The sequence below is a fragment of the Phocoena sinus genome, chromosome 1, assembly GCF_008692025.1.
Source record: "Phocoena sinus isolate mPhoSin1 chromosome 1, mPhoSin1.pri, whole genome shotgun sequence".
NCBI lineage: Eukaryota > Metazoa > Chordata > Mammalia > Artiodactyla > Phocoenidae > Phocoena > Phocoena sinus.
In genome coordinates, this window is record NC_045763.1 from 106,955,784 (window position 1) to 107,099,962 (window position 144,179).

The following is a 144,179-nucleotide window of genomic DNA, read 5'->3' on the forward strand; positions in this document are numbered from 1 at the left end:
GCCTTTTTTTGTCAAACATATCCAAAACAATAGTGCCTCTTATTTCTCATCACTGAACAGTAACAACAAGTAACAGTTGTTTAGGATGTGTATTTTCAAAGCATTTACGCAACCATTTTCTTCAGGACATGTTCACAACAACTCTGTTCTTCACGTGAGGACAGTAAGCTACATCTGTCAAAGATCCTATAGCCACTATATGACCAAACTGAATGTCTATCAGCTCAGGTCTTTAACTCAATATGGGGTCATTGGGACAGCTTCTGATTATCAGATTGCCAATTTATACTTTATCTGCCTATCTAATTTCCCAAGAGGTTGCCTTCTGGGCAACACAGAAACATATGGCTTATCTGCATATATGCATTGTCTAATTACTGGTTATACAGATGGTTGAGCAAGTTGCTGATGAAGATATAATCATGGGCTTGATACTAGAATTTACAGTTAGCTTGTCTTTATTTTCCCCCTCTATTAACAGCCTGAGTCCTGTGTCAGTCTCTAAATTTAAAACCTCTGCATGATACAGAAAGTTTTTTTATAACCTACTTTTCCAAACTAATCTCTTTTCTTCTTCAACAATAATGCCTACTACAGCCAGGCCAGGTTCCTTCCCCTTCTCCCCCCATCACTTTCCTATGCACATTGCTCCTTCCATACTTGTGCTTAGAACCCTCTAGAAAGGCTCACCCTTCTTCACTGCCTGTCCTATCCTATCCTATTCCTTCTTAAAGACCCAGCCCAGCAATTCCATGAAGGCTTCCAGAAATGCTAGCCTCCGGTGATGTAGTCCTCCTCTGAGCTAACCACCAAACATATGATCCATTCTATTTTCCTGGTATAAAACGATGAAGATAATACTAACATAGTGCCTTATGATACAATTTTTGTATCCTCAACATTTACTATGGCTCATAACAAAGCCCTTAATAAATGCTTGTCAAATAAAAGAATAGGGGTTATGCTTTCATTTAAATCTTCTAATGCCAGGGACTTCCCTGGTGGTCCAGTGGATAAGATTCCATGCTCCCAATGCAGGAGACCTGGATTCAACCCCTGGTCAGGGAACTAGATCCCACATGCATGCCACACTGAGAGTTCGCATGCCACAACTAGGAGTCCGCATGCCACAACTAAGAAGTCTGCGTGCCACAACTAAAGATCCTGCATGCTGCAATGAAGATCTTGCATGCCGCAACTAAGTCCCAGTGCAACCAAAATAAATAAATAAATATTAAAGAAAAGAAATCTAATGTCAGAGTCAGTTTGAACTGTCAGTAAGAACTGTTTTAGGACCATCACAGTTCCTGAGCCATGAGCCTGTAATGCCTAAAGGATGAAGTGGTCTTGCTCTTAATTAAAAGTGGACGAATGATACAAGTACTCTAATTTACAATTTTGATGGTGGAGCTCCATTCTCAGGTTATTCTCAGAACTTCCCATGCCTTTCCCTAAACTTAGACCCTTCCTTTCCACATCTGATTCCCCAGACAGAATGTAAAGTCCTTTGGGAGGAGAACATGGGTTTGTTTTCTTTTTCTTTTTTTGCCATGCTGTGCTGCATGTGGGATCTTAATTCCCCGACCAGAGATTGAACCCGTGCCCCCGGCATTGGGAGTGTGGAGTCTTAACCACTGGACAGCCAAGGAAGTCCCATACATGTATTTTATTTATTCTTGGAGTCTTCCATATTGCCTAACTTGCATAGCACTTTGTACAGAATACGTGTGTAAGCAGTGTTTTTTAATTAAATAAATGGCATAGTATTATGCACAGCAGCATGATGTAGTGGGTATAGGTTGACCTTGATGTCAAAAGACCTGCACTCAAGTCCCTGGTCTGCCACTCCCTGACTTTGGGCAAGTTGTGCAGCATCATTGTATATACCCATATAATTAGCATTTCCTTTGTGTAGATCCAGATGGTGTTATTTTCCTTCCGCCTGAAGGACTTCCTTTTAAATTTCTTATAGTGGAAGTTTACTGATGATTAATTTTTCAACTTTTATATGTCTGAAAATGTTGTCTTCATTTTTTTTTTTTTTTTTTTTTTTTTATGCGTTACGCGGGCCTCTCACTGTTGTGGCCTCTCCCGTTGCGGAGGACAGGCTCCGGACGCGCAGGCTCAGCGGCCATGGCTCACGGGCCCAGCCGCTCCGCGGCATGTGGGATCTTCCCAGACCGGGGCACGAACCCGTGTCCCCTGCATCGGCAGGCGGACTCTCAACCACTGCGCCACCAGGGAAGCCCTGTCTTCATTTTTGAAAGATGCTTTTGCTGGCCTTAAAATTCTAGGTAGATAGATTTTTTTTTCCCCTTTCAGTACTTTAAAGATGCTGTTTTACTTTCTTCTGGCCTGCATTAATGAAAAGTCTGCTATAATTCTTATCTTCGTTCCTCGGTATATAACATCATGTGTTTTTTCCCCCTCTGCCTGCTTTTAAGATTTTCCCTTTGTCATTTTTTTTTAATATATAAATTTATTTACTTTTGGCTGTGTTGAGTCTTCGTTGCTTCACGTAGGCTTTCTCTAGTTGTGGCGAGCGGGGGCTACTCTTTGTTGCAGTAGGCAGGCTTTTCATCTCGCTGGCTTCTCTTGTTGTGGAGCATGGGCTCTAGGCACACGGTCTTCAGTAGTTGTGGCACATGGGCTTCAGTAGTTGTGGCTTGCAGCCTCTAGAGGACAAGCTCAGTAGTTGTGGTGCACAGGCTTAGTTGCTCTGCAGCATGTGGGATCTTCCAGGACCAGGGCTCGAACCCGTGTCCCCTGCATTGGCAGGTGGATTCTTAACCACTGCACCACCAGGGAAGTCTCCTTTGTCAGTTTTTTTTCAACTTAATTGTGTGAGAGTTGGTGTAATTTTCTTCATATATCTTGTGCTTGGGGTTCAGTGAGCTTCTGAGTGTGTTGATTTATAGTTTAGTCAAACTTGGAAAATTTTTTGGCCTTTGTTACTTCAAGTGTTTTTTCTTCCCCCTGACCCCTCACCTCCCCTTTGGGGACTTCAGTAACATTTATATTAGACCACTTGAAGTTTTCTAACTACTCACTATTAATGTTTTCCCAGTCATAGTATCCTGTGTAGTAGTTCATTTTGAGCAGTTTATATTGATGTGTCTTCAAATTATTGATGTGTCTTCAAGTCTTTTCTTCTATAATGTCTAGTCTGCTGTTAATTCCATCCTGAGACTTTCTATCTCAAACATTGTAGTTTCCATCTCTGGAAATTTGATTTGACTCTTTTTATATCATCCATGTATATACTTCACATGTTCAATCTTTCCTTTAGTTTTTTGAATATATTGTATACAGTTATCATACTTGTTTTTATGTCCTTGCCTTTTAATTCTATCATCTGTGTCAAGTTCTGGGTTGTTGCCATTGACTGATTTTTCTCCTCATTATGAGTAACATGTTCCTCTTTCTTTGCTTGGTAATTTTAATTGAATTCTATACATTGCAAACTTCACCATCTTGCATGCTGACTATGATTGTGTTTCTATATATATTCTCAAGTTGTTCTGGGAAGTGGTTAAGTTAATTGGGAACAGTTTGCTTCTTTCAGATATTTCTTTTAATCTTTGTTAGGCAAGACCAAAACAATGCTTAGTCTAGGGCTAATTTTTCCCTACTATTGAAGCAAGAAATGGGGAGTATGCGATCTGGAAGAATAATAAAATCAAATAAAATTAGAAGGGCCTGGAAAAAAGAAAGATTAATGCCTTGCAGTACAGTCAGCGTAAACTGCATAAAGGAAGACTTTGAATTTGTAACTCATATTATCCATGTATATTTGATTCTGAAATCTGCTGTGTACTGAGCTGTGGAAGTATGGACTCTTGGGCTTGAAGTATATGTTGAGGAAGCCTGACATTGGAGCCCAGGTTTTGGGGGGGAAATGCTAAGGTTTTGGACGGTGCTATGGACTGAATATTTATGTCCCCAACAAATTTGTGTGATTATTTGATTAATGCTTGTCACTTCCACTAGAAGTAAATTCCATGAAAGCTAGGGCAGTACAACTGCCAGATATGTTGTAGTTACTCAGTTATACAGTGTGTGTGGAAAGAATGAATCAGGAGTGGGGGTAATGCACCCCTCCCCTCTCCTACCTCTATCACCTGAGTGCACGGGAGATCCATTTCCCTGTGACTCAGGATCACCTCCTTTAAATAGCTCCTTCAGATTTGCCTATAGTGCCACCCTCCAATGGTTCAAAAGCCAGCTTTTTGAACTGGTTGGGGGATGATCAGCCCTTCATTTCTTTTCTCTTTCATCTCTGGCCTCAGGTACCCTTAATCAGCTAATCGCTCCAGGAAATAGATAATTAAGAAATGGGAAAGGAAAGGTGAGGAGAGTTCTCTGGTCCTATCCATCCTGTCTCACTTTAGGCTTAACTAGAACTACCTAGGATGTTTTGTTTGCTTTTATGGAAATTCCCTGGTTAGTTAGAGGCAAGGGGGCAGGGAGACCATTAATGTTCCATCTACCTTTCTTATCTTTTAGAATTTCATTTTGTTTCTTTTAGAAAATTTTGTTTTTTCATTTTGCATGGTTTCCAAGTATATCAGACTTCTATTGTTGCTGTAACAAATTGTCACACATTTGGTGGCTTAAAACAACACACATTCATTCTCCTAGAGTTCTAGAGTTCAGAATTCTGAAATCAGTTTCACTGGGCCAAAGTCAAGGTGTCAGCAGGGCTGGTTCCTTCTGGAGGCTCTAGGGAGAATCTGTTTCCTTGCCTCTTCTAGTTTCTAGAGGCCACTTACATTCTTGGCTTGTCTCTTCCTCCATTTTCAAAGCACATCACTCCAATCTCTTCTTCTACCATCACATGGTTTCTCTCTCCCTCTGACTCTTCCTGGTTCCCTCTTATGAGGACCCTTGTGATCCATCCACTCAGATAACCCAGGATCATCTCCCTGCCTCAGACTCCTTAACCTAATTACGTCTGCAAAGTCCCTTTTGCCATATGAGGTAACATTCACGGGTCCTGGTCTTTAGGATGTGGACATCTTGGGGGACCATTATTCTGCTACCACACTATGACTCTCATTTCTTGGTAAACACCGGTATCTTGGACAACTTCTCAGGCAACACAGAATCCCTGATTTCTGCCTGTAGTCAATAGTTATAACATTCAAGGCTTTTGTACTGCTGTTTCTAAATTGAATATGGTATTCTCGAAGTGGAAAGATCTTTCGTTTCATTTTGAAAGATTTAAGGACGGCACAATTAGAAGTTTAACTAGAGATTTAAAGAAATGCTATAATCCCAACTTTACAATTTATTGCCCTGTGACTTTAAGTCATTTTTACTTCTCTAAATTGTAAAGCTGGGAAAAACGCAGCAATGTGTCTCAGATTTATCGTTTATAAAATGAGAATAGAGGTGCCTACTTCATAGAGGTGCTATGAGGATTTACTGAATTATATTTATCTAGCACTTTAAAATGATCCATAAATATTTGTATTATTACTGTGGCTATTTTGCATTTTATTACCATGTCTCATTCATGTAACCTATGGGTTTCTTATGTTAAAGAGAAAACCGCAAAAAAAAAAAAAGAGAAAACCGCAGGCCCAAAATGACATCAGTGTGTTAAAGCCCATGATATCAAACCTAGACTTAATATATGACTTAATAACAGCTTCGACCTTCCCTAGAAATGTAATCTTAACCAACCAGTTTGGGACCAGGTTCTGGTCAGCACCAACGAGGTAATCTGTCCTGTGGGCCCTCTCCAACTCCCTCTCCCTTCCCCAAGAAGAGGCAATGTATGTGATAAAGATTATTGCTGGTCCCCAAAAGAAGATATCCTGGCCCCAAATAAACTTTTAATTTCTTCTGCTAATGACTTCGTTGCCCCACTCTCTTTTCTATGAAAGCCTTCCATCTTGTACCTCTCAGGAGAACCCTTCTAGTTGTTAGATGGGATATCGCTCATTCGTACATCGTTGAATAAAGGCAATTAGATCTTCAAGTTTATTTGGTTGAATTTTGTTTTTTTAACATTAGCAAGAGGTCATGGAATACTGTAAGCCTTATGAGAAGGCTTCAGGGGGCTCATTAGTCCCCAAAACTATCTGCACAATTTAGGAGGTGAGAGGGCTTGTAGCTTTCATCAGATTCTTGTAGAGTTCAGTGACCTAAAGAGGTTTCGAGACATTGCAGTTGAAGGTAAAGAGGGGAGAGCTTGAGATAGCAGAAGGAAGCCCTCTGACTACTAGACTCCCAAGGTAGTAGCTCAGGTTCATTCTTGGGTCAATAAGTTTAAAAATTTGATTTTATCAGAGCCCCTAGTATTGATCAGAGTTTCAGAGATTCTCACTAGCCTAACTCACAAGAGACCAGAGTATAAACCCGAAAGCTCCCGTGTTCGTGAAAGGGGATTGCCTGCCACTAGACTGCCATACCAGTTCCCTTGCGCCCGTCACTCATAGCGTTCTCCTGGTGACAGGCGCTCTTCACAAAACAGCCTTTTAGCTTCTGCCTGTTTCTCTTTTTGCTACAGGACTCAAAGATGATGGGATCTGCTGAGAAACAGATCCACCCAGTGGCCCCTTGCTGGCATCAGGGTATCTGGAAAGTAAAATATTACTCAGAAAAATGGTAAGAAAAAGAGTTGTATAGTCAGCAGGGGTATTTTTATACAGACTATGATACTGTCTGATGAATTCTCTCTGTACCACCTCAGAGTACACCTTACTAATGACCTCAGCACTCCTGTCTGTCACATGCACTGTTTTCCTCTTTTTCTCCTGGAACAGTGCTGGGTAAAAGCCAAGACTTGCCTCGAATCACCCTTTTGAACAAGCAGAACGGCCTTTCTATTAATATATTCCTTTCAGAAAAATTTTAATACAATTGATTATATTATGAGTTTTTTTTCCCCTTAACATTCAATTAATTGTATTTGGGTGAAATAGTATTCTTCTTGCCTTCATTTGATCTGGTGGTTCCCCAAACTCCTATTTCAGGCATTTACCTTCTCTCAGGATGGTTTACTTTCTCAGGTGATTAAATTCATCCATTAGTCATTAATATTAGTTTTACTGACAGAGAGTTGCCTTTTCAAGTTCTGCGTGTACCTTACTGATTGGCTTCACGTGCCAAACGAGGGACCCACTTCTCTTCTAATCATTATCATCCTTGTATTTATTGTTATCACATCATCATCATCAAAACAACACTGTAAAAAGGGGCTTTTTTGTGTGTTAAAATAGAGTGATTATTTTAAAACTTAGATAATACTTGCCCCTTCTTATTAACTAATCTTTCAAAGGTTTCCCATCCTAGTTGGAATAAAATCCAAACTCCTTACCATGGTGTCATGGTCAGAGACTGGTATTGCCAGCCTGTCCTCCAGTCCCCACTCCCCTTCTTTTGGTTCAGCACCCTGAATTTTTTAGGGGGACCCACTTTTCTCACACTATTAGTGTACACTTCCGATGGAACAAATCCTCTCCCTAGCTCTGAAGTGGGTGTTTTCTCTAGGACTGGCCAGTCAGCAAGTCCCTTCCGCTGGCCACAGTGAATGATTCAGGGACGGATACATGTTCCAAGTTGGCCCAATGAGGATCAGGTCTGGACATTTTGCAGCAACCATTGGAAGACTAGTGCAGTCTTCCAGGATGCTAAACTGCTAGAATATACAGCCGAATATTCTGTTCTCCACTCTCTGGTGACATTTATGCCACATCTTGCCTTCCTGGAAATGAAGCAAACCCAGAGGCAAACAGAGACAGGAGAGAGACACAGATGACCAGTGACACCACTTGAACTCATTTCTGTCTGCACTTGATCTTTTCAGAGACCTGAGTGATCCCTTTTTTCCCTCAGGCCAGTTTAAATGGTATTCTTTGGAGCTTCCCTGGTGGCGCAGTGGTTGAGAATCCGCCTGCCGATGCAGGGGACACGGGTTCGTGTCCCGGTCCGGGAAGATCCCACGTGCCGCGGAGCGGCTGGGCCCGTGAGCCATGGCCACTGAGCCTGTGCGTCCGGAGCCTGTGCTCCGCAACGGGAGAGGCCACAACAGTGAGAGGCCCGCGTACCGCAAAAAAAAAAAAAAAAAAAAAAAAAAAAGGTATTCTTTGCATCCACAAAAGTCCAGACTATTCCCATGGCCTGAATGGTCTGGCCCCCTGCCGACCTCCCCACCTCATCTCAGGCCCCATTCCCCCTTATTCTCCCTACATGACAGGTGTTCGGACCTTCTGTCAGTTCCTAGAAAAAGCCATGCTCTTTCCCACCTGAGTGACTTTGTTCTTACTGTTGTCTCTCCTCCAGATGTTCTCCAGGGCTCTTCCTCCACTTTCAGATCTCAGCTTCAGTGCTGCCTCCTCAGAGGCTTTCCTGACTGTCCACTATAGACCAAACATGCAGCACACGCTCTCACACACTGGACTGCGAGTTCCCTGAGGGCAGGGGCCTCACGTGACCTGCCCAGTATCGTTATCCCAGAGCCTGGCATTGTGCCTGACACACAGTAAGAGCTACCGAAATATTGGTGGGCAAGTGCCTCGAGTGCTCCTTGACTTGTTCTGCTTTTCGCTCTGTCTATAATTCTCTTTCCTTATTTCTTTGGATAATTGACTTCTTATTTCAGTCTCAACCCAAATATCATCTTCTTGGAAAGACCGTCCCTGATCATAACGACTAAAATAGATGTCCCCTCACCCCAATCCTCTATCACATCACTCAGTTTCATATTTTTCATTGTACTTACACCCTGAGATTATCTTTTAAAAATTTTCATCTATTTATTTACTTATTTTCTCTCTTCAACATAAGCTCCGTGAGGGCAGAGGTTGTGTTTGTCTCATTCAAAGCTTCGTTCCCAGCACCTTCAGCGGTGCCCGGCTTACAGTTTCCCAATAAATACGTATTGACTGACTGAATGAATGAAAGCCAAGCAGTCATTTGCGTGCTCTGCCTTATTTAATCCTCACGACAATCTTGTGAAATAGGCACTAGCCCAGTGCTAGTCTCATATTACAGAGAAGAAAACTAAGTCTTACAGAGGCAATGTCATTTGCCCATAGTCACGTAATCAGTAATTTGAGAAGCTGGAATTCAAATCCAGATGTGCATATTCTACAGATGACAATTCATCGTCTACCTCTCAAAATATCTGTTTTATTATTCCCAAGGTGGGTTTGGAGATCGCAGCTGGGCTCCAAGTAGAAAAATGGGATTCCTACTCCTGGCTGCCCCTCGCCCTCCGACCTTATCATCCACAGGCAGAGCAGCTGGGCGGCTGGAGCTCCCTCACCCTCAAGTGCGTGGAGTGGGGCCTGTGTTGGGGGGTTCAACACACACAGGGAAGCAGGAGAGTGCATGTTATTTTGTGGGCTTCCAGCTCCAGGAGAGAGGGCCAAGAAAGGGCTGACCTGGGTTCACACTCAACCTTTCCCCCAGACTCAGAATCAGATCAGGCTCTCTTCCCAAGGGGCTGGGGTCAGGGGAAGGGAGGGAGTGAGGGGTCCAGAGAGAAAGGCGGAACTCTTTTCCTAATGCTTCCAAGAGGGCCAAAGTTCCTGTTTTACGGATGGAGGCAATAACACAGAGAGAGAGAGCATTTGCCCCTCTCAGCCCACCATTATAAAAGAAAACCCTGCAACTTACAATTGAAGGTGGAGATGGGGTGAGGGGTCGGGGTGGGTGGGATGGGGAGGGATATTGTCTACATTAACAGTATCGAGGCTCAGCTCAGCCACAGCTCATTTAATCATATCGCTTCTAAAAACTGGCTCAGCACCTCTGTCCTACCTTTCCAGTCAAGTTTAAACCTCTTCTCAGGACAAGGCCTTTCACTCCTGGCCCCTCTGCAGTCTTATCTGTTCCCCGGCACCTCCCACTTGCTAGTGCCCCTGGAGAAGCCATTACGAACATCTCATAATTCTTCACGTCTCCAGGCTTTTGTAAATGTTATTTCTCCTCTACCTGGCTGTTTCTTATACGGTACATCCTATATGCTTCCAAGAGTAGGCAGCTGACCATGAGCGGCTTGAAGGAGGAATAGGTTGTACTCATCTCTGTATCCCTGGGCCTCTCAGAGTGGCTGCCCTCAATGAACACCGAAGTGTCAGTTCAAAGGCAACCTTTCTAGAATCCTTCCTGCTGCCTCTAGTTTGTGCTGAGGGGTCTCCTTCTTGCTCCCAAAGCACTTTAGCACCTCTGTATTTATCCTTCAAATGCTACACTTTAAAGGTTGTTTTTCTGGGGAAAGTGATGTGACTTGTGCATCACCGCACCCCGAGTGTTAAGCCACAGTACCTGGCACATAGTAGGTGCTCGATAAATTAATTTTGAATGAAACGTCTTCTGAATCTCCAATATGGAAAGCACGGTACGAGGCACTATTACGGGGATATAAAGTTGTATCTCTGATCCTGGGGGGAAATGTTCACATATATGTTGTACAAGGCACTGTGAAATAACTTGAGGACAATGCTATAGAAATTTAAGAGGAATATTTCTGACTTGCTTAGGGTAGAAATTTTTACACACCCTCCCTTCTACCTGGAAATGGACTCTTATCTGTTAACTATTTTCTTAATGGTCTTAGAAGTATCTTTTGTGTGTCATTTTGAAAGTAGGTGGGGCATAAATAATAAATAAAGAAAATAATACCCAGGTGACAGGTGTGAAGGGCCTCTGGTTGTGAGTTCAACACCATCTGAGAAGTTTGACTTGGGGTAAAGGGGTGAGTCTTTAGAGACAGCGGGTTACCCTTTAGAGACAGCAGGCATTAGATTCTACACTGAATGAAAGCAGAGGGTGAGTCCTGGAAGCGGGTGAGTGAAAGTGGTAACCAAAATGGGTGCTTCCCAAGTCACTTTGTTAGCCTCTGGGGCCAGGTCCACCATCTGCTCCCAGGACCCCCAGGGCTGCTGGGCACCTCCTGAGAGGAAGAGAAATGGAATACTCACGAGTGCTGGAATGTAGGACCAAGAAATCATCCAAACCAGTAAACAGAATAGCCAAATTATCTCCTTTCCCACTGGGAGCATTTGGTCTAACTTCTGATTTGTGCCTAGGAATTATCTGTCCAAAGTTTCGTTACGTCAGAATATTGACATTGCATAGTTCTATAGGATAAGGATCTAGCACTTGAGTTTTGTGAATGGTGCAGGACTGCAGAACACAGCGCTTAACTGGGCCAGATATGTCTAAAACACTGAATTCTAATTCATCTATGAGCATCCCTGATCCTAGGTGGCCTTAAATAATCCAAAATGGAATTTTCCAGTATTCGACAAGGTGGGGCATGGAAAAGCATGTTTGCCGTGGGGTTTCAACATAAAGGAGTTAAGAGCTAGGAAGTGCCTCCTTGGTCAATATATAAATTAGGCCAGACTGACATCTCATTTTCCTTTTCTTCTTCTTCTTTTTTTTTATAATCAGAGAGGAAGAGGAGAATATTGAACTTGAACAAACATGTTGGCTGGTCCAAATGCACCAGGCCCTTGCTCTCTTTTAAGCTCATAATTCTCATTGCATCATTCATTTGGAAGTAATCACTGCTTTGTGAGGTCTCAGAAATGGTTTCCCTCTGCTTTTTAAAATTTAACTTTCCGCGTCTGTGTCTTTGGTACCCTCGGATGTTAGGCCACCAGAGGAAAGGGGCTATGTCTTTTTGACGTTCGAACCTCTTCAGCATCCAGCACCGTGCCTTGCACATAGTAGGTGCATTCAATAAATGCTTGTTAAGGAATTAGTGAATGGGTCCTTAGGAGGGAAGATGAAACATTTCTCTCACGATGAGAACGAATATTTCTCAGTTTATGTCAGATATGAATCAGCTACTCAGCGTCAATTGTGCTTCTGTATACTCACCAGGTGTAGAGAAATGCTTTGGCTGAGATTGAGAAATTCATCTCCGGAGAATAATATGGTGGGCGGGGATCTGAAAGCTCCGAGCCGCGAGGAGGGGGCGGAGTCACAGAGAGTTGGAGCGTTTCTGTCCAATCAAAAGAAGACGGTAGGAGCAGGAGTGGGAGATAAGGGGGAGCGGGAGATCGCGAATCCTGCCCAGTTACACGAGCCAGCCAGAGCCGGAACAGCAGCTTCTCCGTTTAGGTGTTTCTGCCCAGGGAAAGCCGCCGATTCCGAGGCTGACTCCAGCAATGGCCTTTGCAAATCTACGGAAAGTGCTTATCAGTGATAGCCTGGACCCTTGCTGCCGGAAGATCCTGCAAGATGGAGGGCTGCAGGTGGTGGAGAAGCAGAACCTGAGCCAGGAGGAGCTGATAGCCGAGCTGCAGGTTAGGCGAGCGGGAGACAGACTAGGGCTGCGAGGCATCCTCCGCGGACACTGGCTGACCAATTCCGGCCCAGCGTGCCCCACCCTCACCCCCATCGCTGGTGTCAGTCTTGGGGTCTCCCAAGATTGGGGGCTGGGAAGGGGGGAGGGAGAAGAAGGAGGGAGGAACAAAGGGCGGCAAGCTGCAGGATGCAAACTTTCCGTTCCGTTTGCAACCGCGTGTTTCACGTTGGCATGCCTCCCGCCAGCATTGCAAAGTGCTGGCTGCTTCAGCTGGTCCTGCAGGCTGCCCGCGGGATGCCAGCGCGGCTTCCCAGGGCCGTTGCGCTCAGTGGCCCTGGCAGCCCGGCGCCGCCTCTCCCCACCTCGCGCGGGTGCTCCGGGGGAGGGGCGCCAAAGTGGCTTCCCTGCTTGGAGCTCAGGGACCGGCGATCATTCCCCAGCCAAGCCCTGGCTCGCCCAGCCAAGTCCTGCTTTCCCTGGGGGGCCCCGGCGGAGTCCCAGCCTGTTCCGTGGCTGCTGGAGAGGCTGCAGGGAAGGCAGCCCGGCTGGAGCGGCAAACGCCATACCCGCCTTTCATCTGATGCAAGACTGCTGAGAGTTTTCACCGCCCCTCTGCCGCCTGGGAGCGCTCGGAGGAAAGAGGGGCGGGCGGGGGGCGCCCGAGATCTCCGCGCCGGCCACGCGGCAGTCGCCTCGGCCGCCGCTGTCCAGGCTTAGTCTCCGCCAGTGGGCTCGGCGGGGTCAGGAATGGCCCGATCGGATGAAATTCCGATCCCAAGGCCCCCAGGAAACGTATATTTCCCAGCAGATCTTTCTCAGGAACGTTATCACCCTTTGTACAGTTTACTTCAGATCTTTCTCTAACTTGTTTGTAAATATCCTGCGAGGTTTGGTGGCCTCTTCCTGCCTTATAACATTTATTTCGTGAACTCTTCACTCCAGTTTCTGCATTTCTTACTTCTGTACTGTGCCCAGCGCCCAGGTGTCTCTACCCGACCCGTCCGGATGTATTCTCCCCTGCCCCCAAACTCCCACACCCCGCAGTGTAGCCTCCTACCAACTTCAACCAGTCTCAGCGCGGATCCACCCTTTCCAGAGTCCCTTAAATCAAACCACAGAGGTGGCTACTGTTGCTTTAGCTGTGAGGCAATCGCATGGTCTTCATAACTGCCATTGTATCTCCTGCTGCGTTTCTCTATGGAACGAACCCCTGCCGCTCTTCCCCCACCCCGTGGTACTGTATTCTGCCTCTGGCTTGTACGCAGAGAAGTTTCTGACTGGTCCCTGTCTTTTTTTTTTTTTTTTTTTTGGCTGCGTTGGGTCTTCCTTGTTCCTTGTGGGCTTCCTCTAGTTGCGGCCAGAGGGAGCTGCTCTTCGTTGCGGTGCTCCGGCTTCTTACTGCGTGGCTTCTGTTGTTGTGGATCGCGGACTTCAGTAGCTGTGGCACGCGGACTCAGCAGTTGTGGTGCACGGGTTTAGTTGTCCGTGACATGTGGGATCTTCCTGGACCAGGGCTCGAACCCGTGTCCCCTGCATTGGCAGGTGGATTCTTAACCATTGCGCCACCAGGGAAGTCCCTGGTCCCTGTCTTAAAGAAGCTTGTCAGCTAGTTAGGAGCCTGGCCAACACACAGTGAGACAAGTGACCAGATGACACAGTACTTGAGTGCTAAATGAGACCATCCGGCAACCTAACCTTTGCCTGCGTTGCAAATGGAGAGAAGCGGGTGATCAGCCTGGACTCGGTGGGGGCCAAGGGCTCAGGACGTGATCCTTGGACTACCCTAGGACTGGATGGGGAAACGGCACCTCACACCTGTCACCTCCTCTTTTGTGCAGATGGTATAATGGCCTTGGCTCTGGGCCGTGGCCAGAAGGAAGTGGAGTGGTCTCTAGATTCTCACCTCCACCAGACCACCGGGTTGGAAAGAGTGGCCTGGACTTGGGCCTTCCCAGCTTTGTTACGGAAATTAAAATTCCGTACCCTGGGGGTAGGGTGGGTTGAGAGGGAGTGGTGAGTGTGGAATTGACTAGAATGGGAAGCCCTGGTCACTAGTGGAGGGTTTCCATGGTGTTGAGAGGTTGGCCGGGTGGGTGCAGGGAATCTGGGGCTGGAAATTGGAGGACGTTTTAAAGGCACTGAAAACTTCTGGCAGGAGAGGAGGGGTGTTTGTTGGCTACATTGTTGGACGGTTTGGGAGTGCCCAGTCTTCATGTCTGTCTTTGTAAAAAGCACTAGGTTCAGACTGCTGGTTAGTCTCCTTGGGCCACTGGAGGGTCCTCATACCCGCCCTTGCCTCTTGTTATTCTGCATGGAGAGGTGCCTGGGTTAGTGGCCCCTGCCCTCCCCTGTTTAAACCTTTTTAATACTGAAAGAAACTGGGGCCCAGTGCCTGAACCAGGCCTGGCCTCCGTTCCCACTCCTTGGTATTCTGGGCAGGCACAATTTATTCTCTCTCAGTCTGTGGTCAGGAAGTACAATGATCCCCCAGAACCATGCTTTTCAGACTTGAAGCGAGTCACAGCTCATTAGTGGGTGATGAAGTCCATTTAATGGGTCATGATTAGCATTTAAGAAAACAAAATAAGAAATATCAGAGAGCAATGCAGATAGTAAGGCTAAGTATTGTGTCACAAAATTTGTTTCAATTATTGTGTGTTTGTGGTGTGTGTGGTATATGAGTATAAAATCATAACTTAAACATGTGTTTCTTACTGTGGGTCTTAGTCAAAAGTTTGGAAAACACTGGCTTGGAATAATAAAGCATCTTGTTTGGAACTCAACTAAACTCTTACTTAGACTGTGTACCCTTCTTCTATCAGCAGATGTCACATCTTAAATAAGCCTAATATGCAGTAACATTTAAATCTTAGCATGTATCAGTGGCTTTTAAACTTTGACCATGGCCCACAATAGGAAATTCATTTTACATTATAACTCACTACACACACACATATGTGTACACACATACACTAAAGTTTCATGAAAGAATACCCTTACTAGATGTGTTGCGTTCTGATATTATCTTCTGTTTCATTAACTAGCAATGCTGGTCAGAATCCTCTAAACGCATGCTGGTAATGCATTTAATCTACTGAAGCACCTTTATATCTTTATTTCAGAATTTGAAGAAAGGATAAGAAGGGAATAAAGTTCGATGCAAGAGTCCATGTTTTGAAAGGCTCTTTTAAAATGCAAATTTCTAGCCTTTACACTAGGATTCGGTTTGCAAAAGTTAAATAACCATCTACTTAATCAGGATCACACATATCGTGCCAAACAGCGCCTACCTGCATTCTCTATAGCTGGGGAACATGATCTGGAGAGTTTCTCTGACTTCTCCTATGATGTAAGTCAGAAGCAGGAGTAATGCTAGAATCATCCCCAAGGCCAAGCCTGTTCTTGGGAAAGGAAGCATGTGTGAACTTGAGGAACGTGAATGGATTTCCACTGCTGAGTTTGCATAGTTTGTCCGGAACAGCTGTAAATCCAGCAGAACAGTGGCCTGTTGTTTTCCAGCTCTGAAGCAGCTGTGGGACTGGGAGTGGGGAGGAAACCCAAGTGTAAGCAAACGCCTGTTCCAGCCTGCATTCTTTTTTTTTTTTTTCTGTACGCGGGCCTCTCACTGTTGTGGCCTCTCCCGTTGCGGAGCACAGGCTCCGGACGCGCAGGCTCAGAGGCCATGGCTCACTGGCCCAGCCGCTCCGCGGCATGTGGGAGCCTCCTGGACCGGAGCACGAACCCGTGTCCCCTGCATCGGCAGGCGGACTCTCAACCACTGTGCCACCAGGGAAGCCCCCAGCCTGCTATATCTATACAGATAGAGCACGCACAAAGCAGAGAACAGTGGACAGCAGAGTGGGTGCAATGTTGAGATTCCCACTGCGGGAGTGCCAGAGAGGACCTTGGGGGTGCTGCAGGAGAAACTTATAATCACTGCAAACTGCAGGGAAGATGCGGGTGGATTTGCAAAGAACTGCGGTTTGCATAAGTAGAGGAGAGGAGTGGACTGCAGGGAGCCAAGTCTCTGAGGGATGACGTGGGGCCTGAGAAGGGGACCGGGCCTGGAGTGCAGGGCTTTTGAGGGATCAGCGGCAGCTAGGTTGGTTGGCACACAGGCTCTCAGTAAATGCATGCTGATTGAATGAATTCTGTTTTTTTTTTTTTTTTTTTTTGTCACACCGTGTGGCTCAAGGTATCTTAGTTCCCCGACCAGGGATTGAACCCACGCCCTCAGCAGTGGAAGTGCAGTGTCCCAACCACTGGACCACCAGGGAATTCCCTTGAATGAATGAATTGATGATGTGTTTGAATGAACAGGAACAGGGGTAGTTGAGGGTGTAAAGGGTCTTGAAAGCCCGTGAACTCTGGCCACGGGAATGCCCGGATTGTGTGGGACCAGCGTCTGCTGAATGGGAGTCTGCAAAGGCAGATTCCCACTTGGGATGGGTGAGCTCTCCATGTACATCTGTGCTGGTCTGACTGAAGGCTCTTCAGACTTCTTGCTTCAGAGAAAGCTGGGACACACCCTTGAGAGAAAATAGAGAGAGACTGCAGGATAAATCTCTGTAAGGGAGATCCTTCCACAGAGAGAGGTTGTGCTTGTTAAAGAAAAACGCCATGCTGTTTCTGGGCTTGTCCTTGGGGTCTGCAGGAATGGGGTGGACTCCTGGGGAGTCTGCATCCTCTTCTACAGCGGGTCTGTCCTGTGGGAAGCAGATTCCCAAGGTTTGCGGAAGGGCTGGCAGCTTTGGAGCGAGCATTGAAGGAGCATTCTATTCAGAACCACAGACACAAAAGGCTTGGAGTGCCCGTGAAGGGTCCTCCATCCAGCTGTCTGCGGTCTGGCACAGCCCCCAGCCAGTGAGGATGCATGAAGCATTCATACCTCCAGAGAAGTAATTCTGCAGCCTCTCTTGAACAATCATCCCAGTGTTGAGAAGCCCTCCAGATCTAAATAGGCTGCAACGTAAGCTTCATTCCTCTTCTTCCATCCGTGGAGAGAAAAGAATTCTGTGCTCTCTCTGCATGTAACTTGTCCAAACTGGTTCCAAGGCTCTGGGCTTGCACACGGTAAACACAGTGTGGGTCCTCACCCTAGGAGCCAGATGCCCATGGCCTTTCTCTGTCTCCAGAATCCGTGTGGTGGGGAGGGAAGAGAGAAGGTTCTCGTGGGATCCAGCTGGGTGCTCCACTGGGGAAATGCAGCGTGGCTTACAGGTGTCAGATCAGATGTGGGAGGGACCCCAGGGGCCATCTGTTCCAATGCTCTTATGTTACAGAAGGAGACCAGGGTTCGGGGTGACATGACTTGGTACAGTGACCCAACTTGTCATTGCCAGCCCTAGGCCTAGAACCCCAGCCTCCTGGTTCCCAGGTTGCTGCTTGTGCAGTAACCCTTGCTGCTTGCCCACCAACCTGGGACAGCCAGCTTGGGACAGAGTGTGTGTTTGCTCACCTGCTCCATTTCTTGGGGATTGTCATCGGGTGTTTGGCAACAGTATCGTTATTCTGCAGAAGATACCACTGGATTCTGGATAAGCCTAAGGAAGATTGTCCTGGGGTCTGGCTTAGCCCAAGTATAATGGCTGTGATGAATCCAGAAAGTCTGATTTTTCACATAGGTATAGTCTTAGCCTTATATTTCCTGGTTTTCCAAGTAACTATGGACAAATTTAATTACTTTCTGCCCTTCCCCTTACTTTGGTTTCTGTTTTAGGAAATGTTTTTCTTTTAACAATTTGTCTTTTATTCACTTCATGTATTCATCTATCGAGTACCTTCTGTGTACCAGGCATAGGGGCTTACAAAGTAGAATCCAATCCCACCTCTTCCCATCAGTAGCTCCGTGTCCAGTGGAGGAAGTGATGTCCATTGAGCGGGGCCAGATATCATGCCAGGCGTTGTACCTTCCTGTCTCATTTCTTCCTCACACACTTAAGGAGGCCGAAGCTCAGAGTCATAGCTTGTCAGGGCTGGAGCTAGGATGTGAACCCAAGAATGAGTGATAGTGGGGGCTTTCAGATGTGTGTGCATAAACATGCCTTCCTTTCCCTGAATGTATCCAAAGTCAGCCTGCCTGCAGGAACTCCTACTTTGGACAGAAGGGCTTTACGAGGTCTCAAAGACCAACTCTGTGGATCCAGGTGTTTCTTCTTCTGCCTCAGGACTGCGAAGGCCTTATTGTCCGCTCGGCCACCAAGGTGACCTCTGATGTCATCAACGCGACCAAGAAGCTGCAGGTGGTGGGCCGGGCTGGCACGGGCGTGGACAATGTGGATCTGGAGGCTGCAACAAGGAAGGGCATCCTGGTCATGAAGTAAGTCGTAGAAGTGGTGGGGTGGTGGGGTGTGTGGCGACTGACCGTGAGAGGGAGGAAACACCTGTAGAGAGAGCTGAGTCTGAGTTAGAAGGGCTTCCAGGAGGCCGCCCGCTCCAGGCCAAGTCCAGACAGGGGCTCAGTGCTCACAGCTTAGCGGTTCCCGGGTTTTTGACACAGAGGCTCTCCTTGTAATCTCAAAATGCTTCACAAACCTGCCCCCAGATGCTTGCACACCTGCAGCCTGGTTGGGGAATCAGAAGAATGCTGGTGGATTTGTCTCCGTCCCTGCTTCAGCCCTGCCCTTCCCCCTCGGCTGTTTCATCTGGAGCCAGGTTCTGTTGGCTCTGCTTGACTATGGTCTCCCTTGTGCAGCTACATAACCTTTGCTAGTAGACGGACTCTCCCATTCTCTCTTCCTCACTTCCCTGCACCCTTCGGGCGCCGGGAACCCAGTTTCTCTTTACTCCAGGGCCAAGAGGGAAGGGGTCCCCTTTAGAGCTGTTTTTGCAGAAACCCAGGGCAAAGGTCATGGCAGCATGCCAGCGCTAGGCAACACTCATTTCTGGCTCCGGTCTGGCATGTAAGTGGTGTGGCAAGGTTAACCCCTTCCACTTCTCTGTCCTCAAGCCTTTCCTCTTCCCTCGGGAGCCTCAGTGTTCTCAAGACTTTCCCCTCCCTTCCCTCCACTTCCCTCCATAGGGTAGGGGTTAACCAACCCAATCGTCTGCCTGAGGTCAATATCCAACAGACAAAATGTTAACCAAGAACCCATCCTCCAATCTTGCCCTGGACCCAGAGGCACCAGCCCCCTGGTCCCCGCACCTCTTCCTGTATCCCATGTAGCCTGATTATTCGCTGGGCAAGTCAGGAAGCCAGGTGTTCTCATGGAAAGACAGACTCTGAGAATCCTTTTTTTATTTTTATTTATTTCCTTTTGAAAAGTTCTGGATTTTCAAGGGAAAGAAACTGTTTTTTTGGTCTACTTTATTTTTTTATAATTATTATTTTTTATATAGCAGGTTCTTATTAGTCATCAATTTTATACACATCAGTGTATACATGTCTGAGAATCCTTTTATCTTGATTTTTAACTTTTTAAAAATAGGATCTCTTGACCTTTTTTCACCTTATAACCTTCATTTCCAGAGAAGAAAAGACCCAGTAGAGGGAAAGGAGGGTGAACACGTGTGTTAATAAATTATTCCAAGAGCAACAAGAAAAAGCCTTTGAGAAAAGAAAAATAGTTTCATGGGTATTATCTCTATTTTCCTTTCTGTAAGATGGGTAGAGTCAACATTACCCTATGATTCAACTTGTGAGGATGATTTCTCAGTGCAAAACTTGTTGAGAAATAGGAGGAAAAGTCAAACAGGAGGAGCTAAAAATATCAGCTTTGTTACTAAAAAAAGCCAGGTTGGGCAAGTTGATAAAGGTCTGTGGGCAAGGGGCTGACCTCTGTATCTGTCACGGGTACAGCCTCAATAAGACTGATGGCATGAAACTAACACAACAGTGTAAAATCAACTATACTCCAATAAAAATTTTTAAAAAGAAGATTGATGGCATGGAACAGCAGGCATTTGTGCTTTCTGTAGGCAGGTAGATCCTAAAGTAAGAGGAGAGAGAGAAGGGCTGAGCCACACGTATCTCTCCCAATCTATTGAGATACTTCTCTGCCCCGGGAGAAATGAGTTTGGGTAGAGAGATGAGTGTGTTTCTCGAATGGAGGTCCCTCCACAGGAAAACATAAAGCCAGGGCAAAGGGGTTTTCTTCCAGACCTGGGGTTAGGGCAGGAGTACATCACAGAACCCAGGGCAGTGGCGTGGTGTTAGGGGTTTTCACTAAGAACAGGTAAGTTCAAAATGTTGGCGAGAATGTGGAGAAAAGGGAACCCTCGTACACTGTTGGTGGGAATGTAAATTGGTGCAGCCACTGTGGAGAACAGTTGGACGTTCCTCAAAAAACTAAAGAAAGAACTACCACATGACCCAGCAATTTCACTCCTGGGTATATATCCAAAACAACCCAAAATGCTAATTCTAAAAGATAGGTGCATGCCAACGTTCATAGCAGCATTATGTACAATTGCCAAGATATGGAAGCAATCTGAGTATCCATCGACAGATGAATGGATAAAGAAGATGTTTTATATATATAATAGAATACTACTCAGGCATGAAAAGAATGAAATTTTGCCATTTGTAGCCACATGGATGGTTTTGGAAAGCATTATGCTAAGTGAAATAAGTCAGACATAGAAAGACAAATACCGTATGTTATCACTTACATATGGAATCTAAAAAATACAGCAAACTAGTGAATATTACAAAAAAGAAACAGATTCACAGATATAGAGAACAATCTAGTGGCTACCAGTGGGGAGAGAGAATGGGGGGAGGGGCAACGTACGGGTAAGGTGTTAAGAGGTACAAACTATTAGGTATAAAATAAGCTGTAAGGATATACTGTACAATGCAGGGAATATGGCCGATAGTTTATGATAACTATAAATGGAGTGTAACCTTTAAAAATTGTGAATCACTATATTGTACACCTGTAACTTACATAATATTATACATCAACTATACTTCAGTTTTTTAAAAAGTAAAAAAAAACCCCATACAACTAAACGAAACAAACAAAAAGAACGGGAAAGCTTATGGAGCGGGAGAGAGAGCACAGCGTGCACTAGTCTTTCCACTGGGACAGGAGTGGGAATCCTGGGTCTGGCTGACCGATGTCCCCCATCTTTTTCCATCTTTAGCACCCCCAGTGGGAACAGCCTCAGCGCTGCGGAGCTCACCTGTGGGATGATCATGTGCCTGGCCAGGTAAGTCCCTGACTTCTGAGCAGAGTCACTGTCTGTGGTCTGTCAATTATTATGATTCCCTAAGCAAACTGACCCCGAGAAACTTAGAAACACTTCAGCTTGGTGACATGCAGGCTGCTAAGAAGCTTCAAGGCCGTCAGTCCTCAACTGAACGTTCGTTACACTGGTTCTGGCACACCAAGTTCAGGTGGCTTCTCAGGTTGTTTGCAAACACACAGGATGTGCATGAATCTTCCTGTGTTGGGTGGTAAAATGACTGTATGAACACTGCTGTTGAAAAGGCAGTGGGTCAGTGGGCAGGGCAAGGAGCCAGTGGGAGGGCGCGAAGATGCTCTGGGTCCCTTTGCAGATCTGCGGATCCTTAAACCAAGGAACCCAGGCAGCCAGGACTCCTCACGTCACTACTCAGGCCTGAAACCTTCTGGGCTGAGAAATGATTCCTTTCCCTTCTCAAGACCTGTTCTCCTCCCTGCTGGGAGAGGATCTGGGGGAGTTCACCTTTGTTCTAACTCTTCCCCAAGATTTCTACCTGAGATCTTAGGTATTCACTGATATTCACTGGTCAGTGAAGAGGAGAGGAGGTTGGAGAAAGGGAAGAACAGGGAGAATTGCACAGCAGAAGGGACCCAGCCCAGAAGGGGTCCCTAAGCTGGCTGTCTGGATCTCGTGGAACATCTGCAGAAGTGTTGAGGCCTGATGCCCTGGTGTCACCTGTGCTATTAAATTCAGTGTTTTGTTTTTTTTTTTTTTTTTGGTTTCTTGGGCGGGGTGAGGGAGCGATCCCAGTGCAGCTTTCTAATTCTCTCACTTTTTTTCTGGAGGTGGTGTTTCCCTTGCGAGTCAGGAATAATCTTCCTCCTATTCCAAGACCAGCTTTACTTAAAGGAGTAGGCAAAGTGGTATGACTTAGGGGAAGCGCTCTGTCGCCAGCCACTCATCATGACCTCACTCATCATCAAAACCAAGAAAGAAGCACCCTATGAGAAGGAATCACCAGTCTCTCATAACCCCTGTGTGCTGGTTTAGTCAGACCACTTTCCCAGCAGGGCAGCGGTAGAGGGTGTGGGAAGTGTGCATGGTAAAGTTGAGAGCATTGGGCAATGTGGGCGGAGAGCAGGGCTGAATGGGCCTCACGGTGGGGGACTTTGAACAGATTTTGCCTATTCCTGAGGTGCTGGAGAAGAACAAGGGCACGGAAAGAAAGAGAAGAGAATACAGCAAATGTAGATTTCACCGTTGTGCCTGCTTTATTTTCTCTTGTAAGTCAGGCCGGCCTCTGTATAATTCTTGGGAGGTCCCTTGCCCATGTCATGGTCCTCCTCAGACTGGCCTGGTGAGGATCCTGAAATGTTGAAACCTGGGGAGGCACCACGGCCAGCTGGGTGGAGCGCCCAGAGGGAGGGTGTGAGGGTTTCCTGTGCTCTGTGGTGCTGCGTGCACATCTCTGAGATGGCATCTTGCAGTCAGGTGGGCAGAGGTCGGGAGGCCAGAGCTGGGGGCTCTGTCTCACTGGGTCAGAGGCATCTCACCTGGCTGGCTTTGCTGAAGGGGGAGCACTTCCTCAAGGCAAGCCATTGTCCTAAATGACATTCCTGAAATGAGGCTCCACGGGCCAGAGCAGTGAGATGGAGCTTCTTCCATGAACTTGTTATGTAAGCTTTGCTGAGTTTACCCATGAGTTTGTGGGACTCTGATCGTAGAACAGATTCCCATCAACCTCACCCTCAGATGGAAGTCTGTGTCCTGGTAATGTGTAGACAGGAAAGAATGCTTTTTATAAGAAGTCAGTGAAGTGGAAATACAGGAAGAGTTATCTTGGAATCTCTTCTCTTTCACACACGCAGACATGCACACACCTCTGAATTTTGTGGCCGGCAGGAACACCTGCATTTAAATACTTAGGAGGCTAACTGGTGGGGATGTCTTCCTTGGCTTTGAATCGATTCCCCTACTTCTAGTTGAGTGATGCTGGGTGAGGTATTTAACACCCAGTGGCCACACCCCACCCCCATGCAGTTGTGAGCATTAAATGAGCTGATGTTTAAACACTGTCTCTTGTCTCTTCCTTTCTAGCTTCTGGAGAATCCTGGAGGGCCATGTCCCACATGACACATCTTGCCCTCTGACCTCTCACATTGCCCTAACTTCCTTTGTCCTCTCCAGAAAACACATAGAGACTCAGACCTCCATGTTGACCAATAGCAGGAGATAAGCTGTGGAGAGAGTGTGTGTGTGTGTGTGTGTGTGTGTGTGTGTGTGTGTGTGTGTGGTGGGACAGGAGGTTGTGTGGTTGTTGGAAGTGTCTGGACTACACCACCCGCCCACCCCAGTCTAGCCTAACTCTCAAGGGAGAATAAGTATTCAGCTGTCCCTTGATACAGTGGAAGATGTTGTAGGTTATGGCTCTGGATGGAATAGGAAAATGGAAATTCTTAAATTTCTGGAACATTTGATGTTACCAAAATCCACCAATACTCCATTTCATTATCCCTACAAACCCTGGAGGATTAGCTATTGCTTTTTACACGCCCAGAGTCACTCAGGCTGATACTCCAGCCGCTGAGATGGACTCAGAACCTCCTCCCAGACACCTAGCTGGAGACAAATCCCAGGGCTCCAAGTCAGGTCTTGCCAAGGGTTTCCCCCTGCTACCCTCCCTTGACCATCCTCGGTGTTTCTGAACCTAAGCCCCCCAGACCCAGCTGGAGCTTGGTTCCCTGGGGGGATGCCTGGCAGAAATAGTGGCTGTGCAGCCCTCACATTGCGCCTCCTTCCTGGGCTGGCAGGGTCTGGGTGGGCCCGCTGACTTTGTCTGTCCTTGCAGACAGATTCCCCAGGCGACGGCCTCCATGAAGGATGGCAAATGGGAACGGAAGAAGGTGAGCAGCCGGCTTTGCCTCACTCCACCTGGCTGGGTGCCCGAGGTCCACTCTGGGTGCTGACTTCCACTTCTTCCCCTGTTTGCAGTTCATGGGAACAGAGCTGAATGGAAAGATCCTAGGAATTCTTGGCCTGGGCAGAATTGGGAGAGAGGTGGCCACCCGGATGCAATCCTTTGGGATGAAGGTAAGAGGTCACCAGACCACTTTGATGTGGGGCTTCCCATAGCAATTTTGGAGGAGGCCGCTTTGCTTGAGAGAAGCTAAAGGCTTTGCCCTAGGAGGGCCTGACCCCCACTTTAGAGCTCCTGAATGAATGGGTGGCAAAGCCAGGGAGGAGGGAACATTGGCCTGCTGATCTAGACCTTTGAATTCAACATCTGGGAATGCTTGCTGGAGGTCCTTCAGCTCTGGGGTGAGTAATTGCCTTGAGTCCCCATGGAGCTGAGAGGGGTCTTGTATCCTGCCCTTCCTTTCCTCCCCTTCTGCGAGGGCCTCCCTGTTTTGCCGCTTCTGTCTTCTGTGATAATTCAGAAAACAGGAGCAAATTTATAACCTTAAAACAGAGCAATTGTCCATCCGTCTTCTAGCTCCCCTCCATAGTCCAGAAGAGATTGAAAGGTGCTTGCCTATATGCTGTGAAATGATCGTGGAGCCCACAGTGGCCAGGAGACCTCACACATCTCTCAGAAATCATCCCTGACCCCCGCCGCCCACCAGGGCTCTCTCTCTTATCCTATGCTGGGAGCTCAGGAGTTCTTCTGGTTGAGGGAGGGTTGTCATCAGTAGCAGTGCCACCCCCAGCCCCCGGGGCCAATCCAGGAGACCTTGCCGAGGCGAGAGGCCATTCAGCCAAGAGAGGAAGCCCACAGGACTGCCCAGGTGGGCCAGAGAGGTGTAGCAGCTGGGTCGGCTGGTGGCCATCTCCATGTTTCCTGTGACTGTTGAGGGAGGGATTGTGGGTTCAAACTGCAGCCAGGAACGCTTTAGTTAAACATTAAGGAAAATGGTTTTGAAAATCAGATCATTTCAGTTCTAGAAAAATTTACATAGAGCTGCTATGGAATTGTCCCTTTTTCCCTTGCTCTTTCCTTTCTGTATGTCCCTCCCCCCTTCATTGCATTAGTAGAGACTTTATAGATTAACCCTTAATTTTATGTTGACTTTTGGAGTTTGTAAGTTTTTGCTAAGGACTCGCAGTAAATGGACAGTGGACAAGAACCAGGTGGGCAACCCACTGTACCACAATCCACATCTTCTCTCCCCTGCCTCTACTTCCCACCCTATTAATTGAAGTCAACCAGACATCGTTTCTAAGCCTCCTCACTGGGAAGGGCGGGGACATTTTTCTGGCTCCCTGTGAGAGGTGGGTGTGGCCCAGCAGGATCCATTGATCACGGAAACAAACCAAAGCCGCGTCCTTTGTGCAGGGGTGGTGAGGTGCCGTAGCCACAGGGAGCACTTTCTCCTTTTTCCTCATTGGTGAGGGATCAAGGTAAAGGTTCAGCTCATGAAAAATTCTGATCATCTAACAGCAGGGGTCAGGGTGAAGTAAAACTCGGGGCACAGGTAACCAAACAGGTGAGCGTTTCATCGATGATACAGTGACTTTGGGATGGTTGCCAGGCCCAGCAGCCGTTCTGTCACGTGCACTCCCCTTCCGCAGGGTGCCACAGCACACCAGGCTCTTCTAGCTCAGGAACACTCATTGTCAAGGAATTGAGACTCAGGCAGTGACTTAAGTCAGACAAGAAGTCCCGCCTCATGTCTTGAATGATTGAAGTGATGGATAAGATAAGCTTGTCTGTTCCTTTGGCACCACTCAGCTACTTAACCGCTGCCAGGGCTGCTTCCTAGAGGCACAGAGGGAGGTAGGACCTTGAGCATCAACAGCGGAAGTGACTGACAGGGCCCAGCTCAGAGATGCCTAGAGCCTGCCTACGAGTGTTAATCTGTGTCTCTGGCATAACGCTCACCACGTGCCCACACGTTTTATTCCCAGCGTGGTTTTGAGCATGTAGGTGCCTTTTTTGGTGTGTTGCAGCATGTAGCTGCTTCGCTGGGGGTTCCTTCTGTCCAGATGTCTCTGGAGGGTTACTCTAGACCGTCTTGCTTCTGGGACATGCTCTTTAGAAACCCGGAACACACCTTGGGATATCCCCCCAACCCCAGCCCCTCAAGAGCAGCCTGGCTCTGGTCCTTTCCCACTGGCCCAAGTGGTGTCTCTTCGTGCTCAGCTACTCACTTTGACCCAGCTCCTTAACGTGTTTCCAGGTCCCAACACATTCTTAATCTCGTCTCAGGCCAGCAGATCACTGACCTGCATCAAGTGAACCTCGGTTCATGTTCAAGCAGTTGTGGAAAGCAAGATTTTCTAAAGGGCAAGGAAGGGAGATTCTTGAGCAAATTGTAAAAGAGATGACTTAGCATCCAAACAGGACGCTGTCTGATTAGCGTTTACGAAACACAAGTTGTTTCAAACTAGCCTTGGTCTCTCTTTGGAAATCAGTATTAAACTGGTAATATCATGGGACTCCCTGGATGTCATACATCTTGACTATTTAAAATGATATTGTATTCATATAATAAGTCAGTGCATTCTCATAAAAACTGAAATATAGATAGAGGTCTCCTAAATGACCATACCAGTCAGAGTTTCCTCACAGGTAACGTCAGTTTGATCTGTGTCATCTCAGATTTTTTCCATGCATTTATATGGAATGCATAGAGTTCTATGCCTATAGAGGAATTCTATTTCTAGAGAGAATGGAATATTGTGCATGTCGTTAAGATAAAAACGTATGTCTTGGAATAAATAGATTTACCATATTTTAAAACTGTTGCATGGAATTCCTTTGTAGGGATAAATTGATTTTGTTTGGCTATTCCTTCAGTGATGGACATTTAGATTGTTTGCAGATGTGGACTTTAGCAAGCGTTGGTGAGGTCTTTCATGATACCCTCGGGGTGAAGATGGAGACCGTGAGCGTGGTGCTAAGGGTTTAGTAACTGGTTGAAAGAGGGATCCGACTCAGTCTGTAGGGAGATTGTACAGGATGGTGCAGGGCTCTACCTTGTCCACCATCCTCATCAACAGCCTGGATGATGTGTCATTTGTGGATGACAGGAAGCAAGGAGAAAAGTAGTTAATACTTAAAAGTGCAGAATCAGGTCCTAAAAGACATTCGAAGTCTAGAATACTTGGGCACTCTAATAGGAACTTTGTTTGTGATACATCAGTGCCCTACATATGAGCCTCCAGAGCAACTAGACTTGGGTGTAGAGGTGAATATAAAAGGCTTTTTCTAGGGGAGGAGGCCTTTGTTTGACAACAGTGCAGTGTGGTTAACAGTGAGTGATATGATTGATAGAAAAGTTTATGTGACTTTCGGCAGCATTAAAAGAAGTATGACATTCAGAGCAAGGGAGGTGACATTCTTCATGCTGTGTACTGATCAGCCCCTGTGTGAGTATTTGAGCAGTCAAAGACCCCAAGTTCTGGGAGACTGTGAAAGCTTTGGAGACAGAGGGTGATGGTGAGGGAGCTCATGTCTGTGTTTCCTAAGAAAGGGCTGAAGGCACTTGGGTCACTGAACCCATCAAGACTTGGGAGTCACAGTGGAGGCCTTCAAATAGCTAAACAGAAGTCCTAGAGAAGAGTCACGCTCTCTAAGAAGTAGATCCAGGGAGGACCACTAGGTGTAAGCTGGAGGGGCAGAGCTACAGAGCTGGCCCCCAGTAGAACGAATGGTCTCAGGAGAGAGTGAGTCCCGCATCTCTGCAGATATACCTGCAAGACTGGATAACCACTTGGCCAGCATGTGAAGAGGGGGTGTGAACATAGACACAGATGCCCTGTGAGCCCTGATGTCTGTGAACATCCATCATCCCAGTGGGCTACCACTTTCTTTAAACTGTGAAATGGTCCTGGCAGTGAGTTTACTGTGTGGTCCTAGGCAACGGTGTCAAATTATTAAGGACTGGGTTTGTTACAGTAACTTGGGAGAACAACCTAATTAAAGACATAGAGTGGACCAGTAGTCATAGGGGACACTTTGAGTAGTTCTGGCTGGGCTGGCTCGGGCGAAACAGCAAAGCTTGTAAAGTTTATCTTTATCATCCTCTTCTCTCCTGGCACCTGGGGTCTTATCGTGTTCCTGATCTGTCACCAGGCTGTTTATCTCTAATTAGGCTGCTAATGGACAACTATTATCTGACCCTCTCTAAGGTATCAGGATTTAAACTATCCGAAACTACTCTTCGGGTAGTTTCATTTTGTTACAAGGAAAATTTTTTGGTGAAAAGTGTGTGCAAAAAAAAAAGTGTAACAGATGAAATCATGGTTTTCCCCGTTTTTCCAACATGCCCAGGGAAAATGTCCTCCCTAAGCAAACCGGACTGTGAAAGCGAGGAACATTCATGGCTTTCTCTTGTGTGACTGAACAGGCATCAAAACAGGTGGACAGTTTTCATTTTCACCAATACTGAAAAGTGTAGCTGATGCAGGACCTCTGTCTACCATTCTTGCTCCAAGTGACAACAGTGCCTGCTCTTCTAGGGTCATGGAACTCCTCCAGATTGGGGAAGTCTCAGTTCCTACATTATAAGCCCCAGTATTACTGAGCCTACTTGGCCTCATTTTGAGTTTATACTTCAACATAATACTTTCAGATATATGGTGGTTGGGTGAAAACTATTTCCCTGGTAAAACTGTTACTTTTATAAATGTGTAGAATAAAACCTATTAAATAGTTTAAAAAAAAAAAAAAAGGGCTCCCCTTCATATCACAGGAGCTGTAAGGAGAGACCTTCTTGGGCTCAGATACTGGGGGTGGACCACCCCTTTCCCTTCCTTTCTTTGTGACTGTCTGGTCACTTAAGGAAGGGGGAGCTTAGCCGGGTGGGGATCGGTGGGCGAAGAGCCCACTTATGCCAGCACAGGCCTAGAAGGAGCCTTGGTTTCCACCTTAGAGCAGCTGCTGTCTTTGCTTTGAGTCACAGGTGCAGATGTGGGTTTCAGGATAATTCTGGCAGCCTGCAGCCTGCTGGTGTTCTGAATCATTTGGGTCTTACACTCTGTAATGTTCTTTCTGCTTGAAACTTTTTCTCAATAGTGTTGCTGGATAACGGGTTATAACTCTGGAGGCTCAACGCATTCAAGCTGGCCTGTCCCCTAGAATGGGTCAACAGGCCCCAGCCAACCAGGGGCTGAGCCTTGCACTTTCTTTTCAGGGTTTTCTGTGAGGAGCAGACCAGCATCTCTTAACAGTTTCTTTGTGGCCAGGGCTGTGATAAGTCTGACGTTAGCCCAGAGGGATGGACGTTGAACCCGAGGCACCAGTTGTCACCGATTCTTTCAGGTCCTGCTAATATTGACTGAGATCTGCTGTGTTAGATACTGTGCTTACAATGACCCTCTGGGGTCAATATTATTAACCCAGTTTTACTGATAAGGAAACTGAGGCCCAGGGAGCTTATGTGATACGCTCAAGATAATAGGATGAGTAAGGGGTGGAGTCCAGCTCAGACTCTGGGCCTCCTGAGTTCCAGTCTGGTGCTTTTTGCCCCACTCCACCACCGCCGTCTTTATTCCTGTTCCCTGCTCATTAATCAGTCCCTGCCCCGTGTCCCTGTGCTCAGCCATTCGCAGGACAGGCAGCCGCCATCTCAGTCTGGTACCTGGAATTCCTACTGCCCTAGAGCGGTGACGTTCAAATATTTTCAGATATAGAATAAGGACCTGGGGTATGGGCCCAGAAAGAGAGCAGGTGGTGGGGCTCTGGGCCTTCACCTCTGCACCTTTGAATCGATCTGGTTTTATACGGAGTTTCTGTGTAAGGTTTCATCGTGTTGGGGGAGAGCACCAACGCTAAGCCCCAAGATTGGCTCTGGGGTAGAGAGGGGGCGTGACCGTTAGGCTCCCCTGTTGGAGCCCCTTTACCTTGAAGGCCTTCTTGCTCTCCTCCGGCCACGGTCAGCCAGGGGACCGGAAGCAGCAAGCTCAGCCTCCCAAGGCTGCCTTCTAGGACGGCAGCTAGGACGTCACCCTGGAGCTCCGCTTGAAAACCTAGGGTTCCTCTGCCGCCCCAACGTCAGGAGTCCCGGGACGGGGTGAGGTGGGGCATCCCTTTATGCAGCTCCCCAAGGCTCCTCTCTAGGAATAACAGATGTGTGTAACCGCGAGTGTCCTGATTTCTGCACATGAGGCCATCTGACCTATCCAGGATACGTTAGGACCCGACTCAGGATTGGTCTCCCGGGCCTGCTATCACCCTTTTTATCTCTGGCAACGTGGTCCCCTGATATAAGAACCCCAGCCCTTAGTTGAGCTCAGCTCCTGTCCGCCCTGGGTATTTTGAGTGAAAAATGAGAACAGGGTAGAATTCTTCCCCTGCAGTTGTCTGCAGGTGAACGAGGTACTGTTTCTCTGTGAAAGGAAGCTGAGTCGGGGCCTGCTGACCGCTGTGGTAGATGCTTATCCCTCCTCTTCCCCCCACCCCACGCCGTCCGCTTCCCTTTAGACCCAGGCAGCTGCAGCGGGGGCGCTGGGCCAGGCTTGGCCTGCAAGACCCTTCCTCCCGGCAGCCCCGTGCTACTTCTGGACTCCTAGGAGCCCAGAGCCAATAGAGTTGTGTGAACCCCCTCCATCGGGCTTGGCTGTGTGACCTCCGTTGGTGTCCCTACCCTCTTCCCACTCCACATGAGGAAAAGTACATCTGGCTTAGAAATGAACGGGGCCGTTGTTCCAACCAGCCTCAGAGCCCACGGACAAAGAAGACTTGTGAGGACAAGGGCAGGATCCTCTCCCCTCCCCTGGGCGTTTCATTCTCCCCAAGAGAAACGAGGAGGTTACATCTGGGGGAATGGCCACGTGGGGCTGAGGCGGTCCCGAGCTCACGATCCGGTAGGGCATCTGAGAGGCAGCCTCTTTCTCCTAAACCTCTGCTGGAGGTCGGAGTGGGACCCACCCGGTGTTTGTTGTCCCACAAGGCTGATGATGAAAAACGTGATCCAGAAGTGACACCTTGTTCATAACCGTTTTCAGTTTCTTCTCTAGGAGTGCCGACTTGATATAGCAATCTTCTGTGCCATTATTTTCTAAAATAACTTGTATATTTCCCTAATTTCAAAAGAAATTCATGATCAGTGGGGGAAAGTTAAACGAGCGTAGGAAAGCATAAAAGAGAAAAATTAATCCTACCACCTAGAGATGACCACTGTTGAAGTTCTTTCTGTTTGTTTTTGTTTAATCCTGGGCCAACTCTGAACATTTTCTCAGGGCTAAGGGAGCTTTCTTTTCATGGAATGTTGAATTGTTGGAAGTCAGAGCAGGGGTGACTTTGAAATCATCCACCTGCTTCTTTACGTAGAGTTGAGGACCCAGGTCTGGAGGCACTGACTTGCACCTTGACACGCAGTCGACAGTGACTGAGGCAGGACTCAGGTCCAGCTCCTGGTTCACTGGTTCAGAGGCCGTATCCTGGGTCCTGCCAGCCTGCCCAGCTCAGTTGGCGGGCAGGCATTAGGAGTGCAGGCCCTGGAGTCAGAATACTTGTGTCCCAGCTCTACCACTTGCTACTCTTAGGACCTTGGCTAAATCATTTAACCTCCACCTTCGTTTCCTCATATGTAAAACAGGGAAATAATAGTACCTAAGGAGGTTTGAGACACATAGTGAATGCTAAAGATGTTTGCCATTATCCGCTATGAGTCTGTGTCCTTTCTTCCTTCTCCTGAGCTTTGTCTTCTCCACCTTCCCCTCTTCCCATCAATATGTGACGACCTTTAGCTGATTTCATAGGGTTGATGAAGTTTACACCCCCGAGTTTCTTGTCTGTCCCCATCTCCCAGGCGTCAAACTTCCCTCCTTCTCCGCAGCCTCAGGGCGGTCCCTCTGCTTTGGGGGCCCACCCACTCCCCAGCCAGCCCAGACCGGGCTTCTTTCTGGGTCCTCCCCACCCACGGTGCCTTTATGTCTCACTTTCCCTCTCTTGATGTCCTTCTCCATCCCAGTCAAACCTGCCTTGTTGAAAGGATTTGTCGTTAGTCATTTATACCTCTCTGCGCGATTAGTCACCAAGTTATGCCTTCCAAAACGAGATGCACTTTAAGTCTTGTTAAAAGAAACTTCAGGAGAGGGGACCGTACTCTCCCCGCTGGTGTCAGCGCTGGTGTTTCACCGTCTTCCCCAGTGGCGAGTCCCGTCTCCTTGGTAACCCGCTCAGCACCACCACTGTCCTCCTCCCTCATCTCTTCCTCGCTCTGTTGAAGTGGGCGGTGCACCTGCCTCTGTCTTCTGGCCTGTGGGGCCTCCGGCTGCAGCCAGCTTCTCCCGCATTTCCCTCGTGCCCTCCGACCGCGTCACGGCTTCCCGCAGGATCGTCCTGCCTCACGTGGGCTCCCCACTTTCCAAGGGTGTCTGAGCTCCACTGGTCCAACCGGCTGTTCCTGCACCCGTTCGTGGTTCAGAGCTTGGAGGTGGGCGAACCTGCCTTTGAACTCTGGCGCCGCCCCCTCCAGTGTGTAAGCTCCACTCCCTTCAGCTCTAATGAAGGAAGAAGAATAGTGCCAACCCGGTTGTATTGTCGTGAGAGGTAGACAGGTGTTGGGGAAGGCTTAACTGTGGTGCGGGGCATAGGGTCAGTGCTCCATAAGTGGCTGCCGTGACTAGTAATACCAGTGCTAATAATGAACAGTGACACCTACTCTCCCTCTCTGACTTCCCCAGACCATAGGGTATGACCCCATCATTTCGCCAGAGGTCTCGGCCTCCTTCGGTGTGCAGCAGGTGCCCTTGGAGGAGATCTGGCCTCTCTGTGACTTTATCTCTGTGCACACACCTCTCCTGCCTTCCACCACAGGTAGGTGTGCCCCTACCTTGTGCGTTGGCCACAGAAGCCACAGACCAGATAAGGGTGGGCCCTCAATCTGGCCTTTCCACCTATGCTGGGGACCAGCTGTGGCGGTGGCCCATTCAGATCCTGTGAGCGTGGAGCACGGTGATATTTTGTTACATGGCCTTGCATCAGACCGAGGAGGGGTGAGTTAGGTAGAAATGCACAGGGTCTGGGTGGGCTGGGTCAACATGTAGGACCAGTGACCCCATGAGTACTTCCTGGGACCACTGCCGGCAGCACTAATATCTCGGGGATATTTGGGATGTTTCTAAACTGAGTCTGGTCCAAATCCATGACAAGGACTCCTGCCCCAGAGCATCTGAGAAGGGAGCAGCGAGACCAGAAAGACCGTGGTCCCCCAGAAAGGAGGTGTGTGGCGAAGAGCTGGTGGGAGGGAGAGAGGGCCTTTGGAGCCGGTGCGGTGGCCATGGAGCCGGTGCGGTGGCCAGTGCAGTGGGGAGAGCACGGGGATCCCCACACCAGTGCCGCAGGAAAGCTCCTCCCTCCGTTCCAGGCCTGCTGAACGACAGCACCTTTGCCCAGTGCAAGAAGGGGGTGCGTGTGGTGAACTGTGCTCGCGGAGGGATTGTGGACGAAGGCGCCCTGCTCCGGGCCCTGCAGTCGGGTCAGTGTGCTGGAGCCGCGCTGGACGTTTTCACAGAGGTGAGTCCCTGCTCAGTGTTGGTGGGGACGGGAGACCAGAGCAGAGGGACTTGGGCTGCAAGCCCAGCTGTGCAAAGACCTTGAGCTTCCTGTCTCTAGCGGGAGAAATTGTGTCGCCAAAAGTAACACGTCTGTGGTTTGAGGAGCCCAGTGCAGAGCCTGGTACAGAGGCAGCCGAGCTGTCTTCTGCAAAACTCAGAGTTTATATAGGATGCATTCCTGGGCTTGGGCTCCTGGACGGCTACCCTGTTGATAAGTTCAGAGGAAGACAGAGCAGCAGATCAGTTCTGAGGCGGAGGATTTGGGTCAGGCAGAGAGGGGTTTAAGGTATTGATACAGATCTCTGGTGAAATGAATCCCACTGCCAAGAAGACATTCCACCCAGTGTATGTTGGCTTTCCTTTCCCTTCCTCTCTTCCCACAGCGGGAAGGAAGCCGAGGATACTGGTTAGACATGTTCCCCTGGTCCCAGAGGCTGCTGTCCCTAGGTCTCTGTGCAGGAGCAGAGATATAGCATCTGCTCACCCACTGCCCCCATCCTGCCCTCACACCCGATAGCACTTCCACTCGAATCCTGTCCACCTCTCTTAAAAATCCCACCTCGGCATCGGAGATCGGGGAAAAAGCACGGGCTTTGGATTAGGCAGCGGGGGTTTGCTCGTTACCAGCTTTGTGGCCTTGGCAAGACCCTGGCCCTCTGACCCCCTGTAGCACTCAGTGTCTGTTCCCTGCCCAGGGCACAGCATGCGTTGGGTTTGTGGTCCTGGGCATCTCTCTCAGCTACATCGTCAGCTCCTTGAAGGCAAGGGTGTGCCTGACCCTTGTTTATATTGCCGTCTCCCTAACACAGCACCTTCCTCCTGCTCTCTTTGGCCTCCCCATGGCACTTACTACTCTGCGGCCGGCACTCACGGACCTATGTGGCCAAATCCCGTGGGAGCCGATAGAGTCCTGGGGAGAATGCAGAAGAGAGGAGGCCTAAATAACATGTCCGAGGCCCCTATATTGTGCCCGGTGAGCAGAAGGGGTGGCAGGGGCACTGGAGGGTGGGGTAAGGGTGGCCAGGTGGGCCGCCTGTCCTGGTGAGAGCCAGGATGCAACACCCGTGTGGAATGCCCTCAAAGAGCCTGCCTCTGTGCTAAGAGCTGACAGTAAGTGCTGAGGGGTGGACTGGACTTGGGGCAGGGGCTAGAGGGAAAAAACCAATATCAGCTATACCAGCTACCACTGGTTGAGAACCTCCTTTATTACTGCATAATCTCCATAATAGTGTTAGGAGATAGGTAGTAGTAACCCATTTTATAGATAGGGAAACTGAGGCTCAGAGAGATGGAGCTTTTGCCCAAAAGCACATAGGTAGTAAGTGGTGGAGCTGAGATTGGAATCCGGTCTACAGCTCCGTCTACTCTGCTGTGATGGAACATTCATGAGGAAGACGGTTATTATTGAGTCCAGTGACCACCCAGACAAAACGGAAGTAGGAGGCAGCATCACCCCTGCCCTCTTCCCCTCCAACTCCCTGGGGCCGTCTGAAGCAGCCCACCCAGAGGTGTCTCTTTCTGGGCAGGAGCCACCCCGGGACCGGGCCTTGGTGGACCACGAGAACGTCATCAGCTGCCCCCACCTGGGCGCCAGCACCAAGGAGGCCCAGAGCCGCTGCGGGAAAGAAATTGCCATCCAGTTCGTGGACATGGTGAAGGGGAAATCTCTGGCGGGAGTAGTAAGTATGCCATGTGGGGCTGGGCCCGGAGGTCAGAGGGAGGAGTCGCAGAAGGGCGTGTTGTCGCTGGGACCAGATTCAGCCCAGGGAGCCGAAGATAAGGGACTGTACTTGAGCCAGTGCTCTGGGTGGGGTGGCAGGAGCTGCCCCCGCTTAGCCTTGAGAGCTGAGGCCCGGCAGCAAGGAGCCAGCTTAGCTTGTTTATATTGTAGGCTCACTGCTGAGATTGTGTTTTTTCCCAGTGCCCTGCCTCTGGAGAAAGGCTCCTTTGTTCTCCACAGGCCTTGGGAGTGAAGGAGTGTGGCTGGCATGATGGTGGAATGCCCGCGGTAGGGGCAGGTGGGGGACGGCCTGTGGAGAAAGCCCCGAGAGGGCGTTCTCACCTCGTGACCCCGAGCGCTCGCCTTTCAGCCCATCTCTCTTAGGACCCTGAGCAGGGATGCCCTGCCCAGAAGCCTGCATCCATCTTCCCCATAGGAAGCCTCCAAGCCAACTGGCCCCCTTTCTTTCCCCAAGTCGTGGTTTCTTGACTGTGCTCACAGTGGGCCCTTCCGGGTACGTGTTCCTTGACTTATACTTCAAGTCCTGTCTCATTCACTCAGTCTTCAGATGGTCCCTAAACTCCAGTGGGTACCAGATACCGTCAGAGCCCTTTGGGGATATGGAGGTGAATAAGGAAGGCATAGCTGTCCATCAAGGGGTTTGCGCGGCCTTTCTAGCTCCATCCCAACCCTTTTGCAGTGAGTCACATTCTCTCCTATTATTGACATTTCATGAGTTTATATCTTAGTTCTTAATTAAATTCTAAGTTCTCAGAGGACAAACAACAAAAAAGAAAACACCACCAAAACCAAAAGGATGTAAGCTTCTCTGCAGTTCGTGTGGCTCTGCCTGGAGCATTTAACCAATAATGAATGAGAGTTGGGGCGCGGCTTGGGGGTGGTCCCTGACCCTCCTGGCTGACCCTCAACACAGGCATTTTTGCCTCTGAGGACCGAACTGCGGCAGGAGACACACAGGATGCTTTGTTCAACCCCGCCAGCCCTGGTTTAAGAGCCCAGGCCGCTGTGGCCTCTACACCCTGAGAAAGTAAAGGAGCCTACTGCTGTCCCATAGGAGGGCTCCTCGGGGGCAGCCATCGCAGGTGCGACGGGCAGGCTGGGACAGCCTGGCAGTGGCCACAGCTCGGTGGTCAACAAAGACACGTACCCATCCATGTCTGCACCCTCTCTCTGTGTTGTGTCTGTGGGCTTCTCAAGACAGGGCACTCTTTCTCACTTCCTTTGCATGCCGTGGGCTTCTAAGCAGTTCATTCCTCCCCCCGTGAGGCTGGAGGGGACCCAGGTGAGGTTTGGGCCACCGTGACCATTGCTACCCAGTCTGGGCTGGGCTTGGCTTTTCTTTTTTCTGTCCACTCACAAGGCAGGGTACAGCCCTCAGCGGTGCAGCCCTTATGAGTTATTCAGGGAGTGGTGGCGTTCCAGGCCTTTTCATGACGGGGACTCAACACCAGCTCCATCAAATGGGCCCACAAAATATCCCCTTCTTACATAAGAGGTCACATCTCCTAGTCAAATTGTTAAACTTAGGCAAATTGAACTCTCCAGCCACAACAGCTGGTGGGGTAGAGTAGGCATGTGTAAGAAAGACATATTTGTCACATGGGAAACTCCTCTGTCCCTCATTCTTTACCAGGTCCTCTCCAGTTCTGCTCTAATGTGAGAAACAGACTAGCATTAGGGTAAGGTTGGTGCCCCAGTGCATTGGCTCTTCCTGGAGCCTCCCACTCATCTTCTAGAGAAGACAGACGCTCCTTTTACTCAGCAGACCCGGGGGAAGCACCGTCCTGGCCTGTGCATGCACCTGACCAAGCGTGACGCCTGCCTTTGGGGCTTCTCAGTTGAGCACTTTCCTGCTGCCTGCTGCAGGCTTTCACACCCCAGCTGTGGCCTGGCCCTTCAGTTCTCCTCCTGTAGCTCTGGGACTCACTGCCCTTTCTGTGCCCTTCGGAGAGGATCAAAGGGGACCCGGCCGCAGGGTGCGATCACACCAGGATGCCCCTTACACAGAAGGGTCTGCTGGGGGTCCTGCCTCCTTGGTTGTTTCTGTCATCACAAGTCTCTCTTCTTTAATTCTCTGCCAGTTGTGTCTTTTATGAAAACAGGAATAGAAACGTCCATGTTTTCTTTTCATTACATCTTAGAGCTGCCTGATTGATTTGCATCCAACCCGGGTTTCTTTTTTTTTTCTTTTTTTTTTTTTTGCGGTACGCGGGCCTCTCACTGCTGTGGCCTCTCCCGTTGCGGAGCACAGGCTCCGGACGCACAGGCTCAGCGGCCATGGCTCACGGGCCCAGCCGCTCCGCGGCATGTGGGATCTTCCCGGGTCGGGGCACGAACCCGTGTCCCCTGCGTTGGTAGGTGGATCCTTAACCACTGAGCCACCAGGGAAGCCCTCCCCATACGTTTTATGTCAAAGACTCATCTTCCTTCCCCAGCACAGGAGAAACAAGTCTCTGGTGGAGTGGGTTGGGGGCACTGGCACATGTTCAGAGAAGAGGGAGATGTCCTTTTCCCCATCTTCCCACTCCCTTCTGGCAGTTTGAAGTGGTCTTAGCCTTTTGTGCCCTTTTCCGGCTCTATAGCTCTCCTCAGCTATGGGAACAAGTTGTTGTCACCTTGTTGGTGGCTAGTGGAGGTTATCACCCCCCAGGCACCCAAAGCAAGGGTGGCCCCATGCCACCTGCTCTCCACGTGGAGCTGAGTCTCAGCAGTAAGACCTTGTTTGGGGGCCAAGTTGGGCAGGTGTGCCCTGTCCCATCCCTTCCTGACCTCTGCCCTGCTCCCCTCTCTCTGCAGGTAAACGCCCAGGCCCTTACCAGTGCCTTCTCTCCACACACCAAGCCTTGGATTGGTCTGGCAGAAGCTCTTGGGGCACTGATGCAAGCCTGGGCTGGGTCCCCCAAAGGGACCATTCAGGTGGTAACACAGGGTAAGCCGGGAACTCTGCAGAGGGAGAAGGAAGAGGGGCGTGGACTCGGCACCCCACCGGGTGTGTCTGCTGCAGACCACAGACCAGTGAGGGACGCAGAGGTGACCCCGCTCTTGTGACTCCGCGTTTCACGTTTGGTCTGAGTATGGCTTGCTTGCTACTGAGGAGGATGAGTACAAAAAGTTATTGGGAGATATACTTAATTTTCGTAAATCACGTTTATGCAGTCTTTTTAAGACATGCATGTTTGGGGTGCAAGAGGGACCTCCGTAAGATTTGGAATTTCACGTGCGAAGCAGTAGGATTGGTGGAGGGAGTCCGGGTGAAGCAACAGAACATTTTATTCTGGTTTTGACCCTGTTGCTTACCTGCTGTGGGACTGTTCCTTCTCTGAGCTGTGAGTTCTTCACCTGTGAAGTGAAAGCCAGGGCGGGGGTGTCAGACGAGGCAGGCGGCGAGGACATTTTGTGCTCTGACATCCTCAGGTGGGCCCTCGGGCAGGCTGATGCCCACAGAGGCATTTGCTCTGCCAGGGAGTGGGGGCGGGAGCAGTCCCCGCTGTCTGCCCCTCTGCAGGCTCTGGCCGCCTGTGCAGTGGGTCCAGCCCTGTGCAGGCGTGGTTGACAGACCAGGGAGGGCCCCGGTCCCCTGAACCCTGCAGGGGCTTGTCCTCCCCGTTGACCATTGGGCATCCCTTCCCTTGGAGAGAGACTGGAGCGGAGGCAGGTAGAACCTGAGCATTGCCGGCACCAGGCAGGGGCAGAGCCAGGGGCCTCGCTGGCCGTAGTGCTGAGGCCTCAAGGAGACAAGACAGGGAAGTGGGCCCAGCTGCTTTAGTCGCCCCTTCCTGCTTCCATTTCCTAAGGCTGGCAAGGGCCTGAGTGCCGAGTAGGGATGAGGGTAGGATAATTTTCAAGTGTCCCTTTGGGGAAGGACAGGCAGGCCAGGGCGGACAGGCCAGGGGCAGGTGTGCGGGGCAGCAGAGTTAGGCCGGGTTCTGGAGAAGAGCTTCTTAAACTGGTGTAGAGCATCCCCGGTGTCCTGGCGTGGACCCCCCGTGTGTCCCCCACCCCGGCCACCTCTCTGCCTGCAGAGGAAAGCAGAACCGCCTGGCAGGCTGGAGTTGGGCCCCCAGGTCAGTGAGGAGCCGTGACCCAGAGCTCAGGGCCAGTGATGTGCTGCCCACCCCCTTGTTGTTCTACACACAGTGGCCTTACGGTGGCTTCTCTGGGTCCCCAGGATTGTCCCTGAAGAACTCTGGGAACTGCCTGACCCCCGCCGTCATCGTTGGCCTCCTGAAGGATGCTTCCCGTCAGGTGGAGGTGAACCTGGTGAATGCCAAGCTGCTGGTGAAAGAGTCCGGCCTCGATGTGCGCACCCCTCCCCTCCCCTCCCCTCCCCTCCATCCCCTCCTTCCCGGGTCAGCAATGCTTTCCTCGCCTGCGTTCAGAGCACCTTGCAGCTCTGCTCCCCGAGCGGGAGCCCTGGGCGCCAGTCCTGCAGGTGACAGTGTCTGCCTGTGAGGAGTAGCTGTGATCTCTTCACTTGCAGAGTGCAGCTAACACCGGCCCCGAGCATCGCTACGAGTGAACTAACACTCGTGAAAGTGCTTTGCGTATAAGTGCTCTGTGAGTGGGAGGGGCAGCAGGAGCCCCACTTCACAGCTGAGGAAATCGAGGAGCCCGGCTGAGAGCTGGGAGATAGCCCGGCGTGCTCGGCCCCTGATTCTCCAACCAGTGCCCCTTTACCACGGCACCCGGGTTCCTGGTTTGTCTGCAGACTCCGGGAGCTCGCCGCACATCCTCTTAGCCTCTGCCGCCCCTCATGGCTTCCCCATCTGCCCTCTCCCCACCGCCCGGAATTGCTGAGCGTGGCGTGGCCGCAGGGCTGAAGCCCTATAAATTGGCGATTAGGCCTAGGGAGGGGGTGGGCGTCACTGTGCCTTTTTGCCTTCTCTCTGCAGGTAACCACTTCCCACAGCCCTGCTGCACCAGGGGAGCAGGGCTGCGGGAAATGCCTCCTGACCGTGGCCCTGGCAGGTGCCCCCTACCAGGCCGTGGGCTGGGTCCAGGGCACCACGCCTGTGCTGCAGGCACTCAACGGAGCTGTCTTCAGACCAGAGGTGCCTCTCCACCGGGGCCTGCCGCTGCTCATGTTCAGGACTCACCCCTCCAACCCTGCGATGCTGCCGACCATGATTGGTGAGGAGGGACCTGTAGGGCCGGCCGGTGCCCTTGAGGCAGCGGTGGGTGTGTGTTGAGGGCTCTGTCCTGGGACTGGGCTCCGTGGACTTTTGCCTCCTTCAGCCCCTCTCCATGCCTGCCGGCATCACTGGACCTGCAGCAGGTCCCAGGACATTTGGGGAGCCGGTATGGAGTTCTGAGGTTAAGTGCCTTATCTCAGGTTGTCGAGTGGTGCGTCAGGGGTAGGGCCCCAGAGCCCCTGTTGATAGGCAGGTGCTCACCACAGCAACTGTGGTTCTCACCACAGGTGAGAACTGCCTGTAGAGCCGTATCTCAGGAGCTCAGAATTAAGTTGCAGGTTTCCTTCTGACCGCAGGCCCGGTGGTGGCCAGCCTGATCCAACAAAGCATGTCAGGGCATCCCCTCCAGACGTCGTGGGCATCTTGGATCTGCTCCTGTCCCCTGGCGCTCGGGCTGCTGGGAGTTCTGGAGCACTTCCAAGTATGGGAGAGAGTGAGTGTGTCCACAGGCCTCCAAGGGCCTAATTTCACTATCGTTGCCAGCTGCCCAGGGGAACTTTCCCCTGCTTTTCCCCTTTGCTGATGGTCTGGATAAAACTGGCAGCCAGCAAGTCCAGCTCTGGCTCTTTGTGGTTGATCTTCCCTGCCCTGCCTTGCCTGATGGCCAGGGTGTTCCTAAAGCCTGCAGAATAGCGAGGGACCTGGGCAGAGCCCTTTGTTCCCTGTCTCAGCGCTTTGATCCTGAGACCATCGCCCCCGTTGCAACACTGATCTTGGGAACTCAAGGCTTGTGAGCCTGCTCCCAGCTTCTTGCTTCTCCTTCTCCCAAGCCCTGTGCCAACCAGGGGTTTCTTCTCCTTCCAGGCCTCCTGGCAGAGTCGGAGGTGCAGCTGCTGTCCTACCAGACCTCAATGGTGTCGGATGGGGAGACCTGGCACGTCATGGGCATCTCCTCCCTGCTGCCCAGCCTGGAGCCCTGGAAGCAGCACGCGACCGAGGCTTTCCAGTTCCACTTCTAACCTTGGGCTCACTTGTCCCAGCCTCGTGGGATTTCCTGAAGAAACACACCCACTGGGAGAGGAGAGCCGCATTCCTGGGGCTGACACTGCTTGTGTCTCATCTGACCCCTGTCGTACAGCAATAACCACCCAATAAAGAGCCTACCCCGTACTCTTCCGGGCACCTGTGTGTTGTCATTACCCTGAAGAGCCACCAGAGGGCATCCGCAGGCAGCCGTGGGGTTAGATGCTCTGCCTAGGAGGAGTAGGATTAAAGCTCAGACTGCTCCCATAGAAGTCTCCGTCTGCTGGGGGGACAGAGCACACAGAGGTCACTGGAAGCAGTGAGGCAAGTGCCACAGCAGGTGTATATGAATTCTGTTGAGAGCAGAGGAGGAAGTAACTGGAGCTGTGGATGGTGGTTCCCAGGAGATATCTGGAAAGATTTCATAAGGGGAAGAAAGTGTGAGGAAAGGCACAGGGCCTGAGGATGTTTGATGAGTTCACAAAGCCAGCTCAGTATGGGTTGGACAGTATATTACTTGATTTTTTTTTTTTTAAGATGATTTTCACAAAACATGGCAGAATGGTACTCCTGCATCCTAAGGGTTTCACCTTTTGAGGGTTTTTTACTCCATCTGTAGGGGATGATCCATTCCTACCTTATGCCCAGCAGCATCTGTTTTGGAGACAAGGTAGGCTAAGAAGGCCCGGCACCGGGCAGCTAAGTGACATTGGCAGGAGCAAACCCATCACTGTGGCCTCAGAGCTGTGACTGAACCAAAGGTCGGTAGAAGCTCCACCAGTAACCACTCGCTGTGCTGACCTCTGCTGTGAGCTCATAACATGTATTAGGGCCTTGCAGTAGCAGACATGGAAGGGGATGAACTCGAACAGCAAGGTGGCTTTGAGCTGCTTTGACCTTGAGCACAGTGCTTAATTCCCCTAAGCCTTTGTTCCCTCATCAGTAAGAGGGATAATGACGCCTCTCAGGATTGAATGGCTTAAAAAAGTGGTGTATGGGACGTGCCCGAGGTACTTGGTTTCTTCATCCCTATGTCTTTCTTTAAGAGCAGACGACCAGGTCTCAGTCGCTTACATAGAATCCCATGCTCCAAACGGCCCTCCCTTTGCCCTTGTGGTGATGTTCTGCCAGATCTGGACGTGGGGTGTCCTGACATCAGACAGCCCGTTCTCTCTGCCTGGAAAGAGATCAAGAAGCATCTGGTGGGGGTCGGGGTGGGGGCGGTGGGTGCTGGAGCCCATCGATAGCTAGAAAAATAGGCTGAGATTGATAACTTAAAAATTGAGCTCAATCTTCAGCCGCCCAGCCTCTTCTCAGAAGCCCCTAGACAAACCATAGTCTGTGCTCTAAGGTGGTCAAAACAATTCTAGAAACCCAAATTACTTGAGCATCCCCAAATATCTTCCTAGACATGGGTAGGTTTTGAAGGCATGGGACACATTCACTGTATCACCCTGTCCTGTGGCTGCCCACGTAAACTCTCCTAAATTTGAAAAGGCAAGATTGAGTTTAAGATCCAGCTGGTGTTGTTTACTCCTTCGCATTTCTCTATGGTTTGTGGCATCTCTGCACCGCCTATCATTAGAGTCGAATTGCCTTCTTGTGTGTCTTGGCTGGGAAGCAGAAGTTCTGCTGAAAGCTCAGTGAGGGAGGCAGACGGATAGTGGGACCGGAGGGAACTGGCCTCCGAATGCTGGCTCCTGGGACTCTGAGGTTCAGAAACGTACATACGTACGTGTGTGTGTGTGTGTGTGTGTGTGTGTGTGTGTGTGTGTGTGTGTGTGTTTAGTATGTCCCTGGAGATCATGTTGGTATTCTTGCTTGAGATGCATTAACAGGCCTCAATGCCTTTATCAAGTCATCACTCCATCCTCTCCTGCTGTAGGTTGTCCTGGGTGATTTTTTTGCCCACATAGGTAAGTTCTTTATCTGCATGATAGTAGCCTACCTTAGGGTGAAAATGGTGACGGGGCAACTGGAAAATCATTCCCTCATATGCTGACCTTAAACAGGGGGAGAGGGCTTTGTTCAGAGCCAGCAGGAGCCAGTTTTAATGAAGTAGATGCCGGAGGTACCAGAGGAAGTCCTAGGGCTTAGTATCAAGGTCAGTGAAGAGGGGGAGAGGAAGGGGCTGGAAACCTCTGTGCAGTGGTGACAATGACCAGTGCCCTCCTGGGTGCCCTGCAGCTGAACCAGGGCTCATATTCTGCCGGCGTGCACGGTATGGGCAGCACCTTGATAGTCTCATTAAATATTTTTAATATCACCCCCACATAGTGTCCAAATGACTCGCAAGTGGCAGCAGGCCTGGCTGCGGCATTCGGTGACACAGAAGGTCCTGGTTGCTCAGGCCACAGAGACCCCCCCAGCAAACTGCGTGGATAGAAGGCAAGGTCCGGAGTCTCCTGCCTCAAGACCTCAGGTGATTATTGTACTAAGTGAATTAAGTCAGACAGAGAAAGACAAATATCATACGACATTTCTTTTATGCAGAATCTGCAAAAAAAATTAAAATGACACAAATGAACTTATTTACAAAACAGAAACAGACTCAGAGACTAAGAGAATGAACTTACGGTTGCCGGGGGGAAGGATGGGAGGGAGGGATAGATTGGGAGTTTGGGATTGACACGTATACACTGCTGTATTTAAAATAGGTAAACAACAGGGACCTACTGTATAGCCCAGGGAACTCTGCTCAATATTCTGTAATAACCTAAGTGGGAAGAGATTTGAAAAAGAATAGATACATGGATATGTATAACTGAATCACTTTGCTCTACACCTGAAAATAACACAACACTGTTAATGGACTCTGCTCCAATATAAAATAAACATTAAAAAAAAAAAGAACTCAGGTGAATAAGGGCTTTGCTCCCACGACTACAGACACTACTCAGAGATCCTAGGAAAGGCATACATTGTCCTGCCAGGGCTGCCAGCTAGACTGAGGGCCCCCAAACAACTTGCTGAGGAGGAGTAGGCAATGGGGGTCAGCCAAGGGGGGCTGCTGGGTGGCAGCTACAGCTGGTGTAATAGAACAAGAGTTCAGCGAGCACCTGGAGAGGGCCTGGGAAGGGAGTCAGCTGATGCAGGATTAGCGCTCTCGCAGGGCTTTATCTCGGATTTTCTGGTGCCTGTTGTGAGTGGAACAGCCCGGAGCAAGCAGTGAAGTGGGCGGGCCCAGCACCTCATCTCCCTGTGCCCAGTGTCCTGTTATCCCTAGGGTGGCCTGCCCACACCTGCCCTCCTCCCCACTGACAGAAGCCATCCTCCCTCCTCCAAAGTGCCCCTTTCTTGCTGGGGTGCCAGAGGAAACTTTCTACAAGTACATAAGTTAATAACTTAAATAACTTCACGCCCCTGAACTATTGCCGTTTTACAAGAAGATCCTAGATGAAGCAGTACCCTAGCTCAAGAGGGAAAAACCATCCTCTAAGGGAAAAGTTTCCTGCTAGGGATTGAAACAATGTTTTTGGCTACAGGAGCCCAAAACGTAACCTATTCCACCTCTGCCCTGTGCTCACTTGTGCCGGTAACACCAACAAGGCATGGGACCAAGGAGCTTTGATCCTCATATCCTGAAGTCATTTCTGTAAGGTGTCTGTAAGGTGTCTTACGATCAGGGAAGGAAGCTGGGGATGGAGGCTGTGTTTCACCCTTTGTTTCCCCTGTACCTCTCAGAGAATGGAATTGGAAGGGAGAGAGGGAGGGTGTGAGGTGAGTGCTCGGCAAGCTCACTGCTGTGGGTGTGCATGCGGGTGGGGAGAGTGGGACCTCAGAGCCAGGAGGGCCAGCAGGTTTCTCTGCACGACAGCGGCTGCACTGGTTGTGTTCTGGTTTCCAAGAAATATGGGAGTTGTTCCCTCCTTCCCTACTTTTTAATTGTGTTCTACTAGTGTAGTACCAAACCTAAAATTTAGAAATTCACAGAAAACCCTACGAAGCAAAGAAAGAACTAACAGCACAGAAATTTAATAATAACAATAACAACAAAGCTATAACAAATGAGAGGCAAGCTATCTGGATCTTGCGGGAGACGACGGATCTGCCGCATTTCCGGTCTGTGATTCGAGACTGAGCCTTCCCTCCATCCCTCCATCTCCCTTTTCACAAAGGGCTCCTCTAGCACCACAAGCCCATGACAGTGACTACAGCAGGGAAAGGCATGAAGGACCCCCTAAGGATGGCCCCTCACTCTACAGGGCCAGTGCTTTTGGGGGTTGCTGTGTCCAATCCAATCTATTTACCAGCTAAGAGTGGGGGACATTTATACGATCGAGAGAGAGGGCAGAAATTCTATAGCGTACTTTTGCAAGGAACCTCTCCACATATCTGTAAAGTTTAAAGAAACAAAAGAAGGACGTTCAATCATGAATCTCACCCTGGGCATCCCCTCTTTCCCCATACCTGCTCCTCATCCGAGGCAGGCTCTCCTAAAGATATCCCGAGGTCTGGGGTGTTCCACTGCCCTTCCAGCAACAAACCTGGACGCCTGAGGGCCCGGAGCCCAACGCCATGGGAGCCAAGGCTGGGAGGTGGGCAGGGTCCCCATGACACGTCCTGTCTGTGATGGGAGAGCAGGCTGGGCAGTGCAGAGGCAGAGCTCCGCAGAGCACTGCACTGACGTACAATCTTTATTTCAGCTAACATCTCAGTGGTGTAGGTTCATTGCTCCTGTGAGACAAGGATGAGGCCCAGCTTTTCTTTTCTTAGTACAATGCTGCTTAAGCATGTGGACCAGGAGAGGGAGGGAACCTGATCTGGAAACTCTCCCTTGAAAAATCCCAATTCTCTCTCTCTTTCTCTGTCTCTTCTTTCTCCTCCCTCTCCCTCTCTCTCTCTCTCTCTCTCTCTCTCTCTCTCTCTCTCTCTCTCTGCTTCTGGTGACTGAACTAGCTTGACACATTTAATGGCCCCCTCTTTGCCACTGACTTGCCCTTAACAACCATATTACAAACAGACAACAGATAAGCAAACAAACAGATGACTCCCTGGTAGCGCCAAAGTGTGATGAGTCTGCTTTAGAGCCTGCCGTTCTCAACCATACCCTGCAGCCTGGCCGGTCGCCCCCTTTCCAACCTCGCTTACCTCCTAACATCCCAGAGGCACACTTCAGTTGCTCCACAGGGCTGAGCATGCTGGCAGTGGTTAGGAGTGAACAGAGGACACCCCTTATCCTGCAGTTTTCCTGTTTTATCCGGGTATCTGGTTTACCCAGGACTTCTTCCTCATCTTTCCCTGTTCCGTACCCTGCCCTTGGCAAACATTTTTAGTCTGCCCCCTTCATATACCAAAGTAGGGGGGAAATTTAAAAACAGGAAAATATAGATGAAGTATTCGGCGCAGGGACTGATCTGTTGAGATTTATGGGTTGTAAAAGAAATTGCTTCTCACACTTCCATTCTGCTTATCTTCCCAATTTGGAAGATTAACTGAAGGCAGATATCTGGGTCCATGCACTACAAGATTCTAATGCTGAATCTTTGATTTTCCTTTAAAAAGTACCATAAAGAATTCTCCTATTTCTCTTCCCGATTCCATCCACTTCCATCAAACTCTTCTCTCCTTATACCCCTACCCACTTATCTCCCAAATCTCACTTCTTCTACCCAGAATGAATCGCAACACGGGACGATTGCTCACAGCCCCTTAGCCTAAGGTTCCCTCCAGCCAAGGCTTCTGCCTCTCACAGAATCCCCAGCACCCTGTTTCCTTATGAGTCTCTCCAACACACTGGCTTGTCCTTCTCTGATGCTCTTCATCTTTGTTACCAACTCGCCCCATTGGAGTAATGAGTTCCATAATTGCAGGTTTACAGCCTGCCTGCTTCTGTTATGGATGCTAATTTTGTTTCTATCAAGCTTCTAGGGGAGCTTCCTAGCATGAGTAGATCAGGTAAACAAGTTGACTCTTTTTTTCAGATTCAAGATTTAAGAACGTGCCCCTCCCCCCAGCTTTTGCCTTTCATGGGCAAAGAGCCCCAAGAGTTTTACTTGGTCCTCGTGGTACAAACTCCCCACCTCTGATCATTTTGGAAGCTACGAACCCTCTCTGGCCTGTTCACACTCTCAGAACTGCATCTGTCACCCAGAGGAAAATCTTTACGCCACCTACACTCTAAAATTTCACTCATCATCTTTAGACCGGACACCGGGCATACTTTTGGTGGTACAGCTCATCCACTCGCTCCAGGTATCAAGTGCCTGGGAAAAGGCTGTTTTTGTCACCAAGTGGTGAGAAATTCACTGTGGAATGAAAAGAGGCAATACTCACAAAGGGCTGCATGGGGTTGAGGAAGGGAAAATGGTAATAGGGACGCCTAGACCTTCACGTGGAGCTCTCCCAGCTGTGCTGCAAGGGGTGGCGAGGTCATCTAGTCTACACCCAGTAGGGCACTGGGCCATCAGAGGAACCAGAAGCAGCTCTCTTGGAGCTAGTACCTAAGACTTGCCTACTAGAAATTTTGTTATAGGAGTATGCCGTTTTTCTGCAGTAAACATGCATCCATTGATATCTTCATCATGTCCTTCTGCCAATGGTACCTAGCTTGAGGTGTACCTCAGAGCATCCTGTTTTCTAATAGACACTTCCTTCCTAGCCCTAAGTTTTCCAACTCTGATTCATTGTAGTATTTCAACGTTTTGTCCATTAACGTTCATCTCAGAGGTCCTATTTTTATTTTATTTTGGCTTCTTTTTTGCTCTAACATGTCCCCTGTTCCAGATAAGATCAATGACTACTAGGCCTAGGTTTTCTGGAACATTCTCAATTCCATAAGTTCAGTCTCCTTTTCAGGGCAAGTCATGTGTCCCAAGTTTTGCTTGAAAAAATATGGTTACCCTGATTTGAAAATCACCATCTGGCTTCTCCAGTCCTAACTTTTGCTTTGGTGTACTTTTCCTTTGTTGCTTTTTGGGGGCACTATTTTGTTTTATGTTTGGTAAGGAAAGGGGGTAGCTGAAAGAAGACAGTAATATTTGCCGATAACTTATTTATCATTAATTCATTCATTAATCTCTTTGGCAATCCTGCAAAGTTCGTATGATTTTAGAAATGAGGCAACTGAGAAAACTTCAATAATTTTCTCAAAGATAAAGAGATGATAAGTATCACAGCTCAGCTTAGACTTTGATATCCGGCTCCAAAATCTGGGCTTTTTCAACTGCTGCGTAGATAGTGTTTTCAAAGACCATACATCTGGTTTCCAGGGGACTTCATTGTCCAGTATCCTGTTTTGGGTGGTTATCTACGTTCAGTGCTGGGAAGCTACATGCTGCCTCCTACCTCTTCCCAACTCTGTCTTCTGCTTCCCCACCCAGTTCTTCCCCTTTTGAACCTAACAAACCTTCTCCCAATCATATCTGATAGAAGTCGTCGCTCTCACCCACTATATTCTAGACTTCTGACGAATCCCTGGCTCTCAGCTCCTGGCATAGAATCTGAGAAAAATTGCCTTCTCCTCCTTCCTCTCTCTCTGCCTTTTTTCTTACCCTTGTGGTAGAACTGTTCTCTTTGGTCCATTATTTCTGTAAACATCTCAGGAGACATACGCTTCCGGGAGGTGAGACATTTTGGCAGGTCTGATGTACTGGATACCAGCTTCTCCGGGGGTGGGGGGCGGCGAGACTGGGAAGCAAAAGTAAGGCTCTTAAACTTACTTCATTGTCATCACTGCTACCAATCACAAGTCCAATGGAGAGCCAGGCTCTGTGGGAGCTCCCGCCCCAGGGGAAAGTGCTCTATGTATGGCTTAGAATGTCAAGAAATGAAAAAGCTCAGCAAACATAATGTTAGCAAAACATACAGGCAGACCCTCATTTAGTCAAGGTGTATCCCGTTTAGCGCTTAGATGTATGCCCTTGATCACGTCCATCATAAAATAATCCACAAATGTTTCCTGGATATCTCAAATCCATCAATTTCTCTTTAACCAGTTGCAACCAAACCACCACCATCACATCTTGCCTAGACTATTTGCTGGAACAATCTGACTGGTTTCCCCATATTCACCTTTGTTTCTCATCAGTCTAGTCTCTAAGTAGTAACCAGGGAAGTGCTTCGAATACATGAATTAGACAAACTTACTCTATTGCTTAAATCCCTTCAGGGCTTTCCTTCGTTCTTAATCACAACATAATTCTGTCAAGGTGGGAGACTTGGTAGTGGTGAGGCAGAAAGTGGCTTCTTTTACCCGATGAAACTGGCCAGGAGTGTCTGATCAAAAGACTGGACTCACCTGGAGAAGCGTCCTGGGGCACCCGAAATGAAAAGAAACTTTCCGCTAAGCCAGAGCCATAAGAGAAGGCACCAATCCTGGAGCCAGCCAAGTCCTGGGCAGAGTGACTGCGGGGAAAGGAATCAAAACCTAAAACCACACATCAACATTATGTTCCGCACTGCAAAGAAGCCACCAGTCTAGTCAACCTCTTGCAACTAGAAATGGGTTCTGGGCACTCTACACAAACAGGGGCTTCTGGAAGACCCTGGGGGTAGGCCCAGAAGGAGGAAAACTTACCAAGAGGAGAACAGCTAAAGTCTAAGATACAGAAGTCACAGTGAGCATAACTGAATCTCTGGGATGTAAAAGGAACTTCTCCCCACGCAGGAAGCCAAGATGAATTCAGTGAACTCTGAAGGCACCTCCAAGTGAAGGTCAGACCACTGGACTCATCTCAAGGCTCCCATGTTGACTGGCAATGCTTCAGCAGTTGTAGCTTTTTTTATTGTATCCTCATTAGGAATAATTTGAGCAAGTCCAATGATATACATATATATTTTTCTCATGTTTTATGCATGTACTAGTACAAGTGTTTTCTTGTAAAATCCACAAAATAGAATATCTATAAAAATAAAAACTAACATTTGGGACCTTGCTGAGCATTACTGTTTTAACTGCTTCAGACATTTAACATTCATCAAAACCTTGTAGGTATTGTTATTGTACAAATTTTACAGTTGGGAAAAAGAAGGCGCATAAAGGTTAAGTATTTTTCCAAGGTCAAAGCTAATAAATGGTAAAGAGATTTGAACACAGGTTGTGGGCTCTGAAGCTAGAATCTCTTGACCAACATGCTTTACTGAGTACAGAGATTTTAAAGGATGAGATCAAAATATGCATAAAAGCTCTACTACTTACTCCTGCACCAAATAGGTCTTGCTCATCCCCTGGCATCGTACGTGCACTTCACTTTGGAGACCACTGTTTAATACTGATGGTACCTCTGCCTACCCATACACCTTCGAAACCTGTTTCTTTCATTTTCCTTCCTTCCTTCTTTCGCTCCTTTTTGAAAAACTTCTGAACCAGAAGAGGAACAAAACTTGGTTGAACCCTCAGACCAGAGGCCGTGGGTAAGAGGAGGTGCTGTCACATGCAGTACTCACTGGAACAGAAGTGAGGCCAGGCATCCATCCATCCAGGGATGAAGTATACATATTCCCGTTGTGTGTGGAGAGGTAGAGGGAGGCCTTGTTCTTCTTGTTGAACGTGTCTAGAGAGGCCTTTTGAAATGCTTTTTCTACGTCCTTATTGGTGTAATTGTCTTCCAGCTTTAGCCCCCTGTGAGGCAGCCAGAGGAATAGGCCAGGTGGGAAGCCACATGAGGGAAGGGATGCAGCACGGGGAATAGTGTAACAGCTACTGGAGAGAAGACTTTGGGACACATGTTTTTTATGATAGAATATTTGGAAATACGGAAAACTGTCACTAACAGTCTTACCATTCAGAGAGAGCACTTAGGTCATAGTTTTCTTATGGAATCCATTCCTAATTTTATACAGTTTATTGGAAAGTAAAATCATGTGATACATTCTGTTTAGCCTGCTTCCTTAACTAATTTTCTCTATGACATTGTCAGCTACTCTAACATTATTATTATTATTATTATTTTTGCGGTACACGGGCCTCTCACTGTTGTGGCCTCTCCCGTTGCGGAGCACAGGCTCCAGACGCGCAGGCTCAGCAGCCATGGCTCACGGGCCCAGCTGCTCCGTGGCATGTGGAATGTGGGATCTTCCTGGACCGGGGCACGAACCCGTGTCCCCTGCAGCGGCGGGCGGACTCTCAACCACTGTGCCACCAGGGAAGCCCTCTAACATTATTTTTAAAGGCTGCCAAATGGACCATGATATGATGTACCCTACTTTAACCGATCGCCGCATTTCTGTCCTCATTAGCTAAAATACTACAGAGAATAGCTACATGTTATCATTTTTTTCATTTAAAAATTTTTATGCAGTTTTTAAAAGGTTACTTTCCATTTACAGTTATCACAAAATGTTGGCTATATTCCCCGTGATGTACAATACATCCTTGAGCCTATATTAGACCCAATAGTCTGTACCTCCTACACCCCTATGTTGCTCCTCCCCCTCTCCCCACTGGTACCCACTAGTTTGTTCTATCTATGAGTCCGCTTCTTTTTTGTTATATTCACTGGTATGTTGTATTTTAGATTCCACTTACAAATGATATCATACAGCATTTGTCTTTCTCTGTCTGACTCATTTCACTTAGCATAATGTCCTCCAAGCCCATCCATGTTGCTGCAAATGGCAAACATTTGTTCTTTTTTATGACTGAGTAGTATTCCATTGTATATGTGTACCACATCTTCTTTATCCATTCATCTGTTGATGGACACTTAGGTTGCTTCCACACCTTGGCAAATGTAAATAATGCTGCTCTGAACGTTGGGGTGCATGTATCTTTTCAAATTAGTGTTTTGGGGTTTTTTTGTTGTATACCCAGGAGTAGAATTTCTGGGTCATATGGTAGTTCTATTTTTAGTTTTCTGAGGAATAGCTACACGTTCTTGTAAACATGTGGAATTACTGAGCCAAAGATGCACATCTATTAAGGCTTTTGCTTCATGTTTTCCTATTACTCCCCCAAATCTTTGTATCAGTTTACTATTGCTCATTTTCTCATAGACTCAATTCTGGGTATACAAAAATTTTAAACGCTATCTAAAGAAAACATTAACTTGTTTATATTTGTTACTAATGGGTATGCACATTTAAAAATATGATTATGTGCGTTTCTTCCTTGAGGAAATTTCTTGTCCACATACTTTGTTCAGTTTTCTACTTAGTGCGTTTTTCTTATTATTGATGAGACTTTCATATATTAGAGATATTAAGCTATTATCTTTGGTATATGTTAGAATTTTTTTCCATGGGGTAGGTCTTAGAAGCAGTGTTTGTGCTAATTTGGATGTTGGTGGCAGGGTTAGCAGTAGTAGTTAGAAACAGGGGCAGATGTTGGTAAAATACTCCAAAACTTGAACAGATACCAGGAAGAAAGGGAAAGATTCCCCTCCCAGTGAGAACTCTTTGTATTCTTCTTTTCTGAATGTCTTGGAGTATCGCATCAATAAACAGCATTCTCCCTGCTTTATTGACAACGAAGGGGAGTGAGCTGGACTACCTCTATTTCATAGGTGCGGGGATTTGAGGCAACAAGCAAGACATTCATTAAGCCAATGGCTAGTGGGAATGAGACCAGACACTCCCCAAGTTGCCATCCTGCATTGTGATTATTTGCTTCTAGGTGTTTCTTTCTGTACAGACTGTGAGATCCTCTAGGCAGGTATCATGGAGTCACATCCACTTTTATGTCCCCAGAGTTTAGTATGATGTCTGACACATAGTTGATGTTCATAACATGTTTATTTCCTGAATAATTTAGCCACACTCCCTTTCCCCTTTTTATTACTCTCCGAAGCTTCTTATAGTCCCTTGATCTAGAGGTTCTGGCAGTGCCCCTGTGCTCCCTAAGATACAGGGTGAGGTCTCTAAGAAGACAATAACGCACTAACCCACGTGAGGACTTGGTGTCATTTCTACTGTGTTGGAGGATTGCTGTCTTTTCCCACAGGAGTGGCTGGTGGTCCAGACTCAAGGCATGAGGAAGCCTCCTCCTTCTTATGAAGAGGACTCACCTGAAGGCTTCCAGCCTCTTATAGAGGCCGGTCTGTGTGTTGCCACTGGCTAACAGAAAGTCATTGAACATCAGGTGAGCCAGGGATTTCTGGACCATCTTGCAGAAGGGTGCGTGAAAGATCACAAACTGTAAATCATCAGGAGTGAAATGTCGATCGATGCCAGACGGAAGAAGAAGTGTGAAAGCAAGGATGTGGCATGGTCCACTTAGATATACTCTCCAAGATCTAACTGTGCTGAGGTCTCCCAGAAAACTGGCTCCTCCCTCCGGCAAACACACAGAGGTTTGTTCATTCATTTTACTAAGCACTCGACTCATAAAGAAGGTAAAGAAACAAATATTTTCTTCCTATCTGCCATTGCCAACCTCTATGACAAATAATTCCTCAAATCAACCTCGTACTGTATTATTTTCTCTAATTTTCCAGGGGAGAAAACAGTCTCCAAAATATGAAGCTGAGTCATGTGTCCAAGGTCACCCAGCTTGAAAAGAGCTGGCTTTGGCTTTGGGTTCTGGTGTCTCTGGATCTACACTCCAGACTCTCTCATATTCCAAAGAGAAGAGCAATGCACCCCCTGCCCTTAGGAAAGTTTACAATTCGGTGCTGAGATCCAAAGCGGCATGGATCAAATTCCATATGAGATTAAGGACTAAAATTAGAATGTCATGAGAATTCAGAGGATGCCAGAGCAATTAGCTAATAACAATTTTACAGTGGATGGGCAGAGGCAGAGGTGTCCAAGTCGACTCCTTTCCCGTGGAGGCAGCCAGCATCCCACCCGGTGCAGCAGAGAGGGGCAAGATGCTTCAGGACACCCCTAAAGCATCCATGCTCTGATGCTTCAACACATGCCTTTTCCCACACTGAAACCTGCCTTTTTTAGGTGCCCATCTGGGTATGGCTAAACAGGTAGGAACCCCCCCTTTATGTTTTAAGTATATGGGTTTCTCTTTATTTTTACAAGAAGATTCGTTTCTTTTCTGATTATGGAATTGGTACATATTTTTTAGCAGAGAACTTCAGAAAGTAAGGTGAAAATAAAATCAGATTCCAACACTACCAGGCAAAGAAAAAGAATCACCGATAACACTTAAGTATACTGAAAATACAGGTAAGAATTTTCAACATCAACCAGACTTTAAAAGGTGGCAAACTATAAACCAAGAGTCAAATCACTCCTGACTTCAACAGAAACGAATCCTGGCCTCCATAGGACGTGGTCACTCTGATTCACACAGTACCTCCCCAGGTGGCTGGCACCCACTGGCTTCAGCTTTGACCTTGGATTGTCTACTTGCTTTCATTTAACTCAAGTTAGAGGCAATTTCATGCTTGACTTTGGGTGACTTCCAAAGGGACTTTAGCCCAGGCCCAGGAAAGAGTGTCAGAAGAAGGGGACATGAAACAATTCTCTTGTGATCATTTGAAGAGGAGAAAAGAGTCCTTGTCTTAAGAGGTTAGGACATACTCTTGGCCTCGTGTGAATAGGGTCCCCACCTTCTGTCCTCTGAGCCCCATACCTTGCTCCCACTTGTTCTGGATCTTTTGACGGTATAACATGTAGCATCGGTCCAGGGCCCGTAAGTAGCGCTGGATGGACAGCTTCCCATCCAATTGTGGGCACTCTGAAGTCATATCTGCTTTGTAGAAGTCATATACGTTCTCCATGTGGGTTGCTCTAAGCCCTGGCAAGGCACACAGAGGGATTCGGGGACTGTACAAGGCAGCCCACGTTGAGCAGAGAGGATAGGAGAGCCACATACAAGAAGCCCCCTGGTGGGCTTCCCTGGTGGCGCAGTGGTTGGGAGTCCTCCTGTGGTTGCAGGGGACACGGGTTCGGGCCTTGGTCCGGGAGGATCCCACATGCCGCGGAGTGGCTGGGCTGAGCCTGTGCGTCCGGAGCCTGTACTCCGCGGCGGGGGGGGGGGGGGGGCGGGCACAGCAGTGAGAGGCCCATGTACGCAAAAAAAAAAAAAAGAAGCCCCCTGGTCTTTATCTTTCTCGTACCCAAGCCTGAGCCCGCCGAGCATCCCTCATGTGTTCAAAAGGAGTTGATTGAATTGCCACTTTTATATAAATGAGATTTATATTTCCATTTCCATACCTAGATGGGCTTAAAAAAATCTGGAATAGACACCAAAAGTCTCAAAGGAAAGCTTTCACTTTATACTCAATTATCTTCTTTCATTTTCAGTTGTCAGTTTAGCTCTCAAAGGGTCCTTGTCAGCAGCATCAGTGCCAGCCATTCCACACATCGTTATCCCAAAGTGTGATGGTGCAGAAGCGGCAACCTTGTTGATCCCTCTCTTCCCCTCCTCCCTGCCCTCTGCTCCCCAGTCCAGTCTTTTGGAGGCAGTCAATATCATCCACATTTCAGCCCTGCATAGCGGGTGGGTCAACTTGGAATTAGGAGCTAGGTATTTGGCTACACCATGCACAGTCTCCCAGCGCCACGTAGCCACTGTTTACTACAAACCTCTCTCCAGGGCTAGAGGGCCCTTGGGCCCAACCAGCATTGCCACAGCTCCAGCCCTGCCTGTGGGGTGAATATTACCACTGGAGTACACTGCGATGTCTCCACAGACCACCAGGGCATAGTGACTTGTAATGAGAGACAAGAAATAATTATTATCACTACCAAATCTCAAGTAGACTGAAAGCCTCCTGTGTGCCAGGCACAATTTTAGGTACTGGTGATAGATCACTGAACCAAAATAAAAATTCTTGCCCCATGGAACTTGTTCTAGTGAAATTCATCATGACACATTTGAAATGCAATGTCAAAACTCAGTGTTCTGTGACTCTAGCTGTAAAATCCTCATTTATTCAGAATTCGGTTTCTGGATTCAATGAAACATTCATAAATTAGCACTTCTGGAGATAATTTAGGTTTGTACTGATCACCTTACAGCACTTCATAGTACTACAGTGGAAATTTCTTTCAAATCATAGAAGGCCAAGGGATGGGGAGGGAAACTAATATTTGAAATCCTAGATAGACACGAGCTATCCTCAAACAATCCTTAAAATAATCCAGTGAGGCAGGAATTATCCACATTTACAAAGGAAGACACTGCCTTCTAGAGAATCCAAGTAATTTGTCTAAGGTCACCCACCTCATGAATATGAAATTATATATTCAGACCCGGTTCTGACTGGATCCTGAACCACGTGCTTCGAACAATCTGGTATTACCTTCCTTCTGAGAAGAGTTATTGTCAAGTAACCACATTTAATGTAGGTGATCCATAGTAACTACTTCTGTAGTAGCCAGGTGATTATTCAATAAATGATTGCTGTCTTGAATATATTTGTTCCTCTCTCATCTGATAGTACTGCCCGCCCTCAAACTTGCGTTTGTGAGAGAAACATGGCAGCAATTTTAGTATTCTACCTAAACCGTGAGGAAGCCCCCAGGGTTTACGCCAGCACTGTGATGAGAGCCATTATTTCTGTATAATCCAGTCCTCACAATAAGCCTATCTGTCAGATGCAGTTATCTCCTCTTTATAGACAAAGGAATTGAGACCCAAAGAACCTGAGTCACCTACCTAAAGCCATGCAGCTAATAGATGGTAGGATAAAGATTCAGAGTCAGGATTCCAACCCAAATTCATTGAAACCCAAGAACCTTCTCTTAAGATTATATAACAGCTCAAACTCCAACCCCAACGAAACAGACTGTTATTTTTTCTCTGCAATTTTATATACATAAATATATAAAAATATATAATAAACATATAATATAGATAAACAAAATTTATATATGTATATAAAATTTGGAAACTATAGAATAGTATTTAGAAGCCATTAAGGAAAACACCAGTCAATTAGACTGCCTAAAATTAAAACCTTCTATCAGAAACAAACTCAAAAGACAAACTGGGGAAGTATTTACAGTACATAAAGCCAACAAAGGATTCTTTTCATTCATATATAAGCACCTCATAAGAAAGATAAGATATGTAATAGAAAAATGGCCAATAAACATCATAAAAATATCGAAGTTCTCTTATAATAGCAAAGGAAAATCAATGATACTATTATTTTACTTATTAAACTGACAAAGATTAGAAAGTTTGATAATATATATTGTAGGAATGCACTTTAGTACAACATGTTGAAGAGCAATTTGGCATATTCTATCAAACTTTTAGATCAAACTATTCTGCAATTCCACTTCTAGGAATCTATTCCTAGAACATATTATCATGAGCGTGCAAAGCTATTGTACAATGTCCATTAAAACAGTAGTTATAATTGCAAAAACATACATCAATCTAAATATCCATCTATATGGGACTAAGGTTTGGCATATCTATCAATAGAATATTATGTGGCTTTTAAAAGAATGACTTTAGGTGACCTTATGTGTATATCTATCTATCTGTCTATCTGTCTGTCTATCTTATATCTATCTATCTATAGAATGACCTCTAAGACATCACAGAGATGAGGAATAATGTGTACAATGTTAAAAAATGAATAGATAAGGGTATGCTTTCAGGTATATAGAAAATTTCTGGAAGAATACATAAAAACCGTCAGTGTTAAATTATGGGAGTTGGTAATGGAGTGTCAAAGGGAAATTTTTCTTTACTTTTCACCCTTGTGTTTGTGTGTGTATGTGTGTGTGTGTGTGTGTGTGTGTGTGTGTGTGTGTACTTAACTGTTGGTTTCAATTACCTTCATTTAAAACAAAAAAAGACAAGAAAAAATGAGGTCTCTCAGGCAATCTGAGCCAGTACCACTCTTTCCTTCCCTCATACCCTGCTGTCTGGAGTGGTCCAGAACTTCTTGGTGAGTCCCAGAACCACCTTCTCCCATCTGAGGGTCCCCAGGTGGATGGCCAGGTCAGAAGCAGAGATCACATCTACGCTGGCCTTGTCTTGTTTTGGCATTTGCCATTAGACTCAAGCTTAAATATGCTTTTTGCTTTAGTATAAATTAACAATTTACATCCTAATAGCTTGTTTAAATTTTCCCCCCGCAAGACATCACATTAAAGAAGGATGCATTTGCAGCCCTCTCCCAACCATTCAGCAGAATCTACTCATTTGAAATGACATGTCTGAAGCTGATAATGCCCCCAAATATAGGCTCTGATTTTGGGTTAAAGGCTGGTGTGTGTCCCTTGCCCTTCACTTCTACTCTCTAACTAAATGCTGGGTTGGACATATTGGTGGTGACGGTAGTAGGGGTTGCTGGAGAGGTAATAATACAAATGCCAAGCAGGAGAAGCACTGCAAGTACAGGTTTGATGGTGTAGAGACTAGAACATGCCAAATCAATGGAATCATTGATGGCGAGGCTACGCAGGGCAGTTGAAAGAAACAGTGAATGGGTGTATGGAATTGTACTGCCTTGTTGCATGAACAGAGACAAACCATTAACCTCTTCTTGGCCTCTTTTTTTAAGTGAAAAATATTGGATTAGAGAGTCTCTAGGGTCACCGCCAACATCAAGACTTCATAATTAATTTTATAATTAATGTTTATCATGGTTTCTAAAGTTTAAATTCTAGTTTCCAACTTAGTCAATGTAGGGCCTTGTCTGCCCAGGTACTGTTTTTTCACATCTCCATTGATATCTTGTTTAATGCCTGTAAGGCACGTAGGCAAACAAAAACTCTGAGTCCCACAGAGGTTAAGGGACTTGTCATCAATTATTGACAGACCTAGGTTTCTAACTCTCCTAGGAACCAGGCAAGGGAGAGAAAGTAGAAATACTCTGTGTCATAGTCTATCCTGTGATTCTTTGGGTCTATTTTTATCAGGGTGTTTTTCCCTAACACCTAAACTTGTTTAAATCTTTTAACATCACCAATCTCTTGCCCGCTCAGAGACTTGGGAGAAACCTTAGAGAAACAGGAAGAATGCAATGGGAAGTATACCGAATTAGATTTGGTGTCTTGCTTCTGCCATGCACTACGTGTAAGATATTAGATCCTCCATTTTCCCCCCGTAAATCAGGTATGACACCCACTTCCTAGGCTGTTGTGAGGACCAAATGAATGACTCTGTGAACATGCTCCCTGATTAACTGTATAAAGCTATACACGTCTCAGGGGTTATTATCATTGTGGTTGTTGGATGATCGCAGCAGCTGTATGAAGAAGGTGTCCTTCCCTCCCTGAATGAAACCACCCAAGGAAAGGAGAAGCTGAGGATTCGGCCTCCAACCCAGCTCCCTTCTTACATAAGCCTCTGGCAGCACGTACCATCCCAGGAGCTGGACTCCACCCAGTTGGCAACACTGAATAGAGAGAGGCAGTGTCACCGTAGCAGGCACTGGTGGTATCTACGCCCTCAATGTCGGTGTTGGCCGAATCCTGGAAGAGCTCCACGAGCACTGTTTTGACAGCCTTGGACTTGTCGATGATGGTCTCAGTGCCCACTTCCAGCCGGCCCACAGATTCCCATGGGAGCTGCGTGCGTTCCATCAGCTGCTGCACCACCGTCAGGCACAGGGAGTTGATGCCCTCCTGGACTGAGCAGAAGCCCGTCTGGGTCTGGCCCATGCCCACTGTGTACTTCCCTGCCTCCACATTGTTAAACTTCTCCATGTCTGTTTGGTCCACATATTGGGCTGGGAAATAGACCTCCAGGGCAAGGATGCCCACATCCTTTGGCCAAGCATCTCTTTTGGCCAAGGGGATAGCAGCGACTGTAGAAAACCTGTAGTAGAGAAAACAATCAAAATTCCACTAATGGGCTCTAGCTAGTTTCCTCAAAAGACAGTACGGCAATCATTTCCTTCATTTTTTAAAGAATATATTTTAAAGATATCAGATGAATACAAATTTAGGATTGTATTTTCCTGTTGAGTTTACCCTTTTATCCTTAGCAAATGTCCCTCCGGCATTTTTATAGCTAAATACATGTGGAACAAGCAACGTCTGTGGGAATACAGAAGACAGAGAGGGCAATTCCAAACTGGAGCAGAGAAAAAGTGGAGAAAGATTCAGTAAAGAGGGAAGAAAACTGTTTCTTTCCTGGACCCACCACCTCTCTTCAACCCTGACTCCTAATCCCTCTGGAGAAGATCTGGAGTTTCTTCTTCTAGCTACAAGTAAAGAACTCACCAAGCCCACCTTCTATTTGTTCCACATAAAAAGTACCTGAAAAGTACCTGAAAGCTTTAGAGGTACTTTAGAGGTATTCTTAATTTTCCAGATGGTGAAAGCAAGGCACACATTGGTGAAGCAATGTGCTCAGGGTAACTTCTCAGTTTCTCATCTGTTAGAAATATTCTGTCTTTTCACTCATGAGTGCCACCAAATTCCTTTGACTTGCATCTGGCTACAGGATTCCTGATCGTGGAAGAGTGACAGGGTGGCTCTGCAGGCTTAGGAATTTCGCTCTATGCCACAGGAATTGCAGCCCAGATGGAATGTATCCATCAGTCATCCTCAGGATTCTGGGCTTCTTGTAACCCCAGTTTTCCCATCACAGAGGTCACTTTAAAGGACTGCTGTGAGGCAAAAGTGGATCATGTGATCACAAGATAGTGAGGCAAAGTGATAAATGTTTATTCATATCTGACAAAAGAGAATTGAAGTTTAGTTCTCTGCCCTATTTATTTGGTGACACTCAGATAATTAGAGTTTATACTCTCAAATGTTTGTGGAAGAGCTTCCCAGTACCTAGAGCTAATGGCTACCCAGAGCTCAGTCCTGTGCTTGGCTGGGTTTTCTCTCATTCTCATTCTCCCTCTGTCGTCTCTAAGCTCACTCCATCCCTCTCTTCCCAGTTAGAAATCTCAAGTCATAAGGAAAGTTTCTAAGAATTAGTCACTTTGTAACTTTTGTAAATGTCTTGGTAGGGGGTTATTACTTGGAAATGGATTCCAGAGCCTTGAAAAAAAGTTAACATGTAGAGGTTTCCAGAAACATCAGGCTACTGCAGTTAAGAGTATCCATCTAATCTTGTACTTTCTCTAAAAAATAATCACTTTATTTAATTTAGAACTGGTTTTGTTCTGGTGTTGCTTGGTTCAAGAACATGCATCAGACTTTTATTTCTTTACTCCATCTCGCCTCCTTCTCTTGTGTTTCAAAATTAGCTATTAGGGCTTCCCTGGTGGTACAGTGGTTAAGAATCCACCTGCCATTGCAAGGGACACGGGTTTGAGCCCTGGCCCTGGAAGATCCCACATGCCGTGGAGCAACTAAGCTGGTGCGCCACAACTACTGAGCCTGTGCTCTAGAGCCCACGATCCACAACTACTGAGCCTGCGTGCCACAACTACTGAAGCCCACACACCTAGAGCCCGTGCTCTGCAACAAGAGGAGCCACAACAATGAGAAACCCATGCACTGCAACAAAGAGTAGCCTCTGCTCACCACAACTAGAGAGAGCCTGCACGCAGAAATGAAGACCCAACACAGCCAAAAAACAAACAAACAACAACAACAAAAAAACAAGATTAGCTATTATATGTCAGGCACTGTGCTATGGAGGGCTGTGGGGGTGAAGGGGATGGGCGGAGAAAGGTGGAGATCAAGGTCCTTGGGGGCCTCCTCCACCGGTAGGAGGAATGAGATAAGCACATACATATATATAACCCAACCAAGAGTCAGAATATGATAAAAGCCACAAGAGGGATATGGGCAAAACCCCACGGGAATTCAAAGGAAGCAGAGATTTCCTGTGTGGGGGAGAATCAGGAATGGCCTCATGGAAGGGGCTAAATTTGAGGTCAACATTGATGGATAAGTGGAGCTTCTTCCGATGAAGAATTGGAGGGTGTCTGCAGGGGCAGTGCCACAGCAGGGGGTGATTGAACAGGTAAGGGCACCTGGAGCAGAGAGTGAAGGGGAGAAGGAGGACAACAAATGAGAAAAGCAGGTGGAGACCATGAAGTGTGGGACAAAGGTCTTCCTTATTTTAAAGGCGGTTGAAGCACATGGGATGGGAGCCGTCTTTATGGTGGATTTAGAGTGAATGCAGGTTGGATTAGAGGGGATAGACATACAGAGAAAAGGAGAGCCATAAAGAGGACTCTTAATACCCATTCAGGCCATGGAAAATGGGATTAGCTGTGAGTACACCAAAAGGGAAACGTGAATGATAATTCCAAGTGTTTGAACCGAGGACATCAGAAGGAGGGGGCAGGTTAGGGGGACTGAGGTTTATCTCTTGGAGGACAGCCAATGGTTGCTTACTGAGACAAGCAAATCCACTTCAATCCCTTCCTCACAAATGGAAAAACATGTTAAATTCCGAGCTGGGACATTGGGCCTGTACTCAGGGGGTGGGGGAGAGTGTTGATGATGGTGGGGAGTCATGAAGAAAATAAGAAGGCTAAAGGTATCTCCTCCCACCCGATACATCCACACACCCAGGTTCCCTGGGCAGCAGGCAAGGGAAGACACTGGGCGAAAGGTGTTTTTCTAAATATTCTTGGAACTCAGTGTAGAAATGGGAAGTAAGAAAGGGCTAGTCCTAAAGTACACTGGTTGGATTAGGGGTTCCCGGGTGCTAGCGGTAGCTGTGTTACCATCAATGCTGGGAGACTGTGAGCCCTTGGGCTGGACTTGGGGAGTGTTTGCAAAAAAAAAAAAAAAAGGAGTGCATGTGTGCTTCTGTGCACGAGCACATGGTACACACACACACACACACACACACGCACACACTTACGCTCTTAGCTTTACATGTCACGTCCCCCTTTCATGAAATCAGAGAGCAGAGAGACATGCTTCTTATCCTCAGTCCATTTTGAATCTGACTGCAGTGACTTGAAGCAGCTGGTTTTACTGACACTGCAGGTGACACAGAATCCTGAAGGTCTCAGCAGGGGCTGGGGGGAGAGGTGCAAACGGTGGTGGAGAGAATGCCATGGGCCCTGGTACCGATATTTCCACTGCTTCATGCTGCTGGGGGTGTAAAACGTGTCTTGCTGACGTCGGCAGGTGCCAGAGGTTTGGGATCCTGGAATTCTGTAAACAGACCTGGGCTGTCTCTTTAGAGATGAGGTGACTGAGACCTTGAGAGGTTAACTTGCTTCTCTAAGGCTGTGCCCAAGCCTTGCCAAATTTTGACTGGGATTCTAGTGACTTCTGCCTCCGGAAACCCTGCCCCTGCTTATCGAGGCTCTGTGGCTTCTAAAACTGGGCACAACCTCTCACTTAGAACATGGGCAAATCAAAGAAAAACATCATCTCTCCAACATGTACATACCTGCACTGCTCCTGGGCATGTATGGGAAAGGATAGCACTGATCCCTCCTTTCTTGGGCTCTTGTGGCAGCCTTATTTATGTTCAGCCACCTCAGGAGGCTATGGTGTTCCTCATAACACAGCCTAAGGTAATCAAACCTGGCCTCGGACCCTTGTCTGAGTTACTCTCACTTGGTTGTCGAGAAAGCTCTCTGTCGAGTTAGCTGTTATTAATGTATTGTGATGATAAGGAAAATCTTTCAAAACCAAAGGGAATGAATCTTTTCATAGTAGCCCTTTAAGTAGTTGGGAGTGGTACGGGCATACAGGCAAAGGGCTGGAATTAGCGAGGATAAAGAGCCTGCTCCATTTCTTCTATTTTTATTGTCGCTCTTGTGTTTGTATAGCGCTATACAATTTCCAAGTGCAATGCAACAGGTGCTGCAATAAAAGTACAGGAGCCCTAAAGAGGTGATCGTCATTTGCAGCTCAAGGTCTCCTGAAGAGGAAAGGTCTGCTTTACTGATGAGGCTAGTGATATGTGGACAGGTGATCCAGCTTTCCCAAAGACCTACAGCTGGTAAATGGCAGGTTGGGCACTCAACCACGTCTTTCGACTCCAGATTCTGCTCTTTCCACTTTGGTCTTCTACTTCACAATAAAATGTTCCTGCCCTCTGTTCTTCCAATGAATCTCTCCCTCCATCCCTCTCTCATGGCACCGATCTCCCTCTATCTTTTACAAAAGTCATGCATTCACTCATTAGTTCATTCAATTAACCCCTCTGTCTACTATGACTCTGTGCAGGGCACGGAGAACAGTCAGAGCGGTTCCTGATTTAGGGGAAACAGAGGCAACTTCATTTTCCTGAAGACAGAGAACTTCCAGCTGCCCCCAGAGGTCCAAGTCTCCTAGGTCTTCCATCATCTTTAGATTCTTGCCTCCATACACCTTGGTGCTTACTGCTCTAACCCAATCTCCCACCTTGCTCTGTCACCCCATGCCCTTCCACTGAGCCACTGGCAAAGCTCTGTCATCAACTGGAAATTCCTTATTTCCAATCCTTTTTCTGAAAACACCCTTTGCTTCTTTCTGTGTCTCAGACTGCAACTCTCACATGGTGGTTGTGCTCTTTGCTTTCCACAATATGGGACCCCTGGCCAAAGGAACCCAATGTACCGCAGTGCTTGGAATAAGGCATATGTCCTCTTTGCTCTTCGCTGATATCTCCAGAGTATTTTTCTTCTCCCTCCTCTCAAAAGCCCCATTCTCTGCAAGCACATGCCATCAGTCTGGACCACCCAGTGCCTTTCATTCTTGCAGTCAACATTCAGTCCTCCTCCACTACCCTTGTTCATGAACATGGAAGCACAGGGATCACTGCCTTCCTTTCCACCCTCAATCCTCAGCATTCTTGGAGATGTGAATCTCCACATAGGTAATTCATCCACGCTGCCCTCTCACGTAAGTTCCCACTTCCATGATTTTTATCCTCCACTTGACCTCAGCCTCCCATTCCACACTCATACTCCTTTTTTTTTTTTAAAGTATAGTTGATTTACAATGTTGTGTGAGTTTCAGGTGTACAGCAAAGTGATTCAGTTATATATATGTATATATATAATTTTTCAGTTTCTTTTCCCTTATAGGTTATTACAAAATATTGTGTATGGTTCCTGTGCTATACAGTAGGTCCTTGCTGGTTATATATTTTAAATATAGTAGTGTGTATGTATCAATCCCAAACTCCTAATTTATTCCCCCCTTCCCCTTCCGTAACCATAAATTGGTTTTCTACGTCTGTGGGTCTATTTCTGTTTTGTATATAAGTTCATTTGTATTATTATTATTATTAGATTCCACATATAAGCAATATCATACGATATTTGTCTTTCTCTGTTCTGGCTTAGTCACTTAGTGTGATAATCTCTAGTATGAGTTTCCATTCTCATACTCTTGACCTTCTCGCTACAGCATCTATACAACCTCCAAAGTTTTAATTTCATGCAGTGCAACTCTAATAACCTCTATCTTCCCTGCTTACTGTGTGTGTGTGTGTGTGTGTGTGTGTGTTTAATGTCTTTATTGGAGTATAATTGCTTTACATTGTTCTGTTAGTTGCTGCTGTATAACAAAGTGAATCAGCTATACGTATACATATATCCCCATATCTCCTCCCTCTTGCGCCTCCCTCCCACTCTCCCTAACCCAGGCCTCTAGGTGGTCACAGAGCACCGAGCTGATCTCCCTGTGCTATGCGGCTGCTTCCCACTAGCTATCTATAATACATTTGGTAATGGATATATGTCAATACCACTCTCTCACTTTGTCTCAGCTTACCCTTCCCCCTCCCAGTGTCCTCAAGTCCATTCTCTACATCTGCATCTTTTGTTTTCTTCTTCTTCTTCTTTTTTTTTTTTTTTTTTTTTTTTTTTTGTGGTACACGGGCCTCTCACTGCTGTGGCGTCTCCCGTTGCGGAGCACAGGCTCCGGACGCGCAGGCTCAGCGGCCATGGCTCATGGGCCCAGCCGCTCCACGGCATGTGGGATCTTCCCGGACCGGGGCACGAACCCGTGTCCCCTGCATCGGCAGGCGGACTCTCAACCACTGCGCCACCAGGGAAGCCCTAAACCCACTCTTGGTCTACCCTGTGCCTGTATCTGAGCAGCTAAACAAGGCTGAAGGAAAACACAGTATGGTATTAACTGGTTAGCTTTACATTTACAACCACATATCTCAAATGGACCCTCAGCATAGTCTGGCAATTCTACTACATTTTCCTAGTTCATTTGCTCTCCCACTCCCAAATGACTAGTCACACTTCCTCTTCTGTCTTCAGCCCATCTCCTCTACTCATTCTCAACTGATTACTTCGACTCCTCTTTCACTGAGAAAATAGAAACCATCAGAAGAGAAGTACTCCATCTTTTATGAGCAAATTCAGCAAATTGCCTGCCTTTATACCCCATACTCTACTTTCCTATAGTTCCTATCTAGAGGAACAAACCCTGCTCTGTTTTAAATCTGATGTCACCACTTGTGCACTGATTGTACTGCCTCTGCTCTGTGTGAGGACTGTGGTCCTGCAATTGTCTCTTCTCTTCTTCCTGATTTTTCCCCTTTCTACTAGGTTGCTCTTACCAGCGTTCAATCCCATCTTTAAAAATACCCTTTCGCCACATCTTCCTTATCCATTCATCTGTCGATGGACACTTAGGTTTCTTCCATGTCCTGGCTGTTGTAAATAGAGCTGCAATGAACATTGTGGTACATGACTCATTTTGAATTATGGTTTTCTCTGAGTTATTTGTAGTGAGGTGGATGGACCTAGAGTCTGTCATACAGAGCGAAGTAAGTCAGAAAGAGAAAAACAAATACCGTATGCTAACACATATATATGGAATCTAAAAAAATAAAATAAAATAGTCATGAAGAACCTAGGGTCAAGACAGGAATAAAGACACAGACCTACTAGAGAATGGACTTGAGGATGTGGGGAGAGGGAAGGGTAAGCTGGGACAAAGTGAGAGAGTGGTAGTGTATATATGGACATATATACACTACCAAACGTAAAATAGATAGCTAGTGGAGAGCAGCCGCATAGCACAGGGAGATCAGCTCAGTGATTTGTGACCACCTGGAGGGGTGGGATAGGGAGGGTGGGAGGGAGGGAGGTGCAAGAGGGAAGAGATATGGGGATATATGTATAACTGATTCACTTTGTTATAAAGCAGAAACTAACACACCATTGTAAAGCAATTATACTCCAATAAAGATGTTTAAAAAAATGCCCTTTTGACCCTGTATGTCCTACGGAGTGTGCCATCACCTTTCTGCTCCCCTCTATACTGAAAGCCATTAATGTATTATCTGTTCTCAGTGTTTCACATCTTTTCTTCTCACTCTGTCTTTAATTGCCCCATTTTGGCTTTTGTCTCCTGCATTCCATTGAAATTCCTTTTGTCAAGGTCATCAGTAACTTCCTTTTTGCCAAACCCAATGTTTGGTTCTGAACCTTCAGCTTACTCGACCTCTCAGGAGCACACGGCTCATATTCTCACTCCCTTTCTTGAAACACATTTTTCATTTGGCTTACAGAACCTGACAACCACAGGATTTTCCTCCAAATCACTGGCCACTCCTCACAACTGCTCCTCCTCCCTCTGATCTCTAAAATTTGGAGCTCCAGGTCATCCCAAACACTCGATTCACTGAGAAAATAGATGGAACTGAATAGGAACATTAGGCTCTTAGACCAAAACACCCAATATTCACACAGAATTATGGATACGTAATAGATGATTTTGATAAAATTGAAGGCCAAAACCAGTCAATCCGGTAAAAACTTTATTTAGTCTATATAACAGATTAAGCAGTGTGCTAAGCATTGGGAAAACATGGGATGGATCAGCTTCGTTTCTTTCTCTCTTTTAAGTTGGCATGTACTAAGATACTACTGTGTGCCAGGTACTGTGCTAAGCACTTTTTGCACGTTATCTCATTTAATTCTCATAACTGAGATGGGTACTATTATTACACCCATTTTACAGATGAGGAAACTGAGGTTTAGAAAAATTGTATAATCATCTGTGGTTTGAGAACTTGCAAGTGACTTACATGGGCTTTGAATCTAGGCTGTCTGGATCTATGCATGATCTGCACCAATCTTCAACCATTTTTGACCTGAAAGAATGCCAGTGCCATGTGGTTAAATCTAATATTAAGTTGTTTCTTTGGAATAAGGGAACCTTGTAGGTTGAGGAAGTACCAGGAATATGTTATTTAAAGTATAAATTGGGGGAAATAATAGCATAACAACATCAGGTGATAGTTTTTCATAGTGGACAGAATTTAGTTGACCTAGTCAAGTAATTATAGTCAAGCAAATTAAGTAATTGGTTTTTCTATGAATTGTCCAAAGTGTTGAAGGAAATATAGTAAAGAAGACACCCCTCAAACACTTACATAAACTCACATTTTGATACTTTCTAAATGAGGACAGACATTTTTATTCTTGCTTTGAGATTTTGGGGTCCTTCAACTCCTGGACTGCAGCTCTTTTAGCTGAACTGTTGATGAAAGATAGAGTGTTGATTAATCAAAAATGTGTCAGGATGTATATGTATAGCTGATTCACTTTGTTATAAAGCAGAAACTAACACACCATTGTGAAGCAATTATACTCCAATAAAGATGTTGAAAATATGCGTCAGGTGCTAGATAAACATTAGGAATCAGTAAAATTGATTATTATGGTTTAAAAGGTTTAGACATCTAGGGTGAATCTTGCAAAAACCTTTGTTTTTTAAGCAATTCTGCCAAGAAAGCTGATTTAGGAGAGCAAAATTATAAGAAACAACGTTCCCAGGCACCTAGATTTACCATTTTTAGCTACATCTGTCTCTTCTACCTCAGAGACTCACAGTCCTCATTTCAACAAATGCCCTGAAGATGCATTTAGCCAAGGTTTCTATGACTGGTAAATTGAAGTAGATCCCCACTCATGCAGATTTATACTTTAGATCTCAACGTGAAGGAAAGGAGTTTTCAGATTTCTAGGCATCGGGAAGTGTGTAGGAAAGTTATTTCTACAGAACGTGTAGACCTAGGGACAAGTCTTTATGTTTGGGGAGATGAACCCTGTTTATTTAATAATAATACTAATTCAATACAAGCATATCTGGTACTTCATCAGTTTTGAAATGCTTTCACACGCAATCTGTACTCACAACAGTTGTAAGTTGATTTGGACATTGAAGCTTCCAGAGGTGAAGTGACCTGGCTTGTGGGTGTATGACTAGTTCATGGCAATGGCTGGGAGTAGATATCTCTGCTATACCTCCAGATCGAGGACTCTCATCACATCTACGTGTGGATTCTGCTATGGGAGGGGAGGAGTCAGAGCTACTTATGATTTTGTTACTGGTTAACCAATCTCTCCTTTGCCAGGTCTTGCCTTTTGTGATTACCTGGGCTAACATGCAGACCTTTGATTCTAAAGCTTCCAGGGTTTTGTGAGGGAGGACTACTGAGGCCTGCAGGAAGTGTGCATAGATTCCTATCTAGTTAGCTGAGAGGTCCTGAGAAAAGTAGGGGAAAGAGCCTGGAGTCTGATGAGATTTCTCAGAAGAAAAACATTGAGCACTGGTGTTCATTGTTTTGTTTGAGTTACATCATTCCAGGAGTTACCTTGCATTTGTTATGTCATCTAGGGAGCAAACCCAGCAAGATAATGTCCAGTCTCAAGAGGGAAAGATTCAATATTTGCACAGGGAAGACAGTGTAATGATGGTGGAGTTGCCCGTGAGTCTCAAAGAGAAAACCTTGGCATCGTCTGATCACCTGTCACTGCTTCTCTAGCATTTATTGTCCAGCCTTCTTCTTCTCAGACATTTAAACTGTTTGGAAAAAAAAAAAAAAAAACTAACTTCCCACAGTCATTTTAGGTCAATAACAAATAATATGTCACAAAATAACCAATTTGCGTAAGTAATCTCCTTTTCTTTTTTTGAGCCCTCAGAATTTCGTTGTTAGATAATTATCATGTATTTGCCTTATTATCACAATTTATATTTGCATAGCATTTTAACAAGTCCAATTTTTTTCTGCTTGGCAACATGGTAAACTGTCATAGGTTGTTGAATTCCTCTTCTTAAATCAAAAAACACTAGAAAAATGACTAAAGCATAAATTTGAAGAACAATTCAGAAAAAAAAAGCTATGAGAAATTCCTGAGGAGTCTGAAGGATGCCCTGGACCAAGGGATGTGGGATAGAGGCAGGGATGAGGTTGGATGAGGGCTGAAGCCTGCAAGGGAAGGATGGTTGCAGGGGGTAGTGGGAGGAGAGACACTGCAAAAGCCCTACCCTGGTGCGTTGTTCATGAAAAGAGTTGCAGATTGACCAATCATACACTGACAATTATTTTAACAAACCTCCATTCTCAAACCCCAAACTGGTGGCCTAGCAATATTTTCTCCAGGTGCTGTTGTTTTCCCAGCAGTTTAATTGTGCAATCTTGGCCAGGAGAGTCTCCTGGTGAAGTGGCAGCAAACAGGATGGTCATCAGTGGTTCTGCAATGTCTGGGGCTTATCCCCACTCATTTGAAATGTGCCTTGAGGAACACAGACTGAGTCCAGATCTTCAGTGCTTCCACAACACACAGCACTAGAGAGTATCCATTACCCCCAGGGGACATGAACTCATATGCCAAAATAAGGATACATTGAGGTCTATAAAAGGAAGACAGCGCACTGAACAGAATTTTTGAAACAGACAGATCAAGAATTTAAAATAATCATCCTATGTGTCCTTAAGAAGGGAAAGGAATATTTTGTACTATAGGGCACTAATAAGAATCACAACAAAGAATTACATATATAACTAATTCTATATAATGCTGGAATAAAGACTATGTAGATGAGAAATATTACAGGATGGGAACATAGCTTAAAAAAATTAGTGAGTAGGAATATTCAATTGGGGAACTCTCAAAAAAGGCCAACAAGAAAGAACAAAGTGACAAAATATTGTTTTAAAAATCTAAGAGATTGGAAGAATAAATGTAGAAGTATCAATATTTGAAGAATGGGAATCCCCAAAGGAGAAACATTGGAAGAAATAATAAAGATACATTTTCCATTGTTAAAGAAAGATGACACATCTCAGTCTGGAAAAAAAACTTATTCAGGGAACAAGCAAGAGAGTTAAGGAGAAAGTGGATCTAGAGCACATACAGAAAAAGAGGAAAGTCTAAAAATTTCTAGTAAGAAAGATCACCTGAAAAGGAACAAAAGTCAAGTGTCATTGCACTTCTCAATAACAACACTGGACTCACTAAGACAATGAAGTAATATTTTTAAAGAATTAAGGAAATGGACTTCCCTTGTGGCACAGTGGTTAAGAATCCACCTGCCAATGCAGGGGACACGGGTTCGATCCCTGGTCCAGGAAGATCCCACATGCCATGGAGCAACTAAGCCTGTCCACCACAACTACTACATAAGAATGGAAAATGAATGGTTAGAATAAAGTATACTATACAAATATGAATCAAGAGAAAGCTGAGGTAGCAATATTAATATCTGCCAAATTGGGAGAGGATAGATTATTTAATGGTTAATGTACTCTGTGGAGAAAAATAAAGAGAGTTGGAGGTAATTTGGGTGTCCATCACTGCAGGCAGAATGGGTAAAATGTGGTTGGAAGTACAATCGAGAGTGCTATGAAATGGTTAGAAACAGCACGTTAAATACACAAATAGCAACGTGGATGTGTCTTAAAGGTAATGCTAATGTGATGTAAAGTAATATTTACGCAAGTTTACTCACAAAACAAAAATACCTATTTTATAAAAACAGATACAAGTAGAAGTGGTTGTCAAGGTGGGTCAGGAGGGAGCTGAGAGTGGGAGAATAAATACTGGTAAAACCACAAATTCCATATCCATGGCTACATGATCTTATGGTACAGAGGTATTAACATAGACTTTGGAACCAGGCAGATCTGGATTTGAAACTTAACTTTTCCGTATCCTGCTTGAATAACCTGAAATTGTCATTTAAAATTTCTTAGAATCAGTTTCCTATTAGTTTCTTCAGTTGCTAGGGGTGGAGAATAATAGTTCTGCATCATTGGGTTGTGGTGATGGTTAAATGCGATAATGCATGTAAGGTGCTGAACACGGTAAGAGTTTAATAAATGAATATTATTATTATCCTTATGTGTTGGGAAAGGATGAGAAAATGAACCACTATCTACAGGCTGAAAAGGATCTGTAGATATCCCTGGGCCTTATCTGAAGCTTCCTCTCACTGCCCACTACCACATTTCTTCCTACCAAAGAACCTATGCATCTTATTTGATGCATGCTAGCTAGACCTGGGAAAATCAAGGGAAATTCTGTTGTGTGAATGTTGTTAACCTTTCAAGAGATGAGAGGAAGAATCATTGCAAGGAACTTGGCAAAGAAGTTTAAAGAAGGAACTTGGCAGCCTGCAACTTTGCTGGGTCTAAAAATGTCGGAAATCAAACTACAATCATTATACCTGCAGGTCATTTTTTATTGTAACTTGATGAGATAAAGGATTTTCTCTGTATAACAATTGGGTTAGTCTGGCTTTTGGCTGACCTGTAAGCCCAGGATGAGAGGGCAGAATACATTTCCTCTTGTGCCCATTGGAAACTTCTCCCCCTTCATTTTGAAATCAGTTCATGTTTGTTTATGAGGATATAGGATCTAGACAAAAAGTCAAGTACTAAAGCCATTCAACAGAGTAAACAGGCACAGAAAAATGAAATACGTTGCTCAAGTGATGGTGCCAAGGACTTAGGACTCCTTCTCTGGTGAAAACTCTGATGCCTGAAAATTGTTGTTAAATATCTGGTATTTTTAGTCAAAACATCTGGACAGCAAATGTGATTTTTTTTTCCCACAAAGGAAGTTTCCTTGATTGTTCTCTTCTTAACATGAAGACAAAACTCATTTCTGAAAAATTCTGGTAAGCAAACAGAAAACATACCATGATTCCATCACAAGCATGGTTAACACCTTCATGTGTATGCTTATGGATGGTTTCTGAACAGATATGTTAAAGGTGAAAAAAATATAACATCAATAGAGAAAACTCTAAGCACCTCCAACTGGTAGTGGGTGAGCGAATCCACTTCAAATATCCCCCCATCCCCATACTGGTTTTCTTTTATTCTAATTTAAAAGTCACTTTCCCCCTTCACTTTCTATTTATACACTATTATGTTGTATGGTGTACTCCCCAAAGAAATGTTCTTCTCATATCTTTCTTCCCATACCTCTCATCTGTGCAAGGTCATCCATTCTCCAGAGCCTGACTCACCACTGCTAGACACTTCCCAGACCATTCACCACAGCTAATGTTGGTCTCTCTCCACTTCTAGAATTGACTAATTTAGGCAGAGCCATATCCCTCAGTGACCCCTAGTCCCAGCAGATCCATTCCAGACTCCACGTGACAGCTTTTCAAACAGCTCATGCCTCTTGTGGAGATGCTGGCACAGTATGGAATGGGAGAATGATTAGAAACTCTCTCACTTCTTACCACATGAGAAACTTTCATTCATCCTTTATTGGGTCAACAGCTACAAATCGAATGCTGCTCTGTAGAAATCAGCACATAAAGAGCTATTTGCTAATGTGAAGTAAGATCTGCTAATTTCTTGAGGCCATCATTTGTGATGGAAGGAAGAAAGAAAACAGGGAAAAAGGAAAAGAAGAAAGGAAGGAAAGAAGGAAGGAAGGGAGGGAGGGAAGGAAGGAAAGGAAAACAGAAAGTATAAAATCCTAGATTTTATAGTGTGCTATTTACTCACTATGAGACCTCAGTCAATATATTTAACACCTCAACCTTTAATCTCATTTGTAAAATTGGAATAATAATTTAAAATATTTTACAGCTTGTGAGGATTAAATGAGATCATTTGTAGGTAATTAATACTTGGAAAGTACTCAAAAAATAAATGTTACTCAATAAATGTTAGTAATTGTGATGGCTGATTTTATGTGTCAACTTGACTGACCCACAGGATGTTGGATAAACATTATTCTGAGTGTTTTTGTGAGGGTATTTTTAAGTGAGTTTAACATTTAAATCAACAGACTGAATAAAGCAGATGGTTCTCCCTGATGCGGCTGAACCTCATTCAATCAGTTGAAGGTCTGAATAGAACAAAAAGGCCAACCCACCCCTGAATAAGAGGGAATTCCTCCTGCCTGACTACCCTCCAGCCAGGACATTGTTTTTCTCCCTACCTTCAGAGTTAAAATGAAGCATCAGCTCTTCCTGGGTCTTAAGCCTGCTACTCCTTGGACTAGATTGGAACTACGCCATCAGCTCTACTGGATCTCCAGCTTGCTGACTGCAGATCTTATCTGTCAGTCTCCATAGTCACATGAGCCAATTTCTTATAGTAAATCTCTCTCTCTCTGTTTCTCTCCACATACACACACACACACACATATATATATATATATATATATATACACACACATATATGTATATCCTGTTTTGTTTTTCTGGAGAACTCTAATAGAGTAAGTAATATTATTATTTGAAAGTTATATCTCACATACCTTTCCACAAATGTTCAAGGTAAATTTACTCCTTTCTCCAGTCCAGTCCTGTGGAAAATTATGTTATTTGCCAAATGAGGAACTGACGTTAAGTCTGAGAAGATATTTCCTGACCTTGAGTCCTGGAATCTTCTTTTCTGGAAGAGGCAATTCCAGAAAAGTAGCTGTCCATGAGGAGAGTAAAGATTTCAAACTTAGGTTTTTTTTGTTTGTTTGTTTTTGTTTTTTTTGGCTGCATTGGGTCTTCATTGCTGCACGCAGGCTTTCTCTAGTGGCAGCGAGTGGGGGTTACTCTTCGTTGTAGTGTGTGGGCTTCTCATTGCGGTGGCTTCTCTTGTTGTGGAGCATGGGCTCTAGAGTGTACGGGCTTCAGTGGTTGCGGCATGCGGGCTCAGTAGTTGTGGCTCGCGGGCTTAGTTACTCCACGGCATGTGGGATCTTCCCGGACCAGGGATGGAACCCATGTCCCTGCACTGGCAGATGGATTCTTAACCACTGCGCCACCAGGGAAGTCCCTGTTTTGTTTTATTGTGTTACTTTAGTATCTGATGAGTTAAATGGTGACCAGGAAGCTGGTGGAAATTCAGAGTCTGTGTGAAGCAGGTAAAAGGTCATCAAGCTCAAAGGGGGAAGCTTGGCTTGGTAGCCAAGAAGGATCTATGAAAGCTTTTGCTGAGACTGATCAACAGCCCTCCAGCTCTTGCCCCAGGAGGCCTTTGGGGGTTTCATGGAAGGCCAGTGACAGATCTGGGTCCAATTCACTGTTTCACAAAGAGTTTTCAGTGATTTGAGCCCAGACAATTTCAAAGCTAGAATGAATCTTGGAAGTCATCCAACTTGTAGATTCTGGGAATATAGTGGTGGCATTGTCTTTGAATTTCTGAATCCTCACATAAAAACAGGTAAAGGAAAACCAAAATCTCTTACACATTTGCAATAAAACTAAGTGATAGCGAATCCCTGTGACCCCCAAAGTACAAGTGGATGAGGATAAACCAACAGTCATAAAACCTGCTGTGGCATCTGTGAGGGAGAAAGCAGTGGGCAGCAGTGGTGTGTCTGAGGACCTGGAGAACCAGAGAACCTCTAAACAGCCAATGAGAAACTACCAGAGAGCAGACAGACTAATTCAGGGGCATTAGCTCAAAATGGGAGTAGTTTTGTCCACCCCAGTGCCAGTGAGTACAAGCTCCAATTCCCAACTCCCCAGTAAGATCTCAAGAGCCAGAGCGGCATAGCCAGTGATGTGCTGGTAATTGTTTAACAGTCCAATTTGTGGTGCTTGCTGATTTCCATGGTATAAATACTCCTGCCATGGCCAACTGCAAGCTACTAACATGAGTACAAAGTTGAGAAGAGATACGCACAGTTGATTCTTACAAAGTGGGAGCCGGATGTGAACTCTGGTAAGAACCAGAGCTCTTTTCCAGGATTGGAGGGACACTGAATAGAAACTGCTGGGAGTGGAATCAAAACTGAGTAGGAAAAGAACAACAGCTACAAAGGAAACAGAAGGTCGAGGTAAACACGGGGGCGTGGAACAGAGCCAGGAAATCTCAGACAGTTAGCTGCCATATTTCTGAACATAGCATGAAAACAAAAGATAGAGCTCAGTAAAGTTAGAAAATCTACCCCGAACCACACTACCTTTTAAAAGCTCAGGAAACTAATGTCACATAAAAATGAGCAATAAAAACGTATCGAGGTAAAATCTAATGCAAAGTTACATTTAACTCCGTGGTTCCCAAACCTGCTGGATATGAGAATCACTGGGGGGGAAATAAAACAAAAACAAAATCAGAAAACACTCTTTCTGAGCCATTTGTTCTGGATAGGAGGCCATACTACTGGCTACATACAATAAGTTAAACTGGCGTAACCAGTGGTGTTGACAATGCAGTGGTCCCTTGATATCCTCAAGGGACTGATTCCAGGAACCCCATGAATACCAGAATCTGCAGATGCTTGAGTCCCTTACATAAAATGGCATAGTGTTTGTATATAACTTATGCAATCCTCTTATATACTTTAAATCGTCTCTAGATTATTGTAATACCTGATAAAATGTAAATGCTATGTCAATAGCTATAAATACAATGTAAACACTATGTATAAATTTGCCAGAGCCTGGGAAATTCAAGTTTTGCTTTTTGGAACTTTCTGGATTTTTTTTTTTCTGAATATTTTTGGTCCAAGCTTGGTTGAATTTGTAGATGTGGAGCCTCTGGTTATAGAGGACCATTGGTAGTTGTCTCCAACAGCCTCCTTCCACTGAGCCGACAACTACCTACGCCCTCGTACCCTTCTCCCAGTTGCCCAGAGATTTTCATCTGGAGGGGTGTCATGTGCAAAACTGCCTCATTCTAACCCAAAACTATCCATTCTATATTCTATCCCTTCATGAAGGAATGATAAATGAGAACTGATAAATCTATGACAACCAATGTTTCAGTAATTAATTTTAGCTTACTAGAGATTCCCTCCCTAATACTTTCATACAACAGCTGTAGTATTGCAACTATTTTCACTGTAGACCCTCAAGGAAACACTAACGTGAAAATTTCCAAAACAATTTAGGTAGGCGTATGGGGGAGAGATTTTAGGTCACAAGAGCTTCAACAGTTCAGGTTCTTTGGTGGCAAACAAAAGAACCCTAAGCACACTAGAAAGAAGGAATATTTATAGCCTTGAGAAGGAGAGGAACTGGGGACGTTCTGGGAATCACAGAAGCTTGAATTCACAAACCTTCTGTTAGGGTGTACATTAAGTAACTCAATTCCAAACACATTTCAATTCTCGAGATTCAAATTCCAGAGAAAGAAACTTTAAACTGTTTTTATTGGGTCACACGCCCATTCCCTTGATACGTAAGTGGAGTTTTATAATCAACAGCTCCAAACTATATGGAATTTCTCAAGAAGGAAAGAAAGAAGAAAAAATACAACAGATTTCCACTAGAGACCTCTCTCTAGATCTGCCTGGTTCTAGTCGGCCTGACTAGGTGACTTGAATGTACTTTTGTTGAATGAATTCTAAATGAGTTATTCAAGATATCAAAAAAAAAAAAAAAGTCAACCTGATGTGGCTGGTTCTCATGTGGCTTCTGTTCTACCCCACACTGCACCTGGCAGTTCTTTGCATTCACTTTAAAGAATCCCCTTATATCACACATCATTGATTAAAGATTTTGTGCTGAGACAGAGAAGAAGGTTGCATTGTACACCACAAAACCGTGAACTAAATCATTTCAAGAAACTACCCAAGTGCCCATCATCAGTAGAATGGACACATAAAACGTGGCATATCTGCAGAATGCACTACTACACAGCATGAGAATGAGTGATATACAGCTATGCATGACATGAACGGCCTCACATACACAATGCTGAGTGAAAGAAGCCAGACAGAAATGAGTACAGATTGTACAATTCCATTTAAACTATGAAACAGGCAAAGCTGGTCATATTGTTCAAGGTCAGGCTGGCGGTTACCTTTTTGGGGAGGGGTCATGACTGGAACAGAGTGTGGTGCTCCAAGGACAAAGAACAAGATAAACTCAAAGGGCCAACATTGCCGGAACAAAGAGTTACAGGACTCCTATCACTCTGTCACATTGCGACCGTTGCAATGTCCCAGAGCCCTCCTAAGCAGCACGCCCCGTTCTTCTCCAGCTCAGCATATACTGAAAGTATACATACTTTTCCCAGTCAGCAGATGACTCGCAGGTTCCCTGGCTTTAAAAACAGACCAGAAACCCTTGCTGGGGTCGACTCTCCGTATCAAGAGGTTGGCCTGTTGCTCTGGCAGCGACCCTTCCCTCTAATAAATTCTGTCTTCTTTACATTCCGCCTTGTGTCTGGAAATTCTTTTCCAACCTGCATTCGGACCACGACGCAGAGTGCAAGGGCAGCTTCTAGGGTGCTGGTCATGCTTTGTTTCTTGGTCTGGGTGTTGGTTTCATAGGTGTGTTCTGTTTGTGAAAAGTCATTGAGGTGTGCACTTTTGATAAGCAGACTTTTTTTGTGTATATATATACTTTTAAAAAAAGTTAAAGAAATCTTATTAGACTTTCCTGTTCTTCCCAAAGCCCCTCCTTGCCTGCTTGGCCAACCAGGGGTCCTCTCTGTCTCCCCTCTCAGCTGTGTCCCTGCTCTACCCCTCTCCCGTTGCGGAGCACAGGCTCCGGACGCACAGGTTCAGCGGCCATGGCTCACGGGCCCAGCCGCTCCACGGCATGTGGGATCTTCCCGGCCCGGGGCACGCACCTGTGTCCCCTGCATCGGCAGGCGGACTCTCAACCACTGCGCCACCAGAGAAGCCCAGGGATCTTTTCAGCTCCTGCTCCAAACAAGTTCCCTTCCCTGTTTGGCATGGCTCCCTGGAAGGGACAGTTTTTTGCTCTATCTGCTTCCTTCTCAGAGAATGGTTCTGCCTGAATTTCTGGCCTTCCATAGTTCTTCCCGAAGTTCTTGTGAATAGTGAATAAAATGTTCTCATTCCATTGTATTTTCACCTGAGAAAATATTTGCAAATGAGACAGGCTGGGACCTGAGATCCTTTGTTGGGACCTGGGACCCCTTGCTGCAGTGCTGCAATGCTTGCACCCGGACACATCTCTCCTCAAGCAACGAGATACATTGAAGCAAATTCTGGACCCAAAAGATACAAAGAGACCAAAAAACCCAACTGCCACTTTTGAAGAGCCTGGAGCAACAACAGGGTGTTGGGAGCAAAAGCAAGGTACTGCACATGCCCCCTGCACACAACCCCACCTAAGCGGTGGGCAAAACCCCTCAGCCACCTCTCCGGCCCAACCTCTGGACACACCCCTACCCTCACCCCATATAAGGAGCAAGCTTGCCCTCCCTAAGGGAGCGAGCAAGCAAGGGGACCCGTTGTCTGCTCTCCACTCCCCGCTGCCGCAGCAGGGCCCCAATTTAAAGACTTGCCTGAATTTCTTGTCTGGCCTCTAGTCAATTTCTATTGACTGGGAAAGGCCAAGAACCCTGGTCGGTAACACAAATATTTACAATTTTGGATTCACAAATTCTGTCCCCAAGGGATAGATAAGAAGAAGAGAACTGGTATTCCACTAATTTTACCAGTTCAGACATATTCCTTCATCGTCTTCTCCTCTCTGTTTGCTTTTTCTTAGGGTAATTCGACGCTAAGTACCAAGGGTGGAAGTCTAGTGATCACACTTGTGATGTTAGGGATTGTAAAGTTGAAGTCTGGCTCTGCCTGTATCCTCTCAGGCTTCACCATTTTCAGTGCCTGCTATTGGTGTATAAATACCTCAATTCCCTTGCCCCAATGTGTGATAAGTTTGAGGTATGTGTAGCAGGCGGGCTTCCAGAGTTCCTCAGATGGATTAAGGCTCAAATTGCCCATAGTTCGTAATTTATTCACACAGCCTTTATTAGCTGCCTCCCTTCCCTATCTCAGTTCCTCACTCCCCTGCAGGTTTCCTAGGATCTTCTCCCAATTCCATGTGAACCCTTGTCTCAGTGTCTGAGTCTGGGGCAACACAGACCAAGGTGGACATGCCCATGTGCACATGTACACAAACATACACAACAATGAATTGTATTAGTGTATGGCAGACACACCCTAAGGTGACCTCTAATGAGTCACACCCCTTGTGTAATCCTTTCCTCTTGAATGTAAATGGAACCTGGGACTTACTTCTAGCCAACCAAATAGGATGAATAGTGATGGAATTGTCACTCCAGGGCTTATATTACATTATAAGAGAGAGATTCTCTAGTCAGTTTCAAAGAAGCAGACCACCATGTTTGAGGTGTCTGTGGGGGTCAGAAGACAGAGAGCTGTGGTGGCCCCTATGATCTGGGTGTTGCCTCTGGGCAAGCAAGAGGACTCAGCTAAGCTATGTGGAAGCCCTTGACCCATGGATATTCTGAGATAACAAATGTGTTGTTTTAAGCCGCTAAGTTTGTGATAAATTGTTAAGCAGTAGAAAATGACTGCATTCTCTGTGGAAATTATTGACCTGAGGTTGGGACGTGTTTCTCCCATTCCTTAGGACCTTGTTGGCAGGAATTCAACCTCAAGTGCCTCCGGGTCCAACTTTGCTCTTTGATTTGTTATCTAAGAACAGTCAGGATTGACACTTTTTCTTGTTCCTCCTGAGTTTTCACTAAAAGTGACTATTTGGTTGGCCCACCAATTCTCCGGTAAATGCACATTTCTTCAATAATGCCTCTCTCTGAATTCCTTCTGGAGAGCTTGATCCAGAAGAGCCTGATCTTTCCAAGGTCAGGACCAGGTCCAGGCTCGCAGGACCTTGTTCCATGGCTCATTTCAAAAGTCTGCTGGGTTGTAACAGGATACGTAAAGTTCTTTTCTTCTTCCTGTGTATGTCAGCAACTTGACTTATGAATTAGGGCAGTCCTCTAAACTGCTATAAGGCTGAGGCTCTCCCTTCTGTTCTCTGAGAAGTTATGAGAAATTTTACAACATTATTTGGCAGCTGTCTATATTTTCAAGTATTGTTTGACGGGCTTCCAAGATTTCCCTACAGCTTTGGAGCAGAGCCAGCTTAGCCTCCTCTGTTCTTGCTTTCTGATATCTGCTTTATCTAGCATTTCAGTACTATTTCCACTCAACATTTAAATATTTCTTCCCTGGAGATGGGGTGCAAGTGGGAGTTATGGGGAAGATTCTTTCAGCATCACACATTATTTTATTTTATTGAAGTATACTTGATTTACAATGTTGTGTTAATTTCTGTTGTACAACAAAGTGATTCAGTTGTGTGTGTATATATATATATATATATATATATATATTCTTTTTCATTATGGTTTATCACATAATATTAAATGTAGTTCCCTGTGCTACACAGTAAGACCTTGTTGTTTATCCATTCTCTATATAATAGTTTGCATCTGTTAATCCGCAAATCCCAACCCAACCGCGCCACCCCCACCCCGCATCCCCATGTCTATTCTCTGTGTCTGTAGCATCTCACATTTCAGTCCGGCCAAATGGAGCTTTCCACTGACTGCTCCACATGTCAGCCCTCATCTCTGTTGGTTGGCCCCAGTCTGGGCAATAGGCATGTTTTTGTAACCCAAGCTCTACTGTGTTCACTTGTGTCCTAAGAAGAGGATTAGCCTTTTGAGACATTGAGACAAAGGCAGAATCTTAAAAAATCACATTAAAAGTATTTCCCTGCTCTGTTATCACACTGGAAGTCAGAAAAATTTAATCCTAATAAAGCTGTATTTACTCTCTCTTCTCCTGTGAAAAATTTTGCAAGCCACTTTATATTTGCTCCCATTAAAAAAAAATTCTTCAAGTAGGATCCTTTCAAACTCAGTCTATTTCAAAAATCAGCAGAGGTTCTGAACATCCAGGCCACCGGTGTCCATGGATCCTTCACAGGAGCAGACAGCTCTCTCAGATACTGGTCTACTGCTACAGCTCTTGGTCTCCCTACTGTTCTGATTGTTAGAGAGTGGTCAGGTATGTTCAGTTGATGTATTTGACCACTGCTACAGGAAAAGCACTTCTGGTCCAGGTGTTGGCCCATGATTGGGCTCTCAGCTCACCACTGCCTCATGCCCCCCTCTTATGCTCAGCCAGTGTTCCCCAAAGAACAACCACTGTGTTGGGAGAGCTGCTTCCAGGAGTTTATAGAGTCAGCCACAGGCTGGGCCATCCCCCCATTCTCCAGAGCACAGCGTGTCTCCCTCGTTCTAGAACTGCTCATGCAGAAGATCCACCTCTTCCCCTGTGACAACTTTGCTCACCATGAATCTCAGGAACTTTAATCAAGTGCCAAAACTTTTTGTTAGATTCTTATCCCAGGACAATGACTGCCTCAGGTGATATAGTTATAATATTACTGAGAGTAGCAATTCAAGTGTGTTATTTCTTTAGACGATTTGCTACAGGAGTATAGGACACATGTCACTGTGCTCCCAATTTAATACCTTCCTTGACAAACAATTTCATTAAATCTACTCAATGATCCTAAAAAAAGTCTTTTTTTTTTCTATTTTACAGAGAGAAAAACAACCTCAGAGAGGTTGAATGAGCTGTTCAAGGTCACACAGCTATTAATTGACATACCTGGGATTAGAACTCAAGTGCGTTTGACAACAAAATAAATGTTTTGTTCTTGTCTTCTGACAAGAAGGAAGAGAACTCCTGGGCTGATGGGGGAATATAAAGACTTGCCTTATGAACCTAAACACTGAAAGGTGTTTCTTAAGCTAGAGTCATGTACCCCAGGTACCTTACAGGACTAATTTAGGGAGTTTGCTCGTTCTCTGAAAAAACTTCTAAAAGTGTATTTTCATTTTGCTGATAATGTGGGGAAAAAGATTTTCTGTATAATATGCTTAATTACTTTCTGAGTAATGCCTTGAGATTTGCATGCTGCATTTGCATTTACGGTAAAAGTCATTGGCACCAAGTAGTACTTCGTTAATTATGAGTGAATGGGAGAGAACCACAGGCTGACTTTCTATGTAACATGGTGTGGAGTTGAGGCTGAGTGTTGCAGGGCTGTCAAAGAATGAAGGCCTTGTTCTAGTTTGGAAGGAGAAAAGCTACAGTGATATTTGAGTCACAGAGTAACTGTGGAATGCCAAAAGAATCTGAACCGTAGCAAAACATACCAGGCTCCTTTTGTAAGCCTTGTGATTTTTTGGTTGAAACTGGACGATGCAGTGGCTCTGGAAATTGGATTCTGTCCCTTCTCCTTCTCCAGGGTTTGCTGTGTTTTTTTTATTGTTTTTGCTTTTTTTTTTTTTTTGACTGTTGTAGGCTATCTCTGTGCTAAAGACCAGCCTGAGGTGTAAACTTAAGGTTTTCTCAGGTGTTTTCTGAGACTTTGCCTTTCCCTGGCATGCACAGTCACTTTCTATGAATAATTTTCCCCACATACATGGTTGCTTTTGAATGTCCTAGTCTTTGCTGTCTGGCTCCCAAGAGTGGAAAAAGAGAAAAATGAAGGGGGATGGGCGAAAGGGTTCCTGCTCTTTAAATCTTTGGGAAGTCACTGCAGCTGAAAGGGGAGGTGTTGCAAAAACGGAGCGAGGTAGGAGGACAATGGCCTCTGTGTTTGCACCTTTGTGGTGAGAAGCAGCGGTCAGCAATCAGAGCACAGGTCACCAATATTTGAGGGATGGGGTGAATTATTCCTTATTGGGAATTTGGATTTATGGTCTGACTATTTAATGATCTCTGTAAATAAATTAACGGTTTAAAGAGATTTTTGTTTCTGTTGGGTATCCCAGGTCATTTCTTCACAGAGAATCTAGTTTATTGGCCTTTTCCATCAGGAGTTTGGTTTATGGTCTGTTCATTTGATGATCTCTATAAATGGATTAATAGTTGATAGATCTTATTTCACTGGGTGAGAGGTGACAGAGAATCTGGTTTGTTTGTCTTTTCTGTTTGTCTGTTGACTCTCTGGAGCTCAAAGTAATTAAGGATTTTGCAGAAGAGAACAGCTCTTTGAAATGGACCCATGAGTTTTGCAATTATGTGTTTATTCTGACTCATAGCTGAAATTCCAGAATTGAAGTTGTAAACTCCCTTTGTTTCAGTCTGGATGTCTATGTATCTGATTCAAGAGATCTTTACGTCTAGTTGTGTGAGGGTGTAATATTATCCTACTTGCCGTTGGTGTTAACAAATTAGATTATAAATTATCTTAAGTTAAAGGATCTCTATTCTGATTAGCTAATGAGATAAATAAGCACTTATATAAATTGAGTATTTCTAAAATTCCAAGAAAATAAGGAAATTGAACTTTTAATGTTTTCAATGGGTATTCAAAGGATACTTAAAAAGTATCCTTACAGAGAATAACTCAGAAATGTTTTAAGAATTCAAGTTCACACAATTTAGGTAAATATTTGGCAAGTGAAGCTAGTTTAATAATTTTAGTTACTAAAAATAGCTAAGTCTTCACTGATTTATCACAGATGAGTATAAATGTAGATTTTATTCTGTTGCAGGTACATTGTTCCCAGACTTAGGCATATTTACTGATCAAATAAGCTGTCATTATTTCTACTTAATACTTACAGTTATGAAAAATATAAAAATATGAAAAACGTGTTTCACCAAACTGACTCATTATTCTGATAAAATTTTATTTTAACAATTATGTTTTGTAGTACGTCAACTTGAGGATAATCTCCAAAATGTTTAGGTAAGTTAAAACCTTAGACTAAGATTAAGTTGAATTAATAAATGAAAGTTCATTGGATACCTGCATAATTTCTAAGTAAGACAGAGCACTGAAACATTAATTACTAAGCATTATTTTAACTTTCTATGTTTTTGCTTCTTATATGCTACAGAGAAACTATATAGAGACTTTAATAGACTATCTTTGGGTCTATTAAAGAATGTGTTCATTTTTGCCATTTGAGAAGTTGTATAAAGTATGGCTATAGAAAGTTGTATTGTATTTATGAGCTCTGCAGGACAGCGAAGATGCTGGTTTGTAACCTCAGTTGTCTACCCCAAGTTTTTTCTGTGAAATAGAAATTACTTCAGTTAAAAGTTATGATTAGTATATGTGAATGAAACTATTTAGAAACAATAATTTCAGGGAAATACAACTCTGCACATATTAGTTTGCTAAGGAAAAGATTAGTTTTGTCCTAAGAAGCAATATTGTAACAAATTCAATAAAGAGTTTAAAAAATGGTCCCCATCAAAAAAAATCTTTAAAAAAATGACCAGCAGTGCTTTACACTGTCCTGTTTAAGCCTTAGCCTCTCATAGGAATCGTCCCCGATGCTGTGGAGACTTGGGTCCCATATTCTGCCTCATGTGTCACTCTGACTTCTGTTTGTTGAAAGTAACTCTGCCAGACATGCCCGCATATGACATCTTGATCCCTGTTTGTGACTGTATCACAGGAAGCTGTGCTGACCAGTTCTGCTGTCTCTGCTGTTTGTGACCACACACGCAGCTCTATGCCAGCAGTAGCATCGCTGGGAATAGATCCCAGCCACCCTGAGCAAACAATGCTGTACCTTCAGTGCGGTGCTGTTCTTGGCTCAGTGGTCAGCCTCTGCAGACCTGACTGTAGACTATGTTCCTAAGGCTGGGCCAGAGAAAGAAGTATTGAATGTGTCTAATCTGCAGTATAGTGTTTGAAAGCATGGACTTTGGAGTCAGACACTCCTGTGTTTGAATCCTGGCTCTACCACTTATTATCAAGGGCAGCTAACTTGCCATCTCAGAGACTATTTCTGTAAGGTGGTATGTTTTTGTTTTGAGGATTCAATGAGCTATATGTAAATAGCCAGGAAAGGATCTTTGAGTCATTTTGTTAGTATGTTATAAGAAACCTCCAGACGTTTTTTCCGAAGTGGCAGCACCATTTTGCATTCCCACAACAATCTTTGAGGGTTATGGTGGCTGTGCATCCTCACCAACACTTGGTATTAACAGTCTTTTAAACTTTAGCCATTCTAGTAGATGTGTAGTGGTATCACGTTTGGTTTTGTCGTTGCTGTTGTTTTGGATTTTTTTTTTTTTTTTTTTTTTGTGGTACGCGGGCCTCTCACTGTTGTGTCCTCTCCCGTTGCGGAGCACAAGCTCCGGACGCGCAGGCTCAGAGGCCATGGCTCACGGGCCCAGCCACTCTCCGGCATGTGGGATCTTCCCGGACCGGGGCACGAACCCGTGTCCCCTGCATCGGCAGGTGGACTCTCAACCACTGCGCCACCAGGGAAGCCCCGTTTTGGATTTTTAAAAACAGCTTTCTTGAGATATAATTCACATACCTTGTAGTTCATACATTTAAAGTGTACAATTCAGTGGTCTGGGCATATTACATCACTACAGTTTTTGGCAAAATACATATAGCATAAAATTGGCCATTTTAATAATTTAAAAATGTACAATCCAGTGGCATTATTATATCTTCAGTGTTGTACAATTATCACCACTGTTTCCAAAACATTTTCATTACCCCAAACAGAGCCTATGTAACCATTAGGCAATAAATCCCTGTGCCCTTGACTCCCTAGGCTCTGGTAACCTCTAACCTACTTTCTATCTTTAAGAATTTCCTTATTCTGACATTTCATGTAAGTGGAATCATATAATATTTGTCCTTTTGTGGCTGACTTACTTTGCTTAGTTTTCAAGGTTCATCCATGTTGTAGCATGTACCAAAACTTCATCACTTTTTATGGCTGAATAATATTCCACTATATGTATATAAAATATTTTTTTACCCATTCATCTGTTGATGGACACTTTGGTTGTTTCCACATTTTGGCTATAGTGAATAATGCCGCAATAAACATCAGTGTACGAGCATCTGTTCAAGTCCCTGTTTTTTGTTCTTTTGGGTTTATACCTAGGAGCAGAATTTCTGGGTCATTTGATAATTCTATGCTTAGCTTTTTGAGGAATTGCCAAACTGTTTTCCATAGCAGTTGCACCATTTTACATTCTAACCAGTAATGTACAATTTTCCACATCCTCACCAACACTTTTTTGTGTTTTTTTAGATCATAGTGAGTCTAGTAGGTGTGAGGTAGTATCTTGTTGTGGTTTGATTTGCACTTATTTAATGATTAATTGTATTGAATATATTCTCATGTACTTACTGACCATTGTGTATCACTTTGGAGAAATGTCTATTTGAGTCCTTTGCCCATTTTTTCAGTTGGGTTGTTTGTCTTTTTGTTGCTGAGTTGTAGGAGTTTTTTTGTATATTCTGGAAATTAAACCCTTATTATAGATACGATTTGTAAATATTGTCTCATATTATGTAGGATTTTTTTCACTTTCTTGAAATGTTTGATGCACAAAAGTTCTTAATTTTGATGAAGTCTAATTAATCATTTTTTTCTTTTGTTGCTTGTGCTTTTGATGTCGTATCTAAGAATCCACTGTCAAATCCAAGGACATGAGGATTTATGCCATATTTTCTTCTAAGAGTTTTATGGTTTCTCTTTTATATTTAGGTCATTCACACATTTTGACTTTATTTTTGTTTGGTGTGAGGTAGGGGTCCAACTGAATTCTTTTCCATGTGGAAATCCACTTGTCCCAACATCATCTATTGAAGATACTGTCTTTTCTCTATTGAATGGTCTTGGCACTCTTGTTAAAATTAATTGACCATAGATGTATGGGTTTATCTCTGGATTCTCAATTCTATTCTACTGGTTTGAATGTTTATCTCTATGCCAATGCCATACTGTTTTGATTACTGTAGCTTTGCAGAAGTTTTGAAATTGGAGAGTGTGACTACTCTAACTTTGCTCTTCTTTTTCAAGATTGTTTTGGCTATTCAGGACCCCTTGCAATTTCATGTGAATTTGAGCATTGGCTTTTCGATTTCTGCAAAAAACACTGTTGGAATTTTGATAGGAATTACATTGAATCTATACATCGCTTTGGGTAGTATTGACATCTTAACAATATTAAATCTTCATATCCCATGAACACGGGATGCCTTTCCATTCATTTAGATCTTTTTTTCACTTGTTTCAGCAATAGTTTTTAGTTCTCAGTGTACATATTCTTCAACTCCTTAGTGAAATGTATTCCCAAGTATTTTATTCTTTTAGCTGTTATTTAAGATGGAATTGCTTTCTTAATCTCCCTTTTGGATTGTTCATTGTTTATTTGGATTGTGTATGAAAACACATGTGATTTTTGCATGTTGATTTGGTACCGTGAAGCTTTTCTGAATTTGCTAATTCGCTATAATAACTTTCTAATAGCTTTCCATATATAGAATCATGAACAGAGATAGTTTTACTTCTTCCTTTCCAATTTGGATGCTTTATATTTCTTTTTCTTGTCTAACTCATCCAGATAGAACTTCTTACAACGTTGAATATTGCGAAAGCGGGAATTCTTGCCTCATGCCTGATTTTGGAGGAAAGTGTTTAGTCCTTCACCATTGAGTATGATGTTAGCTGTAGGTTTTTCAAAAAAGCCTTTTATCATGTTTCAGAAGTTTCTTTTTCATCCTAGTGTCTGAGATTTTTTTATTATGAAAGGGCAATGGACTTTGTCAAATGTTTTTCCTTCGTCAATTGAGATCACCATTTGGGTTTTTTCCTTCATTCTCTCAGAGTGATGTATTACATTGATTTTCTTGTGTTGAATCACATTTATATTCCTGGGATAATCACATTTGGTTTTAATTTGCAGAGCTCTAATGATTAGTAATGTTGAATATCTATTTATGTGCTTTCAGCCATCTGTATATCTTCTTTGGTGAAGGATTTGTTCACATCTTTTGCTCATTTAAAAATACTGAGTTGTTTGTCTTATTGATTTGCAAGTCTTTTCTCAGATATATGTTAAACAAATATTTTATTCCAGTCTGTGGCATGTTTTTTAGCTTTTTAATAGTATTTTTTAAGGACAAAATTTGAACATTTGAAGTACAATTTATAATTTTTTTCTTTTATTGTTCTTGTTTTTTGTGTCCTAAGACATCTTACCCAAGATCACAGAGATTTTCACCTATATTCAATCTTAAAATAAATGGCTTCTGGCTTAGTCTTCATGTTCTCAGATTACTCTCCTCTGTCTTTATTCATGCAGTGACTACAGGCTTCACATATAGTAAGTCTGATGGAAATGTGTATTGCATTTAAAAATTAATACTTGGTATGTGTCTTCTTCACTATCCTGTGTCTGTACAGTCATCCCTCAGTATCCATGAGTATTGGTTCCAGGATTCCCCACCCCTACCCCCAGACACCAATATCTGTGGATGCTCAAGTCCTTTATATAAAATGGTGTATTATTTGCATATAACCTACGCCCATCCTCCCCGTATACTTTAAATCCTCTCTAGATTATTTATAACACCTAATACAATGTAAATGCTATGTAAATAGTTGGTGGTGCACGGCAAATTTGAGTTCTGCTTTTTGGAAATTTCTGGATTTCTTTTCAAATATTTTTAATCCATGGTTGGTTGAATCTATGGATGTGGAACCCACAGATACTGAAGGCCAACTGTACTGCCTCCTGTGTGGTCATGCACATGCCAGGCAGACCCATAACACAGAGTTTTCTGGGACCCAAGGTTTCTCCCAGATGGCTGTCCTCCCGTGTTCCAGCAGAGGATGTTAGTTTCTGTCATGGTAGTCAAGCAGCTAATTATGATAGCTCACGTGACTTTCATAGAGGACAACTATATTTGTTAATGCTTATGCCAGGCCCCATCCTAAACTCTTTACACATTTTAACTAGTTTGATCCTCAAACCCCACAGAAAGTAAACGACGGCTCAGAGACTCCAGGCTCCATCTCATACAGCCAGTTTGAGGCAGTCAGTCAGATCCAGAGAGGCTTAATTCCAAAGCCTTTGCTCTTCCCACTATAAAAACGACCATAGGCTGTGGCTGGAGTCTTATATAAGTGAGCACATTTTTGGAAACAACATAGACGTGTCTTTTCTTCTTCTTACATCAGATGCATGTCCAGATGCATTGAAGTTCAGACATCTGATTCTGAGGTCCTGCCGTGGGATATTAGGACAGAGTTTTCCACAGGGTGGCCCTTAGCCCCCAGGTAGAGAACCACCTTTCCCGCGCTCAGCCCACATGTGTCAGCAGGGTCACATAGATGAGGGCAGTGTAGCTTGTGCACTGCACAAAGGTATATGGCTAAGGGGGCAAGTGGGGGTTAGAATCCGGCCTGCTTTGGTCCTGTGGGTCCATGGGGCAGTGTCTTCCCAGAGGGGCATCATCCTTTTATAATCCCTACAAAGGCACCATATCTGCTAGCAGTGGCCCTGTCCTTTAGGTGAAGCTGACTAAACCCCTGGGCTCTAGAGAAGTTACATGTAATATAACTTAGCTAAGTTAATCATCACATTCTATCCTCCTGGCCATAGTGATTGGTTGAGGAATGAGCACATAACTCATGCAGGAGACTCTTGGCCAGTGAGGCTTGATTTGGAGGCTTTTGCTTGAGGGCTGTGGTTCTCACCTGATAAAGTGAGGACTGGAGCTGCTGCAGCCATCTTGCAACCAGGTGGGGCTTGATAATGAAGTTAATTCCCAGAAAAGGTCAAAAAATATCGAGAGAGAGAAAACCTTATCCTGGTGACATTGTTGAACCTTTGGTCAAGTTATGCCTGAAGCCCAAATCTACTTATGGACTGTGGAATAACATAAACCAATAAATTCTCTTTTTTGCTTGAGACAGTCTGGCTGTCAGTTGTGACCAGAAGCACACTAACTATTCCATACACACCTGCACACATGCCTGTTCCCTATACCACGTCCTGGCTTTATATTTTCATCACAGCGTCTGTCGCTATCTCATAGTACTTTATTTACGTATTTAGTTAATTGTTTTCCTACATCCACTCCTCACCCCTGCTGAAGTGTATGCTCTAAATGGCAAGGAATTTTATCTTCTTTGTTCACTGATGGATTCTCAGTTCCTGAAATGAGTTCTTAGCACATAGCATGCATTCAATAATATTTTGTTGAATGATATACCCCTGCTCAGTGAATTATTAAGGATTACTAAAATTTCAGATGCATAAATGAAAATCAGCACAGTTCTAGAGTTGACCAAGGACCATATCAGCCTTCTAATAAGACAATGGGAAGGTAATAAAGCTTGCACTGTGCACGTGTACATGCAGATTGTTGGCATTTCAGCAATTTCAGGGAGGGGGCTTAGTTATTGTTACATCACCAAGATTGTTTTCAGTTGGTGAGGCTTTTCAATTGGAACTCTTTCTAAGTACATTTAAAATACTTTTAGCAGAAACTAACACACCATTGTAAAGCAATTATACCCCAATAAAGATGTTTAAAAAAAAATAAAAAATAAAATAAAATACTTTTAATATATTTATAGAATGACTGTCAGGTTTTACTTTTTGTTTTGTGTTGGTGTATCTGCTGTTTTTTACTTTTTGGATTCTCATTTTGTTCATCTCTACTTCTTTACTATCATGATGTATTATTTTTCCTTTGGAAAGTGTAACTGAATTAGGGGAGATAGGTGAGCCATGGTGTCTTTTATCTCTCATATGTGTCATAGTCAGAAAAAAACTGAGACCCTCTACCTTTTGGGGGGATTGTCATCCACATTTCATTTACATCCTTTCACTTCTTACAGGTAACACCACAGAATCTGTCACTTAATCTAATAAGGTTTACATGGCTCCTGTCAGTCTGGTAATCCCCGTTTATTTACCATCTCCATCATTGTTTGATTCTCTGACAGTGATTTGCCCCAGAGCCCTCCTGGGAGTTCGTGGTTGCTTTTTGCGAACCTAACCGTATGCTTGTAAGAATGACCCTTTTCCACCTGCCTGTCACCTTATCTGAACTCTCACTGTTAAGAGATTCATCCTTTGGGTTAACAAGCTATTTAACGCTTCAGGGGAGCAATACATTATTTCTGATGTTTTTCTTTGACAACCAAAATGGTGACAAGGTTGTGATGTGAGGAAGGAAGAAGAAAGGAAGGACAGAAGAAGGGGGAGGTGGGTAGGGCCAATGCTCTGTTTCATTTCCCCTCTCTTCTTTCAGCCGGCGATCGGTAGCTAGTCTTAGGCTGCCTAGGTGATAGGGGATCATCTTCAGGTTGGGGTATAAGATTTTGTGTTTACTAGTCAGCAGTGCCATGTGGGGGAAGTGAGTGGCCATCTGCATAGCCTGGTCTGCACGGCCAAGCCACGTTTCCTCTCCTCTCTGGCGACGTTTCCTGCTAAGAAACAGGCATGGGATCACACCAAAGCTATGTTTTCTGTAAATGTCAAGGTCCATATTGTTTTGTCTTACATTGCCAAGTAGATTCCTGACCTAGGGAGGAAAAAAATGACCTCCTCGTTATTGGAGCCACAACCTCATAAAGAATCACAAACCTCGGAAGGCAAAGAGACTCGAGCAAGACCACGTGAGCTGCCAGCAGCAGGAGAGGGAAGAGCACCCAAGGCCAGGCCAGCTCCACTGCACCTGCTGTGCCTGTCATCTCCCCTCAGGAGCTGCAGAGCTTACAATGAAATAAACTGCCACCCACTCAAGCCTGCTTCGAGGTTGGCCAGGCACGTCACCTCCATCTCTCCTTTGTCACACCAGGGCTGCAGCCGGGGAGGAGCTCTTCTGACGGGGGTGGGGGGTGGGGGGGTGGGAGGGGCGGGGCGTGAGGCAGAGACTGGAAGGAAGGAAATGGAGAAACACTTGGGTGTGTTTTCTGAGTCGTATTTCACCTTTTCACTCTCATCGCTACTGAAATGCAACAGAGCAGCCTTCTATGCACGCAACCATCTGTTAAAAGGTGGCCCTGGAATTTACGGTCCACATCACCCTAGTAGAGACTCTGCTGGTAAATGTTCCCCATGGCAAATGGAACAATAAGCAGGTGGCTGAGGAGAATGAGGGCAATAGAGAGAGGGCAGAGGGATGCAGAAGCAGAAGAGGGCTAGAGGCTCTTTCCTGAGTTTCTTTCTCCCTGATGGCCAAAGACCTGGCTCTTTCATCAGTGGGAGATGCATACCCCTCGTCTGCTGAGGGCAGCTAGAGGTGGGGAGGAGAGTACCATGGAAAGGGGTTATGGGGTGAACATTTAGAGCTGGAAGACACTGTCATACCAATGTTGACGTCCCTGTCCCTGAGCTTAAAAATGTCAGTGCAGTAAGGGCCTCGTCAGTCTTAGCTGCTCTGTATACTCTCCGAGACAACGATCAGATCGCCAGCATGGCAGAGAAGGAAGAGGAAAGGGGCTTGAGCAAGGGCTGGCAGGATCTTGATTCTTTCCCTATGGTCGGTACTTGCATAGGAAGTGTTGGAAAGTCAAAAAATCTATAAGAAAATAAACAGACCTTTAAATCTGTCTGATTGTGTATTGAGCTTATCAGTGACCTCTGGGTGTTTTGCTTGGACCCATGGATAAGGTACATACTTTTACTGGTCAGCTTGGCTAGGATGTGGTGCCCAGTTGTTTGGTCAAACACCGGTCTACGTTTTGCTGTGAAGGTATTTTTCTTTTTAGATGTGATGAGCATTTAAATCAGCAGACTGTGTGTAAAGCGGATTACCCTCCATAATGTAGTAACCATCCAATCAGTGAAGGCCTTAAGAGAAAAGACTAAGGTCCACGGAAAAGAGGGAGGAATTCTGCCTTCAGGCTACCCTCAGCCTCAAGATTGCAGCATCAACTCACAGGAACGTCCAGCCTGCTGACCTGCTCTGTGCACCTCAGATTTGCCAGCCCCACAATCGCATGAACCAATTCCTTAAGATAAATCAATCTCTCTCTCTCTCTCCCTTCTATTTCTTCCATTTCTCCGGAGAATCCTGACTAAAACAGGTACTAATGGAAAGAAAGAAAGAAAAATAATTTAAATGTCACACAATTGCAGACACCCTACACCAGCACTGCTTTTGAGGGAAGGCAGGGCTTGACATAAACCAACCGAAAACAAGAGGCTCTTTCATGTTTGAAACAGGATGCTGTAAGGAACAGACGGTGATCTTTCCTGACGTCCACAGCTGAGGAGCTACAAAGATCCCATCTGAAGTTCAAAGAATTGGAAGCTGCTGAAGCCAGCCATGTCTCATCTGGCCACTGATTTATAAAGAAGGACTGAGAGGAAGGACTTTTGAAGGACTGAAGTATTTTTGAAGAGAGGTCCAATTATTTCCCTTCCAGAAACCAAACTCCACAGAATCACTTGTCATTCTGGGGCGTCTTCCATGGAGTGATGAGTTTTTCCCCAGCTGGATGTCTGCCTGGCTCTGACTTGCAGATCTGGCCCTGACACCAGTACCAGTGTGTGTCAGGTCGCTGGGATGAGAGCCCTGAGAGAGAGGGCATGGGGGCACAGCCAGACAAGGCGGGGTGAGGCACACCCCCTCATGTGCCTGGTTCTCAAGAGGTATAGAGGATGGGTCCTGCTCATTATTGCAGCCATGGGCCCCAGAGCGGGTCCACAGAGCGTAAATGAGATGGAGATACAAGCGTTCTGGGCACTGTCATGGTGTGGGGCAAAGAGAACATGGCATGAGGCATCACACAACCAAGGGTTAGCAAGCTCCCCTGTGGGCACTAATTTAGAGAGGTGTCTCTTTTCACTCTCTTCTTCCATTCCTCAACACCAGAGGGGCAAGTGCAGGGATGCACTCTCCCCTCCAGGCCACGAGAGCCACGAGCCAAGCTTGCACCTTGATGAGCACTTGACATATATTACGATGATTAGTAGTAGTATTTTTTCCCCTTTACAGAGTGGCATCTGAGGCACAGAGAATTAAAAAATCTGGTCAGGGTCACACAGCTGAGAGCAGGAGCTGGACTCCTAACCCCAGGCATTCAGAATGCAGAGCCCAGGGTTGTTTTTGTTTTGTTTTCTTTTCTTTTGCGGTACGCAGGCCTCTCACTGTTGTGGCCTCTCCCGTTGCAGAACACAGGCTCCGGACGCGCAGGCTCAGCGGCCATGGCTCACGGGCCCAGCCGCTCCGTGGCATGTGGGATCTTCCCGGACCGGGGCATGAAGCCGTGCCCCCTGCATCAGTAGGCGGACTCTCAAGCACTGTGCCACCAGCGAAGCCCCAAGCCCAGGGTTTTGACCTAAACTATATTGAATATGAAATTTATTTTTCAGTTATAGAACCCTAGTTATCATTATTCAATATCTCAAGATGGACCAGTAGATAAGTCAGGAGGCACCATGAAATACAATTTTCCAGAGGGTCAGAGTCTTTCTAAATAGATAGAAAAAAGGAACAAGGCCAGTCACACAGACAGGCACACACACAGGATGTGAGTGTGAGGCCTAAAAAAACCTTGTGAATCTTAGAAAAACAATTTAGCCACTGAGTTGGTGAGGCTAAATCTGTTATACAAATATAAAGTGACATTGAGGAGGCTGAGGGAATGTCCTTTTACATTCTACCTTCACCAGTTTCTAATCCTTGCTTCATTCCTTGTACTTTTCTGCCACGAGAGCCTGTATTCTGAGAGTGGAGAGCTGCGCTGGGTGAAAGGGAAGGGTAGCGTCCAATGGCCTGGCATTCTCAGGTGGACGTCTGGCTTCTGAGTCCCACACAGGAAACTTCGTCGTTGGGAAATTTGCTGATGTAAACACAGACTGACAGGGGAAAGATTTTTGTCTGAGAACTTTGTCCAAGTGAAATCTTAGGATCATGGGAGGGACTTTGGGAGGCATCTGGTCCATTGCTTCCCTGAAGCTCGGTCGGGCATCCAGCCCTAGAGATTCTCATGTTGTTGGTCTGAAGCAATCCCTGGAATTCATATTTTTAAAATGTTCCTCAGTTGACTCTCATGTGCTGTGAGCCTCTTTTTAACACTTTTGACGCTGCAACTACAACAACAATGTCCACTTTTGCTTGGTTCACTCTAGTGATGGCTTTCTCACTACTTCCTGGGGTAGCCCATTATGTTTTTGGACAGGGCTGATTGTTCAAAATATTTTTCCTTAGTTTGGATAGAAATCCACATTTTGGTAGCTTCTATCTATTGGTCTTGGTGTGTTCCTTCCATCTGAGATGAATTATTCCTTTAACAGCAGCAGCTGTAGTCTCTGAAAGACTGTGGAAAGTCCTTCCTTGGTCTGTGATATGACCAACTTACCTCTGAGGGTTTACCTAGAGCTCTGCCTCAGAGTTTGTCTCCACATGGCCATCATTCATCCTTTGCTGTCAGAAAGATCTCTCACTCTTTTGTGCGTATAAGCTTTATTCCTCAGACAACAGTAAACCCTGTTCCACGTCCCTTTCCACCTGAGCCCCAGTATCTGAGTCCTCAGTCCGGGCTGTTTCCCTGACCCACCCCCTGGCTAGTGGGGGAGTCTTAGTGACAGTATGATGACTTTTTAAACCCACTGGGATGTTCTCTTTCATATCAAGTGTGCTTTTGACCTTTGACATTCTGTTTTCTTTTCATATCACTTATTAGCTGTGGTTCTCAAATAGGAGTGATTTTGTCCCCCTAGGGGACATTTAGCAAAGTCTGAAGACACTTTTTGTTGTAACAACCTGTGTCTGTGTGGATGCTACTGGCATCTGCTGGTTAGTGACTAGGGTATGCTCAACCTACAATGCAGAGGACAGGCCCCAAGACAAAGCATTACCCACCCCCAAATGTCATTTGTACCAAGGCTGAAAACCCTAGCTTATTAGCATTAAAAAAGCAAAGACTTAAAAAAAACAAAACAAAAGCAAAGAATGAAGGCAGGCAAGAGAAATGAGGAGTGATTGTGTGCAGCCTGCAGCTGAGGTTCCGGGCACCGCATCCTCAGAGAAACAAATGAGGAGATAACCCAGGCAAAGGCGAGGTTGCCAGAGCTCATGCGGAACCCTAACTATAAAGAAGCCAGAAAGGAGTCACATATATTTGCTCCCTGTAGCCTGGTTTTCCCCAAATGTGACATATTTCCCCCTCATGGTATGTAACAGAATTTTAAGATAAACATATTTAAGAAGAAAAGTGAACGTAATTACTTTGCTGCCCAGGAGTAATTAACACAGCATTGTAAACCCACTATACTTCAATTTAAAAATGAGTTATTAAAAATCAAAAGAAAAGAAAGAAAAAAGTGAGTGGATTTAAAGAATATATTGATAACTGAACCGCTGGTACGGTGATATGGCAAAGATTGTAAAATGGTCGGTAAATGTCTGCGACAAGGCCGTTGCCTTGTAGGAAAAAAGAGTTGCTGGTGTGAAATGGAGCAAAGAGGAGTCAATATGCATCTTTGCTCTTCATGGGAAAGGGAAGGAGCTGCGATTTGGCAAGAGATGCAATAGAACTTACTGTTCACGGCGTTCATCTCAGCATTGTACTTGTTCCCACCCACGGACTTGCCAGACATAGTTCTGTAAATATACGTGGCCCCATCGAGCCACGTCCACTGTTGCCCCTGCAAATGACAGGAGACGGGAGACATGTACACATCAGCCTGCCCACCTGCTCACAGCCCAGACCCATGTAAAACATGGTTCTCACTGTAAAAACTGGGAAAGCACAGAAATGTGTAAAGACGGGGAAATAAGAAAGTCACTCCGTTTAATCTCTAGGAGGAAAACATTACTAATATTTTACTATATTTACTTTTGGTGCAACCATTTTTGTCTATCACGATATTTTTATATACTGAAAAATGTGGTGGCCTTTAAAATATATATTCAATTGTGTAGCATCTTGCATTCCAAACATTTTTTAATGGTAAGAATGCACCATAATTTACCTTACTAATTCTCTTATTGATTGATGTTTACATTGTTTCCAATTTACAATTATTGCTAAGAATACTGCTATGAACCACTTTATTTGCAAAGCTGTTTCTGTACTTAAAATTATTCTTTAAAGCTAGCATCCCAGAAGTAGAATTAATGGCCAAAGGGCATGAATATTTTGAGGTTATTGATATTTGTTGCCAAACTGCTTTCCAAAAACAGTTCAGTTGTAGGAATTTACATCCTCATTTACTGGGAAATTTCTCCTTGTCCTTAAAAATATTATTCATTAAGACAAAGCAAAAGTCTAATAATCTGATGTCAAATTACATTGTTATTCTAATTTGCATTTCTTTGATAACTAGAGACATTGCACAACTTGTTAGACGGTTTATTAGCCTCAGTCATGAAGGTAAAAAAATTAAATTACAAAAAAAATCTGGTAGAAATTGATGTAAGTATTTATCCTATCTCTGAATGAGAGAGCTCTGATTGATAGCAATGTGAATATATAAAAATGTAAAATTCGTTGTATAAAATATATGTAACATCTATGGCAAAGTTTATCAAGAAACAGAGAGTCTGGGGTTTTTCTCCTTGTATTCTCTGTGTTTTTTGGGTTAACATAGAAGCCCCACAAAGAATCTGTAAACTGCAGATCCCACATAGAGACCTCAGCAACCTCACATGTCATTTCTTACTATGAGGTATTGAGGCGGGTAAAATGAGGGACCAGTGAAGAAAGTTTAGGATAACATAAAAAACATGATAGCATCTAGCAAAAAGCTTAGCTGAAAGTTTCCAACTTTAACTCAAGATCTAATAGGGGTTTAACTAAGCTTGGTCTCATAACGGGTCTCTGTGTACGTGTGTTTATTTGTATATACCCGTATATAGTTACACAAACTTATTTATTTTTTTTTGCAGTACGCAGGCCTCTCACTGTTGTGGCCTCTCCCGTTGCCGAGCAACAGGATCCGGACGCGCAGGCTCAGTGGCCATGGCTCACAGGCCCAACCGCCCTGTGGCATGTGGGATCTTCCCGGCCCGGGGCACGAACCCGTGTCCCCTGCATCGGCAGGCGGATTCTCAACCACTGCGCCACCAGGGAAGCCCCACAAACTTCTTTTTAAAGGCTCTGAAGAGCTGGTGATTTTGTGTTCAAAGATGTGGGAGAACTTTAATTAGACAGGTCTGTAAGTGGAGGAAATTGTTTCCTCCCTAACCTTGAAGCTTTGGCCTCTATCAATCGTAGGCAGGTGACTGAAGAAAACCTGTTGTGTGTCAGTACGCCTGGAGCTGTTTCCCAGAGAGGGGCTATCTATCTGGCTTTCCCAAGGGGCATTTGTGGGCCAAGTCTGAGGTTACCTTCTGCAGGTCATGCAGGCAGATCCATACGGGCTTGTTTCTTTGACAGCCACCTATGTACGTTGCTATGGTGTTGGCTTCCTTTAAATTCAGGATAGATGCCAGGTGGGCTCCGTTTCCATACGACTGACACTCGAGCTGAGGGCAAGGAGGAGATGTGAAATTTAAAAGCACAGCCCAGGGGACCTTGAAGATGGCGGAAGAGTAAGACGCGGAGATCGCCTTCCTCCCCACGGATACACCAGAAATACATCTACACGTGGAACAACTCCTACAGAACACCTACTGAAGGCTGGCAGAAGACCTCAGACCTCCCAAAAGGCAAGAAACTCCCCACGTACCTGGGTAGGGCAAAAGAAAAAAAGAAAAAACAGAGACAAAAGAATAAGGACGGCACCTGCACCAGTGGGAGGGAGCTGTGAAGGAGGAAAAGTTTCCACACACTAGGAAGCCCCTTCGCGGGCGGAGACTGCGGGAGGCGGAGCGGGGAGCTTCGGGACCGCGGAGGAGTGCACAGCGACGGGTGCGGAGGGCAAAGCGGGGAGATTCCAGCACAGAGGATCGGTGCCAACCGGCATTCACCAGCCCGAGAGGCTTGTCTGCTCACCCGCCGGGGCGGGCGGGGCTGCGAGCTGAGGCTCGGGTTTCGGATTCGGACAGAGCGCAGGGAGAGGACTGGGGTTGGCAGCTTGAACATAGCCTGAAGGGGTTAGTGCACCACGACTAGCCGGGAGGGAGTCCGGGAAAAGTCTGCACCTGCAGAAGAGGCAAGAGACTTTTTCTTCCCTCTTTGTTTCCTGGTGCGCGAGGAGAGGGGTTTAAGAGCGCTGCTTAAAGGAACTCCAGAGACGGGCGCGAGCCGCGGCTAAAAGCGCGGACCCCAGAGACGGGCGCGAGCCGTGGCTAAAAGCGCGGACCCCAGAGACAGGCGGGAGACGCTAAGGCTGCTGCTGCCGCCACCAAGGGGCCTGTGTACGAGCACAGGTCACTCTCCACACCCCTGTTCCGTGGAGCCTGTGCAGCCCGCCACTGCCAGGTTCCCGGGATCCAGGGACAACTTCCTCAGGAGAACGCACTGCGGGCCTCGGGCTCGAGCAACGTCACGCCGGCCTCTGCCGCCGCAGGCCCGCCCCGCACGCAGTGCCCCTCCCCCCCCCACCCCTGGCCTGAGTGAGCCGGAGCCCCCGAATCAGCGGCTCCTTTAACCCCGTCCTGTCTGAGCAAAAAACAGACGCCCTCCAGCGACCTACACGCAGAGGCAGGGCCAAATCCAAAGCTGGGCTCCTGTGAGATGTGAGAACAAAGAAGAGAAAGGGAAATCTCTCCCAGCAGCCTCAGAAGCAGAGGATTAAAGCTCCACAATCAACTTGATATACCCTGCATCTGTGGAATACCTGAATAGACAAGGAATGATCCCAAATTGAAGAGGTGGACTTTAGGAGCTAGATCTATGATTTTTTTCCCTTTTCCTCTTTTAGTGAATGTGTACGTGTATGCTTCTGTGTGAGATCTTGTCTGTATAGTCTTGCTTCCACCATTTGTCCTAGGGCTCTATCCGTCCATGGTTTTTTAAAAAAAAATTTTTTTTCTTAATAATTAATTTTAATTGTAATAACTTTATTATACTTTACCTTCGTTCTTTCTTTCTTTCTTTCCTTCCTTCCTTCCCTCCTTTAGACAACGAATCACCCCAAATTGAGGAGGTGGTCTCTAAGAGCAAGATTTATGATTTTTCCCCCTTTACCTCTTTTTGTGAGGGTGTATGTGTATGCTTCTGTGTAAGATTTTCTCTGTATAGCTTTGCTTCCAACATTTGTCCTAAGGTTCTATCCGTCACTTTTTTTTTTCTAAATATTTTTAAATTTAATAACTATATTATACTTTATTTTATTTTTACTGTATCTTCTTTCTTTCTTTTTTCCTTCTTTCCCTCCTTCCTTCCTTCCTTCCTCCCTCTCTCCCTCCCTCCTTCCTTTCCTCCTTTCCTTCTTTCTTTCCTCATACTTCTACGAATTCTCTCTACTTTTTCTACCTTTTATTCTGAGCCGTGTGGATGAAAGGCTCTTGGTGCTCCAGCCAGGAGTCAGGGCTCTGCCTCTGAGGTAGGAGAGCCAACTTCAGGACACTGGTCAACAAGAGACCTCCCAGCTCCACATAACATTAAACGGCGGAAATCTCCCAGAGACCTCCATCTTAACACCAGCACCCAGCTTCACTCAACGATCAGCAAGCCACAGTGCGGACAACCTATGCCAAACAACTAGCAAAACAGGAACACAACCCCACCCATTAGCAGAGAGGCTGCCTAAAATCATAATAAGGCCACAAACACCTCAAAACACACCACCAGACGTGAACCTGCCCACTAGAGAGACAAGATCCAGCCTCATGCACCACAGCACAGGCACTAGTCCCCTCCACCAGGAAGCCTACACAACCCACTGAAACAACCTTAGTCACTGGAGACAGACATCAAAAACAACGGGAACTACGAACCTGCAGCCTGCAAAAAGGAGACCCCAAGCACAGTAAGATAAGCAAAATGAGAAGACAGAAAAACATGCAGCAGATGAAGGAGCAAGATAAAAATGCACCAGACCTAACAAATGAAGAGGAAGTAGGCAGTCTACCCGAAAAAGAATTTAGAATAATGATAGTAAGGATGATCTGAAATCTTGGAAATAAAATGGACAAAATGCAAGAAACAGTTAACAAGGACCTAGAAGAACTAAAGATGAAACAAGCAATGATGAACAACGCAATAAATGAAATTAAAAGTACTCTAGATGGGATCAATAGCAGAATAACTGAGGCAGAAGAACGGATAAGTGACCTGGAAGATAAAATAGTGGAAATAACTACTGCAGAGCAGAATAAAGAAAAAAGAATGAAAAGAACTGAGGACAGTCTCAGAGACCTCTGGGACAACATTAAATGCACCAACATTCGAATTATAGGGGTTCCAGAAGAAGAAGAGAAAAAGAAAGAGACTGAGAAAATATTTGAAGAGATTATAGTTGAAAACTTCCCTAATATGGGAAAGGAAATAGTTAATCAAGTCCAGGAAGCAGAGAGAGTCCCATACAGGATAAATACAAGGAGAAATATGCCAAGACACATATTAATCAAACTGTCAAAAATTAAATACAAAGAAAGCATATTAAAAGCAGCAAGGGAAAAACAACAAATAACACACAAGGGAATCCCCATAAGGTTAACAGCTGATCTCTCAGCAGAAACCCTACAAGCCAGAAGGGAGTGGCAGGACATACTGAAAGTGATGAAGGAGAAAAACCTGCAACCAAGACTACTCTACCCAGCAAGGATCTCATTCAGATTTGATGGAGAAATTAAAACCTTTACAGACAAGCAAAAGCTGAGAGAGTTCAGCACCACCAAACCAGCTTTACAACAAATGCTAAAGGAACTTCTCTAGACAAGAAACACAAGAGAAGGAAAAGACCTATAATAACGAACCCAAAACAATTTAGAAAATGGGAATAGGAACATACATATCGATAATTACCTTAAATGTAAATGGACTAAATGCTCCCACCAAAAGACACAGATTGGCTGAATGGATACCAAAACAAGACCCTTATATATGCTGTCTACAAGAGACCCACCTCAGACCTAGAGACACATACAGACTGAAAGTAAGGGGATGGAAAAAGATATTCCATGCAAATGGAAACCAAAAGAAAGCTGGAGTAGCAATTCTCATATCAGACAAAATAGACTTTAAAATAAGGACTATTAAAAGAGACAAAGAAGGACACTACATAATGATCAAGGGATCGATCCAAGAAGAAGATATAACAATTGTAAATATTTATGCACCCAACATAGGAGCACCTCAATACATAAGGCAAATACTAACAGCCATAAAAGGGGAAATCGACAGTAACACATTCATAGTAGGGGACTTTAACACCCCACTTTCACCCATGGACAGATCATCCAAAATGAAAATAAATAAGGAAACACAAGCTTTAAATGATACATTAAACAAGATGGACTTAATTGATATTTATAGGACACTCCATCCAAAAACAACAGAATGCACATTTTTCTCAAGTGCTCATGGAACATTCTCCAGGATAGATCACATCTTGGGTCACAAATCAAGCCTTGGTAACTTTAAGAAAATTGAAATTGTATCAAGTATCTTTTCTGACCACAACGCCATGAGACTAGATATCAATTACAGGAAAAGATCTGTAAAAAATGCAAACACATGGAGGCTAAACAATACACTATTTAATAATGAAGTGATCACTGAAGAAATCAAAGAGGAAATTAAAAAATACCTAGAAACAAATGACAATGGAGACACAATGACCCAAAACCTATGGGATGCAGCAAAAGCAGTTCTAAGAGGGAAGTTTATAGCAATACAAGCCCACCTTAAGAAGCAGGAAACATCTCGAATAAACAACCTAACCTTGCACCTCAAGCAATTAGAGAAAGAAGAAAAAAACAAACCCCAAAGCTAGCAGAAGGAAAGAAATCATAAAAATCAGATCAGAAATAAATGAAAAAGAAATGAAGGAAATGATAGCAAAGATCAATAAAACTAAAAGCTGGTTCTTTGAGAAGATAAACAAAATAGATAAACCACTAGCCAGACTCATCAAGAAAAAAGGGAGAAGACTCAAATCAATAGAATTAGAAATGAAAAAGGAGAAGTAACAACTGACACTGCAGAAATAAAAAAGAATCATGAGAGATTACTACAAGCAACTCTATGCCAATAAAATGGACAATCTGGAAGAAATGGACAAATTCTTAGAAATGCACAACCTGCCAAGACTGAATCAGGAAGAAATAGAAAATATGAACAGACCAATCACAAGCACTGAAATTGAAACTGGGATTAAAAATCTTCCAACAAACAAAAGCCCAGGACCAGATGGCTTCACAGGTGAATTCTATCAAACGTTTAGAGAAGAGCTAACACCTATCCTTCTCGAACTCTTCCAAAATATAGCAGAGGGAGGAACACTCCCAAATTCCTTCTAGGAGGCCACCATCACCTTGATACCAAAACCAGACAAGGATGTCACAAAGAAAGAAAACTACAGGCCAATATCACTGAGGAACATAGATGCAAAAATCCTCAACAAAATACTAGCAAACAGAATCCAACAGCACATTAAAAGGATCATACACCATGATCAAGTGGGGTTTATTCCAGGAATGCAAGGATTCTTCAATATACGCAAATCTATCAATGTGATAAACCATATTAACAAATTGAAGGAGGAAAACCATATGATCATCTCAATAGATGCAGAGAAAGCTTTTGATAAAATTCAACACCCATTTATGATAAAAACCCTGCAGAAAGTAGGCATAGAGGGAACTTTCCTCAACATAATAAAGGCCATATATGACAAGCCCACAGCAAACATCATCCTCAATGGTGAAAAACTGAAAGCATTTCCACTAAGATCAGGAATAAGACAAGGTTGCCCACTCTCACCACTCTTATTCAACATAGTTTTGGAAGTTTTAGCCACAGCAATCAGAGAAGAAAAGGAAATAAAAGGAATCCAAATTGGAAAAGAAGAAGTAAAGCTGTCACTGTTTGCAGATGACATGATACTATACATAGAGAATCCTAAAGATGCTACCAGAAAACTACTAGAGCTAATCAATGAATTTGGTAAAGTAGCAGGATACAAAATTAATGCACAGAAGTCTCTGGCATTCCTATATACTAATGATGAAAAATCTGAAAGTGAAATCAAGAAAACACTCCCATTTACCATTGCAACAAAAAGAATAAAATATCTAGGAATAAACCTACCTAAGGAGACAAAAAACCTGTATGCAGAAAATTATAAGACACTGATGAAAGAAATTAAAGTTGATACAAATAGATGGAGAGATATACCATGTTCTTGATTGGAAGAATCAACATTGTGAAAATGACTCTACTACCCAAAGCAATCTACAGATTCAATGCAATCCCTATCAAACTACCACTGGCATTTTTCACAGAACTAGAACAAAAAAGTTTGCAATTTGTATGGAAACACAAAGACCCCGAATAGCCAAAGCAATCTTGAGAACGAAAAAAGGAGCTGGAGGAATCAGGCTCCCAGCCTTCAGACTATACTACAAAGCTACAGTAATCAAGACAGTATGGTACTGGCACAAAAACAGAAAGATAGATGAATGCAACAGGATAGAAAGCCCAGAGATAAACCCACGCACATATGGACACCTTATCTTTGATAAAGGTGGCAGGAATGTACAGTGGAGAAAGGACAGCCTCTTCTATAAATGGTGCTGGGAAAACTGGACAGGTACATGTAAAAGTATGAGATTAGATCACTCCCTAACACCATACACAAAAATAAGCTCAAAATAGATTAAAGACCTAAATGTAAGGCCAGAAACTATCAAACTCTTAGAGGAAAACATAGGCAGAACCCTCTATGACATAAATCACAGCAAGATCCTTTCTGACCCACCTCCTAGAGTAATGGAAATAAAAACAAAAATAAACAAATGGGACCTAATGAAACTTCAAAGCTTTTGCACAGCAAAGGAAACCATAAACAAGACCAAAAGACAACCCTCATGATGGGAGAAAATATTTGCAAATGAAGCAACTGACAAAGGATTAATCTCCAAAATTTACAAGCAGCTCATGCAGCTCAATAACAAAAAAACAAACAACCCAATCCAAAAATGGGCAGAAGACCTAAATAGACATTTCTCTAAAGAAGATATACAGACTGCCAACAAACACATGAAAGAATGCTCAACATCATTAATCATTAGAGAAATGCAAATCAAAACTACAATGAGATATCATCTCACACCAGTCAGAATGGCCATCATCAAAAAATCTAGAAACAATAAATGCTGGAGAGGGTGTGGAGAAAAGGGAACACTCTTGCACTGCTGGTGGGAATGTGAATTGGTTTAGCCACTGTGGAGAACAGTATGGAGGTTCCTTAGAAAACTACAAATAGAATTACCATATGACCCAGCAATCCCACTACTGGGCATATACCCTGAGAAAACCAAAATTCAAAAAGAGTCATGTACCAAAATGTTCATTGCAGCTCTATTTACAATAGCCCGGAGATGGAAACAACCTAAGTGCCCCTCATCGGATGAATGGATAAAGAAGATGTGGCACATATATACAATGGAATATTACTCAGCCTTAAAAAGAAACGAAATTGAGCTATTTGTAATGAGATGGATAGACCTAGAGTCTGTCATACAGAGTGAAGTAAGTCAGAAAGAAAAAGACAAATACCGTATGCTAACACATATATATGGAATTTAAGAGAAAAAAATGTCATGAAGAACCTAGAGGTAAGACAGGAATAAAGATGCAGACCTACTGGAGAACGGACTTGAGGATATGGGGAGGGGGAAGGGTGAGCTTTGACAGGGTGAGAGAGAGTCATGGACATATACACACTAACAAACGTAGTAAGGTAGATAGCTAGTGGGAAGCAGCCCCATGGCACAGGGATATTAGCTCAGTGCTTTGTGACAGCCTGGAGGGGTGGATAGGGAGAGTGGGAGGGAGGGAGACGCAAGAGGGAAGACATATGGGAACATATGTATATGTATAACTGATTCACCTTGTTATAAAGCAGAAACTAACACACCATTGTAAAGCAATTATACCCCAATAAAGATGTTAAAAAAAAAAAAAAGCACAGCCCACAACCTAAATATCCATCGACAGAAGAATGGATAAAGATGTGGTACGTATACACAATGGAATATTACTCAGCCGTAAAAAAGAATGAAATAGTACCATTTGCAGCAACATGGGTGGACCTAGAAATTATCATACTAACTGAAGTAAGTCAGACAAAGACAAATATCATATGATATCACTTGTATGTGGAATCTAAAAAATTATACAAATGAACTTATTTACAAAACAGAGATAGACTCACCGAGTTAGAAAACATACTTGTGGTTACCAAAAGGGAAAGGGTGGGGGAGGGATAAGTTAGGAGTTTGGGATTAATATATACACACTACTATATGTAAAATAGATAACCAACAAGGACCTACTGTATAGCACAGGGAGCTCAATATCTTGTAATAACTTATGAGAAAAAAGAATCTAAAAAAGAATATATATATGTATATATGTGTATAACTGAATCACTTTGCTGTACACCTGAAACTAACACAACATTGTAAATCAACTGTATTTCAATAAAAATTAGAAAAAATAGAAAAGCATGGCCCTCACTTCAGAACCCTAGAGCACCAGGCAGCATGGGCACACACAGCCCCTGTCTCCCCTTGGGATCTAAGCCCCACAGAAGACTTCCTGTCACCTTGGGAGAAAACACAACTGTCACAGGTGTCAGGCCTCAGAGGGGGAGGCAGCTTGAGGCAAGAGCATGAGCTTTAGCGTCAGTGGAAGTGCCTGGGGTCCTGGTCTTGCCTGTTTTTAGTGTATGTGACCTTGACAAGTCACTTCACCTCTCTTCCTTATCTGTAAATGGAGGAGATAATTAGGGCTACACAAGGGAGTTGTTAGGAGGATAGAATTGTTATAATTTTATATTATAATACTGCACTTCAACAAACCTAAGAAACCACTGACTGTAAAATGTGCTGTTCTCTAACAAGACACTGACTGCCCAAATAAAGAAATCATTTTATATATGCACATTTTATAGCTAGACAGAGATATATACTTTATGCTCTTTTGGGGTTGTGTTACAGGATCTGTCTACATAATAAAACAAATTAATTTAATAAAAACATGGTTTTGGCTGTGGTTGCTACTCTCATGTTTGCCTTTGAACTTGCTCAGGATTAGATGTGGTGACTGCTTAATGATAATTTACCAACCAGTTGATAATACCAGAATGTTTTTATACGCATAATTTCTTTTTTTAATTTTAATCTTATTTTTTAACATCTTTATTGGAGCATAATTGCTTTACAGTGTTGTGTTAGTTTCTGCTTTATTACAAAGTGAATGAGCTATACATATACACATATCACTATATGTCCTCCCTCTTGCGTCTCCCTCCCACCCTCCCTATCCCACCCCTCTAGGTGGTCACAAAGCACCTAACTGATCTCCCTGTGCTATGTGTCTGCTTCCCACTACCTATCTATTTTACATTTGGTAGTGTATATATGTCAATGCCACTCTCTTCGTCCCAGCTTACCCTTCCCCCTCCCCGTGTCCTCAAGTCCACTCTCTACGTCTGTGTCTTTATTCCTGTCCTGCCCCTAGGTTCTTCAGAACCTTTCTTTTTTTTTTTTTTTTAAGATTCCATATATATGTGTTAGCATACGGTATTTGTTTTTCTCCTTCTGACTTACTTCACTCTGTATGACAGACTCTAGGTCCATCCATATACCCGTAATTTCATTTGACTTTTAAATTTGTGACGCACAGAAGCTGGATTACCAGTCAACGTGTAGTGAGTGTACCAGTTACAAAAGATTCCTGGGACAGAAGAGGCAACAGGCTCCTTCTGTTTAAATGATGTTTCCCTTTCCTGTCAGTTCACACAGTTAGAACTAAGAGCGCTGCCTCTTCGGTCCAAGATCAGGTCTTCCTGATCTTTTAACTGCCACCTCCATCACCTCCAGGAGTCTTGTGAACTAAGATGCCAGCTAGGAACCAAGGAGCACAGCAGCCGTGGTGTCAATTTCTCTGGTCCTTCCTGGCACCTTCTCTGCACTCTGGTTCAGGAGTGGTTAACCCTGCTAAGGCTTGGTATCAATCATGTGGATCGTTTTTGCCTTGAAAACCTGAATTGAGCATCCACCGTGTGCCACAGGCTTTTTGCAAGTTCTTTTCATGAATCCTCCCAACAACCCCATGGGATAAAAGTGTTATTCCCATTTTACAGAAGAAAACTGGTAAAGCGAGGTATAGCTGCAACTAATGTGTGGCAGAGCGTGATTTAAACTCAGGTCTGTGTTATTCCAAAGCCCCCCAGATGTCTTCCTCTTTCTTTTGGTAGAATTAGTGTTGGACTCTCCAGGGACAGGCAGTACAAACCTCTGTCCAGGATTTCTCCAAGTTGCTTCCCAAGAACTGAGGAGAAGTCCACCGCTGTCCATGAGCTTTTTCTTCTTTCAGTGGACGGAATCCGGGAGGCCCTTTCTGTGTTTGGCTCTTTTTTTATTTTTTGCTATCATTCACATCTGCTTAGGAAAGCATTGCATTGGGGCCAGCTTCCCTGGGTTTGCTCTGCTGGTTATTCTCAGTGTAATCTTGGGAAAGTCGCTTATGCTCATACTGCATTGCAATTTTTTGTTTAAATGTCACAATCTTGCATCAGTTCTGCACTTTTTTATTTTATTTTATTTATTTACTTATTTTATTTAGTTATTTTTGGCTGCGTTGGGACTTTGTTTCTGCGCGAGGGCTTTCTCCAGTTGCGGCGAGCGGGGGCCACTCCTCATCGCGGTGCGCGGGCCTCTCACTGTCGCAGCCTCTCTTGTTATGGAGCACAAGCTCCAGATGCGCAGGCTCAGTAGTTGTGGCTCACGGGCCTAGTTGCTCCGTGGCATGTGGGATCTTCCCAGACCAGGACTCGAACCTGTGTCCCCTGCATTGGCAGGCAGATTCTCAACCACTGCGCCACCAGGGAAGCCCAGTTCTGCACTTTTTAAGGCCAGGAAAGATCTTTGCATCCTCAGTAGCTATCACATGATAGGTGCTTTCTCATTCTGAGTTATTGATTTACAGGGATTCTGAAGCAGTTCTGAGACCAGATCACACCCCTTTCCCCCACACAGCTCCCCGGTCAGTCACTTCAGTTTAACAACCACAATTCAGAGACACAGCAGCACGACTCCCAACACTCTGAGGTAACTTATTCTGACTGGCTATGTGGGTATCTCTTAGAAAAGCCTCAGTGAAATAAAACCAGTACATTTGTTGGGTTATGGAGAGAGTGAGGCCTTGCATTTGTCTGGAATGCTTCGCTCTCCGTCAGGTGGCTCTGAGGCTGTCTACACACGGCTCTCTTGCTGGTAAATCTTGTATGGCAATTCAGTTGTTCTTTCTGTAATTTCCTCATCTCATCGTCTTTGGATTTATGTATTTCTGTCTTTCTCCCTGACAGTGAACTCCTTGAGGGCAGGCTGTTCCTTGCTCATCCTCATGTCTTTGCAGCCCATCCAGGGTCTGGGCCTATAGCACATGCTCCACCAATGCTTACACAATTAAAGGAGTTGAGCACGTAACCCTCTACTCTCCATTTCACCAGCCAGGTTACTTCTCAGGATGCCAAGGAAGGACCCTTGGCTCTGAGTTGAATGATACCTGGAGCTTTGGGTGGCCCCTTGCTTTAGAGAAGCCTCTCCAAGCAAGGGCCAGATTTCTTACCTCAGCATCAGACCAGTTCTTCAGCTTCTGGAAGTATCCCTAGCAACAGGACTTGTAGTAAAACCATCCAGTAGCACAGCTAGGTCTCAGGATGATGGCTGCGCACAAACAAAAGGCAATTACAAGTTATGATGGCAAAAAGAAGCAATTCCCACACTTGAGCCAGTTTAAGACCTGGCTCCCCTTGAACGGAGGGAAGGCTATCGTTATACTGTTAATCTCTCTCGTAGCCTTCTCCAAAGAGGACTGTGGGCTTTTGCCAGAGTAACTGTGCATTGGGGGGAAAGGAGGTAATCAGCTCTTTGAGGATTACTGGACACTGGCTCTGAACTGACACTAATTCCAGGAGACCCCAAACATCACTGTGGTCTGCCAGTCAGGGTAGGGGTTTATGGAGGTCGGGTGATCAATGGTGTTTTAGCTCAGGACTACTTCACAGTGGACCCAGTGGGTCCCCAAGCCCATCCTGCGGTAATCTTCCCGGTTATGGAATACATAATTGGAACAGACATCCTCAGCAACTAGCAGAATTCCCACACTGGTAGCAAGATCAAACAGCTCTAATTCAAGACCTCACAAGAGTGGATGAGGGGCATAAATTGGTAGTTTTAGGTATTACAAGGAGGGGGTGGTGTTTTGGCTAGGGGGACGCAGGACAGGTTAGATGGCAACTTGGCTGGAACTTGAGAATAGGGGGGCTGAAAGTCAGTAGCAAGGGGAGGGGGACGTTTTAGGCAAAGGGGGCGGATGAGCAGAGGAATGGTGGCAGCAAGAGCAAAAGCACTTACGTTTGCCTTAACTGTAGGGCGTCTGGCAAGCGAGCACTGTAGAAGAGAAGGAGACATTCAGGGCCCAGAAGCCAGGGAAGCTATGATCAAGAAAGGCACAAGCTCCTCTGGCTAGTGGGTTGGTGAACGGGCCACATCACTGAAACTGAGGTTTCTGAAGAAGCGAAGATGTCTGGAAACACAGAGGGCCCAGATGATGGAGGGGATGCCAAGCTAGGAAATTTGGACTTTGTGCCAGTGTGACCGCACTCCAATGCTCTTGGTGGGTACAGGGGTCTTTCCACCCCCAGTGCATGTTCATAGACATTTTCGTGGTCACATAGCATTTCCTCTCTCCCTACTGAGATGACACTGTTGTCACTTGCTTGCCCCACTCTTCTGTTCTACTTCATTCCTTGCCTATAAATCTCCAGGGGCTTCCTGTTGCTCTCAGATAACCTCTCCGCTCAGTTTGACATTTAAAAGCGCCCACAACCTGGTCTTATGGCCCTATTGAGATGCAGCTTCCGGTGCAGAAGCCTCAGCTCCATCTTGGAACACGACGCTCATTATTGACATAGATCCTTTGCTTGTGCTATGCTTTGTACCTGTGAATGGTGGACATTGACTAACCCAGCTGAGGCACAGCAGGCAAGGTTTCAAGGTGAAAACAGCTCTTTTGCCCCTTTCCTGTTTGCCCATTTCTGTTCCCCTTTAACCTTAAAAGAACTTAATATAGGAATGAGCTCACTAGGCAATTTAACCTAACTCCTGACTTATGCTTTCTTGAATGCACACCGTGTCTTGTCTAACTTGCTGATTCTTTTCCTAGATAAAAAGAAGTAAGAAGTAAGAATGAAGCAGTTAAAAAATGACAAGCTCTCTATTCTCAACCGTCCCCTTAGCAATTCTGCAGTCTGACCACGCAGGCAAGGTAACATCTGAAGAGTCAGCCAGTCTGCAAGCAATGGGGAATGATGCAGAATCCAACTTCCTGTGTCGATGATTCATTGAGATTCTTCCTCCTTTTCCTCCTTTAAAAACTGTCATGGCTGAGCAGAATCTTCAGAGCTGGTCTCTGGACACAAGTTCACCTTCTCCCTAGATTACTGGCTTTTCTGGTTAAAGCACCTTTCCTTTCTACTGACACTTGCCTCTCGAATTATTGGCTCCTGTGCAAGAAGCAACTGAACCTGGGTTTGGTAACAAAGCGGTACATCAAATGTACTAGGAACAAACAACATAGACACTCATGTGCTTAAATACCTCATCTTCTACTACCTTCAGAAATACAAACATCGTTTGATGTTAAATAAAAAGAACGCCTTTATGCTGAGACAGGCTGGGATCTGGGACCCTTTGCTGCGGTGCTGCAATGCTTGCACCTGGACACACCTCTCCTCAAGCAACAAAATACAAAACTGCTGTATGGGACTAAACATAACTGCGTTCATGCTCAGCTGGTGCAAATTCTGGACAAAAGATACAAAGAGACCAAAAAACCCAACTGCCCCTTTTGAAGAGCATGGAGCAAAAGAAGGTCAGGAGCAAAAGCAGGGTACTGCACATGCCCCCTGTACACAACACCACCTAAGGGGTGAGCAAAACACCTAAGCCACCCCTCTAGCCCAGCCCCTGGACACACCCCTACCCTCACCCCATATAAGGAACAAGCTCGCCCCCACTCAAGGAATGAGCAAGCAAGGGGACCTGTTGTTTGTTCTCTGCTACCCCCTGCTGCAGCAGGGCCCCTAATACAGCCTTGCCTGAACTTCTTGTCTGGCCTCTGATGAATTTCTATTGATTAAGGAAGCCAAGAACTCTGGTCAGTAACAATGCCACTGTTGGTACTTCTGCTACCACTATCACCAGCTTCCATGTACAAAGTGCTTTCTTGCTGTCAGGCACTATGATAAGCAGTTTATTCATACTACGTATTTATCTTTTTTTAAAAACATCTTTATTGGAGTATAATTGCTTTACAATGCTGTGTTTCTGCTTTATTACAAAGTGAATGAGCTACACACATACACATATCACTATATGTCTTCCCTCTTGCGCCTCCCTCCCACCCTCCCTATCCCACCCCTCTAGGTGGTCACAAAGCACCTAACTGATCTCCCTGTGCTATGTGTCTGCTTCCCACTACCTATCTATTTTACATTTGGTAGTGTATATATGTCAATGCCACTCTCTCACTTCGTCCCAGCTTACCCTTCCCCCTCCCCGTGTCCTCAAGTCCACTCTCTACTTCTGTGTCTTTATTCCTGTCCTGCCCCTAGGTTCTTCAGAACCATATTTTTTTAAGATTCCATATATATGTGTTAGCATACAGTATTTAGTTTTCTCTTTCTGACTTACTTCACTCTGTATGACAGAACCTAGGTCCATCCACCTCACTACAAATAACTCAATTTCGTTTCTTTTTATGGCTGAGTAATATCCTATTGTATATATGTGCCACATCTTCTTTATCCATTCATCTGTCGATGGGCACTCAGGTTGCTTCCATGTCCTGGCTATTATAAATAGAGCTGCAATGAACATTGTGGTACATGACTCTTTTTGAATTATGGTTTTCTCTGGGTATATGCCCAGTGGTGGGATTGCTGGGTCATATGGTAGTTCTATTTGTAGTTTTTTAACGAACCTCTATACTGTTCTCCATAGTGGCTGTATCAATTTACATTCCCACCAACAGTGCAAGAGGGTTCCCTTTTCTCCACACCCTCTCCAGCATTTATTGTTTGTAGATTTCTTGGTGATGGCCATTCTGACTGGTGTGAGGTGATACCTCATCGCAGTTTAGATTTGCATTTCTCTAATGCTTAGTGATGTTGAGCATCCTTTCATGTGCTTGTTGGCAATCTGTATATCTTCTTTGGAGAAATGTCTATTTAGGTCTTCTGCCCTTTTTGGATTGGGTTGTTTGGTTTTTTGATATTGAGCTGCATGACCTGCTTGTATATTTTGGAGATTAATCCTTTGTCAGTTGCTTCATTTGCAAGTATTTTCTCCCATTCTGAGGGTTGTCTTTTTGTCTTGTTTATGGTTTCCTTTGCTGTGCAAAAGCTTTGAAGTTTCATTAGGTCCCATTTGTTTATTTTTGTTTTTATTTCCATTACTCTAGGAGGTGGATCATAAAGGATCTTGCTGTGATTTATATCATAGAGTGTTCTGTCTATGTTTTCCTCTAAGAATTTTATACTGTCTGGCCTTACATTTAGGTCTTTAATCCATTTTGAGTTTATTTTTGTGTATGGTGTTAGACAGTGTTCTAATTTCATTCTTTTACATGTAGCTGCCCAGTTTTCCCAGCACCACTTATTGAAGAGCACATACCTATATTTAAATTCTGTTTTCTGCCTGATTCATAATAAATCTTTTAGATACTTCAGGTCTGGGATCATGCCTACCTCATCTCTATAACCTTATACTGAGGAGGTTTTAGTGCTAATCTGACCAGTGACCTAAGAAAGAGTAGTTGCTTCCAAACCTGCCCCTTTTCTTCTTAGATATTTTCTTCTAGAGAACAAACAGGCTCACTCATATCTTTCTTTTTCCCAGACAAAATCTTCACTTAGCTTTTTTTTGTTGCTTGTTTTTTTTTTGACATTTACCACTTTCTCAGGGAGAAATGTTTTACTTCTTCTCTTGGGAAAATTCATGCTCTAAACCCACTTGAAAGCATCTTATTGTCATCTATGTGATGATTCTACTTTGCTTCCTAAGAAACTCCTTCAAGTGGAAGCATGTACACTGATATATCTCTATAGACGGATGGTGCATTGCTGAAAAGAGAAAGTGGTTAAAAATGTTTAGATCAAAGTGAATTTTCTGATGGAAAGTAGAAATATGACCTCTTGACATATATCCACAAATATTCAGTAAGCACACATCAATTCATGACATACTAGTATAAATGCCCCATAAGATTTTCTGTGATTGATATGTCCTAAAGTGTGCTATCAATGCAGTAGCCACTAACCACATAAGGTCATTGAGCACTTGGAATATGGCTAGTGAAAATGAAGAGTTGAATTTTTAATTTTATTGAATTTTTGTCAATTAAATTTAAATTTAAACAGCTACATGTGGTTAGTGGCTACCACACTGGACAGGAAAGACCAAGAGGATGGGAGTGGATTTCTTACAGAAGCAGATTTATATGAAAGAAAAGAGAATTTGTTCTTATTTTTGAGGGAGCTTAGAAACGGAGTGTAACTTTGTAGAAGTAAGTCCTGAGAACATGAAGGAAATGTGAGAAGTTTGGGAGGAAAGCTATAGAACTTGGATTTGAGTCAAATTTAATTAGATCACCAAGCTGACACCTAGGTTACACTTCAGTTAGAAATCTTCGTCATATCTGCAGGATGTTTTCTGACTCCAGTTTCCCTGATTGAACCTTGGATGGCAGTGATAATTTGCCTTCTTCTTCAAATGACCAATGAACTCCATTTTGAGTTAAATAGTAAAGCTCTTCACTGCTTCATCATTTGAGGTCAAGCAAAAATTGTCTCCAGCTTTAGGATGACAGGAACTCACCTACTACCCATTTTAACTAATAAGGAGTTTCATACTTTACCCTTGGTGCCTACTGGAAGTTTATTGAAAAAGTCAGTTACTTTGTGAGAGGGCAGACAGCAGAAGCAAGAAGAACTACAATCTTGCAGCCTGGGGAACAAAAACCACATTCACAGAAAGATAGACAAGATGAAAAGGCAGAGGGCTATGTACCAGATGAAGGAACAAGATAAAACCCCAGAAAAAACAGCTAAATGAAGCAGAGATAGGCAACCTTCCAGAAAAAGAATTCAGAATAATGTTAGTGAGGATGATCCAGGACCTCAGAAAAAGAATGGAGGCAAAGATAGAGAATATGCAAGAAATGTTTAACAAAAACCTAGAAGAATTAAAGAACAAACACCTAGAAGAATTAAAGAACAAACAAACAGAGATGAACAATACAATAACTGAAATGAAAAATACACTAGAAGGAATCAATAGCAGAATAACTGAGGCATAAGAATGGAGACACAGATATAGAGAACAAATGTATGGACACCAAGTGGGGAAAGTTGCAGGGGTGGGGTGGTGGTGGTGTGATGAATTGGGAGACTTGGATTGACATATATACACTAATATGTATAAAATGGATACCTAAGATGAACCTGCTGTATAAAAAAATAAATAAAATTCTAAAATTAAAAAAAAAAAAAAAAAGAAGAAGAAGAATAGATAAGTGACCTGGAAGACAGAATGGTACAATTCACTGCCATGGGACAGAATAAAGAAAAAAGAATAGAAAGAAATGAAGACAGCCTAAGAGACCTCTGGGACAATATTAAACACAACAACATTCACATTATAGGGGTTCCAGAAGAAGAAGAGAGGAAGAACCTGAGAAAATATTTGAAGAGATTATAGTCAAAAACTTCCCTAACATGGGAAAGGAAATAGCCACCCAAGTCTAGGAAGCACAGAGAGTCCCAGGCAGGATGAACCCAAGGAAAAACATGTCAAGACAAATAGTAATCAAACAGGCAAAAACTAAAGACAAAGAAAAAGTATTGAAAGCAATAGGGGAAAAATGATAAATGCCATACAAGGGAACCCCCATAAGGTTAGCAGCTGATTTCTCAGTGGAAACTCTACAAACCAGAAGGGAGTGGCATGATATACTTAAATTGATGAAAGGGAAAAACCTACAACCAAGATTACTCTACCCGGCAAGGATCTCATTCAGATCGATGGAGAAATCAAAAGCTTTACAGACAAGCAAAAGCTAAGAGAATTCAGAACAACCACACCAGCTCTACAACACAAGAGAAGAAAAGGAACTACAAAAACATACCCCTAACAATTAAGAAAATGGTAATAGGATCATACATACCAATAATTACCTTAAACGTGAATGGATTAAATGCTCCAACCAAAAGACACAGGCTCACTGAATGGATACAAAAAAAAAGACCCATATATATGCTGTCTACAAGAGACCCACTTCAGACCTAGGGATACATAAAGACTGAAAGTGAGGGGATGGAAAGAGATATTCTATGCAAATGGAAATCAAAAGAAAGCTGGAATAGCAATACTCATACCAGATAAAATGGACTTTAAAATAAAGAACGTTACAAGAGACAAGGAAGAACACTACATAATGACCAAGGGATCAATCCAAGAAGAAGATATAACAATTATAAATATATATGCAGCCAACATTGGAGAACCTCAATACATAAGGCAACTGCTAATAGCTCTAAAAGAGGAAATGGACAGTAGCACAATAATAGTGGGGGACTTTAACACCTCACTCACACCAATGGACAGATAATCCAAACAGAAAATTAATAAGGAAACACAAGCTTTAAATGACACAATAGACCAGCTAGATTTGGTTGATATTCATAGGACATTCCATCCAAAAACAGCAGATTAAACTTTCTTCTCAAGTGCACATGGAACACTCTCCAGGATAGATCACATCTTGGGTCACAAACCAGGCCTCAGTAAATTTAAGAAAATTGAAATCATATCAAGCACCTTTTCTGACCACACTATGAGTTTAGAAATCAATTACAGGGAAAAAAATGTAAAAAACACAAACACATGGAGGCTAAACAATACGTTACTAAATAACCAAGAGATCACTGAAGAAATCAAAGAGGCTATTAAAAAATACCTAGAGACAAATTACAACAAAAACACGATGATACAAAACCTATGGGATGCAGCAAAAGGAGTTCTAAGAGGGAAGTTTATAGCAATACAAGCCTACCTCAAGAAACAAGAAAAATCTCAAATAAACAATCTAACTTTACACCTAAAGGAACTAGAGAAAGAAGAACAAACAAAACCCAAAGTTAGTAGAAGGAAAGAAATTATAAAGATCAGCCTGTAATAAATGAAATAGAAACAAAGAAAACAATAGCAAAGATCAATAAAACTAAAAGCTGGTTCATTAGGAAGATAAACAAAATTGATAAAACATTGGCCAAACTCACCAAGAAAAAGAGGGAGAGGACTCAAATCAATAAAATTAGAAATGAATTTCTAATTCATTAGAAATTCATTTAGGAGAATGAATTCATGTAGGAGAAGTTACAACAGACACCGCAGAAATACAAAGCATCCTAATAGACTACTACAAGCAACTCTATGCCAATAAAATGGACAACCTGGAAGAAATGGACAAATTCTTGGAAAGGTATAACCTTCCAAGACTGAACCAGGAAGAAACAGAAAATATGAACAGACCAATCACAAGTAATGAAATTGAAACTGTGATTAAAAATCTTCCAACAAACAAAAGTCCAGGACCAGACGGCTTCACAGGTAAATTCTATCAAACATTTAGAGAAGAGCTAACACTCATCCATCTCAAAGTCTTCCAAAAACTTTCAGAGGAAGGAAACCTCCCAAACTCATCCTATGAGGCCACCATCACCAATACCAAAACCAGACAAAGATACTACCAAAAAAGAAAATTACCGACCAATATCACTGATGAATATATATGCAAAAATCTTAAACAAAATACATCAAAACAGAATCCAACAACACACTAAAAGGATCATACACCATAATCAAGTGATATTTATCCCAGGGATGCAAGGATTCTTCAATATATGCAAATCAATCAATGTGATACACCATATTAACAAATTGAATAAAAACCATATGATCATCTCAATAGATGAAGAAAAAGCTTCTGACAAAATTCAACACCGATTTACCATAAAAACTCTCCAGAAAGTGGGCATTCAGGGAAACTACCTTAACATAATAAAGGCCATATATGACAAACCCACAGCAAACATCATTCTCAATGGTGAAAAACTGAAAACATTTCCTCTAAGATCGGGAACAAGACAAGGATGTCCACTCTTGTCACTATTATTCAGCATGGTTTTGAAATTCCTAGCCATGACAATCAGAGAAGAAAAAGAAATAAAAGGAATACAAAATGGAAAAGTAGAAGTAAAACTGTCACTGTTGGGCTTCCCTGGTGGTGCAGTGGTTGAGAGTCCACCCGCCGATGCGGGGGACACGGGTTCGTGCCCCGGTCCTGGAGGGTCCCAAGTGCCGCGGAGCGGCTGGGCCCATGAGCCATGTCCGCTGAGCCTGCGTGCCCGGAACCTGTGTTCCACAACGGGAGAGGCCACAACAGTGAGAGGCCCGTGTAGCAAAAAAAAAAACTGTCACTGTTTGCAGATGACATGATAGTATACATAGAGAATCCTAAAGATGCCACCAGAAAACTACTAGAGCTAATCAATGAATCTGGTAAAGTAGCAGGATATAAAATTAATGCACAGAAATCTCCTGCATTCCTATACACTTATGTTGAAAAATCTGAAAGAGAAATTAAGGAAACACTCCCACTTACCATTGCAACAAAAAGAATAAAATACCTAGGAATAAACCTACTTAGGGAGACAAAAGATCTGTATGCAGAAAACTATAACACACTGATGAAAGAAATTAAAGGTGATACAAAGAGATGGAGAGATTTACATGTTCTTGGATTGGAAGAATCAATATTTTGAAAATGACTATACTACCCAAAGCAATCTACAGATTCAGTGCAATCCCTATCAAATTACCAATGGCATTTTTTGCGGAACTATAACAAAAAAATCTTAAAATTTGTATGGAGACACAAAAGATCCCGAACAGCCAAAGCAATCTTGAGAAAGAGAAACGGAGCTGGAGGAATCAGGCTCCCAGCCTTCAGACTATACTACAAAGCTACAGTAATCAAGACAGTATGGTACTGGCACAAAAACAGAAATATAGATCAATGGAACAGGATAGAAAGCCCAGAGATAAACCCACGCACATATGGTCACCTTGTCTTTGATAAAGGAGGCAAGAATATACAATGGAGAAAAGACAGCCTCTTCAATAAGTAGTACTGGGAAAACTGGACAGCTACATGTAAAAGAATGAAATTAGAACACTCCCTAACACCATACACAAAAATAAAGTCAAAATGGATTAGAGACCTAAATGTAAGACCGGACACTATAAAACTCTTAGAGGAAAACATAGGAAGAACACTCTTTGACATAAATCACAGCAAGATTTTTTTTGATCTACCTCCTTGAGTAATGGAAATAAAAACAAAAATAAACAAATGGGACCTAATGAAACTTAAAAGCTTTTGCGCAGCAAGGGAAACCATAAACAAGACAAAAAGACACCCCTCAGAATGGGAGAAAAATATTTGCAAACAAATCAACGGACAAAAGATTAATCTCCAAAATATATAAGTAGCTCATGCTGTTCAATATTTTAAAAACAAACAACCAGATCCAAAAATGGTCAGAAGACCTAAATAGACATTTCACCAAAGTAGACATGCAGATGGCCAAGAAGCACATGGAAAGCTGCTCAACATCACTAATTATTAGAGAAATGTAAATCAAAACTACAATGAGCTATCACCTCACACCAATTAGAATGGGCATCATCAGAAAATCTACAAACAACAAATGCTAGAGAGGGTGTGCAGAAAAGGGAACCCTCTTGCACTGTTGGTGGGAATGTAAATTGATACACCCACTATGGAGAACAGTATGGAGGTTCCTTAAAAAACTAAAAGTAGAATTACCATATCCCACCAATACCCAGAGAAAACCATATACCCAGAGAAAACCACAATTCAAAAAAACACATGCACCCTAATGTTCATTGCAGCACTATTTACAATAGCCAGGTCATGGAAGCAACCTAAATGCCCATCGACAGATGAATGGATAAAGAAGATGTGGTACATATATATAAAGGAATACTACTCAGCCATAAAAAGGAACGAAATTGGGTCATTTGTATAGACGTGAATGGATCTATAGACTGTCGTACAGAGTGAAGGAAGCCAGAAAGAGAAAAACAAGTATTGTATATTAACGCATATATGTGGAACCTACAAAAATGGTACAGATGAACCAGTTTGCAGGGCACAAATAGAGACACAGATGTAGAGAACAAACGTATGGACACCAAGGGGGGAAAGTGGCAGGGGAGGTGGTGGTGTGATGATTTGGGAGGTTGGGACTGACATATATACACTAATATGTATAAAATTGATAACTAATAAGAACCTGATGTGTAAAAATATAAAATAAAATTTGGAAATTCAAAAAACAAAAGTCGATTACTTTTTGACAGCTAAACATTTTAGTTCTGTTAGACTGGCATGAATAAAGAACCTCAATCAGGCAGGGGCAGGGGAGTGGGGAGTACCTAACGGAACGATCAGAGAAAGAGATTTTTTAAAAAGGTGCTTTAAGAGAATGTGAAAAATAAAGTCTGGTAGAGGGATGTGGAAAAATCTGAAGTGATCATATAATGAGAAGGAGAGTCTTGAAATGTTTTCCAATCCTAAATCCTGAGAAAACAGCCTAAACCCCTCATTATTTTAAGAAACTATTGAAGAGTTCCTCCTTGCCCCCCTAGGGTGCAAATTTTTACAGCCTTGGACATTGTCGTATTATATTTGACGGAGATATTGACCATGAGTACTGTTGCAAGCAAGCCTTGCAATATCTCACGATACTGGAACAAATCCTATCAGTGTGAGAGAAGAAATGAGTCACCAAGGAAGTGTTCATTATCTTTTACAGCCAGTCTGGAGAAACCCTTATCTTGACAATAGAGTTTATGGCCACCCACTCATCCCCAATGTAGGAGACAGGTGGTATAGAGGAATCTCCCCTTCACATTTCCTGAGCAATCTATTCTCTATATTTGTGACAAGCTCTGCCAGCTACAAAGCCTCAGGTGATTTGCTTAAGAAGTACAATGGAAGTTATGTCACAGAATTTTAAATTGAAAAGTCTGTACATGATTAGCTCTCTTCTTCATCCTTCAGTGCATTCATCCCAGGCTTTATCTCATCCGTGAACCCTGCCCTAAACCAGCCCCTCCTTTGTAATAGCATTCCCCTCATTGTATGGAAATTATTTGTTCGTGGGCCGGATGCCGCTCTCAAGAACATGGATGTGACTTAATCTCTATCTTGGGCACTTGGCACTTGGGTGGTGCTCAAAATGTGTTTGCTGGACCAAACTCAATATATTAAAATCACTAGGACAGTGCTTGACACATAGAAGATACACAATATATGTTAGCTTCCATTTTCTATATTTTCTGAATCATACGCATATGTAGAGGTGTAAAAAGATTGTAATAATAGCAAGTACTATAATTCATTTTTAAGGGGGTTGTCTTCAAAAACATTACCTTGATAAGCAAATTGGAGTGAAAAGTAAGACCCTAAGAACATTTATTAGTAGGATGGAAGCATAAAACATATACAGGCACACCTTGGAGATATTGTGGGTTCGGTTCCAGACCACCGCAATAAAGTAAATATTACAATAAAGCAAGTCACATGAATTTTTTTGTTTCCCACTGAATATAAAAGTGATGTTTACACTACACTATTAAGTATGCAATAGCATTATGTCTATTATGTACAAACCTAATTAGAAAATACGTTATCGCTAAAAAATGCTAACCAGCATCTGAGCATTTAGCGAGTCATAATCTTTTTGCTGGCGAAGGGTCTTGCCTCAATGCTGATGGCAGTTGACTGATCAGGGTAGTGGCTGCTGAAGGCTGGGGCTGCTGTGGCAATTTCTTAAAGTAAGAAAGAATGAATTTTGCCACACTGATTGACTCTTCCTTTCATCAATCATTTCTCTGTAGCATGTAATGCTTCTTGATAGTATCTTACCCACAGTAAATCTTTCAAAATTGGAATCAATTGTCTTAAACTCTGCCACTGCTTTGTCAACTAAGTTTATGTAATATTCTGAATCTTCTGTTGTCATTTCAATAATCTTCATAGCATCATCTCCAAGAGTAGATTCCATGTTAAGAAACTACTTTCTTTGCTCATCCATAAGAAGCAACTCCTCATCCATTTAAGTTTTCTCATGAAATTGCAACAATTCAGTCACATCTTCAGGCTCCACTTCTAATTCTAGTTCTCGTGCTATTTTCACCACATATGCAGTTACTTCCTTCACTGAAGTCTTGAACTTCTCAAAGTCATCCATAAAGGTTGGAATCAACTTCTTTCAAACTTCTGTTAATATTGATATTTTGACCTCTTCCATGGATCACAAACGTTCTTAAATGGCATCTAGAATGGTGAATCCTTTCCAGAAGATTTTCAACTTACTTTGCCCAGATCCATATATATGGCAGCTATAGCCTTATGAAATGCATTTCTTAAGTAATAAGACTTGAATGTTAAAATTACTTCTTTTTTTAACTTTTTATTTTATATTGGAGTATAGCTGATTAACAATGTTGTGTTAGTTTCAGTTGTACCGCAAAGTGATTCAGTTATATGTATACATGTATCTATTCTTTTTCAAATTCTTTTCCCATTTAGGTTGATACATAATATTGAGCAGAGTCCCCTGTGCTCAATGGGCTACAAAATGGATTTTGTGTTAGCAGGCATGAAAACATCATCTATCTCATTGTACATCTCTAGCAAAGCTCTTGGGTGACCAGGTGCATTGTCAATAAGCAGCAATATTTTGAAAGGAATCTTTTTTGCTGAGCAGTAGTTTTCAACAGTGGGCTTAAATATTCAGTAAACCACACTGTAAAGAGATATGCTGTCATCCAGGCTTTGTTGTTTCATTCATAGAGGAGAGGCAGTGTAGATTTAATATAATTCTTAAGGGCCCTAGGACATTTGGAATGGTAAATGAGTATTAGCTTCAACTTAAAGTCACCAGCTACATTAACCCCTAACAAACTTCAGCCTGTCCATTGAAGCTTTGAAGGCAGGCATTGACTTCTCCTCTGTAGCTATGAAAGTCCTAGGTGGCATATTCTTCCAACAGAAGGCTGTTTTGTCTACATTGAAAATCTGTTGTTTGGTGTAGCCACCTTTATTACCTATCTTAGCTAGATCTTCTGGATAACTTGCTGCAGCTTCTACACCAGTACTTGTTGCTTCACCTTGCACTTTAATGTTATGAAGACAGCTTCTTTCCTTAAACTTCATGAACCAACCTCTGCTAGCTTCAAACTTTTCTTCTGCAGCTTCCTCACCTCTCTCAGCCTTTGGAGAATTGAAGAGATTAGGGCCTTGCTCTGGATTAGGCTTTGACTTAGGGAAATGTTGTGACTGGTTTGATCTTCTACCCAAATTACTAAAATTTTCTCCATATCCGCGATAAGGTAGTTTCTCTTTCTTATCATCTATGTGTTCACTGGAGATGCAATTTTAATTTTCTTTAAGAACTTTTCCTTTGCATTCACAATTTGACTAACTGTTTGGTGCAGGAGGCCCAGCTTTCAGCCTGTCTCAACTTTCGACATGCCTTCCTCACTAAACTTAATCACTTCTAGCTTTTGATATAAAGTGAGAGATGTGTGACTCTTCCTTTCACTTGAATATTTAGAGGTCATTGTAGGGTTATTAATTGGCCTAATTTCAATATTGTTATGTCTCAGGGAATAAGGAACCCTGAGGAGAGGGGGAGAGATGGGGAAACAGTGGGTCTGTGGAGTAGCCAGACATACACAGTATTTATTAAGTTCACTGTCTTATACGGGTACAGTTTGTGGTGCCACAAAACGATTACAATAGTAACATCAAAGATCACTGATCACAGATAATCGTAAAAATATAATAATAATTTAAAAGTTTGAAATATTGTGAGAATTACCAAAATGTGGCAGAGACATGAAGTGAGCAATAGCTGTTGGAAAAATTGCACCAATAGATTAGCTCGAGGCAGGGTTGCCACAAACATCCAATCTGTAAAAAAAAAAAAAACAAACATAACTGCAAAGCTCAATAAAACAAGGTATGCCTGTATCTAAATATTTCTGCTTCTGAGCAATAAACGTGAAATTTAGTGGAGGGGAGCAGAAAAGAGAAGTGACAAATCTGTTATCAGTATTGAGGCTATAAGCACATGTCCTTGTTTTTTAGGACATTTTCTGATGATGGCCAAGCTTGAAAAATGTTAAAATTATGATCACCACAAAGATGGGGTTATTTTGGTGTTATTCCTCTGAGTGATAAGAGTCCCCAGATAGTCCAAGGGGACCACTCTTTATCGTGGGCCTCCCACACCTTCTTTAGTTAGAAGAAGTATGCAGCTAAGAAAAGAGGAGATTGGGGTGAGGTACAGTGGATCTGCAGGGCTGCCTGGGGAAGGTGAGGGAACAGCAGGAGGACTCAGCCCAGAACAAGACCAAAACACTTGGGCTCACACAGGTCTGGGGTGACGAGACCCTCGCTGAGCAAGAAGTGGCCACTGACTCCTCTGAAGTGGCCACTCATTCCTCCTCTCCTCCCAGGCAAAAGGGTGGGGGAGAACACTTGGAGGCAGACCTGGGTGTACTTGGGATGGAAGGTATTCCTCACTCCCCTCTGCTCTCCTTAGGGGTGTGGCAAACCTGGGGCCAGATGTCCCCCAGCACACATTCACAAAAGACTTGCCCCTGCAAGCAGAAACCCAAAGCACAGAATTCTGTTAAGAGCCTTGTCCTCAGGACACCGCCAGACCTTGTCATCATTTGTAGACTGTGGTGCAATGCAGGAGTTGCGGTAGATTAGAGTCCTCAACCCAGCTGAGGTCAACCCAAACACTGAGTCAGAGATCACACTTCTACAGAGCTAAACCATACAGTGACTATAACAGCAGGAGATACTTAACTGAGGGACACACACCCCTTGCAAACTACCACATTCTATATATAAAATGTGGTAGTTACCATTTATGGTTCAGCACGGGGCAGAGACACAGAGGATTTCATGAGGGAGGCAGAGGGAAAGGCAGACAATTGTTTTGTTTGCTGGAACTGAGAGACACAGGACTCTACCCTGAAATTCACTGTAATTCTATGAAACGCACAGCATTCTGTGTTCGAAAAGCTGTTAGGGCATTCTTTTAAGGATATCCAAAACTTGATCACAAACTAAGGGGAAAGTGAAGCAGGAAAGAAAAATGCACTGATTTATTTCCAAACCAAGAATACCTTTTATTTACTGATCAAAACCTCAAAGAACATTAGGTAAACTAAATTGAAGGAAGAAGGAAGAAGTGTTTGGATAAATGAGAAGAGTGTCCAATTTATGACCCTGTGTAATAGAGTGACAGTGGATTGCCTGATTGCTTTTTTGGTTTCTTGATCATTTTGGCCTTGAATTGTTCTGCTCCAGTGTTAATTGGTGGTGTTTCTTTCTCTTTGGATTTATAAGCTTCCTATGATTTTCCTGAAAAGCACAACAATCACTGAGATAATTAAGAAAATCAAGCGCATTAACATAGTGGACACAACCTGAAGTGAGGTGGGCACCTCCCTCTTTAGGGGTCCTGGAGTCCCACTGTCAATGCTCCCTCCATACCCCACCTCCTCACAGAATGGAGGGGCCCAGCCATACATGCAGTGGCAGTTTTTTTACTGTTGCAAACACCTCGGACACTGCAATTCTCAGGCAAACAGTCAAAATTCAGGACTGAGCTATTCACACAATTTCTATTAAAAACATATCCGCTCCTTACCACAGGAGGTACCATCACTTATCACACCCATGTCAGATAACCCCATAGGTACCATGGCTAGATGATAGCCAATGCCGCAGCACATGAGATTTTCTTCAGGCAGGTGAGTGGAAATTAGAATAGTATGATCTTGCATATCAGGGATGGTTTCGACATTTATACACTGTAGCCTGCCACATAATGCCTTTTCTCTGGGACACTTCTCATACTGACGAACTCCTAAAATACCACAGCTCCCATATTGGTCACCTATTACATTAACTGCATCGTAGCATTGAAGAGAAGCCCCCATGGCAGCAGCTCCAAAAATATTTTGACACTGCATAGTTCTGGATTGGCAGCCCTTTCTGACACAACGGGCTCTGTACTTGCAAGGGGTTCCATCCTGCTTATATGTGTCACTTGGGCAGAATGCTGAGGTCCCACTGCGGTACTCTGCAAGGTCACATTCATTTTCTTCCCCCCGACACGTATATCCAGATGGACGAAATTGACAGTTATGACAGCAAAGTCCAGTGCTACAGTTGGCACCTTCTTTGAATTTACAATCTGGCTGACAACACTGGTCTTCTTTACAGCCCTCTCTTGAGCCACAGATCTGATTGGGAAATTCCTCCTCTTTCTTTAGGAGATATATGACATGTTCAAAATTGGAAGAGGCTCTGAGGGGCTCGATTTGGTAATGGTTGGCATCAACTTTCAGTATGCCTCGGAGACCCCCCCGTGCACGTACTTAAAATAGCTTTAGAATCCTGATTTCCTTCAACCAAGCCCATATAGTTGCAGTCGTTGGGTATATAAGGGTGATCCTCCAAGAGCCTCCCCTGTTCTGTGAAGGAGAAAACCTGTAGATTCCGGGGCAATAGAAACCTCTTGGACCACAGGTGGAGGACGTGGTTCTTGCCTTTTACCTGCAGGAGGTAGGACACGTGCTTGGCCACACCCTGCTCCCCTCCATGGAAGCTCAGCTTCGTGGGGATGGTGATTTCATGGGAGTCAAAGCCCCACTCGGGGTGAAAAATTAAATCCTTGCCAAGAGAGTCAACCAGGAGCACCGGCAGGACTAGCAAGGGGAGCGAACGGCCTGGGGAGAGGAGGGTCCTCACTGACCTCATGGCAGAGCCTGTTCCCAAGTGAGTCAGTCCCTGGCACTGGGGCCTTGCAACTAAGACTTCCAGGGACCGCCGCTAGAGGCGCGGGACTAGTGAGTGCGGAGCTCCCTGAGCCCCTGTGTGGGAGCGCAGCCTCGGTCCAAGCTGGGTCAGGCTCAGTCCAGCGGATTTCCACAGCAGGTGCACGCCCTGTCCAACGCATCTAGTTCGTTTTCTGGGCGATGCCGTTGGGCTCACATGCAAGAATCCAGGGAAGGTTCGTAAGAATAAAATGAAAAGCGAGGCTATTTGCACGAGGGGTGGAGAAGGGCAGAGAACCGGTTGGGGAAAAGGAGAAGGAATAAAGAATAAGAGGAACTACAGAGCACTTGTTAAAGGCTCACTGTATCTTGAGCCATTTCTTCTGTTTCCTTTTTTTTTTTTTTTACAGATTTTTTTTTTTTTAACATCTTTATTGGGGTATAATTGCTTTACAATGGTGTGTTAGTTTCTGCTTTATAACAAAGTGAATCAGCTATACATATACATATGCTCCCATGTGTCTTCCCTCTTGCGTCTCCCTCCCTCCCACTCTCCCTATCCCACCCCTCCAGGCTGTCCCAAAGCCCCGAGCTAAAATCCCTGTGCCTTGCGGCTGCTTCCCCCTAGCTATCTACCTTACTACGTTTGTTAGTGTGTATATATCCATGACTCTCTCTCGCCCTGTCAAAACTCACCCTTCCCCCTCCCCATATCCTCAAGTCCGTTCTCCAGTAGGTCTGCGCCTCTATTCCTGTCTTATCCCTAGGTTCTTCATGACATTTTTCCCCCTTAAATTCCATATATATGTGTTAGCATACGGTATTTGTCTTTTTCTTTCTGACTTACTTCACTCTGTATGACAGACTCTAGGTCTATCCATCTCATTACAAATAACTCAATTTCATTTCTTTTTAAGGCTGAGTAATATTCCATTGTGTATATGTGCCACATCTTCTTTATCCATTCGTCCGATGATGGGCACTTAGGTTCTTTCCATCTCCGGGCTATTGTAAATAGAGCTGCAATGAACATTTTGGTACATGACTCTTTTTGAATTTTGGTTTTCTCAGGGTATATGCCCAGTAGTGGGATTGCTGGGTCATATGGTAATTCTATTTGTAGTTTTTTAAGGAACCTCCATACTGTTCTCCATAGTGGCTGAACCAATTCACATTCCCACCAGCAGTGCAAGAGTGTCCCCTTTTCTCCACACCCTCTCCAGCATTTATTGTTTCTAGATTTTTTGATGATGGCCATTCTGACTGGTGTGAGATGATATCTCATTGTAGTTTTGATTTGCATTTCTCTAATGATTAATGATGTTGAGCATTCTTTCATGTGTTTGTTGGCATTCTTTATATCTTCTTTGGAGAAATGTCTGTTTAGGTCTTCTGCCCATTTTTGGATGGGGTTGTTTGTTTTTTTGTTATTGAGCTGCATGAGCTGCTTGTAAATTTTGGAGATTAATCCTTTGTCAGTTGCTTCATTTGCAAATGTTTTCTCCCATTCTGAGGGTTGTCTTTTGGTCTTGATTATGGTTTCCTTTGCTGTGCAAAAGCTTTGAAGTTTCATTAGGTCCCATTTGTTTATTTTTGTTTTTATTTCCATTACTCTAGGAGGTGGGTCAGAAAGGATCTTGCTGTGATTTATGTCATAGAGTGTTCTTCCTATGTTTTCCCCTAAGAGTTTGATAGTTTCTGGCCTTACATTTAGGTCTTTAATCCATTTTGAGCTTATTTTTGTGTATGGTGTTAGGGAGTCATCTAATCTCATACTTTTACATGTACCTGTCCAGTTTTCCCAGCACCATTTATTGAAGAGGCTGTCCTTTCTCCACTGTACATTCCTGCCTCCTTTATCAAAGATAAGGTGTCCATATGTGCGTGGGTTTATCTCTGGGCTTTCTATCCTGTTCCACTGATCTATCTTTCTGTATTTGTGCCAGTACCATACTGTCTTGATTACTGTTGCTTTGTAGTATAGTCTGAAGTCAGGGAGCCTGATTCCTCCAGCTCCTTTTTTCGTTCTCAAGATTGCTTTTGCTATTCGGGGTCTTTTGTGTTTCCATACAAATTGCGAAATTTTTTGTTCTAGTTCCGTGAAAAATGCCAGTGGTAGTTTGATAGGGATTGCATTGAATCTGTAGATTGCTTTGGGTAGTAGAGTCATTTTCACAATGTTGATTCTTTCCATCCAAGAACATGGTATATCTCTCCATCTATTCGTATCATCTTTAATTTCTTTCATCAGTGTCTTATAATTTTCTGCATACAGGTTTTTTGTCTCCTTAGGTAGGTTTATTCCTAGATATTTTATTCTTTTTGTTGCAATGGTAAATGGGAGTGTTTTCTTGATTTCACTTTCAGATTTTTCATCATTAGTATATAGGAATGCCAGAGATTTCTGTGCATTAATTTTGTATCCTGCTACTTTACCAAATTCATTGATTAGCTCTAGTAGTTTTCTGGTAGCATCTTTAGGATTCTCTATGTATAGTATCATGTCATCTGCAAACAGTGACAGCTTTACTTCTTCTTGTCCAATTTGGATTCCTTTTATTTCCTTTTCTTCTCTGATTGCTGTGGCTAAAACTTCCAAAACTATGTTGAATAAGAGTGGTGAGAGTGGGCAACCTTGTCTTGTTCCTGATCTTAGTGGAAATGCTTTCAGTTTTTCACCATTGAGGATGATGTTTGCTGTGGGCTTGTCATATATGTCCTTTATTATGTTGAGGAAAGTTCCCTCTATGCCTACTTTCTGGAGGGTTTTTATCATAAATGGGTGTTGAATTTTGTCGAAAGCTTTCTCTGCATCTATTGAGATGATCATATGGTTTTTCTCCTTCAATTTGTTAATATGGTTTATCACATTGATAGATTTGCGTATATTGAAGAATCCTTGCATTCCTGGAATAAACCCCACTTGATCATGGTGTATGATCCTTTTAATGTGCTTTTGGATTCTGTTTGCTAGTATTTTGTTGAGGATTTTTGCATCTATGTTCATCAGTGATATTGGCCTGTAGTTTTCTTTCTTTGTGACATCCTTGTCTGGTTTTGGTATCAAGGTGATGGTGGCCTCGTAGAAGGAATTTGGGAGTGTTCCTCCCTCTGCTATATTTTGGAAGAGTTCGAGAAGGATAGGTGTTAGCTCTTCTCTAAACGTTTGATAGAATTCACCTGTGAAGCCATCTGGTCCTGGGCTTTTGTTTGTTGGAAGATTTTTAATCACAGTTTCAATTTCAGTGCTTGTGATTGGTCTGTTCATATTTTCTATTTCTTCCTGATTCAGTCTTGGCAGGTTGTGCATTTCTAAGAATTTGTCCATTTCTTCCAGATTGTCCATTTTATTGGCATAGAGTTGCTTGTAGTAATCTCTCATGATTTTTTTTATTTCTGCAGTGTCAGTTGTTACTTCTCCTTTTTCATTTCTAATTCTATTGATTTGAGTCTTCTCCCTTTTTTTCTTGATGAGTCTGGCTAGTGGTTTATCTATTTTGTTTATCTTCTCAAAGAACCAGCTTTTAGTTTTATTGATCTTTGCTATCGTTTCCTTCATTTCTTTTTCATTTATTTCTGATCTGATTTTTATGATTTCTTTCCTTCTGCTAGCTTTGGGGCTTTTTTGTTCTTCTTTCTCTAATTGCTTGAGGTGCAAGGTCAGGTTGTTTATTCGAGATGTTTCCTGCTTCTTAAGGTGGGCTTGTATTGCTATAAACTTCCCCCTTAGAACTGCTTTTGCTGCATCCCATAGGTTTTGGGTCGTTGTCTCTCCATTGTCATTTGTTTCTAGGTATTTTTTAATTTCCTCTTTGATTTCTTCAGTGATCACTTCATTATTAAGTAGTGCATTGTTTAGCCTCCATGTGTTTGTATATTTTACAGATCTTTTCCTGTAATTGATATCTAGTCTCATGGCGTTGTGGTCGGAAAAGATACTTGATACAATTTCAATTTTCTTAAAGTTACCAAGGCTTGATTTGTGACCCAAGATGTGATCTATCCTGGAGAATGTTCCATGAGCACTTGAGAAAAATGTGTATTCTGTTGTTTTTGGATGGAGTGTCCTATAAATATCAATTAAGTCCATCTTGTTTAATGTATCATTTAAAGCTTGTGTTTCCTTATTTATTTTCATTTTGGATGATCTGTCCATGGGTGAAAGTGGGGTGTTAAAGTCCCCTACTATGAATGTGTTACTGTCAATTTCCCCTTTTATGGCTGTTAGTATTTGTCTTATGTATTGAGGTGCTCCTATGTTGGGTGCATAAATATTTACAATTGTTATATCTTCTTCTTGGATCGATCCCTTGATCATTATGTAGTGTCCTTCTTTATCCCTTTTAATAGTCCTTATTTTAAAGTCTATTTTGTCTGATATGAGAATTGCTACTTCAGCTTTCTTTTGGTTTCCATTTGCATGGAATATCTTTTTCCATCCCCTTACTTTCAGTCTGTATGTGTCTCTAGGTCTGAGGTGGGTCTCTTGTAGACAGCATATATAAGGGTCTTGTTTTTGTATCCATTCAGCCAATCTGTGTCTTTTGGTGGGAGCATTTAGTCCATTTACATTTAAGGTAATTATCGATATGTATGTTCCTATTCCCATTTTCTATATTGTTTTGGGTTCGTTATTATAGGTCGTTTCCTTCTTTTGCATTTCTTATCTAAAGAAGTTCCTTTAGCATTTGTTGTAAAACTGGTTTGGTGGTGCTGAACTCTCTCAGCTTTTGCTTGTCTGTAAAGGTTTTAATTTCTCCATCAAATCTGAATGAGATCCTTGCTGGGTAGAGTAGTCTTGGTTGCAGGTTTTTCTCCTTCATCACTTTCAGTATGTCCTGCCACTCCCTTCTGGCTTGTAGGGTTTCTGCTGAGAGATCAGCTGTTAACCTTATGGGGATTCCCTTGTGTGTTATTTGTTGTTTTTCCCTTGCTGCTTTTAATATGCTTTCTTTGTATTTAATTTTTGATAGTTTGATTAATATGTGCCTTGGCGTATTTCTCCTTGTATTTATCCTGTATGGGACTCTCTCTGCTTCCTGGACTTGATTAACTATTTCCTTTCCCATATTAGGGAAGTTTTCAACTATAATCTCTTCAAATATTTTCTCAGTCCCTTTCTTTTTTTCTTCTTCTTCTGGAACCCCTATAATTCGAATGTTGGTGTATTTAATGTTGTCCCAGAGGTCTCTGAGACTCTCCTCAGTTCTTTTCATTCTTTTTTCTTTATTCTGCTCTGCAGTAGTTATTTCCACTACTTTATCTTCCAGGTCACTTATCCGTTCTTCTGCCTCAGTTATTCTGCTATTGATCCTATCTAGAGTACTTTTAATTTCATTTATTGCGTTGTTCATCGTTGCTTGTTTCATCTTTAGTTCTTGTAGGTCCTTGTTGACTGTTTCTTGCATTTTGTCCATTCTACTTCCAAGATTTTGGATCATCCTTACTATCATTATTCTGAATTCTTTTTCAGGTAGATTGCCTATTTCCTCTTCATTTGTTAGGTCTGGTGGGTTTTTATCTTGCTCCTTCATCTGCTGTGTGTTTTTCTGTCTTCTCATTTTGCTTATCTTACTGTGTTTGGGGTCTCCTTTTTGCAGGCTGCACGTTCGTAGTTCCCGTTGTTTTTGATGTGTGTCTCCAGTGGCTAAGGTTGTTTCAGCGGGTTGTGTAGGCTTCCTGGTGGAGGGGACTAGTGCCTGTGTTGTGCTGGTTGAGGCTGGATCTTGTCTCTCTAGTGGGCAGGTTCACGTCTGGTGGTGTGTTTTGGGGTGTCTGTGGCCTTGTTATGATTTTAGGCAGCCTCTCTGTTAATGGGTGGGGTTGTGTTCCTGTTTTGCTAGTTGTTTGGCATAGGTTGTCCAGCACTGTGGCTTGCTGGTTGTTGAGTGAAGCTGGGTGCTGGTGTTAAGATGGAGGTCTCTGGGAGATTTCCACCGTTTAATATTATGTGGAGCTGGGAGGTCTCTTGTTGACCAGTGTCCTGAAGTTGGCTCTCCTACCTCAGAGGCAGAGCCCTGCCTCCTGGGCTGGAGCACCAAGAGCCTTTCATCCACACGGCTCAGAATAAAAGGGAGAAAAAGTAGAGAGAATTATTAGAAGTATGAGGAAAGAAAGAAGGAAAGGAGGGGAGGAAGGAAGGAAGAAAGAAGCAAAGAAGGAAAGAAAGGAGGGAGGGAGGGAGGGAGGAAGGAAGGAGGGAAAGAAGCAGAAAATGTAGAGAGAATTAGTAGAAGTATGAGGAAAGAAAGAAGGAAAGGAGGAAAGGAAGGAAGGAAGAAAGAAGCAAAGAAGGAAAGAAAGGAGGGAGGGAGGGAGGGAGAAAGGAAGGAAGGAAGGAGGGATAGAAGGAGAAAATGTAGAGAGAATTAGTAGAAGTATCGGGAAAGAAAGAGGGAAAGGAGGAAAGGAAGGAAGGAAGAAAGAAGGAAAGAAAGGAGGGAGGGAGGGAGGGAGGAAGGAAGGAAAGAAGGAGGGAAAGAAGGAGAAAATGTAGAGAGAATTAGTAGAAGTATGAGGAAAGAAAGAAGGAAAGGAGGAAAGGAAGGAAGGAAGAAAGAAGCAAAGAAGGAAAGAAAGGAGGGAGGGAGGGATGGAGGAAGGAAGGAAGGAGGGAAAGAAGGAGAAAATGTAGAGAGAATTAGTAGAAGTATGAGGAAAGAAAGAAGGAAAGGAGGAAAGGAAGGAAGGAAGAAAGAAGCAAAGAAGGAAAGAAAGGAGGGAGGGAGGGAGGGAGGGAGGAAGGGAGGAAGTAAGGAGGGAAAGAAGGACAAAAGACAGAAAGAAAAAAAAAAAAAAAAAGGAACGGATAGAACCCTAGGACAAATGTTGGAAGCAAAGCTATACGGAGAAAATCTTACACAGAAGCATACACATACGCGTTCACAAAGAGAGGCAAAGGGGGAAAAATCATAAATCCTGCTCCCAGAGACCACCTCCTCAACCTGGGGTGATTCGCTGTCTAAAGGAGGGAAGGAAGGAAGGAAAGAAAAAGAAAGAATGAAGGTAAAGTACAATAAAGTTATTACAATTAAAATTAATTATTAGGAAAAAAAAATTTTTTTTTAAAATAAAAAACCATGGACGGATAGAGCCCTAGGACAAATGTTGGAAGCAAAGCTATACAGAGAAAATCTTACACAGAAGCATACACATACGCATTCACAAAGAGAGGCAAAGGGGGAAAAATCATAAATCCTGCTCCCAGAGACCACCTCCTCAACCTGGGGTGATTCGCTGTCTAAAGGAGGGAAGGAAGGAAAGAAAGAAGGAAAGAGCGAAGGTAAAGTACAATAAAGTTATTACAATTAAAATTAATTATTAAGAAAAAAAAATTTTTTTTTTAAAAACCATGGACGGATAGAGCCCTAGGACAAATGTTGGAAGCAAAGCTATACAGAGAAAATCTTACACAGAAGCATACACATACACGTTCACAAAGAGAGGCAAAGGGGGAAAAATCATAAATCCTGCTCCCAGAGACCACCCCCTCAACCTGGGGTGATTCGCTGTCTAAAGGAGGGAAGGAAGGAAGGAAAGAAAGAAGGAACGAAGGTAAAGTACAATAACGTTATTACAATTAAAATTAATTATTAAGAAAAAATAATTTTTTTTTTTTTTTAAAAAAAAACCATGGACGGATAGAGCCCTAGGACAAATGGTGGAAGCAAGAGTATACAGCCAAGATCTCACACAGAAGCATACACGCACACATTCACAAAAAGAGGAAAAGGGAAAAGAAACACAGATCTCGCTCCTAAATTCCACCTCTTCAATTTGGGATCACTCCCTGTCTATTCAGGTATTCCACAATGCAGGGCACATCAAGTTGATTGTGGAGCTTCAATCCGCCGCCTCCGCGGCTGCCGGGAAAGACCTCCCCCTCTCCTCCCTGCTCTCACAGCTCACAGGAGCTCAGCTTTGTACCCGGCCCTGCCCCTAAGCGCAGGTCGCTGGAGGGCGTCTGTTTTTTGCGCAGACAGGACGGGGTTAAAGGAGCCGCTGATTCGGGAGCTCCGGCTCACTCAGGCCGGGGGTTGGGGGATGGGGGAAGGAGGGGCACTGCGTGCGGGGCGGGCCTGCGGCGGCAGAGGCGGCGTGACGCTGCGGCAGAGGCCGGCGTGACGCTGCACCAGAGGCCGGCGTGACGCTGCACCAGCCTGAGACCCGCCGTGCGTACTGCCGGGGAAGCTGTCCCTGGATCCCGGGAACCTGGCAGTGGCGGCCTGCACAGGCTCCGCGGAAGAGGGGCGCGGAGAGTGACCTGTCCTCGCACACAGCCCCCCTGGTGGCGGCAGCAGCAGCCCCTGCGTCTCCCGCCTGTCTCTGGGGTCCGCGGTTTCAGCCGCGGCTCGCGCCCGTCTCTGGGGTTCGCGCTTTTAGCCGCGGCTCGTGCCCGTCTCTGGAGTTCCCCCAAGCAGCGCTCTTAAACCCCTCTCCTCGCGCACCAGGAAACAAAGAGGGAAGAAAAAGTCTCTTGCCTCTTCGGCCGGTGCAGGCTTTTCCCCGAACTCCCTCCCGGCTAGTCGTGGCGCACCAACCCCTTCAGGCTATGCTCAAGCCGCCAACCCCAGTCCTCTCCCTGCGCTCCGTCCAAAACCGAAACCCGAGCCTCAGCTCGCAGCCCCGCCCGCCCCGGCGGGTGAGCAGACAAGCCTCTCGGGTTGGTGAGTGCCGGTCGGCACCGATCGTCTGTGCAGGAATCTCCCCGCTTTGCCCTCCGCACCCGTCGCTGTGCACCACTCCGCGGTCCCGAAGCTCCCCCCTCCGCCTCCCGCAGTCTCCGCCCGCGGAGGGGCTTCCTAGTGTGTGGAAACTTTTCCTCCTTCACAGCTCCCTCCCACTGGTGCAGGTGCCGTCCTTATTCTTTTGTCTCTGTTTTTTCTTTTTTCTTTTGCCCTACCCAGGTACGTGGGGAGTTTCTTGCCTTTTGGGAGCTCTAAGGTCTTCTGCCAGCCTTCAGTAGGTGTTCTGTAGGAGTTGTTCCACGTGTAGATGTATTTCTGGTGTATCCGTGAGGAGGAAGGCGACCTCCACGTCTTACTCTTCCGCCATCTTCCCCCGTCTCATTTCTTCTGTTTCTATAGGCCTTAGGACACACCTGATTTTTCCATGGGTTGAGTGGGATATTTTAAAGCCCGTTGTGTCCACTTCACAGTTAACATCATTTATCATTTCCACTTTTCTGCTGGGCTCGCTTGAGGCAAACGGAAAGATCACCGGAGCCAGCAAGAGTATCACCAGAGCCTGAGAAAATCGGAGGAGACTCCACCTCCCCACCCCCACCCCGGGCAGCACCTGTGGTCAACAGGTGAAATACCGAGCAGAGTTCAATAAATGCTGAATTTAACAAAAGGAGGTCTTGGTCACTTTAGTGTGAACGGTTAGGGGAACTGCTGAGGAGCCACATGCCAGAAGGTTACGATGTGAAAGGGGGATTCAGAAGGGAGATCACAAATCCAGACCACACGTTCAAGAAGTTGGATGTGAAAGAGAGGGAAGAAACACAACAGTGGCTGGAGGGTTCTAGGGAGTTTCGGATTGTCATGAACACACTGCTATATATAAAATAGATAACCTGCTGTATAGCACCAGGAACTCTGCTCAATATTATGTAACAATCTAAATGGGAAAAGAATTTGAAAAATAATAGATACATGAATAGGTATAACTGAAACACTTTCCTATACACCTGAAACTAACACAACATTGTTAATCAACTATACTCCAATATAAAATAAAAAGTTAAAACAAAATTCAATAAATAAAATTTTTAAAAAAAGGATTGTTAGATGGAAGGGTCCTGGCCATTCTCAAGCACTGTTAGGAAAACCCCCATATACAGCCTGGCTCAGCCTCCAGGAGAGGATGGGGGGGTCCTTCAAAGGGGGCCCACTCAGGGGGGAGCAAAGGAGGAGCCTGTGTACAGTGGAGATGACCTGGTTGGCAGGCAGGAGAAGCAGTGAGTGTAGTTAGTAGCCAGTAAGGCAGGACCAGTCTGAAGGTTCAGGGTCCCAGTAAAGTCAGCTGCTGAGGTGAGGGACAGTGGAGGTAAAGGAGATGAAGAAGAGAAGAACTCAGCAGAGAGCTGACTAGGGACAAATGAAGGTGTCACCAAATGTGTTGAGCTCCTACTTCAGATTGGAAATCAGAAATTACAGTTTCCTCAGTCTGTGATTTTCTCAAGCCCCCAGCAACCTAAACTGGGGAGGGCAGTTGGGATCTATCTCCTGTATTCATTCTATTTTATCGTCATTTTCACAACAATACCATTTTCCCTGAGGCCCCTGGAGTATTTCTTGATTAAAACACTAATTCTGCAAGTCCTGTTGCACGAAAATTGTCTTTGGGCTAAACTCTACAGCATCTGTTTGTTAACACAAAGCTTTGTGGAAATAGTCTGCTTTGACCTATTTCCCCTTATTTACAAAAATTATGTACATATATTGTAAAAGGTGGAAATAACCCTGAATTACATAGAGTAGAAAATGCAAGCCTTTCCTTCATGCTCAATCTGCATATGTCTCCAATAAACTCTTCCCAACACTTAGACAGAATTCTTAGGTATGACGCTTTTTCCCTCTTAGGACATGCCATTAAAATATAGAAAGTATGTCATATTTAAAAATAGTACATACTATTGATATATTTTTGACACTGCCATTTGTCAGTACACAATATATTGTAAATAATTTTCTAGGCCATTGATAATAACAGATGTAATGTAGATCATTGCCTACTAAAGGATACATAATATTCTATAGTATTCACATAATTCTTTATTTAACCATTTCCTTTATGTATTCATGGTATAACCATTGTTTCAAATGTTTACATTTTTCTTGATAAATATGTTCTATTATGGTGATTAAGATAAATATATGTACGCATTAAATATTATTTATTTATATGTAAATATATAGATGCACATACACACCTTTTTGCCACTTCTGGTGGATTCTTAGAATTGTGTTAGATCAAAGAAAATGCACATGCTCAAATTGATTGAGCCCTCTAAAAATCAGACAGAACTCTAAAAATCCTGTATTGGTTTACAAATTTTCTTGTAAAGCAGTTTGTTCAATAACATGTTTTAAACACTGTGGTTAAAAAAACATAACATTAACTTTACCGTTTTAACCATTTTAAAATGTACATTTCCATAGTGTTAACTATATTCACATTTTTGTGCAACAGATCTCTAGAACTTTTCCATCTTGCAACACTAAAACTATACCTAAAACTCGCTAATTCTACCCCCTGTCCCCTACACATAGAAACTATCTTTCTACTTCCTATTTCTATGATTTTGATTACTTAAAATATTGAGTATGAGTAGAATCATACAGTGTTTGTCTTTGTGTAACTGGCTTATTTCACTTAGCATAATATCCTTAAAGTTTCTTCATGTTGTAGCCTGTGACAGGATTTTCCTTTCTTAAGCATGCATGCTCTTCCATATATGTATATACCACACTTCCTTAGTCATTCATCTGTTGGTGGACATTTGGGTTGCTTCAACCTCTTGACTATTGTGAATAATCCTGCAATGAAAATGGGTGTCCAAATATCTCCTGAAGATCCTGCTTTGAGTTCTTTAGGACATACATCCAGAAACTCAATTGCTAGATATATGGTAATTCTATTTTTAACTTTCTGAGGAACTCCATATTCCTTTCCTTAATAGCTGCACGATTTTACATTCCTACTAACTGTTCACAGGGTTCCAACTTCTCTGCATCCTTACCAACACTTATTTTCTGAACTTTTAATAGTGGCCATCCTGATGGGTGTGAGGTGGTATATCTTTGTGGCTTGATCTGCATTTCCTTGCTGATTATACTGAGACTCTTTTATATGCTTATTGGCCATTTGTATATCTTCTTTGGAGAAATATCTATTCAACCTCTTGGCCCATTTTTAAACCAGATTATTTAACTTTTATTGCTGAGTTGAAGAAGTTTCTTAGATATTCTGAATATTACCCTGTCTCAGATATATGATTTGCAATTATTTTTCTCCCATTCTGCAGATTGCCTTTTCACTCTCTTGAGTGTATCTTTTGGTGTGCAGATTTAAAATTTGTTGTTGTCATCTTTTTTCTTTTTTAAATGCATCGCGTAATATGTAGTATTTCTTCCTCCTTTAGGGTTTTTTTTTTAATTAATTAATTTTATTTATTTATTTTTCGCTGCGTTGGGTCTTCGTTGCTGCACACGGGCTTTCTCTAGTTGCAGCGAGCGGGGGCTTCTCTTCGTTGCGGTGCACGCGCTTTTCATTGAGGTGGCTTCTCTTGTTGAGGAGCACGGACTCTAGGCATGCGGGCTTCAGCAGTTGTGGCTCGCGGGCTCTAGAGCGCAGGCTCAGTAGTTGTGGCGCACGGGCTTAGTTGCTCCGCGGCTTGTGGAACCTTCCCAGACCAGGGCTCGAACCCTTGTCCCCTGCATTGGCAGGCGGATTCTTAACCACTGTGCCATCATGGAAGCCCTGTTGTTGTCATCTTTTTAATCAATTTTTTACTTTGTTACCTGTGGTTTTAGTGTCATATCCAAGAAATCATTCCCAAATCCAGTGTCCTGAAGCTTTACCCCTAGGAATTTAATAGTTTTTGTTCTTACAATTAGCTATTTAATCCATTTTGAGTTAATTTTTGTACATGTGTAAGGTAAGTGTCCAGTTTTATTCTTTTGCATATGGGTATCATAACATTTGTTAACATATCATAACATATGTTAACATATTTGTTAACATATAACGTTTGTTAAAGAGACTGTATTCTTCTTATTGTGTAGTCTTGACATTCTTTTTGAATACCATTTGGCCATATATAGAAAGGTTTATCTCTGGGTTCTCAAGTCTATACCATTGGTCTATATATCTATCTTTATGCCAGTACTAAACCATCATAATGACTATCAATTATTATATTTTACCAATATTAAGTCTTCCATTCCATGACCCTGGGATGTCATTCCATTAATCTGAAGCATCTCTGGAATTTTTTAAGCAATGTTTTGCAGTTTTCCACGTCTAAGTCTTTCACCTCCTTTGTTAAGTATATTCCTAAGAATTTTATACTTTTTAAGGCTATAGTATTGTAGTATAGTGGGAATATTTCCCAAATTTCCATCTCAGTTTGCTCATTGTTAACATATAAGAATGCCCCTGATTTTTGAGTGTTGATTTTGTATGCTGTAACTTTGATGAATTCATTATTAGTTCTAACAGGGTTTGGGTTTTTTTGTGTGTGTGGGTGGAATTCTTAGGATTTTCTGTATATAAGGCCATATCTTCTGCAAACAGAGATTATTTTAATTCTTCTTATCCATTTTATATGTGTTTTATTTCTTTTTCATGTCTGATTGCTCTAGCTAAAGGTTCTGTACTATGTTGAATAGTAATGACAAGAGTGAACATCTTTGTCACTTGTTCTTGATCTTAAAGGGAAAGCTTTCCCATTGAGTATGATGTTAACTGTTAGCTTTTTATTCATGGATTTTATTATGTTGAAGTAGTTTTCTTCCCTCCCTCGTCTGTGGGGATTTTTCTCATGAAAGTGTGTTGAATATTTTCAAATGCTTTGTTTGCATCAATTGAGATACTCATATGGCTTTTGTCCTTTGTTCTCTTAATGAGATTTAGTACATGGATTGATTTTTCACATTTTGGACCATCCTTACATTCAGTATAAATCCCATTTGGTCATGGAATATGATCCCTTTCATGTGTTGTTGAATTCAGTTTGCTAGTATTTTCTTTAGGATTTTTGTATCAATATTTATGAGAGATATTGCTCTGTGGTCTTCTTTCCTTGTTATCTTTTATCTGGTTTTGGTACTATGGTAATGCTGGCCTCATAGAATGAGTTTGAGAGTGTTCCTGCCTCTTTAATTCTTTGAAAGAGTCTAAGAAGTCTTGATGTTAATTATTCTTTAACTATTTGGTAGAATTCTCCAGTGAAACCATCTAACCCTGAACTTTCCTTTGTTGACAGGCTTTTGATTAATTTTCAATCTCCCCACTAGTTATAGGCCCATTTATATCTTTCATTTCTTTGTGATTCATCTTTGGTAGGTTGTTTATTTCTAGAAATGTATCCATTTCTTAGGTCATCCAATTTGCTAGCATATAATTATTCATGGCAGTCTTTTGTAATTCTTTTTATTTATATGACATTAGTTGTAATGTTTCCTCATTCATTTGTATTTTAGATATTTGAGTCTTCTCTTTTTTCTTACTATGTCTCATTAAAGGTTTGTCAATTTTGTTGATATTTTCAAAAAACCAACTCAGTTTCATTGATTTTTTTTTTTTTTTTACTATTTTTCGATTCTCTATTTCATTTATTTCTGTTCTAATCTTTATTTTTCCCTTCTGTCTGCTGAATTTGGGTTTAGTTTTCTTTTCTTCTTATTGTAATTCCTTGAAATGTAAGGTAAAGTTATTTATTTGAGATTTTGCTTCCTTTTTAACGTAAGTGTTCACTTCTATAACTTTCTCTCTTTGTGCTCCTTTTGCTACATCCCATGAGATGGGATGTTGTGGCTTCATTTTCATTTATCTCAAGATATTTTCCAAATTCTCTTATAATTTTTTCTTTAACACACTGGCTTTTAAAGAGTACATGGTTTCATTCCACATTTTTGTGGATTTTTCTGTTTTCCTTCAGCTAGTTTAAAAAATTTTTTTAATTGAAAAGTATAGTTGATTTACAATATTATATTATTTCCAGGTGTACAGCGTGGTGGGTGATTCAGTGTTTTTATACAATGTATTCCATTGAAATTTATTACAAGATAAGAGCTATAATTCCATGTGCTGTACAATATACCTTTGTTGCTTATCTCTTTTATACATAGTAGTTTGTATCTCTTAACCCTCTACGCCTAATTTACCCCGCCTCCCTTCCCTCTCCTCTTCAGTAAGCACTAGCTTGTTTTCTATACCTATGAGTCTGTTTCTGTTTTAAGCATACATTCATTTGTATTATATTTTAGATTCCACATATAAGTGATAGAATACAGTATTTATCTTTCTCTGTTTAACTTATTTCACAAAGAATAATATTTTCTATGTCCGTCCACATTGTTGCAAATGGCAGGATTTCATTCCTCTTAACAGCCGAGTAATATTCCATTGCATATACATATCCCACATCTTAAGCCAACCATCCATTTATGGGCACTTGGGTTGCTTCCATGCCTTGGCTATTGTACATAGTGAAGCTATGAACATTGAGGTGCATGTATCTTTTTGAGTTAGTATTTTCATTTATTCCAGATATACACCCAGGAGTGGAATTGCTGGATCATATGGTAGTTCTATTTTTAGTTTATCAAGGAACCTCCATACTGCTTTCCATAGTGGCTGCACTAACTTACATTCCCACCAACAGTGTATAAAATTTCCCTTTTCTTCACATCTTCACCAACACTTGTTATTTGTAGACATTTTGATAATAGCCATTCTGATAGGTGTGAGGTGATATCTCGTTGTTTTGAATTGCATTTCTATCATAATTAGCAACATTGAGTCTCTTTTCATGTGCCTGTGCACTTACCAAGGTCTGATGTGCTGTCTGTGCAGGTTTCTACAGCTCTGTTCAGACAAAACCCAAGATCGAGTCTTTTCCCCTGTTGTGGTCTTCCCAGATTTAGTGCAAGGTTGTGGCATGAGGTGGGCAGGGTTGGAGCATTTCTTCACCTGGGCCTGGGATCCCAGTGTTGTGGCTGTGGGAATGGAAGCAGCTGGGTTGCTGTCAGAAGTCAGGGCTGCT

The 144,179-nt window shown here is 44.0% G+C and overlaps 4 protein-coding genes and 1 pseudogene across 5 annotated transcripts; 1 reads left to right on the forward strand and 4 right to left on the reverse strand.

The window, feature by feature from the left end:
- Positions 1-11,994: 11,994 nt before the first annotated feature.
- PHGDH (phosphoglycerate dehydrogenase) lies at positions 11,995-41,950 on the forward strand. 2 transcript variants are annotated; one of them, XM_032604662.1, is made up of 12 exons: positions 11,995-12,272; positions 18,442-18,593; positions 21,362-21,427; positions 24,252-24,306; positions 24,395-24,493; positions 33,035-33,167; positions 33,718-33,866; positions 35,434-35,586; positions 38,445-38,577; positions 39,817-39,947; positions 40,541-40,778; positions 41,645-41,950. In XM_032604662.1, exons 1-12 carry the CDS (start codon positions 12,135-12,137, stop codon positions 41,797-41,799), a joined length of 1,602 nt encoding a protein of 533 aa, XP_032460553.1. In that variant the 5' UTR covers positions 11,995-12,134; the 3' UTR covers positions 41,800-41,950. The 2 variants fall into 2 exon arrangements, with proteins under 2 accessions (XP_032460553.1, XP_032460561.1); XM_032604670.1 differs by having other exon boundaries at positions 12,018-12,272; positions 39,817-39,899.
- A 5,994-nt stretch (positions 41,951-47,944) lies between these two features.
- Positions 47,945-78,947, reverse strand: HMGCS2 (3-hydroxy-3-methylglutaryl-CoA synthase 2). Its single transcript, XM_032648037.1, is given in 12 exon segments — positions 47,945-48,051; positions 49,297-49,419; positions 50,040-50,149; positions 51,191-51,219; positions 51,221-51,365; positions 53,749-53,914; positions 55,272-55,436; positions 56,228-56,352; positions 59,968-60,017; positions 60,020-60,428; positions 63,407-63,552; positions 78,861-78,947. Coding segments are annotated over 12 exon segments (1,662 nt in total).
- A 15,750-nt stretch (positions 78,948-94,697) lies between these two features.
- REG4 (regenerating family member 4) lies at positions 94,698-112,269 on the reverse strand. The gene is given in 5 exon segments (XM_032648168.1): positions 94,698-94,828; positions 97,800-97,905; positions 99,590-99,727; positions 110,952-111,049; positions 112,215-112,269. Coding segments are annotated over 5 exon segments (528 nt in total).
- Positions 112,270-123,241: 10,972 nt separating this feature from the next.
- Positions 123,242-125,164, reverse strand: LOC116761872 (annotated as a pseudogene).
- A 1,676-nt stretch (positions 125,165-126,840) lies between these two features.
- ADAM30 (ADAM metallopeptidase domain 30) lies at positions 126,841-128,387 on the reverse strand. Its single transcript, XM_032648557.1, is given in 5 exon segments — positions 126,841-126,967; positions 126,969-127,170; positions 127,173-127,254; positions 127,256-127,996; positions 127,998-128,387. Coding segments are annotated over 5 exon segments (1,542 nt in total).
- Between the last annotated feature and the right edge of the window lie 15,792 nt (positions 128,388-144,179).

Excerpts from the sequence above, each read along its gene's own strand:
- PHGDH (XM_032604662.1), top strand. The coding sequence starts at position 12,135 with ATGGCCTTTGCAAATCTACGGAAAGTGCTTATCAGTGATAGCCTGGAC. Across the intron at positions 18,594-21,361 it reads AAGGGCATCCTGGTCATGAA|CACCCCCAGTGGGAACAGCC; the intron begins GTAAGTCGTAGA and ends TTCCATCTTTAG. Across the intron at positions 39,948-40,540 it reads TGAAAGAGTCCGGCCTCGAT|GTAACCACTTCCCACAGCCC; the intron begins GTGCGCACCCCT and ends TTCTCTCTGCAG.